This window comes from Quercus robur, chromosome 1 (genome assembly GCF_932294415.1).
Source record: "Quercus robur chromosome 1, dhQueRobu3.1, whole genome shotgun sequence".
Classification (NCBI taxonomy): Eukaryota; Viridiplantae; Streptophyta; class Magnoliopsida; order Fagales; family Fagaceae; genus Quercus; species Quercus robur.
The window spans coordinates 24041800-24154498 of record NC_065534.1 but is presented as its reverse complement, the minus strand read 5'-3'; the positions used below and the strand labels follow the sequence as shown (position 1 = coordinate 24154498).

The following is a 112699-nucleotide window of genomic DNA, read 5'->3' as shown; positions in this document are numbered from 1 at the left end:
ATATGTGTGTGAAATTTTTTCCTGAAAATATGAAATTGTTTTTTTTTTTTTTTTGGCTATTATGGCATTGTATCATTTGATACAAAATACATTTTCCCTATTAACAGATATTTTTAAGACGCTTGTTAATGAACATTTTTATAAAGTTTTAATACAACTTTCATAAAAAATTCCATTTAAAAAAAAAAAAACTTTAATGAAAAATATTTTTAAAAAAATTGTTTAAAAAGTCAAATATTTTTCTTTAATTAAAATTTTCTAAAAATAATTCGTTAACTCTTAAAGGCATTTATTAACATTTTTCTTTACATAAAAGGAAATGTTAAAATATATTTTTAGAAAATTTTCTGCTCAATCCTTAAATAAGATGGTAATTTTAAATTCTAAAAAGATTGAAACTAAAATCACCACAATTCACAAATAACTAAACATAAGAACCAAAAAGAAACCTTTTTCGTTTTCTTCGCAAATACGTAGTGACTTTTATCTTTTTCTTTTTTCCCTCTTCGCATTTGGCGTGCTTTCAAAAAAATCAGACACGGTTTTATAAATACAATCCTCATTAAATGGCGGGGATTTTATTACATACAGTACACACTAAATCAACACTGGAGATACACGCGTGGAAGTCTGTACGGAATCAATCAATCGAAAATTGAAGAACTGACACATATAGTTATAAAAGTTGTAAGGCTCGCCGCTCACAATTCACAACTACTACCTTCCCCGGTGCCGGAGTTTAAGCTAGCCTGTATACTTTTTCTCTGTCCACTTCTTCTTCTTTTTTATATATTATTATTTTAATTTTTCAATTACAATTTAATTAATCAATACCACCAAATAAAGAGACTGCACCAAAGAAAGAGAGAGCTTTTTTTTTTTTTTTTTTTTGGAGAATATTCTGAAAAGCAATATTAGGGTAAGTATGATGTAAGAGTTTGTGGCCGTTGATTTTGTCGAAACCGAATTGAGAGACTAAATTAGAAAGAAAGAAAGAAAGAAAAAAATGTGGAGGCGATGGTGGAGTAGTTGTGGTGGTCCACTGAAGCAAACCTTATCGGCGATTAATCCGACGGGACTGAGATCTACGATTATGGTAAGTAATGGATCTCCGGCCGCAGCGTCGTTTATTTCAGTATATTTGAGGAGAGCACTGTGCGATTCCGCCGCCGCCGTCGCCGCTGCTGCTGCTGATATTGGAGGAGGAAAAGCAGGATGCGGTGGCTACTACAACAGCGACAGTGACGGCAACGGCAACACTAAAGATAAAGATAAAGATAAAAATAGTGCGATGTCGTTCGCGGAGGCGAGGAGGCTGATGAGATTGGTGAACGTGGAAGCGTTGAAGAGAAAGCTCGGTTTGGAAGGCAAAGAGGTTATCGAATACTCCGAGCTCATTCAAGCGTGCAAGAGCGTGGGCGTCGCTAGATCGAAAGAAGAGGCCTCCGCTTTCGCTCAGGTTCTCGACGAAGCCGGCGTCATTCTTCTCTTTCGCGACAAGGTCTACCTTCATCCCGATAAGGTCTAAAATCTCTCTCTCTCTCTCTCTCTATATATATATATATATATCAATGATTTCAGATTGTGCACTTTTTTTATGTTTAGCTTTCTTTAATAATAACCAGAGTGAGCGTAAATAGTGGTATATTAAAGCATATACTCCAATATGCTTCTTTTTTTTCTTTTCTTTTTTTGGTTAGAGTCAAATCTCAAAGAGTTTTTTTTTATGTGTTCCTGTGGGGCTGCTTATGATACCTCAATAAGCTTAGGGTATTCTGTGTAGGACAAGTCTTTTTTTCTGCTTTAGGAGGAAAAGAGTGATGATGATGGCACAGGGTGAAAAAACGGTTTCGTTTTGGATTTCGAGTCCGGGTCAGATCCAACTTTTGTGGCAAAACTTTGATATATAGTGTCCTCCTTAGGAAAATGAATCATGCTAGAAGTTATTCGAGACAAGATGAGAGATGGAAAGCTACTGGAAATTGAAAACCAAGCGTATCTGCAGATAGTAAGCCTATCTTGAAGGTGTTCAGAATAGAACTAAAAGTTCTAAATTTGGCATAAGTGCTTGAAATGGAAGATTATTTTTAGTTTCCTTAAGAATTTTTGCTGAACTACCAAACATTGTTTGACACTAGCTTTGATCTCTGCAGATAGTAAGCCTAGTTCTTATGTCTAGTTTAATAAACCTTCTTGTGATTGGCACCAATCTGGAATTGGTCTCCATTGTATTGGTGGAATACATTTTACAGATTTGCTTGTCGAGTGTTATCTGTATGTTGACTTCTGAGCTGTGAACTGTGCTTAGCACCAATGCAACTGGATAAACCTGTTAGCCAAATTGAGTGTACATTTCCCAGTTTCTGCTTCAACTGTAACCTGCGTCAGCCAGAAGCAACTTGAATTGTTAACTTTCAAGTGTTTGCTTGCGCCTTTTTCTTATTAGCAGGCCCTTGTTGTGGGCATGGATGGGTTTTGAAAAAGAAATGAATTTGGAATTTGATCAAGTGATAAGGGTTTTTGTCCAAATACATTTTAGTTGTCATTATTTAGATTCCTTTGATTATTAATCCTCCATATTATATTAACCGGTGCTGCTCCATCTCGTTCTTATTTGTTCAGGTGGTGGATCTGATCATTAAAGCAGTGCCTCTTGCTCTGACCTCTGAAGATGACCCTATGAGGGATGAGTTAAAGAGGCTGCAGGCGAAGAAGGAAGAAATTGATGTAATGGCACATAGGCAGGTCCGGCAAATCCTCTGGTCTGGGTTGGGGATGGCTGTGATTCAGGTTGGGCTTTTCTTTCGGCTGACATTCTGGGAATTTTCATGGGACGTAATGGAACCCATTGCATTTTTCACCACCGCCACTGGCATAGTCGTAGGTTATGCCTACTTCTTGATCACTTCAAGAGACCCTACTTACCAAGACTTTATGCAGAGGCTTTTTAACTCAAGGCAGAGGAAGCTGTGTAAGAAGCTCAATTTTGATGTTGAAAGATTCAAAGAGTTACAACAAAAGTGCAAAACACCTCTTGGTGCTTCTGCCTCAATAAAAAATCGGGTGGGCGTGGAAGTGGAACTAGAGGATGCTTTACAGAGGGACTGATTTTCTGTAGGGTGGACATCTTTCATTGGAGTTTTTTTCACTTCTAGCAACACTGGTCTCTCCTGTTTTATTGGATGTAGGGGCCCAAAGTCTTACCAAACTTCTTGTTTTGCTAGCTTTTTTCAGTTTTTAACACTTGCATATATGCAGCTTCTCCATTTACAAGTGAGAATTGAGGCAAATGTTTATTCATTCTCTGTTGAGTCTGGTGTATACTTGACACTGTCAATTCTTCTTCAAATTCTGAATCAGCCATTCCAATATCTTCCTGGTGACTGACCTTTTGTTAATGACGTTGATTTCTATCATTTAGTTTGTGCCCAGTGCCTTTTTTTTTTTTTTTTTTTTTTTAATGTTTGGAATTTACAAACTCAAATAGAAATTTTAATTTGTAGAGAGAGTGATTTTGACAATCATTTTTACACTTATGCAATGAACTATGGATTCTGATTTATCAACATGGAATTACATATGGGGAAATTTTGGACCCAATATATTGAGTATTTGTTACCTTACAACTCTTGTATGTTACTCCATTTTGAACCCAGTTTACAAGCCTAGCTGTTTGTACCACAAGAAGTTGAGGAGACCCGCCACCTTGGCCCAGGATTCGTATTCTCAGCTCCTTTGTTGTGAGAGGCAAAAGTTCCACTGAGCTAAGAAGCTCTTGTACTTGAATATTAGCTTGAGTTCCAAGTAATACATGCTTTGCAATTTATCAAAAAAAATCACGTACATAGTATGCCTATAGTCTTATTTCCAGGATGTTATCAAGAATATATGCTCTTGAGCTAAGTATCAAACTCTTGCCAAAGCGAAAGTATAATGCTAAATCTGTTCCTCGGTCCAAATGCATTAAGAATGATGCTCATGTAGCAAGTACACTTTTGGATAGGGAAGAGACTTTCCTGCTATTGCATTCATGTAGCAAGTAAACCGTCCAAGTGCATTAAGCATGATGCCATGTAGCAAGTAAACTTTTGGATAGGAAAGAGACTTTACACACATAAGGAGCTTCACACACATATACACTTAAATTAGGTTAAAGTAGAAATTCCATCTTGTATAAAAAAATAAAAAAAATAAAAAGGAAAGAGATTTTACTGATATTGCATTAAGTATGATACTCACGTAGCAAGTAAACGGTCCAAATGCATTTAAGCATGATGTCGTGTAAAAAGTAAACTTCTGGATTGGGAAGAGACTTTCTTGCAATTGCCATGGGTTTGGTGTAATAACAAGTGCCTCACACCAAAATAACAGGTTGCAAGCTTGAGTCTAGGAATCAACCTCTCCAATAATAAATTGGGTAAAGTTACCTACCAATTACCTCTCTCAGACACTGCAATAGTGGAAATTGTGCACTAAATACTATGTAGCACGAGTGCGTTTCGGAACTTAAATACGGGTGCGGGTGTGAAACTCGACAATTTTTGAAAAAATAGGATGTGGGTGCGACGGAACTCGACGATTAAAAAATTATTAAAAGTATTTTTATTTATATTTTTACTATTAAAATATTCTTAAAAAATACATTACTATCCCTTGATTCACAAAACAAAGAAAGAAGAAGGCAAGAAACACATTACTATACCTCTTAAGGTCAAAATTTCGACTATTCCAACGAGTTTCAAAGCAAATTTCGGCCTATTTCGACCGTATTGATCGCCGGCCGATACGATCTGATATGGCTGAATCAGACCAGTTCGGCACGAATCGAGCCAAGTCGACACGAATCCGATAAAAAAAAATAAAAAAATAAAAAAAACAAAAAAAACTCAACCGCAGCACCGACATGCGAGCAGCCGCGTCGGACTCGGGTGCGACACCCTCCCAGCCGCGTCCGTGCTTTCTTGATTAAATACAACCTGTTAATTTATAGGGAAATTATTGTATACTCTCATAGTACTATAAATACGTACTCCTTCCTCTCACATAAATAGTGAGTCCCACTAATTAAATTCATGGTGAGACCCACCATTCATGTGAGAGGAAGGAATACACATTTATGGTACTCCAGGAGTACCTAATAATTTTCCTTATTTATAATGGTCTTAAGTAAGTTGGACATGTGTGATGCGCCAACTTAAGTATATTAGGGCCTACCTGAAGTAATCAATTGTTTTCCCAACCCCTCTCCCAATCCCTCCAATCTTTCTTTGCAATTAAAATTTTAAACAATAGAAAATTCCAGTTATTATCCATGACAAAATTATCCTGGAATATCACAAACTCATTAGTCATTGAAACTCTATACCAGGTTATAAACAATGCTTACAGAGTTTGTGATGTCTCTTGGTTACATAACCCTGTACATATTGTTCTTATATATCAAAAAGTCACCTTCAAGGGAACTTAGGAAATCAACCACAGATTCTTCTTTCGATCCATTGAAGTGCTCCAGAATCAGACACAGTAACCTTCAATATCTCTTTGGTTACATAACCCTGTACATATTGTTCTTCTTATATATCAAAAAGTCACCTTCAAGGCAACTTAGTAAATCAAGCACAGATTCTTCTTTCAATCCATTGAAGTGCTCCAGAATTTCAGAGAGAGTAACCTGCAATACATCCATATCAGTGTTTTACTTTTTTTTGGTCTTGCAACATGATAAAGAATGCAAAAAAGAGGGTACAAAAAGCTTTCCATCAGCTATAGCAGAGATTTCAACTCACCCCTTCAGCATAGTTCTTAAGCCATTCTACAATGGAACTCTCTGTTGCCTCCAATGGGATCAAACTTCCTTTATCTAGTTCACTGACTTTTTGGCGTTTTGTTAAGAGTGTATCCTCATCATGGACTAGGGATAGCTTTGGCCCCTGACCACCAGTGGAGGGAAAAGAAGCTGCTTCTTCAATTTTCCCAAAGCTACAACGACCAATTGAATTCTTGACTGAGGTTTCAACTTCACAAGGTCCTTCCATGTGGCATGTACTGGTGGAAATCAGTGAACACTCTGACACGTTGTTGGGAAGTTGATCGGCATTTAATGTATTGTGGTTGCTGGGCAGAATTAGTTCTGGAGAGATCCCTAGGTTTTGCATTGCCAGAACAGTCTTGATGTGTTCATAACTTATCTGGAATAGTAAGGTAATTTGTTCAATTTAAAAACCAATAACTGACAAGGAATTCACTGATAAATTTTATAGGTCTTACGATTTACGCACATGATGTATAGTTTGACCGATCAAGTAAATGGTATACATATATTCATGTTATTCCTTAAAGTAGTTCAGAGATAAAAATAAATAAATAAATAAAAAGGGGGGTAAATTTCAAGGACATTGATTAAACTCACAGCTTCAGGTAATTCATCTTTAATGCTCCTCAACTTCTCTGTGGTGCCAACCTTTAAAATGGCACCCTGAATGGCTGAGAATATTTCACGTGTTAGTCCTACTTCATCACAGAATCTGGTCCAATCAAATTGAAATCCTTCCCGGGCAGCATCTAGGAGATAATTTAAAACAGTTTGTTCTTTGATAGGAGCCGGTCTACTAGGGAAGTTCTGTGATTGAAAAAATAGGAAGTCATAGAAAGGATTGAAACACAATATAAGTCAGATATTTATACTATTAGATATCAAATAGAACATACAGCAATTTTCTGAATAGAGAAACCATCTTCATGCCACATTCTCCAAGCTTCACATTTTGCCGGCGAAAGCTTCTCCTGTTTGTTGGTTAATGAATTCACTTGATTTGTAACAGTAGTCTTGGTTGTTGTAGAAGTCTGTAGGCTTGCTTCCCCACCCAATGAAAGATTTAGTCCTTGCGATAGATTCCTAATAATCTGAAGTAAATGATCTCCATGTTTCACTAGTAGGTGCTGCAACATTATTGAGGATCAGATTAGCCTTCTACACCAAAACGGAAAAAGATTAATTGAATTCATCAAATGCATGCAAACTTGCTGGATGAACTAAGATGTGATTGCCAATAAATTGAATTCAGACTTTTGACAATTCTGTCACATTATTGGGGAAACATATACAAGGACACTTTCAAGGAGCATCAACAGGTAGTACAGATCAAATAGTCTTCCTCAGAATTCTTTTTTCTTTTTTTTTTCTTTTTTTTTGCACTCCCCTTTATAGTTATTTATCTTTTTAGGCATGTGAAGAGACAGACAAACTTTCATAAAGTTGAAAATTCTTGCCAAGAATGCTTCTGTTTCAATCTTGAATTATACCATGCATAGAAACCCCATGTTCCTCCTCATTAATTAACAAATGAACTTAACAAAGAACTCCAAGAACATAAATAAATACATAAATTACGCAATATGAGGGATAACAAAATTATGGGCACATGATTATCTTGTGCCCTAACCGTTGCATGACCTCGTATTTTACATTGGCATAGCAATATAACTAACTTCTGATGTGTGTATATGCCAGTAGCCACTAGAGGATAAAGGACTTGACAATGACGCATCAAGGAAAAAACTAGTAGAGGATTAGATACTAGGCATGCACTTGACAATCAGGCACCAAGGAAAATATTAGTAGGGGATTGGATACTATCCTCTTGGTTAAGGGTAGAACGACATTAAAACTACAGGCAGGATTTGTTCAGTCTGCATTGGGAGTGTCAACAGTAGTCTAATTCTTGATTTACAGATGTTAACATCATGTATAGTGAGTGATCATTAATATATCAACTCCAGAAAATTTTATCACACATTAAGTAACAGCAGTCTAATACTGGATTTACATATGTTAACATTAAGTAGAGTGAGTAATCATTAATATATCAACTCCAGGAGAATTTATATCACTAAGTAATTACTACGATAAAGTTTGTCCCCAACGAAGACAAAAACTAGAATCTTAACCACTGAGAACATTATAAATAACCCTGAAAGCTGTTACTCAGTGCTGGTCCTGCCAAAGGAAGGTTATACATATGGAGATCTGGCAATTGTCATAACCTTCATCATTTACTGAAAGTAAAGAAGCCAAAATACAGGAACGTATGTTATTGTTCATTTTGTTAAGACATACTTGGTTAACACCATCAATGTTTGCAAGCCTGGCTTTGGTAGATGGCCTTGTCAGTGCAATTATTTTGATTGTTTCATCACCACATATAGCATATCTGCAAGGAGGTACATGACAGACAGAGACAACTCAAATTCCTCCATGTTAATATATTATACATAATTTCTGAAAATCATAGATTAAAGAAATTTATAAGAACTGATAGCCTTAAGCAACAAAAACCTACGGTGCAGTTCCAATGCTTCTTGCAAGCTTTAGTCTCTCTTCCAAAAGCATTTGGTACAGTTGTGCCTCAACCTAAATGATAAAAATACACACATTCACAAAGTATATATATATGATAAGTACATTCACAACGTATATATTGAATTGACAAAAACAATCAATGGCAATAAATGTGAAAAATGAATGTGAAGGGCTTCAAACCAGGAAGAGTAAAACAAATTTCAATTTGTTATCTTTTCCAGCACAACTCCAAATACTTTACAGGTCCACCATCTCTAACAGGCAAAGTGGCAAACTTATAAAAGGAAGCAACCCAAGGGTCAAAGAAGAAGAAAAAATTTTAAACACACTTAAAGATGTTTTGATTCCAATGAAAAACCAAGATTGAGTGAACTACAATACATAAAAGCATAAATTTGAAACATGTGCTGCCGTCCTCCCTCAGTCTGCAGTCTGCCTTTACTTCCACTTACACTTAGCAAGGATCTTGGAATATATATGTGTGTATGTGTGTTTCCCTTTTTCATTGTTGGATTTCCTAATATGTAAATATTGTTGATATACTCTGGATCCTTTGATACCATGATAAACTACCACTTTATCCAAGAGTTTTAGTTGATAGGAAATGGTGAATTTAATCATTTCGCAATTATTTTAACATATTGTACCATAACTAATGGACTATTATCTTTTCAACATATCACACTTCATTAAAAAATAAATAAACCTTTCCTACTTTATCAATGTCTTGAAACACATAGAAGGGAAACAGGGGCAAGGAAAATAAAGAACCAGTACTTTTAATCAAAGAGGAAAAAAAGGACAGAAAAAAAAATACTGTATATAGCAAAAAGTGATAAAAGGAGCTCAAACTCTTTAAGCAATAGTTTGTTCTTCTTTGTCAATTATTGTGTATAAGCAATTAAGTTGTGGAATAATTACATAATAAACTCCCGAGTTTAACCCTAAAGTTTCAATCATCTTTATGTTCACCATATATGTTCAAGATTGTTACAATTAAATCCCTTTACGAGTCCATAGTAACCAAAGTGACCAAAAATCAGGTAAGTACTTGGGAGATCTATCTAGCTATTAAAAATCCTGTCATGTGAATTGTAACTGGATTTTGACTCCAAAAAAATTTGTGAAAGCACTTATTCATGCATAAAAAAAATTCTAACAACTAAACACAATGTAATGAAAATGCTTTCATTTTAAGGTTTCAGGCATGAAAATACTATTTTTTTTTTTTTGATAAGTAATAAGATTTATTGATATCAAAAAAGGGATACCCTAGTACACAGAAAGTGTACAGAGGTCAACAAATCAAATACAAAAATTACATAAAACAAGCAAATCAAGAATAGAAGAAAAAGATTGGTTTCGCAAAGCTGACAACCAATCCAACAAGGTTCTAAAGAAGAATAACTTGGAGTCTGGCAAAGATCTCTCATTAATTTCGAAACATCTGCTATTTCTTTACCTCCAAAGACACCACATTACACAATAGGGAAAAGTTAGCCAAGTATGTTCATTTCAATGACACCCAAATACTACTTCGCATTCATGTGAATGGCTTTTTTATTATCCATATGTGTGTGCATGCATGAGTGCTGATTACAAGCTTTGCCTCTCCTAAAATCAAATCCTGGCTCCACCAATGTGGAGGTTAACTACTTGAGGTCTTGAGCAATTGACAAGCTCTTTCACATATAAGGGGATGCGTAACACACACACACACGTGTGTGGCACATGAAGCCACTTCCAAGAAGCTCTTTCCTGACACAGTAGGAAACATAAAAAAGGCAATCAGGCTAGATATTATAGTGTCAAATCAGGTCATTGCATTCCAAATGCTCCTCATTGGGCTGAGATGAACACTATTTTTCCCCCACTACTTATTGGTGGCTGATTCAACAATACTGTGATAGATCACTTGAAGATGAAAACAATGATGAAAATGGGTTGAATGGACAACAGTACAACACTTAATTACCAACCTCTGAAAATCCCTCACGTTTCAAAGTAGCAAAACTTTTGAAGTCTTCAACTTCGCGTGATGCACTTTTATTTTCCCCATCATCTTCCATTTCACTAGTCACCGGCAAAAATAGGGGTGGTTGATAATCAGGTCTAGCAGAACTAAGAAACTGCTTTCCTTTTGAACTGACACTGATGCATAAAGGAATGGTTTTATCATTCTCCTTGTATCTTCCATTTATTAAAAAAAAAAATGTAACTTTTTTCACTTTTAGTTATAAAATGACAATATATGACAAAAAAATGTTATAAAAGACATATAGAGGGAAGCGTTAGAGACTTAATCTTGTAATTTGCACTCTTAACTGAATAAATTAAAGCAAACTACCTTACAGTTACATATACATCAGCTACAGTCTCCATCAGGTAACCTGTAAAGAGTTGCAACTTTTAGTCATAAACTGCTCAGTTTCTATATCACTATCCAAGAGAGAAATTAGCTTAGTTTTTATCTACGTAAGAAACATGATAGGCAGAACTAATTTAAGGCAAAAAATGAACAAAACTCCCAAAGTGTGCCACCAAGAATCAATATTTAATATGACACAAACCATTTTAGTCTAAAATTAGGTTTTTTTTTCTAAAACCCTTTTCCTTTATGAAATTATTCTTCAAGATTGTTACATCTCCTTCATTAACATTGAGTACAGATGTATAATCTATTCTGACCAGCAATATGTACAGAACTTGCCAGGTTGCAGCATTTCCAAGTCAAGACAATCTTGGTAACTGCACCAATGTCTCCATTAAGGATGGTATTATTACCTCATTGTAGGAGAAAATGAGGAAAATGCTGACCAATGCACCCACCTTAGACTTTTATCAGTTGTGCTAGATTCCATACATATCAATCAAAACAACCATAACTTCTCCTTTTTTTCTGGGAGGGGGTTGGGAATGAAGATATAGTATTTTCCTCATTTGATTAAATGGAGATGGCAGGAGGGAAGAAAAGGGTTCTGTTGAAAAGTGTGAAGTGGACAGAAAGAAAGGTTTGTGCAAGAGAGGATATTTTATTCATCCTGTCCCATCATTTTCTTTTCTTCTTTCTTCCATGGTCAATAACTTTGAAAATTAACTCCCAAAAAATAAAGGTTCTAAATAATATATGTGGCCGACCTTGACTAGCTAATGAAGATCCATAAGGTGACCCCAAGTTAAATTGAGAACAAGACTTAGTTGAATTGACTATAAATAACAGGTTTTGATCAAGCATTAGTTTCCACAAAATTGCAGGTAAAGGTCCCTACCAAGCACCTCTCCCAAACCCATAGAAGCAGGAGCTTTGTATCAGTTACGACAATAAATAACAGGTTTTGGGATACACAGATAGGTTACATGCATAATTCAAGAATCTCAACATAGATATCCCATAATCAATTAAAAAATGTTTCCTTTTAAATACCATTAGAAATTAATTGGTGAGCTAGTGCTTTCCACCAATTTGATGAGTACTCTTTCCCAAGTCCATGAAGTGGAAGCTTGTCGAACTCAGCATTAAGAATTTTTTTTGACTGTAAACCACAATGGAGAGGTAAAAATTCAGTAATGACAATTATGGACCAATTGAGAAGCAAACTGAAAATGAAAGAAAACTTAAATAAGAATCTACAATATTATATTCTTTACAGAGGAACCCACAACTCCAAAAACCTTCCATTGCAGTGATGCAACATTACTTGCACAACGTCAAGATACAAACTGTAGCTAAACTTATAAAAGGAACAGGGGCTGCTCTGGAAGCATAAAGACAGACAACTAATTGTTTGAAATTGTGACTAGGAAACTGGACTTTGGAAGAAATAGGTTTAGTATTTTAGAATCCTATTAAAGAATTTTGACAGGTCTGGTAGAAGACCTAAAAATCTAGATCTCAAACAAGCTTTTAAAGGGGAAACTGGGAAATTATTAAAACTTCTGCTTGCATATTCCCTTAATCAGTTAATCGATCCAATTCTGTGAATCTCAGATTCTCAGTACATGTTATTTTCAAAATTCTATGCCTCACCAATTATATTACGAGTTTTCTGATATTGTCACTGCACGTGTAATTTTAATCTCCTTTGCTTCCTTAACACCCCCCGCCCCCCACCCCCCAAAATGTTAGCAAGACTGTGTGTACATTGAATCACTGATAAGATACCTTATCTTTTTACAGATTGTGGAGCTGATGCCAGCATTTGATTTTTTTTCCCCTTTTTTTGTGGCATATGTAATAAAAATTTTCTAGAGGATAAAAGAATAAATAGACAAGGATGTTAGTTTGGGTGATGCCTTAAACTGTGAAATATGTGTGTGCAAGTTGGAAAGGGAAATTCAGCTGTCGTAAGAATGGTGAGATTTGGGGTAGTTCCTCTTTGCATCATCCAGACAAATTGGTGGGCAAGGAATTATGTATTTTTAACAATCTAGAGCTCTATATTCTATAGGAATGCACTTTAAAGCATTTACTTAGGATCATTGCTTGACAAGTATAACACAAAAATAGAAGCTCAAAGAAGTTTGACAAAATCAAAGACCTTAAAGCCATTTGCACACAAGCAAAGCGACAAATAGAACTAATAATTTATTTCAGTGTCCATAACAAGCACAGAATTTAAGATTTTGCTCATGAACAAAGTCTATGTGGAGATAGTGAAGATTAAGAAAGCTAAAACATAACCCTCAATTCATAAGAACTTACTCGAGAACCGCGAAGAATGTCTACAGGCATATTCAGGCCCCATTTACCCCCACATGATATGATGCAAGCCATTAGAAGAAATGCTTCTCTAGACAAATCACGCTCCTTCTTTGAGGTAAGGCAGTTATCACAATTCCCTAGAAACACAATAGAAATCAACTATAATGATTGATAAAGTCTTAAGCTGTGAGAGTTACTAACAATCCAATAGTTTGACAAATGCTACACATATACAAAAGATGGCAAAGATAATTATTACCCCCCCACACCCCAATCAAATGGAAATAATGAAGAAAACTTTAAACTACTACAAGAAGCATATCTCTTTAAGATTCATTCAAAATAGTATATTCAAGTTAAAGCCAAACCACATCCAGCAGCTGAAGATTTTTCTCCAAAGTGGCCAAGCAGTAACTGTCTTCTGCAAGTTGTTGCCAAACAATAACGTTGTGCAGCCATCAATGACTCCATAACAGCTCTTCTTTGATTTTCCTGGTGAATGGCAGTAGAAAAGTACTCATTGAATAAAGAAAGAAAGGACATAGGCTTTTGTCCAGAACATGCTAGCTCATAAATCAAAAGAAAAGAAGAAAAAAAAAGAGGTGAAAATAACCAGAAATACATCCACTATATAGCAAAATAACATTGGGTATTAACAAAAAAATATATCCAAAAATAATGGCTTCGCTAATTCTAAAACAGATGCAAATTTATGTACCGTTTGGGCTTCTCCACAGTAGAAATCAGCCTTTGCAAAGTCACTTCTTGTATAATAAAGCCAGCAGACAGAAGCTATCCCATCTCTACCACATCTCCCACTTTCCTGATAATAGGATTCTAGACTCTTTGGGCAACCATAGTGTATCACCTGCCTTACGTTTGGCTTATCAATACCCATGCCAAAAGCTATAGTGGCAACCATGACATGCAATTCATCTCGTATAAATAATCTGACAAAAAGAATAAAAAGGCTCAGTTAGGGGTAAAATGTATAATATCAAGTCATGATAATGCGAGCAAAGAGGAGAGGGTGTTACACTGAACAACTATAATGATCACACAACACAACTAAAAGTGCCATACCACATATACAGGAAAAAGAGCTTAGAACCTGTGGGACTCCTGGCGAGCTTTGTTATCCATTTGACCATGATAGATTCCAACCTTAATTCCAGCCTCCTGAAGTGACTTGAATATCTACGGAAAATAAGATCATGAAAACAATAGAGGACATCAGCCAAAAGCACTACCAAATACATTAATTAACAAAATAAAAGTCTGATCAAATCTACCAAGACTGAAGACCCCAACTAGAAAGACGAATCATGTTCCAAGTGAGATAAAGAAAGAAACAGGATGGTGCAAGCCTTATGCTACATTAGCACAAGTATGCACACATCAGGTATGGGTACGCCATACAAGCATAGGTGTCAGGGACTCAAGTTCCCTTACATATGATATCAGGACAACAAAACATGGCTAACTTGTTGAAGTCTGTTCATGTTTGTATTTTACACTAAAGTGCAAATAGAAGTGTACATATCACAGCATGCTTATATCAGAAATACACTCATTTTATAAGATCATATAGAACAGGAAGATACTAAAAATGTATACAACAATGAATTGATATTCTCCCTGCATTGTACTTGCCTTGTTGGGTACATGTTCAACACAAAAACCAAGCCACACAAATACTTGTGCAATGTGTTTCAAATAAAAGTACTTCACAAAGTTTGTTGTGCCCGCTTAACATAGATCTGATCCAGTCACATCCCCCCAACACAAAGGTTGGCATCATAAATCTTGACTTAGTCTTCAAAGATCCTTAAACCATAACCAAATTTATTTTACTTTTATGACAGCAAAAGAGAACTGTTACTTTACTCTAAAGCTCATTTGGAAAGACAGAATAATAGATAGCGGGGATTCAAATGGTAAGGAAGCTAAGGTCTGTTTTTGAGATCATCTTCCCCATTCTACACAATTAAACTATAACAAATGTAGGTAAAATAAAATAATAATACCTGCTCAACATCTTTAATTGTTGTGCAGTAGATAATAGTTGAATCAACGCCAGTTACAAACTTTGAAATTTCTCGCACAAGCTCGTCAATAAATAGTTGACCTCGATTAAAGGACTTGACACCGTAGAAAAGATTTGTACGATCAAATGAACCAACTGCAACATAGGGATCTTTCATCTTCAGGGAACTCATCACATCAATCCGAACCCTATAACAACGCAAAACGTTAAATCTTAAATGGAAAATTTAAAAGCCTTCTACACTCGTAAGTAGTAAAAGTTAAAGCAAACTAAAGAACCACTGATGCTATAAAAGGACTAGAAGCAGCGGCTCATGAAATAAACATATAGAGGGAAAACCCAAAGATTATAAAACTAAGGCCAAGTAATTAGACAGAACCATAATAATTACTCCCCCAGCCCATAAAGATGGGATACTTTACTTTTTGGGCTGTCCCAAAAGAGCAGTTTCCAAGATTAATCCATTTGAGGTATTTAGCTTAATATATGCATTACTATTGTGTCACAATCATATGCTACTACATGATTAAGCCACTAGCCGATGCTGATTAAAACCCCAAGCTGCAGCTGCATCAAGCTGACTGCTACTGCTGCATTAATCTGTTGCTGCTGCTTCCTCGAGGCTAAAGCAAGGTTACTTGACTATGATGATGAATTAAGCTACTGTATCACATTTTAAGTCTAAAAGAAGCAACAAGGGAATTTGACTATAAACTGGATATGGTGATAGAAAATGTAAGCAATAGCTGGTGCATAAATTCTAGGAATACCAAATCCACCAAAAAGGAAAAATGGAAAAGGGATAATTGTGATCATGTAAATGAAAATATAAGCTTACAAATGAATAATAAGATACTTACTTTTCAGTAGCAGTTGCAGTTAGTCCAACAAATGGAACATCTAAGAGAATATCACGTAGCTTGTCTAATTGCTTGTATTCCACCCTGTTAAGACACAAAGGAAAATTCCTAAGAAATGGTGATAATGAAGAAAGAAGAAGTTGGAAGAAAGAGAGATAATAAAAATGATGAAAAGGACAGAAGAAATAAGATGCTTGGCAAAGTTAAAATACAATTTACCCCCTTGTATTTTCAATGAAAATCACTGAACACACCAGCACTACAGCATCAGTAAAATGAACCCTCAACCTATCTTAATTTACCACTAGTACCCCTCCTTCAATGTGCCATTCATAAAGAAAAGGGAAAAATTAGCACAATGAGCAAGGGACAAATGAGCCATTACTATCTTAAAGCACAGCATGACCATGTGCAAACACCTCCCATGCCCCCTTGTTTAGCTTTATGTATTCTGGTTGCATTAGAACAAGTCTTACTGGCCAGATGCTTACCAATTCCAGAAACTAGGACTATAAGAACCAAGTTCAGAAGAAGTAAAACAACAATAAATCATCAATGACCTGAAATCATGGCCCCACTCTGATATGCAATGTGCTTCATCAACAGCAAACAAAGAAATTCCAATCTTAAGTAAATTTGACCAGAAGCTGCAAAAATAAAATAAAATTCAGAATTTCACTTTGTATTAAGATAATAAATAGAATAAACTAGTGACTGGGTAAATCTATATCCATCTGTAAAGAACTAGAACTACATCGACAGATTACAAATTTCTGTGATAAATTATCTCACACCACCTTTATTAACCTTTATACTGTCAGAGAAGAAGCCTCAGAATTACACAATTGTGCAAAAGCTGGCAATCACAGATAACATAATGACAAACCATATGCTAAAAATTACAACAGATAAAAAAAAAATTAACTACAAAAGAAAACAGAAGAGACAAAGAACTGGGTGAAAGGATAAACAAATATACTCAAGCAAATTTCAAACTCCAAGCCACTACCATAAAATCTTCAGCACAATAAACCATCTATGTACTAATGTTCCTTTCCATAAGAGAGGTCACAAACAATTAAAAAATGAAGAAAATTCTCCCACTCGGGTCCTTCAAGGCCTAATCACATTCTTTTTTCTTTTTTTTTTCTTTTCTTTTTTATTAGTAGATAGTGGGGGAGGAGCAGAGATGGAGTTCAAACCAGAAACATGGAACACCACAAAGAATGCCATTACCACTAGGCTATCGCTTGAACCCCAAGGACGAATCACATTCTTGAGAAAATCATATAGTATACTTAAACACTGTTAAGTTAGGATTTCTCTGGTAATTTTCTTGCTCTTGAGAAGCAAAAACTGATTGTCAAAGTAATCTACTATCAATTGATTCATGCTAAGCAAATAGTACCTGGCAGGAATCAAGCACGCCTTCTCTGGAGTCATGTACAAAATATCAAATTGACCGTTCTCAGCTTTGTTTTGGACACTGGTATCGGTTTGAGCACTTCCAAGGTACTCTGCTCTAATGCCCCGTTGTTTCAAAGTCATTACCTGTTCAACAATAACATTTCAAACAAGTGCTAATGATAATGTGGCGGCATTGAGACTAGTTGAAATGATACTCTCTAGAAAACCGATTGATGAATTACCTGATCTTGCATTAAAGATATGAGAGGGCTGACCACTATGCCAGTCCTTCCCACAACCAAAGGAGGTACCTGATAGCTGTTATATTAACAAACCAGTTCAGTAACTTATTAACTCTCTAAATAAATAAATCTTTAACAAAGACCAAAAAATTAATGCAAACATATCGTTTTCGTCCCTAAAGTTTGCATGAAGTTCGTTTTTTCATCCCTAAACATTGAAAAGTTCTTTTTATGCCCATAAACTATTGAAAATTTTTAAATACCGGATTTAAACACAAAAACCATATTTTTGCCAGAGAAAAATAAATCAAAGAAGAAAATTTAACAAAGCAGAAAATGAGAGACGAGACTGGCTGGCTGGGTGGCTTACCAGAGGGACTTGCCGCTGCCAGTGGCCATGACCACCAAGCAGTCCTTTTTCTCTAGAATCTTCTCAATAACCGTCTTCTGATAGTCTCGGAAAGTAGAATACCCAAAATATTTCTGCAGTGAACACAAAAGTTACATGACCAACACATTCATCGCTGACCGATTAATGCCGTTTCAAAGTTTTTAATAAAGCAAACGAATAAACTTCTTCTAAGGCCATCGCATGATGATGATTTTGAAGTCTAATCTCTAAATGTAACTTGCAATGCTATCGAAAAATAGCAAAATTGTAAAAGTATTAACAAAGAAGAAAAAAAAGGTGTTTGTGGAGTTAAGAGTGTTACCTTGAGAATCGACTCCATTTTCTATGCTTCTGCTTTTTCCGACGAGAGTCAGAAAAGGATTTCAGGCGAAGGAAAGGAAATATCTGAAAAGACGAAGAGCAGTGGCGAATGTCCTTTTGTTGTGTAATTACTTAAGTCTTAAGTCTGATTAAAATAATACTCGCAAATAATATTAAGTACTGCCTTTCCCGCCTTTTCTTTTATTGGAAACCCTTTTTTCCCCCTCGGCAGGACCATGCTCCACGAAATCATTATTTTGCAATTCTGATATAGTGCAGTGGAATGTTTTTCCTATCAATTGTGAGCTGTAATTCGAATTAATTTTTTAGTACATTTTAAAATCGTGAAATATTGTTAAATATTGCTTGATTATCTTTTTTTTAGGGTAAATTATCACACATATCAACATGTTGGTTTAATTTAAGATAAATGTTATGTCCACAATATTTTTATAACAAATTTTATGGGTTTCAGTTAACTCAACTGGTAAAGTTCTGATAGTTAAATAAAGAAATCTAGGGTTCAATCCCCGCCTACACCAAAAACCAATTAGTGTCTTGATCTGATAATAAAAAGTATCATCAAGAGTTTTAAGTGGTAAGTTATTACTGGTTGTTATTGTTGGGGCAAACAAGTAAAATTAGTGGTAGGTTCAAATTATAAACCACATTTAATTTGTTGTGAAAATATTGTGGATATAACACTTTCTCTTAATTTAATGCATGCATCCTTGACATTATTTTAAATTTAATCCAATATGATTATGACACACATTCAAATCAATTCCACAATGAATCAATCACAATTTTTTTTTAAAAAGTTTCAACCTATGATGTCCGCTTCTATCATCAGAACAAGACATCAATCAGTTTTTTGTATAGACGGGGATTGAACTCCAAATTTCTTATACAACCATAAAAAACTTTACCAGTTAACCTAACTATTACCCATTGAATCAATCACAAATGCATCGTATTCATTAAAACTTAATTTAGATATAACTTCCAATCTACTGGTCTGATGGTCTGATTGAAGCTTATGACATATTGTTTTGGTAGTTAATATTTTAATATTTGTTTTTGTGAATAATTTTGAATCTAATGGTTAAAATTATAGTTTTGCCCATGAGTTGTGAAATGATAGGTTTGCTCCTTACTAGGTTAAACAAACGTCGTAAAATGAGGTGTTTATACAAGCATAAATTTTACTTTGGAGTTGTGTTTCCAAACCACAATTTCAAGGCATATATGCTTACACTAAAATCATGTTTTCAAACCACAATTTTAAGGCAAAATGTGATATAATTGAACACAGTTTTCTATATCTATATTATGCACTGTCATCTCTTAACATTTTTTTTTTTTTTCTGGGGGGGTAAAGTGGTAGTTTTTGTTGATACCAATAAAACATAACCATTACAAAAGTTCTAGAATAATCCAGCTGTGGTTTCCTGGGATGGTAGTTGCTAGATTAGCTATACAAAAAACTGAGCCCAAAATGGCTCTAGAAACATGCAAGGCTTTACAAACAAAACCATGATGTTTTAAAGTTCTATGATCTGCAACCATAACCATATCCTGCCATCTATTACTGTATAATGAGTTACAAGTCTACACTACCCTATTGTTGCTGCAAAAAAACAAAAATCTGCAGAAACCCAATCTCTTAGCTGTTAAGGCTGCCTCCACAAGTGCCTCCTGTAATGCTGCACAAGTATTTGCTGCTGCACAACTGGTACCACCCGAGAAAATGGCAATTCCTTGGAGATTAATGGCTTCATAAACCTAGGCAACTCTTCTGGATTTCCTTTTCCTAAGTCCAGCAATTCTGATCAACAAATCCCAAGGTCCTTCGAGGTTCTGGTAAGCACAAGGAGGCTGTACAATTCTTCTCTACATGCTTAAGCTGCTAAAACCACCTGAAACCTGCAAATGAAGTTTTGAACAGTTAAAATGACTTCCATAGGATTAGGATCCTTGCCTTCATGTAAAACAAGGTTCCTGTGATTCCAGATAGTCCACAGATAGGTGAAAATAGCTTGGACATAGTTCATCATGTCTTGGTCCAATTACTTGCAACAACTCAGTACATTACAAATCCAGGTCTGCACTGATAAATCTCTTAAATCAGAGGTGTGCACTGCTAGTGAAGAACCATGCCAGCAAGCTCTAGCAAAGGGGCAGTGAAGGAACAAGTGTGAGGTAGATTCTTCCTCTTCCTTGCACATGGTGCATGTACTGTCAGTAGGAATACCTCTGTTTTTCAAGGCAAGTAAAGTAAGGAGTCTGTCATGCAGAAGCTTCCATACAAAAAGGTTAACTTTGTGGGGGACTTTCACCTTCCAAATTAAATTCCACACCTCTGGTGGGATCTGGCAAGGTCTGAGCTGAGAGTGTGAGTCTTGAAAATGGTCCTTAAGTTGTAAATTATAGGCTTTCTTAAAACTATACTCCCCAGAACTCGAATGTTTCCATAAAAGTTTATCCGAGATCACCCATGTTTTGGATATAGAAATTCTCAAGATTTCATCACATTGAGGGTGAGGATAAAGCTTCTTAATCATGTCACATTTCCAAACACCTCTAGATTGGTCTAAGAGATCAACAACAGTTCCAGAATCTAAACGTGCATTCAGCAAGTTTTGATCAGAACACCTAAACCAATTTGGGTGATGAAGAGAAATATTAGCTCCACTACCAATCAACCATCTAGCTTCCCTAAGTTTTATGTTATCCTGTTTGATTATGTTCCTTCAATCCCATGAGTGATGGGGTTTTGGGGAGCACTCTTGAATAGTGTATCTAGGAAAGTACTTAGGTTTGAGGGCTTTTGCTAGCAGGGATTGAGGTTATTGATTTATCCTCCAAAACTGTTTAGCAAGCAGGTGAAGTGGTAGTTTGAAAACATGATTTCACCGTTAGAGAAATCTTTTTTTTTTCTTCACACAAAGGCTATTCTCCCAAATAATGCCATCGTTAATAACTAGTTGATATCATGTATGATGCATGTGTACCCTACTAGATAATTTTTTTAAAATTAATTAAATTTTTTTTTTTATAGTTCATGCTTATATGTGTTATAATGTTTGAAAAAATAATTTAAAATATATTACGGGTCCGTTTGGATACCGCTTATTTTGCTGAAAACTGAAATTACTGTAACAAAATAATTTTTAAATGTGTGAATAATGCCATGGGACCCATTTTTTTTTATTTTTTGAATAAAGTGGTTGTGGGTCCCGTGAATAGTACATGAACCGTGCGTGAACAATGTATAATGTCTCCTGAACAGTGTAATCCGTGTGCATAAAAAAAAAAAAAAAAAAAAAAAAAAAAAAAAAGGAAACGCCAAACAGAGATGTTGGTTTTTCATCCGTATCCAAACGTCACCTAAATGTCATCAAGTATATTAAGGAAATTAATTTTGATTATATATTATATGTCACTCAAATTAGTTCAAAAAAGTAAATTATTGGTTATAAATTACATTGCCTTTTTATATTATCCAATATCCATACTTTTAAAATGTTAAGATGGCCAATGATGAATAACTATTTTATTTGTAAAATATTTGATCATACTCCTATGATTAACATGAAAATCAACATTTCATGTTAAAGATAATAAAAATGTATAATCTAACGATGTAATTTTGAATATATTAAATAAATAAAAAATCAATATAAGATAACATTATAAAAAGGTATACACGTACTTGATCATCTCCACGCATATAGAGAGAACCATATAAATAAATTGAGCCAAAATGACTAGTGCATAGAAAAAATTTGCATCTACCTTAACACATGGTAATGAGTTTTTTTTTTTTTTTTTTTTTTGAGAAACAGATAATGAGTTAAACTTAAAACTTTAGCGTGAGTGAATGCAAAGATTTGGTGATGCAGGGGACTAAAGTAAGCGATTTCCCAATACATACGCCACTTAGCAATTAATTAGGGCATGTTTAGTAGATTGTAATAAGCGCTATAATGTAATAGTTATTTTTATGGTTTAGTTATTCTTTAGTTTGATTATGTTTTTATTACAATGAATAATCATTCCTTATGAATAGCTATCATTCAAAATGAGAAATAATTATTCATCTTTAAATGGTTGTATTAGCTATTCTTTAGTAAGTGGAATAATTTCAAAACTTAATATATTTCCAAGTAAACAAACTTTCCATATACATCTAATAATTATAAAAATAAAAAATCATAAAAAATAACACATATCTCTCTTAAATTTAAAAATAACAATTTTTAAGGAAATATAATTGTATGAGTAAGAAATTTCTTAAAATAAATGTTAAGTTTCACTTTAATGTTATAACTTACAACCAAACTAATGAATAAGTTTGGTTATTACATTACAACATATTTTATTCCTAGTAATAAATATTACAATTTCTATCGTAATCCCCATGCCCAAGCCTAAGGTTCTTGTTTTGATACATCAGATATAAATTATTATTTTCTCAACAAAACAAAAAAGATATAAATTATTACTAAAATAGTATTATTTTGTATTAAAAAAATGACTCAATTATTGCACCATCTAACTTCATTTAAAATATAATTCAATCATGTAACTTCATTTTTGTTTTAATTCAGTTCTCTGATTTCATTTAAAATATAAAGCTTCTTAATCATGTCACATTTCCAAACACCTCTAGATTGGTCTAAGAGATTAGCAACCATTCCAGAATCTAAACGTGCATTCAGCAAGTTTTGATCAGAACACCTGAACCAATTTGGGTGATGAAGAGAAATATTAGCTCCACTACCAATCAACCATCTAGCTTCCCTAAGTTTTATGTTATCCTATTTGATTATGTTCCTCAAATACCATGAGTGATGGGGTTTTAGGGAGCACTCTTGAATAGTGCATCTAGGAAAGTACTTAGGTTTGAGGGCTTTTGCTAGCAGGGATTGAGGGTATTGATTTATCCTCCAAAACTGTTTAGCAAGCAGGTAAAGTGGTAGTTTGAAAAAATGATTTCACCATTAGAGAAATCATGTTTTTTTTTTTTTTTTTTAATTTCACACAAATGGTCTGTTTGGATACAAGTTATTTTGCTGAAAACTGAAAACACTGTAACAAAATAATTTTTAAATTTGTAAATAGTGCCATGAGACCCATTTTTATTTTATTTTTTTATTTTTTTCTGAATAAAGTGATTATGGGTCTCATGAACAGTGCGTGAACAGTAACTTTGTCTCCCGCGCAATGTAATCACGTGCATGAACAGTGCTGGTTACTATTCATAAGCGCTAAAAAAAAAAAGAGAGAGAAAACGCAAAACGTGCAAATGCACAAACGCAAACACGGATCCAAACCGCACCAAAGGCTATTCTCCCAAATAATGCCATTGTTAATAACTAGTTGATGTCATGTATGATGCGTGTGTAGCCTACTAGATAATTTTTAAAAAAATTAATTAAATTTTTTTTTTTATAGTTCATGTTTATATGTGTTATAATGTTTGAAAAAATAATTTAAAATATATTACGGGTCTGTTTGGATACCGTTTATTTTACTGAAAATTGAAAACTAAAAACACTGCAGCAAAATAATTTTTAAATGTGTGAATAGTACCGTGGGACCCATTTTTAATTTTTTTCTAAATAAAGTGATTGTGGGTCCCATGAACAGTGTGTGAACAGTACATGAATAGTGCATAATGTCTCATAAACAGTGTAATCCGCGTGCATCAAAAAAAAAGAAGGAAGAAAACGCTAGACGCAAATGCTGGCTTTTCATCTGTATCCAAACGCCACCTAAATGTCATCGAGTATATTTAGGAAATTAATTTTGATTATGTATTATATGTCACTCAAATTAGTTCAAAAAAAAAGTAAATTATTGGTTATAAATTACATTGCCTTTTTATATTATCCAATATCCATACTTTTAAAATGTTAAGATGGCCAATGATGAATAACTATTTTATTTGTAAAATATTTGATCAAACAGTAAATAAGATACTCCTATGATTAACATTAAAGTCAGTATATATATTAAAGATAATAAAAATGTATAATCCAACGATGTAATTTTGAATATATTAAATAAATAAAAAAATCAAAATAATATAACATTATAAAAAGGTATGCACGTACTTGATCATCTCTACGCATATAGAGAGATCTATATAAATAAATTGAGCCAAAATGACTAGTGCATAGAAAAAATTTGCATCTACCCTAACACATGGTAATGGGTTAAATTATTACTTTTTTTTTTTTTTTTTTTGAGAAACAGATAATGAGTTAAACTTAAAACTTTAGCGTGAATGCAAAGATTTGGTGATGCAGGGGACTAAAGTAAGCGATGTCCCAATATATACGCCACTTAGCTAGCAATTAATTAGACCCTAGCCTAAGCCTAAGCCTAAGGTTCTTGTTTTGATATATCAGATATAAATTATTAATTTCTCAACAAAACAAAAAAGATATAAATTATTACTAAAATAGTATCATTTTGTATTAAAAAACGACTCAATTATTGCACCATCTAACTTTGTTTAAAATATAATTCAATTATGTAACGTCATTTTCATTTTAATTCAGTTCCCTAATTTTTAACTTTGTTAAATTCAAGTCCCCACTTAGTATTTGTCAGGATGTGAACTTTAAATCTTGTTAAATACAGCAATTATGTCATCTTGGAATCTTTAACGGCTAAATTATCACGGAGACTAATCGAGTGGACTGAATTGAATAAAAATTATAAAACTAGTAAAAGTTAAACAACTAAAATTAAATTTGATGCAAAAGTAAACGATGCAATTTGTAATTTTAATCCCAAAAAAATTAAGTCCATTGACTCCGCTCACACATTCTGCTATTGTTGTAACAGACAGTGAATGAAGTGTTGAGAAATCTGTTTTGGATAAGCGTTGCACTTGCACGTGCGAAGGTAGAAGTGGACCCAAAAGCACTAGGGCTCAGTCATTATCCAAAACCGAAGTTGCTGCCGCTACTACTCTTACAGCTTACAATTTATAGATAGAAAGATAGTGTACTCTCTCTCACTGTATGTGTGTGAGTGTTTCTGGTGGAATCGCAAAAAAAAAAAAAAAAAAAGAATCGCATTCTCTCTCTGGTACTCTGTTTTCAACTTTTTCTTTCTTCCTTTTCTGCTTCATATTATTCATCTATGATTTCTGAGAGTTTGATCACTTTGGTATTAATGGGCTTTTTTTACACTACTACCAAATCTTTGGTGGTTTGTGCTCGCTCAAAATGGGTTCGATCAAACTGTTGCTCTGAGTTTTGTGCTCATTTTTCTTCACAAATCAATTCGGTACAACAATTTGTAACTGGGTTTAGTACAATATTCGATGGACCGATGTTGCATGTGTTCGTTTTTCCCATTTAGGAAATCTATCATTGAGTGGTCATTTTCGTGTCTGAATTAATTTCCATATATATGTTTGTAAGAACCAATTAATGAGTTAATTTCGCATGTTTTTTTTTTTTACTTCTTATCATAGATCTAATCATAAATGTTCCGGATTCTTTGATCTGGGCATGTTCTGTTTCCGACATGTCTATCCAGTTGTAACATGTTTGATCATCCTAGGTTTAACTTGTAAACGTTATGTAGCACATGTCTATCTAGTAGATTTGAAATCTGTCTTTATTTGTTTATTCATACTCACTGGGTGTTAATTCATGTAGGATTTGGTAGCATCCTTTCAAGTATTTCATTTATGCATCGATATTGGAAGCAATAATGTTAGAATTATGTGGATAAATGATTAAATTTACGATCTGTAATTTAACATGGTATCATGGGTCATGAGTTTAATCTGTGTTTCCTCCACTATACCTCCCGTTTAAAATTCCACTTTTGAGTTCGATCCTTGATTAAGCCATAATCTTTGCATGTGATTGGTTTTTGGTGCATCTCTATATATTAAGAGGATTCAGAAATTTGTTATGGCTTTTTTGACTTTCAAAAATTAAAAACAAAAAACCTACATAGTAAAAACTGATTGAACTTGGTATCAGAGGTACTGAGTTCAATCTGTGTCTCCTCCACTATACCTCCCATTTAAAATTCCATGTTTGAGTTCGATCCCTGATTAAGCAATAAACTTTGCATGTGATTGGTTTTTGGTGCATGTGTATTAAGGGCTTATCACATCTTCCCTTGTGAAGCATGACCAGCTACATACTTAAGTGGTTACAACATTCATTATTTTTCTCTTTTTTAACAGGTAAAAAATGCAAGGAGCTCTTCGATCATTTTTGTCAAATGGAAACATTGTCAAAAATGCAGTGTTACAACACATCCGTCCAATGACTCCCTTGATGCAACCTGTAATGTTTTCACGCTTTGAGTCAGTTACAGCTTCTCGCATGGAAGAGCAAGGTTTTGAAAGCACTACAATTTCAGATGTCTTGAAAGCAAAAGGTAAAAGTGCTGATGGCTCCTGGCTTTGGTGCACTACGGAGGACAGTGTTTATGAAGCTGTTAAGTCGGTATGCATATTTGATCCTTATGAAAAATCTTTTATTTATTATTTTTTAAAGTATGATTAGTATTGAAATGATTTTGATGTGCTTTTCCATAGAGGATTGATGTCTAGACTTAAATAAATCGTTCTCTTTTCAGATGACCCATCACAATGTTGGGGCCTTGGTGGTTGTGAAACCCGGAGCGAAAGAAGCACTTGCTGGCATTATTACGGAGAGAGGTTTGTGATATTGAAAAGATTCTTTAGCTCATTTACTTGATATTTGAAGAACTGTTTTGTTTGTCACGAATTATTATAAGATGGGTTTTTCTGTGGAAGTTGCACTCTTATTTTGTATGCTAGGATTATCATATCATCCACTGGCACATGAACTAGGTGAATTACACTAGGATCTAATTATATGAGGTAAAGAGCTTCAAATGTTCTTGCTTCTACAATAATTTTATTTCCTTATTTGTTTACACCTTTTTGACCCAGATTCAAGAATAATGGTAATCCACTAGATCTCATTGATGTGGTCATCCAATGCTGCATCTAAGTCATTCCACTACCTGAAAGTTGTCTCTTGCTTCTCTCTGTTGGATAGTATTGCTCAAAAGATAACAATAAACCCCCCCCCCCCCCCCCTCTTGTTTTTCATAAATGATGGTATTTCTTAATTATTTTACTCTCTAGAATTTATTAACAACAACTGGTACCCAAAACGAATATAAAAGAAGAGGAACTTGAAGAATATTGGGGAACTTTCAATATGGAGGATATACTTTTGCAAAATAGTCAATTTAGCTAGCAGCTATTTACGCTAAGCAGTAGTACTTGGAAAGAACAATGGCTGCAACAATTGAAGACATTTCATTTGGCTTAGTTGAGAGGATTTGCATATTTCATTTGAGTTTAAAGTTCACTCCAAAGAACAATGGCTGGTATCAACAGGGAGTGCTTTCACTGGAATCTTACTAAAAGGTTGAAGCTCAACCGTGTTCACTGCCAAAAAAGGGGAAAAACTGTCTGTGCAGAGCTTCTTCCTGGATTTTCAAGTTCATATTCGATCTCTTCTATTTATTTATTTATTCATTGCTTGAACATATACAATACCCTTAATTTTAATATAATGGAAATAGTGGCTGCACATAATGTATGAACAATGGTTGGTAGGGGTATCTGTACTTGTTTTAGTTAATTGAGTTTTCTATTTGATCATATAATTCCAGATTATCTGAGGAAGATCATAGTACAGGGAAGATCATCCAAGTCAACCAAGGTTGGGGATATCATGACTGAGGAGGTATATGTTTTCTCCCTCTTGGCAGGATATCATTCTTGCTTTATGTCAATTTTCTATCAAAGGTTGTTTACATTTCCTGTGTTATATCTAACAATGGCATGTGCTATAACGCGGTGGCTGCAGAACGAGCTTATCACAGTCACACTTGACACCAAAGTTTTGCGGGCAATGCAACTGATGACAGGTATTATATGCTGCTTCTCATTATTGATGGTAATTCTCTCTTTCTTTTCCTCTCTCTTAATTCACTATAATTTAAACTTGGAACTCATGGTTGGGTGGCAGATAACCGTATCAGGCATATTCCAGTTGTAGATGGAAAGGGGATGATAGGTATGGTGTCCATTGGAGATGTGGTCCGTGCTGTGGTTAGTGAGCACCGGGAGGAGCTAGATCGCTTGAATGCTTATATACAAGGAGGTTACTAGATGATGACGACAATGGTGATTAGATGCTCTCGAAAACTTCATCAAAAGATTACCTGCTCTTTGAACACTAATAAGCTTGAGTACTTGTAAATATGGTGTGCTGTTTGCAATTTCTGTTTTATGGTTATTTCAGTTTCGGACGTGGATGTAAAAATGATGCAAAAAACCAGCATAATGTCTACAACCTAATAATAAGCACTGCAATGTTGGATGAAATTTCTTTGCCATACCTATGGTTTGTTTATTAGTAGTTAGGATCCCCTCCTCTTTTCACGGGGAGATTGGAAGAGTTCAGCCTGAAAGTTATGGTTGATGAGGCAGGGGCCCTAGAGCATCTTATATTTCTCATCCACACATGATCTCAGTTTTCTCAGACATTTGATTTTTGAATGATTTCATAATATGTTGTCACCTAAGTTTTTGAGATTTTATAATTTTATGTCATTAGCTTGTAACCCCATGCATATGCATAAATACACTTAAAGATATACAATAAGATACATAATATAATTTATTTATATATATATATATATAATTGAAATACTATTGATAGTCATTTTTATATTTTGTTAACTCTTTAAAAAAAAAAATTGTAAGGATATTATTAGGTATAAAATATAAATTGTTTATTTTTTTTTATTATTATTATTGTGAAGCATTTTTTTTTTCAATTTATTTATTCTAAACTCTTTGGTTTTTATACTTAATAACTCACTTAGATGAATATTTATGACGTAGTCTCACATTTTATTTTAAAATTAAGAAATAAAATTCTTTGAGAATAAATAATTTATGACACATGGCGCAAAATTTGAACTTTTATTTTGAATTCTAATTTGAATTTTTCTTAACTTCATCAATTATTATTGTAGGGTTAAGGGCGCAAATCATGTAATGGGCCTTAGGCTTTGACCAAGAACGTGAGCAATCCGAGGACGAGTGAATGGTAATGAATGGTTCAAACCCAAAATTCAATAAGTGAAATACAGATAGGAGAGTAGTCCGAAGAGGAATATCTCTTTGGATATGATAAATACGTCTCAAATACATATTTCAACAATCACGATGACCTTCCAGGAAGCTCCAGTGATAAAGTTGTGTATCATGAACATCCAAGGACGATTGGACCTCAAAAATATCTTAGGGAAAGTTACTACCATCACATTGAATGCACTGCAACTACTTTCTTAGCCGCATTTATGTTGAGGAGACCCCTGAACAGTATTGACTTGGCTATCACAACTCACAGAAAATTAAAAAGGGTGTTTGATGGGACAGACACTCAAGTGAAGACTCGAATGATCAACAAGTCTAGGATCAAGATGGTCCAGGGAGAGCTATATAATGTAAGAGACCCTCCGTGAGGGAGGGATTGAGAAAAATAAAGAAAGAACACTGTAGCAATTTAAATTGTACTTGTACCCAATTGTGATCAATTTATAAAAGTGAAATCTCCTCGGACTGTAAGTCCATGGATATCAAAATCTCTTATTTGTGTTTGATTGTTATTTAATCCAGTACTAACCGTTGTCTAACTCACTAAAACTCAGTTATTTGACCCACTCTCTACAAATTCATTGTACTGGATTCACTATGCCAAGATCATACATCTTAGGTTTGGGCTGCGAAATGAGTCCTTACAATTATATATATTATTTTAATATGAGTCATGCTAACGAGTGCCCTTAGGGTATTGGTTAATAATCCAGTTAAATAAAGTTTTTATGGGAAAAAAAATTAATATTTTGATATCTTTTTTCATTCCCCATAAAAGTGGTGTCAAAATTTTTCTAAAATGTATTATTAACCAATACTTTGAGGGCACTTGTTAGCATTTCCCTTTTAATATATATTATTTTAATTGAATTTATATTTTAGATTATATTTAAACAATCTATTGGAATATTGTTCCATCGTATTTTCTTTAAATTAGCTTGTAATTTTATGCATATGCATGGGATATATTTACATATAAGTATAACTAAATGCATGTTAAAATATCAAGTTTATATATAATATCTATAATGTTTGTATAGATGAAAATATAAGTTAGCTAATAATAAAATAAATATAAGTTTATTTGAACTAAATGAAAAAAAAAAAAATCATTTAAATTGTTATCCATGAAATACTCAATTTTGGTTTGTCCAATCACTATTTATATAATAATAACAATAAGACAAGAAAAATGAATCATGGTGATTTTTTTAAGGTTTAGTAATTTTGATTTTATAGTTTTCTCATTTAAAATAAAATTAAGAAAATTAAATTGGACTTCTCAAATTTTGTAGTGTAATTAATAGTTGTACAAAATTTAAGAAAATTAGATGGAATACATGATGTAAAATTAAACTCTTCTACTTTGTCTTTAAATAATAATAATAATTGTAGGAGTGATAGGTCTAATAGTATATATATATATATATATATATATTGGGCCGGGGGCCCAATCCAAGGACATGAAGTAGTCCGAGAATGGGTAAACATTGTTATAAGAGTCCGTGTTAGTGAGTGAAAAGACGAGTTTTGGTCATAAGAGTCTAAGAGGATGGTTCGAGGATGAATGCCTCCTCAATTAAGCAAAGTCGAGATTCAAAGGTGTGGTCTGTCATCCAGGGCAACATTTTAGGAGATTCTATTGATAAGGATAAGTATCATAGAAGCGCAAGATAGAGGAAGGTCATAAAATATCTAAGAGAAAGAAGACCTTGAAGAAAGGGGATCAGAGAATTAAGAGAAAAACACTATAATAACAAGAATTGTACTTGTAATTAAATTCAAGTAATATACATAAGAACTGATCTCCTCGGATTGTGCCAATAACGATTTTCTTTAGATAAAACCAATCTATCTTTGCTTCACTGTGATCTGGATCCATTATAGTTGTGACCCAACTCTTTAGAGCCTAATTTTCTATCACACTCTCTACAAATTCATTCTATTGGGCTATTTAGGCCTAGATTATTTTACCTTTTAGGCCTAGGAGCCAAAACCTGCCATTACAATAATAATAAAAATGATAATAATAATAAGAATACAATAAGAAAAAAGAATTGATGGTGGTGATTTTTTTGAAGGTTTATTAATTTTGATTCTATATATTTTTTTTTTTTTCACTTAGTAACTCATTTAGAATAAAAAATTAAAAAAATTAAATTGGACATCTCGATTTTTGTAGTGTAATAAATAGTTGCACAAAAATTAAGAAAATTGGATGGGATACATGACGTAACTTTAAGTAATGTTATATGAAAAATGCTAACGAATGCTTTTAGGTTAATGATTAACAATCTATTTAAATAAATTTTTTATGAGAAATGAAAAAAAAAAACAATTTATGTTTTAATAGCATTTTTTATTTCCCATAAAAGTAGTATCAAAATATTCATAAAATGAATTACTAACCATTACTCTAAAAACACTTGTTAGCATGACTCATTTTATATTATCTAATATTTTTTAATTAGATGTAAATTTTGATAAATCCGATTATATTATCTTTGTGTATTTTCCATGCTTACAAAATTTAAAGATGATTAAATATTAATAATCCTGTTATCAATCAATTATTTAAATTCTAATTTTTGTAGATTAAAATAATAAATAAAAGATGAGTTTGTGGATTGAATGGTAAATAAACGTTCAAGGTTCAAATTATTCATCCAGTTGTAACTATTGAATTATCCCAAAAAAAAAAAAAAAAACTTTTTGTAATACAATTTGTAGTACCTCTTGCATTTTGCAATATTTAATGTCTTAAATATTTTTGTATTATTTTTTTAGGAAAATTTTTAGTTTATAATACACATTTTTGTGTCTACAGTATAATAAGTTTACATTACAAATAAAATATAAATTTATAAGAGCACTCATATAATTGGGTGTAATAATAGAAAAATGTGTAAAACTTACATAGTTTACATAAAAATGACTGACATAATTCTCTATATAATTATAGAAATTTACCAGTTTATTATAATTTTACATTTAATTTTTTATTCATTCTTTACATGTCTTGATGACGAAAGAAGAGAGTCGATAAATTTGTTGGACATCATATGCAAAGAAAAAAAATTTAAAAAATCAATAAAAACTAATATTTTAATAAAATATAAAATTAAAAAGGAAAAAGAAGAAGAAGTATATTCCTGTGACAAAAATATTGCACTCAAAAGTCCTACTTTTTTCTAATTCGCCGCTGAGTGGGTTGGTTGGTTTCAAATTTCAAGGGGGTGATAATAATAGTAATTTCAAGTCACTCATCTGGTACGCCAGTGCGTGGTAGAGAGTAGAGACCACAGAAGGTACAGCAAATAAAAGTGGAGACCATCTTTTACTCTAGCTCTTATCTCTCTCTACTCTTTCTTTAATTACCAGTTAATCTCAATTATCGTTCGAGTCTAACAAGAAACCCAAACAAACAAACAAAGAAAACAAAACCAAGCTTCTGCTTGCTGTGTCCTGTGTCCGCTAATATTCATTCACGAGTCAAACTTATAAGCGGTTTGAGCTGTTTTCATATGTATTGCTGTTTTTTTTTTTTTTATTCTTTCTCAAATACCCATTTTGGTTTTCTAAATTTAAAGCGTAAATTAATACCCTTTTTTTCATTTCGTTTAGAATTTTTTTACGTTACATTATTACAAGTTATGAATTGGGTTCTTATATTTTTTTTCAATATCTATGCCATAGCAGCACCAGCAGCAGCAATGGCTGTGTCCGTCACTGACTATGTTAGTACTTCAACCAAACAATCTCATTGGCTGGTGTCTATCTTTTCTGGCATCATTGTCTGCATCATTGTAAGTGTGCTTGTTTTTAAGGTTAATTTTTCTAAGGCTTTGTCATTTGGCGTATAAGAATACGTTTCAATATACCATGGTCAAAATTTTAGTATCATTTTCCATGTATGCTCCATGTGGGTTCTAGTTACCTGTAAAGTTTCTTGTTGTCAAATAATGGTTTGAGTTCAGATTCCTCAACACCAAAAAGATTCCTATTTGGGTTTTGGCCTAATGGTAAAGAGAAATTATTATAGGTTTCTGTACTGTACGTTCATTTCCATTTCCAAGAAAATCTGGTAGAATGATGCCTAGAAACTATGTTGATTGAGAGCATCATAGTATTTGCAAATATTGTGAAGGCCTGTCAAGAGACATCATTCAGAAAGATAAGGCCACATTTGAGTGAACAAAGTTGAAATTGATGAACGGAGGAATGTCTTGAAGATGTATTTCACATCATTCATGGTTTTGTCGAGAATGCATTAGTCTTTCTTATTTGTAAAACAGGCATAAGTAACTGCAGAACATGTGGTGTGCATTTTTATTTTTTATAAACCAGAAACTGAAGCAAGGATGGGAACAGTGAGGACACTTACTAAGATTCTCTTTTGGAGTTTTCTATGAGAAATGAAGGGCATGATGATCCTAGTAATTGTAGCATGGGTAATTTGATGGCAGATATAGACTGCTGCATTCATTCACAAAATATATTACTGTATTACATCATTTGAAAATGCACTCAGTAGATAGGCTGGGGCCTCCTCAAACCAATAAACACATTGTGATAACCCCTTTGCATATCTAGCCAATCTTTGAGCTACCCCATTACCTTTTTCCCCACCCCCCGGGCCCTGGCACATAGACAAAAGATGTAGATCTCAACAGTGGTGCTTGGTGCTTTGCCTGGTCTATAATATTCCCAAGCCTGGATTGATCTGGTTGCTCAGCTTGAAGAGCTTTAATGATTCCCAAAGCATCCCCTTCAAACACCATATCATAAGGGCAGCAAGAGGCAGCAAACTTACTGCATGAGCCGCTGCCAGTGCATCTGCTTCCTCTGCATCTGAACCCATACTCTTCAAAGCACTCATAGCTACTATAAATTGCCCCTTTCTCTCTCTGATTACAGCACCTACCCATTCTTTTGAATATCTTTAAAGGCAGCCCCATCCATAATATCCTTAAAATAATTGAGCCCAGGAGGAGTCCAATGAGCAGATGATGGGTGTACTGAAACTATTTTTGACTGTTTTTATTTTTGTAGCTTTAAAACTTGGAAGGTTTTGGTCAAATTTCTTTTATGAGAGATGGGAAATTATGAATTCTGAGAGCTTTTGGTGTGCGGTGTTGGCCTTTATCAATGTTGTTATCTTTTCTCATTAATTCAATAAAGGTAGAATACAACTTAACTATTTTGAGCATTCTATAATAATACCATGCCCTATATTTTCATAGATTTAATTAGCAACAAATTTCAATTCTAAAAGAATTTTCAAGATTCTTGTTCCTCCCAATAAGTGAGCTGGATTTGCTTGCAGCCTTTGTATCCATATATTTGAGTTTATGAAGAAATGGATTCCAACTTTTATGTCATGGTACCTTCAAAACTTGAAGTCAACTCTTGCTTATGTTAAAATGAGAAACGGGTGGAAATGTTGACAAGTTTGAGTTAATTTTGCTCATGCCCTTATCCTTGTATATTAGTTTTCTTTTTGATTGATTCTTTTATTCTAAAATTGGTTCCTTTTTCTTTTGTTGAAGGTTTACAAATTAGCAGGTTATATTAGCCTCCTGTGCTTCAAGGGTTATGGCAAACTAAGCAGTGGAGTGAAAGTAGAGTGGAATAACAGGTGAAATTATTCTGCTTGTTAACTCCTTTTTCAGCATGCACATTTTTTTGTCCAAAATAGATTTTTGGTTTTTTCATGGTCATAAAGGTCACAACCTTTGTTGTGCAGGGGATTCTCAACATTCCATGCTCTTATAGTAGCATTTGCTTCTCTCTACCTCCTGTTGTTATCAGATGAATTTGATGAAAAATCTCATGGTGACCTTATAATAAATAGGACATCTACTTTATCAGATACGCTATTGGGGGTAAGTTGACATTGAAAGAAGCAGTGTTTGGTTTTCTTGGCATTTCTCACCCTCTGATTAATTAATTCAACTTGATCGTGTCCAGCTAAAATAAATATTAACTTCTAATCAATGAAACTGTGCTGCAATAAGCATTAACTTCTAAAATAAATATAAACTAATTCTTATAGCTAATATTGATCTGATGGATGTCAAACACATGGATGACACATGAAACTGGCACTAGCTTAGGTGCTAAGGCTGCATTGCCATGGTTCCAGTGGCCTAGGTTCAAAGATGGTCGACATGCCAAGTCACAACAGAAAACTATTATCTAGAAAAGGGTCAAAAAGAGTTCAGTAGAGGTTGATATTTTCCAACTATTGTGAAGAAATAACAGACAAACAAATTTGAAGTACTGAATTTAACATTTCATGTGTTTTATAGGTGCCTTTCCCTAGGATAGATTTCGATACTTTTTAGCTAGCAAGAAAGGAGAAGAAGAATAAATCACTCATAGAGATGTCAAGGAAGTCTTGATGCTGTAAGAAGTCAAACAATATAAAATGAAAGATGGGAGTGGATCATCTTCTCTACAGAATGGCATTTTTAGAACTTTAAGGAAGTCGAAAGGTAAAAGTTGGGTTATCATCAACAATTATATATTTTGCGGTGATTTTGTTAATGGAATGCCATTTTAAGTTGTAGTTCTAAGGCCAAGGGGACTATTCTTTGCTTTAGGGCTTAGTAGAGATCTCTTATGAGGAGAATATTTGGTGAGAGCATGAGACTTAAATGGTAAAGACCATGAGGCTCCTGTGGTTTTTTTATGGGGATTTCAGATGTATCCTATTGGAGAGAGACTTATGATTTTTAATTTTGGGGTGGGGGTGTTAGGGGGGATACTTTTTTCAATGGCTTTATAGATGAAAAAACTATGATCCACTCTATGAACTGAAGGCGAGATATTGCAAAACAACCACACAATGCATGATACTACAAGAATGGCTTTTCACATCCTTTTGTTTGTCTGTTGCTATGGTGAGAGATTCATGTAATAGCCTGTGTTTTATATGGTGTGTACTAATACATCAATTTTTGTATAGTTCAACACATTTCACATTTTGTCTGAAATCACAATTTCTTGGTGGTTAATTAGAATAGAAGTGTTTGGAGAAAGACTTGGATTTCAATTTTTAGTTCAAATAGCTTAAATAAAATACAAAAGGTACAAATAATTTCTATCGATGAAATTCATGGATGGATTTAAGCCTTATTAATATGTGGATTTGAAATTATTAGGTGTATTAATTTTAAATTCATAATTTATTTTGTGGATTTGGAACATGGTCCCACTTTGCTTAAATGTGTGGGTAATTTAGAGAGAAAGAAACAACCGTACATTTAATGATGGTGAGCCCTCTGTTGGTGAGCTGAAATCATTGATTATAAGGTTATTGTTTGAGGGGCCTGAAGGTTTTGGAAACATTGATGCATGTTCTGTTGTAGAGGTTATTGATTCAGTTTCTTTTAAATGGTAATTATTGAGCATTGTAAAATTTTTAGAGTGCTTTATGATGTATACACACTATGGACATGAGGCTCCCCTCTTATCAATAAAATTGCAAATTACATATTTTAAAATATAATCATAATTCATTTTGTTGGAGCATAATTCTCAAAACTCAAATCCTCATATGCTGATAAAATTCATATAAAGTACATTATGTTACTAATTTTTCTTCAAATCCTTTGATTTAATTCATCAGATCCAAATGCAACCTAATTGTTTGTTCTTATATAATTTTTTTGAATTAATTCTCTTTGAATGGGCATAGAGTTTCCTACACTGAGGAGATCCAACTGGTTTGAATATGACCTCTCTCTGCCAGGGTTTTGTTGTGATTCAGAGGACCTCTTTCATAGACGCATTTAAGTTTAACTGCTGCATGTTTGTTAGCACTCAATATATGGACACTAATATCAGGTTCCTTGCCCACCCCCCACCCCCTACACCCCGTCCAATCCCCCCCCACCCCAAAATAAAGAAAGATTTTTATTTTTATTTTTTTAAAGGAGCAAATCTGGAGTTAGGCATTGGGATAATGCTACATATTTTTAATACTATTTTATTTTTCTACAGTTTGCTTATTTTTTCCCTTTTGTATACAGTTCTCCCTTGGTTATTTTCTATCAGACTTGGCAATGATTCTTTGGCTGTTTCCAGCTCTAGGTGGTCTGGAGTACGTAAGTTCCAAAAAAAAAAAAAATGCTTGCTTGATATTGTTAATTACTGTATCATTTCTTCTATTAGATTATCTTTTTCTAGAACCAGCTTTTCAACTTTGAAAAAGAATACTTGAATTCAAAATTTAATTTTACTGGTTGAGATAGAAAAATCAATAATAATAGTAATATTATTATTATGCATCAACTGAATCTATAATGGTTGGTCAATAAGTGCATTGAGTCTATTACTCTTTTTCAAAAAGTTTGGGATACTAAGTCGACCAATTTCCTTCATTTCATTTCTTTCTATCAGGTTCTACACCATGGGCTATCCATGTCTTCAATTCTTCTCTCCCTCATAAGTGGTCAAGCACGGATTTACATACTAATGGTTCTTTTCTCAGAGAGCACTACTCCTTTTGTAAATCTAAGATGGTAAAGTTAGCATTTAGAGTTTCCTATTTTTGGGTTGTTGGTTGTCAACCGTGGCTTATTGCTGTGAATTCATACTTTCAGGTACTTGGATGTTGCTGGCCAGAAGAACTCCAAGCTTTACACCTATAATGGCATAGCATTGTTCCTGGGGTGGTTGGTATGGTCTTACATAGTCATGGTCTTGGTTTTCTTCAATTGTTAACCAAAAATTATGTGTATGCTAGGTTGTACTATGGGCCTGCATTCATGTAGATAAAAAAAGAGTGTTCATTGGCAACGGTAAATGTTCTGGTTGGGTTTAATACAGGCAAAACTGCATACCTTGATGGCAGTTGTATGTCCAATTTAAACAAATGGAAAACATGTACAGATTTTGAACCTCATTATTTTTTCTCACATAAATTGTTAGGGATGAAACTTTTGCAAGGCATCTGTGGTAGCCTATATGGTAAATGGAGAGGGTTGATTTTGTCAGAGCACAGTTTCATTTTGAGTTGGAGAATCTTTTGTATACATATGGTGTACTTAGTTTGTTCTTTTTTTTTTTTTTCAAAAACTTATTTAAAAAGTTCTCATAATAAATTATTGTGGCATGAGGAGTGGAAATTGATTTCACATAATGCCACCACAGAACATGGTATGATGAGAGTAAGCTCACTTATGTTACCCGTATAGAATGTTACAAGCTACTTGTATGTGCAAGAGCAGTGATCGTTTAGAGGTTTGGAACATGTAGTGCTTGCTTATGTACATGCATGCACGCATTTTGTGCATAACGGTATGTTGAGAGAGAGGGAGGAGGGGGTAATTTGATCACTTATCTTTTATAAGTTTCCACACCATAATGTTGGAGTTTATTTCTAAAAATCTGCTCTATAAATTATAAACATATTGTGGTTTCAATATATATAACTGGTCCCAAAATGATTTCCTTGTTCCACATTCTTTTTAATGCTTGATAGTTGTGTTTTGTGCGTTTGCTGCCTCCAGGTTGCTAGGATTTTTTTGTTCATCTTCTTCTTCGCACACATGTTTAGCCATTTTGATCAGGTTTGTCAAAAGCTCCATGGTCTTTATATTATATTATATTTTTCATGCATGTTCGTGTTAACAAGACAATTTTATATTCCAACCTACCAATTGCTAGTATTTTATTTCACTTATACTATCTTTTAGCTTTTTAGCTTATTTGCTCATGTACAACTTTTTAAGGCCTCACTTTTCTAGGTATATTTTAACTAATTTCCAGCAAATAAACTTGCAGCAAAAAGTTACATCCAAGCGGAATAATGTTCATTTGATTAAACTACAATTATTCAACTTCCAACCCATGTTCCCTACTGCTGCCACTTTCTCCTCCATTCCCTCTCTCTCTCTCTCTTGTAGCTAAATAGCTTCTGACATCAATTCACATATTTCTTTTATCTCATATGTTGTACTTCATTCTCTTTACCAGGGGGAAAAACTGTACTATGTTCTTATCATCTTATGATTATAACTACACTTCATCTATTTTAAATAGTTTTTTAAAAGAAAAAAAAAAATGCCACACATGTTGCATGTGCTCACATCTAGTCAATTGTGATAAGGTTTAAAGTTTTTGTTAAGTTTTGCAGATACAATGCCCTTTTAATCAGACCGCTCAGTTGTTGCACATTTCTGAAGCATAATGTCGGTAATTTGCTCAAATCTAGATGGTCACTGCATTTGGGATGAATAGCACCAAATACTCCTAAACTTTCCCAGGGTTTCTCCCTGTTTCTTAATCATAGTAAATAGAAATCATGATGATTTCAAGAATTCCTCTCTTTCATGGCTTGAATGGACTATTGCGCTAGATTGCTTGTTGCCAGAATTATAATTATAAACAATCTCTTATAGTTGGGTCCATGATGCTGGATGAAGTCCCCCCCCCCCACCTCGCCCAAAAAAAAAAAAAAAACAAAAAAGCTGCAACACTTGTGTCAAATTTATAGTATGACAAAATAGAAACCAGGACTTTAATAGTCAAACTCAAATAATTACAACACTTTCTTGGAAGGTTGGCCGGTTACTCTCCCCATTTATCAATATTAGCATTTGAGTTGAACTGTTATTTCTTTATTTCAGGTCAAGAAAATTTTTCCTTTTGGCTTCTACAACTTGCTTGTGGTGTCTCCTGTGTTGGCAATTATGAATGTGTTTTGGTTTTGGAAGATTGTCAGGGGTTTATTAAAAACTCTTTCTAAAGCAAGACACAAGCATTGAGCAGGCAATTTTCCTGCTGTGATCGAGTACCTTCTGGTGAGTTAATTGATTGGAATTAGATGCTTTTTTTTTTTTTTGGTTCTTTTTTATTGTTTGGGATAGACCAAAATATTGTTGTGAATTGTATAAAAAAGATGAACTCAAATATGAATAGTGTTAAGAGTTATTTCTTATTATTTTTATATTTTCTTAGGGTCTTAAATTACCTTGAAATTTTTTTAATAGTCTAAATTATCAACGCATTGTATTGTAAAACTCATTATAAAATACCATGTGGTCTTACCTCCAATAATTATCACTCTTCCACATTCATGTCCATCATACTGCGATTGTATCTTGCATCATTCTATGAACTAATTCTACACTGATCAGAACAGCTTGCTTACATTTAAAATAGAAAAAAAATCTAATGCACAAGTTAAACCCCCCCCCCCCCCCCCCCCCTTCAAAAAAAAGGGGAGAGAGAGAGAGAGAGAAGGCTTTGAAAAGGTATCATTGAAGCACATATCTAAACCATGAAGGAGGAGGCATAGCAAGTTGTGCAACTGAATCGATCTAGGAGAAATTAGCAATGTGAGAAATGACACATTAAAATTTAATTCCATCAATCTTAAAAAATTTCTAATTATTCCTTGCAAAAAAAACTTTGGTGATGCAATGCTTCGATTTTCTTCAACCTTATGAACACACCAAACTCAAGCCTTGCTCTTGTTTGTGTTATTTTCTTGGCTATGACATTGAATACAAGGGATGTAGATGTTACGATCATTTTTCTTGCAAGCTACATATTTCTCAACTTGTGAATTTTTTAGAAAACATGCGTTTCTCCAACCTATTCAAGTGCCATTTGCCCTATACTTCTCCTCTCTTTAAAATCCTCATGTTGGTATTTTCCTTGAAAATTGTCCCTTTCCTGAAAAAATTATTTCTGCCACTATGCCCTTTCCAACATCTCCCAACACATCAGTCATGAGGATTCTCATAGCTCCTATATTTCATCTTGTCCTACTCGAGTAAGAGCATCTCCTCGCTATCTTACTTACTATTATTGCCATTATGTTCTTACTAGACTTTACGAATCCCACTCCTACCATGAGGTTTTCCTGTAATCCTTTATGATAGACCGCTATAGTAGAAGAACTCATGCTTTTCTTCAAAATTGAACTTGGCATCTTGTTGAGTTGGCTCTAGAAAGTCTGTAGTTGGTTATAAATGGTTTTACAATATCAAAACTTGATTTGATAGTACAATAGACAGGTATAAAGCCTGTCTTATGGCTCAAGATTTCACCCAGAAGTATGTCATATATTGTGAAGAGGCATTTGCCCCTATTGCTCAACTTACATGCGCTTGTTCCCTCCTTGTTATTACTGCTATCTGTCATTAGTTTCTCTTTTAGATGGATGTCAAAAATGCATTCCTTAATTTTAATGGCAATCTTGTAGAAGCAATCTACATGCAGCCTCCTTCTAGTTTAGAGCACCCACTGCACATCGTCTATTGTCTTCAAAAAGTCTTTATGGCCTCAAAGAAGCCCCTTAGGCTTGGTTTACCAAGTTCAATACTACAATTTCACACCTGGCTGCTCCTCCAGTCCTTATGACTCTGTCCTCTTTCCTCATCTCTCAAATAAGGTCTCTTGCTTTTATATGTCAAGGGACTCAAAACATTTACATATCCACTGCTTCGAACAGTAGTATCTTGGCACTCATAGCTATTTCTTCAGTTTTGAGTTCACTTCTTCTAATGATACCCACGATCTCTTTCAAGCAAAATGTGCCTGATCATCTCTCATGTGGGTCTCATTGGTTGTAAAAGCTTTCTGAGATGCCTTTTAAATCCAATACCAAGCTTCATGCCACGAACGGCGAGCTACTTCTTGATACTAACCTCTACAGACAATTAGTTGGCAGTCTTGTATACATGATTGTTACTTGTCTTTATATTTCACATTAGTGTACTTTTTTTTTTTTTTTTTAAGAGGAAAACATAATGTTTGCCTTGATAATCAATTGATGTCTACTCCGTGCTTTGTTCACTTTGTTGTTGTTCTCAGCATCCAACACTATCTCAAGGACACGTTCGTGGGATTTTCTTCCCCTCTACTAATCATTTAGTCTTACGTGCCTATTCTGATGTTGACTAGGTAGGCAACCCCACTGATTGTCATTCAACCACTGGATATTGCTTGCTATGTGATGCATTCAACCACAAGATAATATGATGTTGCTTAATCCAGTACTGAGACTAAATATTGTACTTTGGCTGGCACCACTACTGAAATCATCTGGTTGTGTTCTCTTCTCGAGGACATGGGAGTCACTATTTTTTCTATCACTTCAGTTTACTGTAATAATCATATCACTATTAAGTTTATTCACAATGATGTCTTCATGAATGGACAAAAAATAATGAGATTGATTGACACTTCAACCATCATCTCATCTTCTTCTTCTTCTTCAAGTTTTTCTCCTAGTTCAACTTGTCTCTTTTGATTAACAGCTTGTCGACAGTTTCACCATGCCCCTTTCTCCTAGTTGCTTCTGCATGCTTCTCATATAGAATTTGGGAGAAATATTAGATCTATTAGGGCCCCTGGCAGGCTTGTTGTAAGGATCAAGCCTGCAAGACAAGTAACCTACTTCTACTATGATTATAACAGGGTTAGGCTAGTGGCGGCTCTAAAAAGTTTTTTTTAGGGTGGTCATTAAAAATACTTAAATTTTTTTAAAAATTATTAATAATAAAACTTGAATATATTAACATTACAAAATATAAACATATTCAAATACATAAAGTTTTAAATTTTCTTTCACAAGTTATCATATTTCAAAATTGTTGTGTGATATGATAATTTCACTATTAATATTATTAGCTACATATTTTTTAATATACACAACCAATCAATTATTAAGCAACTGATCTCCTTTATTTTTTTGAGAGAGAGTACTGATTTCCTATTTAATTACTAACATGTTGCCTAAACAAGTACTAATATAAACAAAATACATTATTTTTTTAAAAAAATATAGCACATAAATCCAACAAATTCGGGTAAAGACTAAAGCAAATACTAAAAAACTAACTATTTGAAAAGTGTGCATTTTTTAATATAAAAAAATAGCAATTTTAAAATATGCTAGTTGAAACACAATTTAAAAAATCACAATTAAACATTTGATTTGAGATTTTAGGCTAATATGTTTGTTTGAGCAATTTTTGAGAAGTGTTATGTCCACAACATTTTTGTAACACTTTCACAACAAAACCTAGGTAGTAAATTTTTACTAGTTTTAATTTGAACTTACCACTGAAATTATTTTCTATTCATCAATAACAACTTGTTATTTAGGATTTGTTACGAAAATATTGTAAAAATGTTGTGAATATAGTATTTCTTGCAATTTTTTTTTCAACATTGAACGGACAAATTTTTTGGAGAGGTTGAATTTTATTTTTAATAGGCTCAATTGTTATTAAGGGTGTTCAAGTGTCTTTTTTAGAGTGGTCAAGATTTTTTATTTATATTTATATTTATTTATTTATTTATTTTTTTCTAGAGTGGTCAAAAGACCCATGTTAATTTAAAACTCAAACCTTTTAAGTTATATTAAAAAAATAAAAATAAAAATCAGGGTAGTCCTGTGACCACCCTGAATAACACTTGGCACCGCCAGTGGGTTAGGCTAAGTTTTTCTATAAAATATCCTTTGATGTACATTTTTATAATGTGAATGCTCAATATGCTCTCTTTTCACAAGACCTGTTAACATGGATGAAGCCAAGATTTCAAGTTAGGGGGGCCAGAATATAAGCAAAAGAAAAAAAAGAAAAAACTCCAAATAAGCATCCATATAATATTAACCAATTATCAACTAAGATTCTTAATACATTAAAATGTAATCATCTACCAACAGACACAAAATACGTTATTTCTTAATATATTACAATGCAATCATCTATGAAAAGAGAACTTGATGCTTTTTTTTTTCCTTTTTCTTTTGAAGTTTTGGTTTGTAACTATCGGGCTAATAGGTTTGTTAACTTTTTATTTATTTATTTATTTATTATTATTATTTTTTTAAGTTCTATTTTTGTTAAGTTTTTGAGTTGAGTAGTTGCCAATTGAGCTAGGCTGATTGGAGTGGAAGCCTAAGGTTTTGGAAGATGGAGACTCAACAACAAAAATGAAAAAATATATCCACCAAAAAAAAAATTCTTTGCGGCCATGGGGGGGGGGGGGGGGGGGGCGCTTGGTTCCATCCCTGCTTGTTAAGAGTAAGGAAGAGTGATGATTAGAAGGATAATAGCGGATAAATATCCATTAAGGGTAAGCATAAATCCATTCCAAAATGAGTAATATCACTTAAAAACCATTATATGAGTCTTAATAATACGAGCATAGTCAAGAGTCTTGTAATTCAACTAATACCTCCTAGTGTTTCCAATATCCCTTTGCCCAAAAATTGAATAATCTAAAAGGAGAAAAACTATTGGATTTTTACTTATAAATGGAAGTCTCATAGGGAACAAATAAAGATAAAGATCATGTGAAATTAATATAGCATTAGTGAACCTAAATCCTTGAATTTATACTTTTGGATTAAGTGGAGTCTTAATATCTTATAGGGAAAATATAATTTACTTTCATGTAGTTTGATACTATCACGATTTAGTTCACAAATTTTTAATTGCTATGTTTTACCCCTAAGATTTGGAATAAAATGAAATCTTTAGGATTCTATCAAAATCACTCTTAATGATTTTAGTTTAATCCAAACTTTAGAAAGTCAAAATGTAACAATTAAAAAGACTTCTGGGACTCATATTATAGTCATACCACAATGGAGTAAGTTGTTTGTTTTAAAAAAATGCAAAATTTATTAATTTGAATGAAATCTTAAATGTTCAATGTCAATCAAAATTTTAAGGGGTCAAATAAAACAATATTGTGAACTAAATAATGATAGAACCAAACCTCAATACTTTATTTAGAGTCTTCTCACGGAATAATGAATAATCTCTCCGGCTCAATGCTACCGACACCAAAAATTTCACTGTATTTTTCACAATAATTGCGATGGTAAGTTTATACTAGTTCTTATCTGAACTCATCACTGAACTCATTTTTTTTACTTACCACTGACAATTTGTCACATTAGTTGAGTGTCAAATTTTTTATGTCTATAGACTTTCTCATCTCTCCAATGATATCGCCCACTTTCAATGAGGCTTAAACAATTGTGAGATGGCCCACCATTTTTTAATCATTGCACAAGGGTGGATCAAACAATGTGTACAACGAAACAATCAGATGGTAGACTACTATATAAAAGATAAGAACAAGTGAATTGGGTCCAAACGTGTCAATTGTCATTCGGGTCTGCATCAACAGAGTTTCGCCCATTATATGAGCCCTAGCCTCCTAGCCTTTGCTTTCAGTGTCAAATTGAACTTTATATGATCCACAAATTCTGCACTCAGAAAACATAGTATTTGGAAGATTTTAGTAATTCAGCCTTATATTTTATTCATGCAAAAAAGAGCAACTTGAACCTTCTAAAGTAGTATACTATGAGACAATGCCTTGTGTGTAGGATACCACATTCGTTTCCTGCCGGACAATCATATTGCCAAAACTTGAATTGTTAATGTTAAAGAGTTCTTAACATATATATTATGAATCGTTGCCCTTGTTTCAGTGGCGGCTCCAGGAATTTTTTTTCAAGGTGTTCATTAGGAAGCATAAATTACAAAATCTTATTTCTTTTTAGCCTTTAGGTAATTAGGTTTGATTCAATGTTATTAATTCTATTCCGTTCCAGCCGTAACGGTCGGAAAATATCGTGCCGGTAAACAAACCGGAACAGTAACCCACCCTATTCCACTTCGGAAAAAATTTCGGGTCATTTCGGTCTATTTTGGGTGTTTTGGTAAATACCAGCTAGCATGAAGTTTATGCTTAAAAAAAAAAAATTTTTGTTCTTAAAACCAAAACAAATTTACATTCTGCAAACCAAAAAACCTCAAAAAGAAAAAAAATGAAAAAGAAAAGAAATGAACAAAGGTACATGTATAGCTAAAAAAAAAATTGTATTGAGAAATTTGAGACTCAAAACTTGAGAAAAGGCACTGCCGCACTGGTACTAGTAGAAGACACAGAAGTTACGAACAAGGAGGAAGGCAAAACTTATATGTAAAAGTGTAGATGAAGATGTGATAAAATTTAAAAGTATGAAGTGTAAAAATCGAGGAGACAGAAGACGTGGTTAAGAATAAATAAGAAAAAATAATTAAAAATGAGAAGTAAGTAATATATGTCTAGTGAGGAAAAATAATAAAAGGTTGAAAATTGTGTTGTATTGGGCAGTGTGCTGAGTCGAAAGAATCAAGTCACTGCCCAACCTGTAGTAGTTTTATTATAATTTTTTTTTTTTAAAGATTTTAGTTCTTTTTTTTTTTTTTTGAGTTTTTCCTTTTTGCTTGAAAGATCCCAATATATATATATATATATATATATATTTTTTTTTTTTGGAACTCAAAACGATAGAAAACTTTATTGAAATGAAATAGAATACAAGTAAAAGACTAAGGCATTAAGCTCAGCTAGGGGGAATAGTAAACCATTAAAACATGCCCCAGAGAAAGGACCAAAACAAAGAGTAGCCCATAAGCATTACTCCCCTGTCCACTACGAACCTATCAGAATTGTGCTGCCATCATCTGTGGAAAGTCTCTAATATATTGTTAAGTTGCTCAAATTATGGATTAAAATTTAATTTTATTAGCAAAAAAAAAAAAAAAAAAAAAATCAAGGTAGTCTCAAATTTTTTTTAAAGATAAATAAATATAAAATTTTAAATTATTATTGTAAGGACTGGAATTGGATTGGACCCAACACAGGATTGGGTTTAAGCCTAAGAGGCCCAAACAATAAATTTATAGAGCGTGGATGAAAGAACTAGATCTACTCCAGAAGAAAAACGATAAAATTTGCTAATTTAAAGTTACTAAACACAAGTAAGATAAGAAAATTTGTCCTCGGAGTGGCCTGAGGAGCTTATATTATATTGTCTTGTTTTTTTAACAGCTTTACAAGAGTTCACGGTCGTATTGAAAAAGTTTCTTGATTTCTTCTCCGATCTCTTCCTCTTTTTTAGTACATCTTCCCATGTTATATACTACAAGCTTGGTATCATCCCTACCACACACGTGTATGTTAGATTTGGGGAACTCCTTCCTGTCCCATCCAACACCTCTCAGAACCATCAACTAGTAGCTGTAAGGCTGCTTGACCATTGTTCAGACATCATCTCCACATTAATGCGGCCAGAGAGTTGGTTAGAAGTCATTTAATGCGGAGGTAGTAGCTTTTTGAAGATATTTGTTGCCCTTCTCCTTTCTTACCCTTTGTCCATCGTCCAACCCTTAGTTGCGATGTAACTTCGAAAAAGGTCTATGATGATATGACACTCTTACTGACTTCGGACCCTTATTGCTGAGATGACTTTTCTCCTCGGATATTCGTTGGACTTATCTTTTATTATCTCTATTCTTCTCTTTACTCCGTTCCTCTTATAATCTCATCTGGACATCCTCGGATGGTCTAATGTCCTCGGATTTGGCCATAGGCCCAGTTAGTACAGTCTTAATAGTACCTCTTGATTAATTGACCCCCACAATTTTATATATATATATATATATATAATTTTTTATTTCTTTTCAAGTCAGGATGGTCCTAGTATGCCATAAGGTGGTGCCGCCACTCTTGTATGATTGAATCTCTCTCCTTACTATAAGCTAACTAGGTGCCCTCATGCTCTGTGCATGTGGTGGCAGTGGTAGTCTTGCTTTTCCTCCTTATGCAAGAGTTTTAGTGGCCCCCTGTGTGCAGTGAGGCCAGTGGAGGTAACCCCTTTCAAAGGATTTGAGAGTGGGTTTTGTTCTGGAAGAATGGCAGACGAGCTGGAAGAACTTTGGAGAAAATTAACTTTCACGGAAGAAGAGGGAGAGGATATAGAACTAGGAAGCGAGAGTACAAGGGCGGAGAGGGAGATCGGGAAAAATTATTTAGTGATGAAGATACTCACGCAGCGCTTCATTGTTCTGGACGCACTCCGAAAACACTTGAAGATGCTGTGGAAACCGAACAGGGGCTTATGGATATCGGAGATAGAAGGGGAAATGTTCTTGGTGGAGTTTGGGGACGGCAGGGACAAAAAACGAATCTTAGAGATGTGCCCGTGGAGCTATGAGAAACAACTTGTACTGTTACAGGAGTTTGAGGGTGAAAGAGTGCCAAAGGAAATCATTATGAAGTGGACTCCATTTTGGGTGCAAATATACAACCTTCCCCTAATGAGTATGACTCGAGAATCCGGTCTGGAGATAGGGGGAAAAATTGGTAGGGTGCTTGATGTGAACGTGCCTGAGAAGGGTGTTCAGTGGGGTAAGTATCTACGGGTGAGGGTTAGTATTGATGTCACGAAGAAGCTGGTCAGGGGGAAGAAAGTAACCATCGAAGGAGGAGAGGCCAAATGGGTTTTCTTCAAATACGAACGGTTACCTAACTTCTGCTACCAGTGTCGGAGATTGGACCATGGAGTGAAGGAATGTAAGGAAAGAGCAAGTACAGAAAACAGAGCAGGTGATGAGGGAATGCAATACGGAGCTTGGCTTAGAGGTGAACCAGGGAGAAGGGGAGGTTGGGAGCAAGGAAGAATGGGGGACGGAAATGATGGAGAAGGCAGGCAGTATAAGGGGGCGACGATGAAAAAGAAGCACATCGATGACACGCTCCGGCGACAAGGAAGTGAGGAAAAAAACGACGCCCACGTGAGTGGTTTGACCCACTGTCAGGGGGTAGTTCCAGACGGGAGTCCAGAGGAGCAAAGGGTGATGAGACAGAGTGAAGAGACCTTTCACACTGGGGGTAAGGTCAACCTGACATTAGAAAAGGTTATTAGTAACCTTACTCCAAAAGAGAAAGTGGGCATGCCTCCCTTACTGCCCACAGCAGACCTGGAAGGTGACATGCTCTGGGAAATCTCAAAGCACGAGGATGTAAGGGAAAAGACTGATGCAGGACTGGACAAGAAGCAAACGTGTGAGGAGATGGGGAAGGAGTCGGGCTTAGAATCAAACGCAAATGGGACTTGGGCCGATGATAATTCAAGCCCACTTGCTATGACTTTTAACCAAGAGAAAGGCTGGGTCACAGAGCCTTTAGGTCCAACTAGTGGCCACTGGAAGCATCTAGCAAGGAAAACAAAAACTCCAAGCCCAAATAAGGTGGACTGCACAAGCAAAACAAAACGTAAGGGCTCGGTTCCTTTGCAAGAGCTGGATCCGAATAACTTAAGCTCAAAACGCAGGAAAGGTAAACTACAGGTTAGTGAGTTAGTCAGTGAGGACATTGTTGAGAATGGGAATACGGTTGGCGGTGAGGCGGTGGTTGCGATGCAGCACCGCCGAGCCTCATGAGTGTTTTAGCTTGGAATTGTCGGGGGTTGGGGACTCCCCCGGCAATTCGTACACTCACCGAGGAGGTGAAGAAACAAAACCCCGTGGTGGTTTTCCTGGCAGAGACGAAGGTGAATACTGAGAGGATGAAGGGCTTCCAACAGAAAATTGGGCTTACTCAGGGGATTATTGTACCAAGTGATGGTCTGAGTGGTGGGCTTGCGATGCTTTGGAGGGAGGGTACGGATATTAGGTTCAAGAGTTGTTCTCACTCGCACATAGACGTTGTAGTCCTTGGGGAGAGTAAGGGGGGTCCGTGGAGAATTTCCGGGTTTTATGGGCATCCGGATATGAGTAAAAGGCAGAGCTCTTGGCAATTGATTGAAGCTCTTCATGCCCAATGTGAGATGCCGTGGGTAGTTTGTGGAGACTTTAATGAGATTTTGCATCCAAATGAGAAGTTGGGATGGAGGGAGAGAGATGCAAATCAGATAAGGAGTTTCCGTAAAGTTCTTAGCAGATGTGGTCTGGTGGATTTGGGCTTTGTGGGGCAGAAATTTACTTGGTGTAATGGGCGGCATGGGGAGCAACGCACACTGCTCCGTCTAGACAGAATGGTGGCTAATGATGTGTGGCTCCTGCTCTTTCCAGAGGCTAAAGTATTCCATACTTCGATGTCAGCATCGGACCATTGTCTGCTAGCTTTGTCCCTGAACAAGTTGCAGCAGCAAAAGAAAAAGAAGAAAAGATTCATGTTTGAAGCAATGTGGGTGAGAGAGGCTGAGTGCAAAGAGATTGTAGACATGGCTTGGAATTCGTATACAGGGGATTCAGATATGCCTATCCAGGAAAGAATTGAAAGGTGTCAAAGCAACCTGAGAGGGTGGAATCAGAATAAATTTGGGAATGTGGCTAAGAATTTAAACCAAAAACAAAAGCGCCTCCAACAACTTGAGTCCCTTAACATGCTTCACGATACAGCAGCAGAGATTAGTGTAGTCCGCAAGGAGTTAAATGAGCTCTACATCAGGGAAGAAATTATGTGGAACCAGCGATCTCGAGTACTCTGGTTGCAACACGGAGACAGAAATACAAAGTTCTTCCATGCTTCAGCCAACCAAAGACAGAGGAAAAACAGAATAGGAGGTTTGATGGATGAAGGAGGCATATGGTAGGAGGAGCAAGAGGCGACAGAGAAGATCATCTTGGAATATTTCTCATCAATTTTCAGTACAGACCATCCTTCAAATTTTGAAGCAAGCCTGGAGGCAGTGAACGAAAGGGTGACCCCTGAGATGAACAATGAGCTGCTGGGAAGTTTTAAAGCGGAAGAAGTGTGGCGAGCGCTCCAACAAATGCACCCCACAAAATCTCCCGGGCCTGACAGTATGTCTCCCATTTTCTACCAAAACTATTGGAATATTGTTGGTGGTAGTGTTTCCAATTTTGTATTGCAAGTTCTTAACACAGGGGTGATGCCTAGGGATATTAATAATACATATATCTGTCTAATTCCGAAGATCAAAAACCCTCAAAAGATAACGGACTATTGGCCAATTAGCCTATGTAACGTGATCTATAAGTTAATCTCGAAAGTGTTGGCTAATAGATTGAAGAAAATTTTACATGAGGTGATTAATGAAGCACAAAGTGCTTTTGTGCCAGGGCGACACATAATAGATAATGTGGTGGTAGCTTTCGAAACCATGCATTCTACTGGCAAAAGGAAAAAGGGGAAGGAAGGCTTAATGGCCATTAAATTGGACATGAGCAAAGCCTATGACCGGGTAGAATGGAAGTACCTTGAGATCGTTATGAGGAAGTTGGGGTTTGTGAGAGATGGATTTCCCTAGTTATGATGTGTGTAACCACGGTGACCTATGAGGTACTCATCAATGGGGAACCTAAAGGGAAAATCACACCTACGAGGGGATTGCGCCAAGGCGACCCTATTTCTCCCTATTTATTTCTCTTGTGTGCGGAAGGGCTGTCTGCACTGATCAGAAAAAAGGAAGAGGTGGGGCTGTTAAGGGGGGTGGGAGTGAGCAAACTTGCACCATCGATATCACACATTTTCTTTGCGGATGATAGCATTATTTTCTGTAGAGCTACAATGGAGGAATGCAAGCAAGTGGCTGAGGTCTTAGACACCTATGAGAAGGAGTCGGGGCAAAAGATTAATAGGGATAAAACATCCTTGTTTTTTAGTAAGAATACAAGGGCTGACATCCAAAGTGGGGTGAAGGACATGTTTGGGGCACAAATTGTACAACATCACGAGAAATACTTGGGTTTGCCCCCGATGGTTGGTAGGGAAAAGAAAAAGGCTTTCAACCGTATTAAAGACCAAATAAGCAAGAAAATAGCGGGGTGGAAGGGGAAGCTTTTGTCTAATGCCGGTAGAGAAGTCCTAATAAAGGCGGTTGCATAAGCTACTCCTACTTACACCATGAATTGCTTCAAGCTGCCTGATTCCTTATGCTCGGAAATAAATTCTTTGGTTGGGAGTTTCTGGTGGGGAAAGAAAGAAAAGGCTCGGAAGATTGCTTGGGTTTCATGGGAAAACCTGTGCAAATCTAAGAAGGAGGGTGGCATGGGCTTTCGTGACTTGAAAGCCTTCAATCTTGCACTCCTAACTAAACAAGGGTGGAGAATTCAGCAAAGTCCTGGCTCCCTTCTCCACAGAGTGCTTAAAGCGAAGTATTTTGTAAATTCCTCTTTTTTGGATGCTCAGGTGGGGAAAAGACCCTCCTATATTTGGAGAAGCTTGATGGCAGCCATTCCTGTGCTAAGGGATGGGATTAGATGGTGTGTGGGTGACAGAAAGAGTATCAAAATATGGAACGACGCTTGGCTTCCTTCTACGGTGACAGGCAAAATTATTTCTCCCAAGCCTGCATTGGTCTGTGGGGAGAATGTAGCCAACCTAATGGATCACGACAATGCTGTATGGAATGGTGATTTGGTTAGGAGTCTCTTTGTTCCCTTTGAGGCTGAGTCCATCCTGAGTATTCCTATTAGTTCTATGAAACCAACTGACTCCCAGATTTGGGCTAAAACCCCCAATGGCATTTTTTCAGTCAAGAGTGCTTATAGGGTGGCAATCCGGCACCTTGAGGTCTCAAAGAACAATGGAGGTGGCCCGTGCTGCTCCGATACATCAAAAATGGAAGCCATTTGGAAGCTTGTATGGAGCTTAAAGTGCCCAAACAAAGTTAAGCATTTCTTTTGGCGGGCTTGCAAAAATGCTCTACCCACGAAACAATGCTTAGTGCACCAGAAGGTTATTAAGGAGGACAAGTGTGACCTTTGTGGGGAGTGTGAATCATCGGGTCATATTCTTTGGGGGTGTAAAGTCGCAAAAGAAGCATGGAGTGAGACAAGCTTCAAGCTGGATAGACTTGACCGCCCCCTAAGGGATTTCCTCGATGTGGTGTGGTTGCTAATGGCTTCCTCAGGCGAGAAGGATTGGGAGAAGTTTGCGGTCACGGCGTGGCTGCTTTGGAACAATAGAAATGCTGTCAGGTTTGGGGGTAAATGCAAGAATGGGAAGACCATTGAAGGGGAAGCAAGGAGTTATATGGAAGAATTTCGAGCGGCTTGTCTGAATATGGGCCAAAAAACCCAGCTAGCCACTCGGTGTAAACATTGGACCCCTCCTACTCAAGGTAAGTATAAGGTTAACGTTGATGCAGCTGTGTTTAAGGAGCAAAGGTGCTGTGGCCTTGGGGTGGTCATTAGAAATGACAAAGGACAGATGATGGGGGCGTTATGTAAGAAGGTGGCTGCACCTTGGGGAGCCTTAGAAGCCGAAGCAAAAGCTACTGAAATAGGAATTTTGTTTGCTTGGGACCTGGGATTGAGGGACATTATGGTGGAAGGGGACTCTCAGCTGGTAATGCTTGCGCTAAATGGCTCTGGTCTCCCAGCTTCGTGAAAGTTCAAAAACGTGTACAAAAACACTTTTGAACGTTTAGACCCCCAAAAACCAATTTAATCAACACATGCAATATGTTAAACAACTAGTGTGCGGAAACTTAACATATGCTATAACATGGAATTGATTAAACAACTATCTAAGCCACATCAAAATAAACCACAGCAGATTAATGTAAAGGCAGAGATAGAGAGGAAGGAAGATGCAAACACAGCGATAACACCAGATATGTTATCGAAGAGGAAACCGAAGACCTCGGCGAAAAACCTCTCCGCCGCCCTCCAAGCGGTAATCAATCCACTAGAAAATACAGTTGGGATACAAGGACAGCAATAGACCCTCCAAGCCTAATCTACCCAATGCACCTAAGCCCTCCAAGCTTCTTGCTCCAACGAGGTTGCGCCGAACCTTTTTCTTTTCTAGCTTTCCGGATTCCGCTACTACACCGTAGCATCAACCAATGAATATTGGCTCCTTCCTAACTGCTTCCCAGAACTCCAAACGACTGTCTCACAGGGATGATAATGGTGAGAACCAGGTTTGGTATAAAGGCCTCTCAAGGATTTGACAATGGAGAGGAAGAGAGTGAGGGAATTTGATGAGACTCTAAGGTAGAGATTGTGGGTGAAACAATCTGGTTTTTCTTTAGGGTTTCTCTCTCAAAATTCTCTCTGGAAGCCCTCTTTCAATCGTGGGTTAAAAGGGTATTTATACTGAAGAGGAGTGGAATGCGAAACGTCAGGTTTTTCCAAAACAGGGGTGGCTCGCGGCTTGACCTCGCGGCTTGACTAAGTCGCGAGTTCCAGTCGCGAGTTAACCGTATGGCCAGTTGTCCTGTTTTGTCCTGTAGTGCTCCAGCTAGCATGACTGTTCATCTTCCAGCATGCTTGGCACGTGTGCAGATTCTGGCGGGTTGAAGCCGCGAGTCCAGTCGCGAGTCCCAGCCGCGACTCTCTGTTTTCTTGCACACTCTTGAGCAATCTTCACACTATCTCACTCACTACCCTTACAACAATCCCACCTAAATACAGGGTTACTAAATGCTGAATTACAAGCAAATTTGGCACGGAATAAAGCCAATTAGATGGTTGAATAAATTCAACCTTACAATCTCCCCCTTTGGCTATTCCGTGACAAAACCCTAAAACAGACTCTAGACTTAACATGTGAGTTGGGAACAGTTGATCAAAACTCACTCACACCTAATTCTAGAAGCTGTGAAGCACTTGAATCATATGAACATAAACTCCTGAAACACAACAATACACCATGATCATTGTAAGCAGAAAATTATTAATGCATATGAAACAGGCAAAAAGAGATCAAGCATAAGATGGAGTTAATGAACAAACCATGGCTTGATAAACCAAGTGAACACCACAAGGTAGTGATCACAGTGTTCATTCACACTTGGAATGAACACAAAGACATACAAGTTAACAAGCACAAGGCAAGACACTTGTATGCTCAACACTCAACCAATGCATAGCACACAAGGCATATGCATCTAGGAACAATCCTACAAGGGCACAAGAGTGACAGTACAACAATCACAATGCAGAACATTTAGATTAAAGTACTGATTTCAACATAGTATAAAGGCTGCACTTAAGCATGGTACATACCACAAGGCCTACAAACTATGCATAAAACATAAACCCTCAAAGCTTACAAAAGCATATGGGTACAAACACATTATATAGAATAAAAACTTAAACAATATAAACTAAAAGTGCATAAAGTTTCTCCCCTTCAAAGTGATGAGAAGCTGTGATGCACTTGGAACATATATACTTGTAACCTGAAACACTTGCACAAAACACATTAGACCTTCAAGGTAAAGCAAGTAATAAAAGGATAAGTATAATGTAACAAGTAAATTGCGATCAAGTAAACATGATGTGAAACATGTGAGCAACTTGATCAAACACCAAAACAGTCATATATAAATGACAACAATGATCACATAGCAAAGCAATTGATCATCCGAACATGCATTCAAAGAAGCACAATAGCATAAGGAAGTATGCATGTCTAAAACAAAAACATGATGCGAAGAGAATCACAAAACATAACTCAAAGCACCATAAGTTCAATACAAAGTTTTCTTATAATCTCAATGTCTTCTCCCCCTTGGTATATGCATCTCCCCTATGGAATATCTCTCCCCCTACAAATGTGCATGAGAAATAGAATTTCTCCCCCTAAGGATGTGCACAAGAGTCATATAGAAATGACAAAACACTCCGACATACTCATTAGAGTATACTCTCCCCCTTTTTGTCAGGAATAGACAAAGGGTCAAGGAGAAACGAGGGCAAGAGATGAAGGTACGAACAATGCCAATGATGCATGAGGGAAAAATGAAAAAAAATTTTGAAAACAACTTTGAAAATAAGCCTCAATATGCAAAACACGCGATTTTCGCGACTGAGTTAAGTCGCCAGGGCAAGCCGCCAAAACGCTCAAAGACAAAATTTTGAAAAAATTTTCTAAGTGTTTTTCGCGACTGGAAGGTCTACCCGCGAGTGAGTCGCGAGATGAGCCGTGAAAATCTCTGGGTGAACCTCGCGACTGGACCTTCCACTCGCGAACAAGTCGCCAAAAATGACCAGCGATGATGCGACTGAGGATCGCGACTTGACATACCCGCGACTGAGCCGCCAAAACAGGACAAAAACAGGATTTTTGAAATTTTCAGATTTTTCAACAAAATACTTTCTAAAACCACCTAAAACACTCAAAAATCTTTTTGTGCTTGAATTAACAAAGATTGAGCATGTGAAATCACATTTTATCAAGTACAATTACACAAATGAATATGGCATTTATTGAACATACACTTGTGTGTTGTGTGTGGATATCAACAATGAGATAGTCCTTTGTCTAATGTGAAACTTCAATGATCAATTCAACCAAGACATACACAATTAGCACTAGATCATGTGACCAATCTCAATTATAGAAATATGAATATATGACCTCCCACACAACTTGATAACATAACTTGGAGCTTTTCATTTGACTCCACTTTCAGCCTTAACATTTGATCTTTTGAGGCAATCATCTCTCATAGTGAGAGGGATATATAACATTTCTCTTTTGAAGAACAGGCCTTTGGCCTTTTTGAAAAAAAAATTTCACTTTTAATATAAGGTCGCTTACCCTTTTTCCTAGTCAAATACTAGAATGTGCGACAGGCTTTTGCAGCTCAATATCTCTTTTCATTTGGAGATTTACATTTGGTGAGCTCTATTTAGCAAAAAAAAATAAAAAGTGGGAAGAGATATAGACACAAATCTATGCATGTTTCAAGATCGACATAACCATTCACTAATCATTCATGACAAGCTTGAAGATCTATTTACAACAATCACATAGATTTCCAGATTTTTCCCATAGGGATATGAGTGCATGAAAACAAGCAATGCTCGACAATGCACAAAGCCATTAGCACAAAGGTACAAGGCAAAACGAGTTTTAAGACAAAACTCAACAAAGTCAATCAAGTGTTTTGATTTTCAAATTCTTTATGTGATTTTTGGATTTTTACACACACAAACCAAAGACATAAAAGTAAGATCACAACAAAAACAAAACAATGCATATAAAGATATGCATGATGCACAAATGCATGACAATGAAGCATCTAATGCATGAAGGGTCCTACAAAGATCGAAAGAATTAGATCAAGGACCAAAGGAGCAAAAGCTCAACCATAGGAACCCTTCCTCATCCAAACAGAACAATTGTTTGGAATGAGTGTCTCATGAGAAGTGAGACGAGGGTTGGAAGAATGAGAACCGGAGATGCACATAGACAAGGAGTTAAGAGCATTAAACACTTTCTTTAACAACATGCTATTATCACTCAAATCCGGTTTATCCTTTTTAGCACAACTTCCAAGAAGCTCAAGTTTTTCTTTTCTTTTGATTCTTTTAAAAGCATGAAACTTAGAGCATTGAGGTCTTAGATGACCAAAGGCACCACAATGGTGACACACAATGTGTTTAGGTCCACTAGGCCTTTTGGGAAGGGATCTAGCAATATGGTTTTGTTCCCTCTTCAACTTATGACATTGAGGTCTTATATGACCAATCACACCACAATGGTGGCAAGTTGGAACAAACTTAGATCCATCCAAAGCCTTAGGTTGAGACCTAAACAGAGGCTTTGACTTAACAGCCTTTCTCTCCACCTTTTGATTTCTTTTATGTGGAGGAATGTACACCGATTTGTCCTTTAAGGTAGAACACACACTAGGCACAAAATCGGGTATCACAACATGATTGCAACAAATATTTTCATCCTTTTTAACAATAGGTTCAGCAATCAAACACTTGGCATGCATCTTAAGAGATTCATTTTCACATTTAAGATCATCAACAAGTTTGTTAGACAAAACAAGTTTAGCATCCAAGTCCATATTCAAACATTCAAACTCTTTCAGCTTTTCAAGAGAAATTTCAGCAAGTTTTTTATATTTCTCAACCAATTTGTTGGATTCATTGAGCTTAGCAATCAAATCATCCTTTTCACAAAATAACTTGCTCAAATTCTTTTGAAACTTCTTAGCATTTTTATTCAAGAGTTTGTCAACAACACCCATGGATTCAATTAACATGTCATCACAATTATGAGGAGTAGCACTCATAGAGGCATTTTCACAAACACGTGGCATGTTACATTCATCACCAACCAAATCATGCAAAGAGTCATACAAAGCACAATCCATGGCAAATAAACACAAGGGGTCAAGGATCACACTTAGGTATTTAAACCACAACAAGTGAACCCGCTCTGATACCAATTGAAAGTTCAAAAACGTGTACAAAAACACTTTTGAACGTTTAGACCCCCAAAAACCAATTTAATCAACACATGCAATATGTTAAACAACTAGTGTGCGGAAACTTAACATATGCTATAACATGGAATTGATTAAACAACTATCTAAGCCACATCAAAATAAACCACAGCAGATTAATGTAAAGGCAGAGATAGAGAGGAAGGAAGATGCAAACACAGCGATAACACCAGATATGTTATCGAAGAGGAAACCGAAGACCTCGGCGAAAAACCTCTCCGCCGCCCTCCAAGCGGTAATCAATCCACTAGAAAATACAGTTGGGATACAAGGACAGCAATAGACCCTCCAAGCCTAATCTACCCAATGCACCTAAGCCCTCCAAGCTTCTTGCTCCAACGAGGTTGCGCCGAACCTTTTTCTTTTCTAGCTTTCCGGATTCCGCTACTACACCGTAGCATCAACCAATGAATATTGGCTCCTTCCTAACTGCTTCCCAGAACTCCAAACGACTGTCTCACAGGGATGATAATGGTGAGAACCAGGTTTGGTATAAAGGCCTCTCAAGGATTTGACAATGGAGAGGAAGAGAGTGAGGGAATTTGATGAGACTCTAAGGTAGAGATTGTGGGTGAAACAATCTGGTTTTTCTTTAGGGTTTCTCTCTCAAAATTCTCTCTGGAAGCCCTCTTTCAATCGTGGGTTAAAAGGGTATTTATACTGAAGAGGAGTGGAATGCGAAACGTCAGGTTTTTCCAAAACAGGGGTGGCTCGCGGCTTGACCTCGCGGCTTGACTAAGTCGCGAGTTCCAGTCGCGAGTTAACCGTATGGCCAGTTGTCCTGTTTTGTCCTGTAGTGCTCCAGCTAGCATGACTGTTCATCTTCCAGCATGCTTGGCACGTGTGCAGATTCTGGCGGGTTGAAGCCGCGAGTCCAGTCGCGAGTCCCAGCCGCGACTCTCTGTTTTCTTGCACACTCTTGAGCAATCTTCACACTATCTCACTCACTACCCTTACAACAATCCCACCTAAATACAGGGTTACTAAATGCTGAATTACAAGCAAATTTGGCACGGAATAAAGCCAATTAGATGGTTGAATAAATTCAACCTTACACTTCGGTTATCCAAAAAGTGGTTGAAGGCTCACAGAGGTGCCTTAGCCACTTCAAGTCCTGGAGGGCTGGTCATGTCAACAGGAATAATAATAGGGCTGCTCACTTACTTGCTAGGAATGCTTTAAATGTTGCTGATTGTGTTATATGGGTGGAGGACACTCCCCCTGTTATTGAACTCCAAATTCAAAATGATGTACTTTTAATGGACCTTGGTCCGTATCAATGAAACTTGTTATATGTTTGGCAATCAAAAAAAAAAAAAAAAAAGAATCTCTCTCCTTCTATTTGCTCCTCTCTGTAGCCTTCTTGACTGTCATGAAAATTACAGGTTTAAGTTCGCGTTCAATGCACTGATGCACTCACATGTCGTCCTGAAAAAGCTAATTGTACTACTAGTTGAGAGTGTGGACAAAATACCGAACAATTTAATAAGGCATTTGATTCATTCAGCCAAAAAAAAAAAAAAAAAAAGGCATGCATTTGATTCACTTTGGGAAAGTGCCTCGGAGAATGAGATTATTATTGTGTCCAAAGCAAAGGAACATAATTTGGCTCGTGCCTCCAAATACATTTACCAAAAAGAAGGATACAACATGTGAGAACATCCACAGTAGTGGATCTATAATTTTAGTTATTTAGTACCAATAAAAGATATTTTATTTATTTTATCTACACACATGCTGTAGCAGTGGATCTATTTTAGCTTTTAACACAATAAAATAATATAAACATCACAATAAAATATTATAATCACTACAATAAAATAATATATCCTAATATCCAAAAAAACCCACAGCACCAACCATAGCCACTTCTACCATCAGCCACAGCCACAACCACCACCAACACCACCACCACCACCAGTCCACAGCAGGGGGGAAAAAAAAAAAAACCTAAATCTCTAATCTTTTTTCTCAGCCACAGCCACAACCACCACCACCACCAGCAGTCCATAGGAAAAAAAAAAAACCCAAAGCTTGGATCGATGGAAAAACCCACGAAACCCACGACGAGGAAGGCAGTGGCGGCTTCAACGATGAAACCCAGAGCTTGGATTGACGATGAAACCCACGACGAGAAAGGCAGCGGCGACATTGACGATGGTCGGGCTGGCGGTGGTAAACGATGAAACCCACGACAAGAAAGGCAGCGTCAACGTTGACGATGGTCGGGCTGGCAGCGGTAAACGATGAAATCCATGAAACCCACGACAAGAAAGGTAGTGGCAATGATGACGATGGTCGGGTCAGCGGCGGTAAACAGAGTGAGCTTGAGAGATCGGAGTTGAGAGAGTGAGCTTGAGAGAGATGAGCTTCAAAGATGAGATGAGAGTGAATGAGAGAGAGGGAGAGGCACAGTTAATATTTTAATCAACCGGCAAAATAAAATAATATTTTTTTTTAGCTCTCATGAACAGTGCACATCTATCTATAGATGTGCATTGTAGCAATGAAGCTAAAAAAAATAGATTTAACTCCACTGCTGCAGCTTGATTTTAGTGTTTGAGGAGCTAAAATATAGCACAATTGCTGTGAGTGCTCTGATAACCCTAACGATTGGTGTCCTGTTGAAATTTCACAAACCGATATAATATATTTCACAACCAATTTCACAAATATTTATACAATACTTTATTAATGATAAATAATAAAATAAAATAAATATTATAATCAATAATATCCTGTCAAGTCAACAATTGTAAAATATATTGTGAAAAATTTTGTTCTATCTTACTCTTGGAGGAATCTAAGCTCTACTACAAAAGTCACATGATGAAATTAATAAGCACCAATTCATGCTGTTAATTCAATTGTAAATTTTGTTTTGTTTTACTCTTCAATGAATCTAAGCTCTACTACAAGAGTCCCATGATGAAATTTGTATACACCAATCCATGAAATGTTTTGTGAGTGTAAACATCCGCAGATAATACCAAAATAGCATGTGGCTCCTGTCAATTTTTACGTCATACTAGCTGTAGCTAGCTGACGTACTTGGGATGACCACAGCAATAATATTCTTTTTTTTTGGTAAACACGGCAATAATATTCGCTTTAAAGGTAAAGCCTTTCAGAGATTTTTAATACCAACCCCATAAAAAAACGCCTAATGCAACAAAATCAACTCAGTGACCGGCTGACCGCTCAAATAGCATGCCCTTGAGGACTCATCATTAATCAGCTCCATATAGTGCCCATTTGGCTGGAGCCCAATCTGAATACACAAGAATATCTCAAAAAATAAGAAAACATGACAAACTAACTTTTGCCTCTACATAAACCATCTACTCCATAAAAAAGAATCCATGATTCAGTTTAGTTCAGCATCAGCAACATCATCATCATCATTATCAGCAGCAGCATTTGAAAGGTTCGCTACACAGGAGAGATGACACCGTTACCCATATCCATCAATCGTGGCAAAGGGTGTCGGCGTCATTTCTCCTGCATAAGGAACCTTTCTTGTTGAAGAAGTTATCTCTGTAATTTGACAAGTAATGTGGAACCAAAGGTTGGTGTTTTATATCCTTTTGTGTTGCTATATTTGTATCGTGCAACGTTTTTTTCTTTGTGTTTAAATGCTGCTTTTGCATGCCTTGTGGGAGTTGTATGTGCCTATCTAATTGCTATATATGAATTGATGTTTACATGAGCTCTGAGTCATGCGCAGGCTAGGTCACCCTTCTTCAGCTTTTGGGGGAAAAAAATAGCCATGCAATATGTTATATGTGTACCCAGTACCCACATAAACCCCCGAAGTTCTGACTCATGCATGTCAATCAAAACGTGACCTTGAAAGGTGGTACCTAGTGCACAAGGCCAAAGCTATTCACATCTATAAAATTTGGAAAAGGTGATTACTTCTCCTATTTTTAGAGAATAATTCGACTTGCATGAGCCTGCAACATACGGTTCTTGATGGAATGAGCCTTTTATTGCAATAAACACATGACCTTGATTCTACCTTGTTCTTTTGACAAACTTAGCTTCAGCTGACTTTAAACATCTCACTAATGAAGATGAATTCTTCTTGTTGCTTGACTATCATCTGAAAAAGCGATTGAAGTTTCAATAATGAGTAGTGTTATAGGTACAACAGTTTTACAATAATTCACAATAAAGTATAGGTGACAAGTTATTATTAGTTCTTATTTGAGCCAACTACTAATATCGTTTTTCTACATATTATTAATAACTTATCTTTTTGGCTCTGGTGTGAATTATTGTGAAAATATTGTGTCTCATAACTATTCTCTTCAATAATTAGTGCAAGTATGGTAAAACTCAAAGTATTGTAACTTTAATCTTCAATGATTAGTGTAAGTATGGTAAAACCCAGAGTATATACTCTTAACATCTTTTTTAAAAGGACAAAAACGCTCATCTTGAAAAAGTACTGGTAAGGACTTTTTTATTATTGTTATTATTATTATAAAAGGATTAAAAAGTATTTTTTTTACCTATTAAATTTTACATCTCACACAAAAATTGTAATTATATGGTGCAATAGCTAATTACCAGCTCTCAATCCTCTCATGATAACTGGTTAGGTTTATGTCATGAGAGGTTCAAACCCCAGAGTATATACTCTTAACATCTTTTTTATAAGGACAAAGACGCTCATCTTGAAAAAGTACTGGTAAGGACTTTTTTTATTATTGTTATTATTATTATAAAAGGATTAAAAATTATTTTTTTTACCTATTAAATTTTACATCTCACATAGAAATTGTAATTGTATGGTGCAATAGCTAATTGTACCGGCTCTCAATCCTCTCATGATAATTGGTTAGGTTTATGTCATGAGAGGTTCGAACCTCAGATCTCCGCAATAGACTTTACTAGTTGAACTAATTAGAACCCACAAATTGTTAATGTTAAGACATTTTCTTTTTAGGGGGATTTAATGTTAAGACTTGATTTGTAATGTTTTATATTTGATGGTTTATAGTGAGAGAAATGCTATATTCACAGTATTTTCACAATAAATTCGAAGCGGCAGGTGTTGTTAATTGCTGTTACGGATGGACAAAAAAGTAATTAAAGTAGTGATTTTAAATTAGAACTAGTTTACCGTTTATAATTTGTTGTGAAAATATTGTGACATAAAACTTTTTTTATAGTAATGCTCACTTTAATTTATTTACTAAAATAGTGGAATAAATCTTATATTTTTTGTTAATTCTTTTTAATAGGGAAGTTTTTATTTTTGTGCCATGTTTTTAAGTTAGGGTTTTTTGGGTGCATCATTGGTTACCTAAGAAACACATACATGGCATAATGTCCACATGGTTGCCTGTGTGTCCGTGCAATGTCTGTTGGCAATTATTTATTTATTTATTTATTTTTATAGTTTTTACAACGTAGTGCAATCTAAAGTGTTGATCAAGCTTTAGGACTATAGAATTTTGATCAATCTCTCTCTTTCTCAATTTGAAATGCTAGAGTTTCTTATTTCTCTCTGTCTCTCTTTCTCACTACAATTTTAGTACTCTCTCAATCTGTTTGATGTACTTCTTAGAGGCTCTGGGCTAGGCTAGTTGGTGCTTAAGCCGCGTTTTTAGCTCAAAAAAATGCGACCAAAGAACCCTTCTATGGCCCCGCTCAAAAAACTCGACTTCAGATATGCTAGAGCCGCATTTTTAAAATGCGGCCACAGTTAAGGAAAAAAAAAGAAAAAGAAGTTTGCCAAAAAAAAAAATACGAAGGTCCTTAGGCCGCGTTTTTAGCTCAAAAAAACGCGGCCTAAGAACCCTTCTATGGCCCCGCTTTAAAAACACGACTTTAAGGTTTTTTTAAGCCCTGTTTTTATAAAACGCGGCTTCAGTCTATTTTGGGTCGCGTTTTTTATAGCCACGGCTTAAAAAACGCGGCCCAAGGCCCCCGCGTTTTGTAGTGTCGTATTGGCTTGTCAATGATCCTCTCTCCTCGATGACAAACTCTATCAGCTACGAAGCTACTCTTGATCTATAATATTTTGCTTCGATAGAGGGAGAGAAAGTAGAGTAAATGAAAGGAATATGATTTAATGAAACTTGTTTGGATATTTTTAAGAGGGGAGGAGGAGGGATTTGAAGGGTTTGGAGGGTTATAACCTTTTTTTTTCCTCTTCTTGAGAATGACCTAAGCAAGGCTCATTTTTAATTCTCCCAAATTGAAAATATCTGGAGGGGGAGTGGGGTTGAGGAGATTAGAAAAAAACTGAAATGTCAATTTATATTATTTCTTTAAAATTAATAAAAATAAAATCATAATTGTCAATTTATATGAAATTATCCTCCTCTTTCTTCTCTCTTTACTTAATTTTTAAAATATCCAAATAAAGGGGAGGGGTATGTATTTTCTTTACCCTTACTTAATTTTTAAAATATCCAAATAAGGTGGAGAGATAACTGTTCACCTCTCATCTCATTTACTCTCCCCTCTTTCCCCTCTACTCCCCTTTTCCCTCTAAACTTCCAAATGTACATTGTGTTTGGTTGGAGTGAATTTAGGGAGGATGGAAAATATAGGAAGGAAAATGCTAAGGAAAACAGTATTTTCCACTGTTTGGCAAGCTAAAGAAAATAGGAAGGAAGGAAAACCCGGGAGATTATTTTCTCTCCCGGGCCCACAAATTCCTTCCTCCCAAATCGGGAGGAAAAGCCTGGAGAGAAAATTCTCTCACAACACTTTTACCATAATGCCCTCACCCACCTACCCTCATTCATGACCTTCTCACCTACCCCACCTGATGACTCTTGCCCACAAATCCTTATCACTTTTTTTCCTCTTCTCATCTTGACTTCACAGCACACCAACGTCCAGTGGTCCAGGTTCTCTTCTCCTTTTTCATTTTTTTCAACGTGATCTATTGTTTCTTGTCCTCATTATATGTACACTATTGTAATTTTTACTTTATAATAATAAAAAAAAATAATAAAAATTTATATATATGATGTGGTAAATTTTATATTATTTAATGAGTACAAATAAATCTATTTCTTACATATTATGTAACAAGGGTATAGTAGTCAATTTATATAAATTACATTTTCCATCCTTCCCTTTTTCTCTCCAATCAAACAAAAGAGTTTTTCACCCTCCCGCTTTTCCACCCCTCCAACCAAACACATAAGAAGAAAAACTAAATATTTTCCATCCTCCCACTTTTCCACTCCTCCAACCAAATGGACCCGTAGTGTGACTGTTTCTCTACACAACTTCTCAACTCTCTCACATTCCTCCTTTCTAGTCCCTACCCATCAAGGCCATTACCCAAATACAATTAAGTTAACATTAAAGTATCTATTAATTTATAGTACTATTTTATATTATAACATTAAAGTACAATATGTGCTTTATAGCTTGCATATGTTTTTAATAATGCGAGATGCACAACAAAATTATAGGTATTTGGAAAGTTAGGAATCCGTCACTGAAGTTAATTATGTTATTGAAGTCAAGTAATTAGTGAATTGGAGGGAAAAGGCAAAGTTGTCAGGATGACAGCTGTGAGGGAAGAGTTAGTCAAGAAGGAGGAAGTAAGTTAGTTAGTGAGGGTTGTATGTGATAGTATAAAAAGGAATTGTCAAGCACTGTACAGAATCATCTTAAAAGTAATAACGCTTTTCTATATTCTTTTCCCTGTTGTTCTTCTACTATCTCTCTCATTCTTCTTCTCTCTTCTCCTTACTCTGTTAGTCTCTTAATTCTGGAGGACCTGTTTCCCTCGGAGAAACTACCAAATTATTAATATTGATAAGAACTAATGAGTTCCTATCACAAAAAACCCAAAATTTTTACAACATTCCTAAATTAGCTTGCCAACTTACACATGGACCCACCATATCCTTAATTCTTTTCCCTGTTATATAATCGTATAGAACGTTACAAGCTACTTGACATGGTTTTAAAACCCGGACCGGACCGTACGGTCCGACTAGGAACACCTCGAACCACTCATTTTTGCGGTTCTTTTAGCCTCAAGAACCGGTTTATGAGAAAAAAGTAGGGACCCGAGCGAACCACAGTCGAACCTCACTGTTCTGAGAACCATGATCAGACTGCTTCTCACGGTTCCTTGCTTCCCTTTGAATTTGAACCTAAAAAAAAAAAAAAAAAAAAAAAAAACACACACACACACACATAGAAAAAGAAAAGAAAATGAAACACAACTGCTGGGAGTACCTTCAGAAACTCTACGACTACCATCTCCAGAGAAACACAACATGTCTTTATGTTTCTTCTTCTTCTTCTCTCTTCAGAGTACATCATGCAGCTCCCTCTCTTCAGAAACTCTTCTCTTGGGCGAATCAAACTTTAAATTCCGGCTTTGTTCTCTGCTAGTAATGCGTGTGTGACAGGGTGAGAGTATGAGAGAAAGAGAATGAGAAAGAGAGAGCTAGAGATGAAGAAAGAAAAATAAAAGCAGAGAGGACACGCTGTGTGGATCGTGGAGGAAGAGTTCAAGAAAAATAAAAACAAGATGAGAGGAGTGGGTCTGTGGGGATGGGGATACGTGTGTGGAGGAGAAAAAACAAGAGAAAAAAAGAAAAGAAAAGGAAAAGAAACGTATGGATGCAAGGAAAGAAAGTAAAAATAATAAAAAGAATAAAAAATCACAATTAAATGTTATTATAATATTTTTCACAATATTTCACAATAAATTTTAAGTAACAAATTGTTATTAGTTAATATTAATGAGTAAAAAAATAATTTCAATGTTGGGTTCAAATTAGAACTAGTATCAACTTTTTACATAAATTTTATTGTGAAAGTATTGCTAAAAATGTTGTAGACTTCTTCGCTGCTTTTGGAGACTTCTTCTTTGCTACTGCGTGCTTTAGTGTCAACTACTAACATATAATGCTTGCTTGCTGTCAAGCACTTCCTTCTTGGGTTTTGTTATTTATTTAAGTTTAACAATTTTTAAATGCATGGACATCTCCAGATCTAGCTTTTGATTTTTTTTTTTTTAATTCATAATAAACGGTGAACAATGACTATTCAAATGGGCTTCGGAAAAAAAAAAGATCGGCAGTCAAATGGGTTTGGCCATGAGCAAATAAATTAATTTGTCCCTTAACTATTTCATTGGGTTTCATAAATAAAAATTATTGGGTACTAAAGTGTGCCTTGTCATGACTTAAAAATAATTTAGAAACTCAATAGCTATTTATGTTTTTTTAGAATTTAATAATTCTTATTTGTATTATGAAAGTTATGTTATAAAAAGTACTATCTATATTTGTTTTGGATTATTTTAGTTAAATTTTCAATTTTTATTTCTTTAATATATTTATTTATAATTTAAATAATTATTAAATTAATTATGACGTAATCATAGTTCGATATCGGTTTGACCCCGGTCTAAACTTAAAAACCTCGAACCTTTCCCTTTTATGGTTCATTGAATGGTCCGAGTTTCAAAATCATTGTATGTACAAGAGGGCATTTCAAGGTAATTAACCCTGATTTTTAAACATTATAATTAGTAGGCCACGTCTTCAAACTATATTTTTTACTAGCATCTCGAGTCTAAGAGACTCGATTTAGGGCCTATAAATCGAGTTTTTGAAACTCGATTTATATGGGTTGATCACGTCTGATGTGGTATTTTTTTCCACGTGGCATCTACATGGAAGACGCAAAAATGCAGAAAGAAAGAAAAAAAGAAAGAAAGAGAGAGAGAGAGAAGAAGAAGAAGAAGAAGAAGAAGAGGAAGAAGAAATGGAGATGCAAGCTCAACTGCCGACCCAAGCCGCACTGCCCAGGGTCGTGCGGCTTCCTATCTGATTTGGGTCTCTAGATCTTTCTCTCTCTCTGATCTGATTATGCTGAGATTGTTGTGTCTCTGATCTGATTGTGCTGGATTGTTGCGTTTCTTGGATTTCTTAATTTATTTGTATTTTTTTGGTATTTCTGGGAATGGCTGAGAGACTTGAGACTTAAATTTTTTTTTTTTTTTTTTTTTTTTGGTTTATAAATCAAGTCTTAGAGACTCGATTTCCAAGTAGATACCACGTGAAAAAAAAATACCATATCAAACGTGATCAACCCCATGGAAATCGAGTCTTTGAGACTCGAGATGCTAGTAAAAAATATAGTTTGAAAACGTGGCATACTAATTATAATGTTTGAAAATCAAGGTTAATTTCTCATTTTGGCCGTACAAGAGCAGTGATCGTTTAAAGGTTTGGAACATGTAGTGCTTGCTTATGTACATGCATGCACGCATATTGTGCATAACGGTAAGTTTATTTCCAGCAAATAAACTTGCCACAAAAAGTTTATTTCCAGCAAATAAACTTGCCACAAAAAGTTACATCCAAACGAAATAATGTTCATTTGATTAAACTACAATTATTCAACTTCCAACCCATGTTCCCTACTGCTGCCACTTTCTCCTTTCATTCCCTCTCTCTCTCTTGTAGCTAAATAGCTTCTGACAACAATTTACATATTTCTTTTATCTCATATGTTGTACTTCATTCTCTTTAGCAGGGGGAAAAACTGTACTATGTTCTTATCATCTTATGATTATAACTACACTTCATCCATTTTAAATAGTTTTTTAAAAGAAAAAAAAATGCCACACGTGTTGAACGTGCTCACGTCTAGTGACTCTAGTCAATTGTGATAAGGTTTAAAGTTTTTGTAAAAACATTCTATAATTGCATTTAACTACTTAATGTTATATCTATACAAAGAATTCAGCCCAAAAAAAAAAACACAAAGTACTCGTTCGGATTCAAATTAATTTAGCGTTTGCGTTTTGTAATCTACATTATTTTTTATTTTTTTTTTCAGCCCGCAATTGTTGACAAATTACACTTTTCAGCAATTTTTTCATTAAAAATGGGTACCACAGCACTATTTACACATTTCAAAATTATTTCACTACAGTGTTTTCAGTTTCAGTTTTCAATTTCAGCAAAAATAAACTGTATCCAAACGGACCCAAAAGCAACACACTATATTTTGTTTAATATAATAATAATAATAATAATAATAATAATAATAATAATAATAATAATAATCTACTAGTATCTAAATATATTTCTTTTATATATATATATATATATATATATATTTTTTTTTTTTTATTGGTAAAACATAGATAAAGTACCATAAAACTTAAATATTGTTTATTAGTTAGTCTTTTAGTCACGGCTTAATAAAATGAATAAACTATATATCAAAAAAATAAAAATAAAATAAAATGAATAAACAGTGATACAGCCTACAGCCACAGCCTTCTCTCTCTCAGTTCTCCTCCTAAGTAAAAATAAATAAATAAAATTAATATCGACTTCCATGTAAAAATAAATAAATAAGTAATTTTTTTGACCAAATTAAGAAATGCTTTACAATGAATATATACTACAACAAATAAACAAAAGCCAGTCATTGCTCATTTCTGAAGCATAACGTCGGTAATTTGCTCAAATCTAGATGGTCATTGCATTTGGGATGAATAGCACCAAATACTCCTAAACTTTCCAAGGGTTTCTCCCTGTTTCTTAATAATAGTTGTGGGGTCATGGGCTAAAAATCATACAATGGGGCGTGAGGTTTTGGCCGAGAGCGCGGTAGTCCAAGTCCGAGGAGGAATATATCCTCGGACCAGCTAAAGCACGGTCAGATATAAGTCCTAAATAGTCAGAGTGACCTTCTAGGAAGTTCTAAATGATAGGAACTCAGGAATATTTAAGGGAAAGTTGCTAACACCGCATTTATGTGGACAAGACCCTTGAACAGTGCTATCTCGGTTACCGCAACTCATAGAACGCCAGAGAGGGTGTTTGATGGGACAGGCACTCAAGTATAGGCTTGGATTATCAACAAGTGGAAGACCAAGATCGTTCAAAGGGGACTATATAATAGGAGAGACTCACCATGGAGAAGGGGCCCGGGGATTAAGAGAGAAAGCACTGTAGAAATCTCAAGAACTCCTGTAACCATTATCATCCAATATATACTAGAACAGAGCTCTTCGGATTGTGCCGAGGACAAACTTTCTTGTACAAACTTGGTTCGTTTCCGTTTGATTGCCTTGGAGACTCATTATAACTGCTATCCCATTCACTAAAGCCTAGTTCTTCCACCCACTCTCTACAAATTTATTGTACTGGGTTCACTGGGCCAGTATCCCATACATTTTGGGCCTGGGCTGCAAAACCGTGTCCCTACAATTGGCGCCGTCTGTGGGAAGGCTTGCGCGTTGGCGCGGCTGGCGGTGGAGTAAGGTCTATATCAAGCAGAGGTTCGCGAAGTTTCCTCCATTTCCAGCAACATGCAATTGTTGCTCCGGCATCAACTCCCGCTAGGGGCTACGTCTCGCAGTGCCAATGGCACGGCCAGCTCTAGGGGCTTCCAGCCTCAAGTTAACTCTTCCCATCTTGGTCTAGGGGCTAACCTTCGAAAAATAAATAAATAAATACAGAGAACAAGTACTCAAAGAAAAAACTACAAGTTTTGGACAGAACCAAGGCCTTGCATGGTCCTCGGACTCAAGCCTATGGGGAAACCAAGTACACACAGAAAAAACTACAAGTTTTGGACAGAACCAAGGCCTTGCATGGTCCTCGGACTCAAGCCTATGGGGAAACCAAGTACACACAGAAAAAACTACAAGTTTTGGACAGAACCAAGGCCTTGCATGGTCCTCGGACTCAAGCCTATAGGGAAACCAAGTACACAGAAAAAACTACAAGTTTTGAACAGAACCAAGGCCTTGCATGGTCTTCGAACTCAAGCCTATGGGGAAACCAAGTACACACAGAAAAAACTACAAGTTTTGGACAGAACCAAGGCCTTGCATGGTCCTCGGACTCAAGCCTATGGGGAAACCAAGTACACAGAAAAAACTACAAGTTTTGGACAGAACCAAGACCTTGCATGGTCCTCGGACTCAAGCCTATGGGGAAACCAAGTACACACAGAAAAAACTATAAGTTTTGGACAGAACCAAGGCCTTGCATGGTCCTCGGACTCAAGCCTATGGGGAAACTAACTACTTAGAAGAGACAATAAGGGGAAATTAACACACAGTGACATCTTTGCACTCGGGGCTGAGCCTTATAAGGCACCCGGGGAAAGTGGTTAAACAGAACCTTAGTCATGCCTGTAGTCCTCGGACCAGATGCTAAGGGAAAATTAACACACAGTGACATCTTTGCACTCGGGGCTGAGCCTTATAAGGCACTCGGGGAAAGTGGTTAAATAGAACCTTAGTCATGCCTGTAGTCCTCGGACTAGATGCTAAGGGGAAATTATCACGCACTGACATCTTTAGAAGCAGTTAAACAGAGCCTTAGCTATGTCGGGTCCCTCAGACCTCCTGCTAAGAAGAACCTTAGCTAGGTCGGATCCCCTCAGACCTCCTGCTAAGCGTTATACAGCGCCTTGGCTATGTCAGGTCCCTAAGACCTCCTACTAAGAAAAGCCTTAGCTATGTCGGGTCTCTCAGACCTCCTGCTAAGAAGAACCTTGGGTATGTTGGGTCTATCATACCTCCTGCTAAGTGTTAAGCAGAAACCTTAGCCATGCATAAGTCCTCGGACCAGATGATGCGGGAAGGTTAACATTCCATGACAATTTGTCAAGTGTTTAAACAGAATTTTAGTCATGCCTGGCTCCTCGGACCACATACTTTGGGGAAAGTAACGTTCCATGATATCTGTTTGTTTCTCACTAAATGTCAAGATGGACCCAAGATTATAACTGACTCCTCAGATTTTTAGCTCTGAAATGTGCAATTTACAGTACAAATATAGGGCGCGTGAAACGGCACTCCCACGGGTGTAAATCAAAGGATCAAGTAGAGTTAACTCTTAAAAAAAATTCAAAACCCCACTTTTCTTCTCGGGTGAGAGGAAAAAACCGGAGTTTTGAGGGGTTATTGTGGGGTCATGGGCTAAAAATCATACAATGGGGCGTGAGGTTTTGGCCGAGAGCGCGGTAGTCCAAGTCCGAGGAGGAATATATCCTCGGACCAGCTAAAGCACGGTCAGATATAAGTCTTAAATAGTCAGATTGACCTTCTAGGAAGTTCTAAAGGATAGGAACTCAGGAATATTTAAGGGAAAGTTGCTAACACCGCATTTATGTGAACAAGACCCTTGAACAGTGCTATCTCGGTTACCGCAACTCACAGAACGCCAGAGAGGGTGTCTGATGGGACATGCACTCAAGTATAGGCTTGGATGATCAACAAGTGGAAGGCCAAGATCGTTCAAAGGAGACTATATAATAGGAGAGACTCACCATGGAGAAGGGGCCCGGGGATTAAGAGAGAAAGCACTGTAGAAATCTCAAGAACTCCTGTAACCATTATCATCCAATATATACTAGAACAGAGCTCCTCGGATTGTGCCAAGGACAAACTTTCTTGTACAAACTTGGTTCATTTCCGTTTGATTGCCTTGGAGACTCATTATAACTGCTATCCCATTCACTAAAGCCTAGTTCTTCCACCCACTCTCTACAAATTTATTGTACTGGGTTCATTGGGCCAGTATCCCATACATTTTGGGCCTGGGCTGAAAACCGTGTCCCTACAATAGTAAATAGAAATCATGATGATTTCAAGCATTCCTCTCTTTCATGGCTTGAATGGACTATTGCGCTAGATTGTTTGTAGCCAGAATTATAATTATAAACTATCTCTTATAGTTGGGTCCATGATGCTGATGAAGTCCACCCCCTCCCCCCCCCCCCCCCCCCTCCAAAAAAAAAGCTGCAACACTTGTGTCGAATTTATAGTATGACAAAATGGAAACCAGGACTTTAATAGTCAAACTCAAATAATTACAACACTGTCTTGGAAGGTTTGCCGGTTACTCTCCCCATTTATCAATATTAGCATTTGAGTTGAACTGTTATCTCTTTATTTCAGGTCAAGCAAAATTTTCCTTTTGGCTTCTACAACTTGCTTGTGGTGCCTCCTGTTTTGGCAATTATGAATGTGTTTTGGTTTTGGAAGATTGTCAGGGGTTTATTAAAAACTCTTTCTAAAGCAAGACACAAGCATTGAGCAGGCAATTTTCCTGCTGTGAGTACCTTCTGGTGAGTTAATTGATTGGAATTAGATGCTTTTTTTTTTTGGGTTCTTTTTTATTGTTTGAGATAGACCAAAATATTGTTGTGAATTGTATAAAAAAGATGAACTCAAATATGAATAGTGTTAAGAGTTATTTCTTATTATTTTTATATTTTCTTAGGGTCTTAAATTACCTTGAAATTTTTTTAATAGTCTAAATTATTAATGCATTGTATTGTAAAACTCATTATAAAATACCATGTGGTCTTACCTCCAATAATTATCACTCTTCCACATTCATGTCCATCATACTACAATTGCATCTTGCATCATTCTGTGAACTTCACTAAGGTTGTGTTTGGGAACTTAGATTTGGATTTGGATTTGAATTTGAAATTAATAGATTTGAAATCAAGGGATTTCAAATCCATTGATTTTAAAAGTTATTTCAAATCTAAGCATTTTAAATATTGAAAATTCTTGGTGGATTTGTCAAATCCAAATCCAAATCCTTGACCTTTTTTAAACTTCCCAAACAAAGGATTTGGATTTAAGCCCCCTCAAATCCAAATCTAAGGAATCCAAATAGGCCATAAGAGCATTTTGCAAAACTAATTCTACACTGATCAGAACAGCTTGCTTACAAAAAAAAAAAAAAAAAAAAAAAAAAAAAAAAAAAAAAAAAATCTAATGCACAAGTTAAGCCCCCCCCTCCCCCCCCCCCCCCCCCCCCAAAAAAAAAGAGGAGAGAGAGAAGGCTTTGAAAAGGTATCATTGAAGCACATATCTAAACCATGAAGGAGGAGGCATAGCAAGTTGTGCTACTGAATCAGTCTAGGAGAAATTAACAATGTGAGAAATGACATGTTAAAATTAAATTCCATCAATCTTAAAAATTTTCTAATTATTCCTTACAAAAAAAACTTTGGTGATGCAATGCTTCGATTTTCTTCAACCTTATGAACACACCAAACTCAAGCCTTGCTCTTGTTTGTGTTGTTTTCTTGGTTATGACATTGAATACAAGGGATGTAGATGTTACGATCATTTTTCTCGCAAGCTACATATTTCTCAACTTGTGAATTTTTTAGAAACAAGCGTTTCTCGAACCTATTCAAGTGCCATTTGCCCTTTACTTCTCATCTCTTTAAAATCCTCATATTGGTATTTTTCTTGAAAATTGTCCCTTTACTGAAAAAATTCTTTCTGCCACTATGCCCTTTCCAGCATCTCCCAACACATCAGTCATGAGGATTCTCGTAGCTCCTATATTTCATCTTGTCCTACTCGAGTAAGAGCATCTCCTCGCTATCTTACTTACCATTATTGCTATTATGCTCTTACTACACTTTGCGAATCCCACTCCTACCATGGGGTTTTTCCTCTAATCCTTTATGATAGACCGCTATAGTAGAAGAACTCATGCTTTTCTTCAAAATTGAACTTGGCATCCTGTTGAGTTGGCTCTAGAAAGTTTGTAGTTGGTTATAAATGGTTTTACGATATCAAAACTCAATTCGATAGTACAATAGACAGGTATAAAGCTTGTCTTATGGCTCAAGATTTCACCCAGAAGTATGGCATATATTGTGAAGAGACATTTGCCCCTATTACTCAACTTACATGCGCTTATTCCCTCCTTGTTATTACTGCTATCTGTCATTAGTTTCTCTTTCAGATGGATGTCAAAAATGCATTCCTTAATTTTAATGCCAATGTTATAGAAGCAATCTACATGCAGCCTCCTTCTAGTTTAGAGCACCCACTGCACATCGTCTATTGTCTTCAAAAAGCTCTTTATGGCCTCAAAGAAGCCCCATAGGCTTGGTTTACCAAGTTCAATACTACAATTTCACACCTGGCTTCTCCTCCAATCCTTATGACTCTGTCCTCTTTCTTCATCTCTCAAATAAGGTCTCTTGCTTTTATATGTCAAGGGACTCAAAACATTTACATATCCACTGCTTCGAACTGTAGTATCTTGGCACTCATAGCTATTTCTTCAGTTTTGAGGTCACTTCTTCTAATGATACCTACGATCTATTTCAAGCAAAATGTGCCCGATCATCTCTCATGTGGGTCTCATTGGTTATAAAAGCTTTCTGAGATGCCTTTTAAATCCAATACCAAGCTTCATGCCACGAACGGCGAGCCAATTCTTGATACTAACCTCTACAGACAATTAGTTGGCAGTCTTGTAGACATGATTGTTACTTGTCTTCATATTTCACATTATGTTTATTTTATTTTTTTTGAGAGGAAAACATAATGTGTACCTTGATAATCAATTGATGTCTACTCCGTGCTTTGTTCACTTTGTTGTTGTTCTCAGCATCCAACACTACCTCGAGGACACGTTAATGGGATTTTCTTCCCCTCTACTAATGATTTAGTCTTACGTGCCTATTCTGATGTTGACTAGGTTGACTAGGTAGGCAACCCCATTGAGTGTCATTCAACCACTGGATATTGCTTGCTATGTGATGCATTCAACCACAAGATAATATGATGTTGCTTAATCCAGTACTGAGGCTAAATATTGTACTTTGCCTGGCACCACTACTGAAATCATCTGGTTGTGTTATCTTCTCGAGGACATGGGAGTCACTATTTTTTCTATCACTTCAGTTTACCGTGATAATCATATTACTATTAAGTTTATTCACAATGATGTCTTTCATGAATGGACAAAAAATAATGAGATTGATTGACACTTCAACCATCATCATTATCTTCTTCTTCTTCTTCAAGTTTTTCTCCTAGTTCAACTTGTCTTTTTTGATTAACAGCTTGTCGACAGTTTCACCATGTCCCTTTCTCCTAGTTGCTTCTGCATGCTTCTCATATAGAATTTGGGAGAAATATTAGATCTATTAGGGCCCCTGGCAGGCTTGTTGTAAGGATCAAGCCTGGAAGACAAGTAATCTACTTCTACTATGATTATTACAGGGTTAGGCTAGTGGCGGTTCTAAAAAGTTTTTTTAGGTTGGTCATTAAAAACACTTAAATTTAAAAAAAAATTATTAATAATAAAACTTGAATATATTAACGTTACAAAATAAAAACATATTCAAATACATAAAGTTTTAAATTTTTTTTCACAAGTTTTCATATTTTAAAATTGTTGTGTGATATGATAGTTTCACTATTAATATTATCAGCTACATATTTTTTAATATACACAACCAATCAATTATTAAGCTACTGATCTCCTTTTTTTTTTTTTTTTTTTTTTTTTTTTTTTTTTTTTGTGAGAGAGTACTGATTTCCTATTTAATTACTAACATATTGCCTAAATAAGTACTAATATAAACAAAATACATTATTTTTTTGAAAAAATATATCACATAAATCCAACAAATTCGGGTAAAGATTAAAGCAAATACTAACAAACTAGCTATTTGAAAAGTGTGCATTTTTTTATATAAAAAAATAGCAATTTTAAAATATGCTAGTTGAAACACAATTTAAAAAATCACAATTAAACATTTGATTTGAGATTTTAGGCTAATATGTTTGTTTGAGCAATTTTTGAGAAGTGTTATGTCCACAACATTTTTGCAACACTTTCACAACAAAACTTAGGTAGTAAGTTTTTACTAGTTCTAATTTGAACTTACCACTGAAATTATTTTCTATTCATCAATAACAACCTGTTATTTAGGATTTGTTACAAAAATATTGTGAAAATGTTGTGAACATAGTATTTCTTGCAATTTTTTTTTCAACATTGAATGGACAAAATTTTTGGAGAGGTTAAATTTTATTTTTAATAGGCTCAATTGTTATTAAGGGTGTTCAAGTGTCTTTTTTAGAGTGGTCAAGTTTTTTAGTTTTTATTTTTATTTTATTTTTAGAGTGGTCAAAAGACCCATGTTAATTTAAAACTCAAAATTTTTTTAAGTTATATTAAAAAAAAAAAAAAATCAGGGTGGTCCTGTGACCACCCTGGTTAACACTTGGCACCGCTAGTGGGTTAGGCTAAGTTTTTCTATAAAATATCATTTGATGTACATTTTTATAATGTGAATGCTCAATATGCTCTCTTTTCACAAGACCCGTTAACATGGATGAAGCCAAGATTCCAAGTTAGGGGGGCCATAATATAAGCAAAAGAAAAAACAAGAAAAAACTCCAAATAAGCATCCATATAATATTAACCAATTATCAACTAAGATTTTTAATACATTAAAATGTAATAATCTACCAACAAAAACAAAATACACAAAATACATTGTTTATTAATATATTACAATGCAATCATCTATGAAAAGAGAACTCGATGATTTTTTTTTCTCTTCTTTTTTTTCTTTTGAAGTTTGGTTTGTAACTATTCGGGCTAATAGGTTTGTTAACTTCTTCTTCTTCTTTTTTAAGTTTTTGAGTTGAGTAGTTGCCAGTTGAGCTGGGCTGATTGGAGGGGAGGCCTAAGGTTTTGAAGATGGAGAGTTAACAACAAAAATGAAAAAATATATCCACTTAAAAAAAAAAAAAATCTTTGGGGCCGTGGGGGGTGGGGGGGGGGGGTGCGGCGCTTGGGTCCATGCTTGTTAAGAGTAAGGAAGAGATATGATTAGAAGGATAATAGTGGATAAATATCCATTAAGGGTAAGCATAAATCCATTCCAAAATGAGTAATATCACTTAAAAACCATTATATGAGTCTTAATAATATGAGCATAGTCAAGAGTCTTGTAATTCAACTAATACCTCCTAGTATTTCCAATGTCCCTTTGCCCAAAAATTGAATAATCTAAAAAGAGAAAAACTATTGGATTTTTACTTATAAATGGAAGTCTCATAGGGAACAAATAAAGATAAAGATCATGTGAAACTAATATGGCATTAGTGAACCTAAATCCTTGAATTTATACTTTTGGATTAAGTGGAGTCTTAATATCTTATAGGGAAAATATAATTTACTTTCATGTAGTTTGATACTATCACGATTTAGTTCACAAATTTTTAATTGCTATGTTTTAACCCTAAGATTTGGAATAAAATGAAATCTTTAGGATTCTATCAAAAGCACTTTGATGAGAATCACAAAGCATTCAAGGATCCATTGCATGTTCCAGTTGGGCCTATTACTAAAGCAAGATCCACGAAGATCAAAGAAGCACTTAATGGGCTGATTCAAGAGATTTGGGCTGATTCTAACGCAGGACATTCCAAGCTTGACCTAAAGAAAGATGAAGGTGTAATAAATTTAATCCAAGCTATTGAGGGCTGATCTGCTTTGATTGGGCGTGATTTATAGCGTGGATTAATGGCTGATTGACTTTCTAGCTCCATATTAGTTAATAGTCATTTTTCCTATTCTAGAACTTATAATTTTAGACCAAATCTACCTTAATTTTAGGCTTTTATTATTTAGAACGTTTTTTAGCTATTTTCCTATTTTAGATATGCTAATTTCAGACCAAATCAACTTTTATTTAGGGTTTTATTATTTACTACGTTTTTCATATTTTCTATTTTTCAGTCATGCCTTATAAGTAGCATGCACTCATTGTAATAGAGAATTATTGAATAAAAATCAGAAAAGGTGAGGCTTTGCTCTTCTTTTGGTTCTTCAAGAACTGTGAACTTATCAGGGATTCTTCCTTGTGGCGTTCAAACTTTATACCTTTAGTTCGTGATTCAATTATAATCATTGGGTCAAGGTGTTACTTATACCTTTGGTTCACGTTTCACTTATAAACGTTGGGTCAGGGTTTTCTATCAAAATCTGAATTTTAGCTTTCTTGGGCAAGTATTCCAATATTTTTGTTGGGTCTCAAAGCGTGTTGATTGAGGTTCGCAACATATTCCAATATTTTTGTTGGGTCTCAAAGCGTGTCTATTGAGGTTCGCATCACACTCTTAACGATTTTAGTTTAATCCAAACTTTAGAAAGTCAAAATGTAACAATTAAAAGGACTTCTGGGACTCATATTATAGTCAAACCACAATGGAGTAAGTTGTTTGTTTAAAAAAAAATGCAAAATTTATTAATTTGAATGAAATCTTAAATGTTCAATGTCAATCAAAATTTTAAGGGGTCAAATAAAACAATATTGTGAACTAAATAATGATAGAACCAAACCACAATACCTTATTTAGAGTCTTCTCACGGAATAATGAATAATCTCTCCAGCTCAATGCTACCGACACCAAAAATTTCACAGTACTTTTCGCAATAGTTGCGTTGGTAAGCTTATACTAGTTCTTATCTGAACTCATCACTGAACTCATTTTTTTACTTACCATTGACAATTTGTCACATTAGTTGAGTGCCAAATTTTTTATGTCTTTAGACTTTCTCATCTCTCCAATGATATCGCCCACTTTCCCTGAGGCTTAAACAATTGTGAGATGGCCCACCATTTTTTAATCATTGCACAAGGGTGGATCAAACAATGTGTACAATGAAACAATCAGATGGTAGACTACTATATAAAAGATAAGAACAAGTGAGTTGGGTCCAAACGTGTCAATTGTCATTCGGGTCTGCATCAACAGAGTTTCGCCCATTATATGAGCCCTAGCCTCCTAGCCTTTACTTTCAGTGTCAAATTGAACTCTATATGATCCGCAAATTCTGCACTCAGAAAACATAGTATTTGGAAGATTTTAGCAATTCAGCCTTATACTTTATACATGCAAAAAAGAGCAACTTGAACCTTCTAAAGTGGTATACTATGAGACAATGCCTTGTGTGTAGGATGCTACATTCGTTCCTGCAGGACAATCATATTGCCAAAACTTGAATTGTTAATGTTAAAGAGTTCTTAACATATATAGCATGAATCGTTGCCCTTGTATTAGTGGTGGCTCTAGGAATTTTTTTCAAAGTGTTCCTTAATAAGCATAAATTACACAATCTTATTTCTTTTTAGCCTTTAAGTAATTAGGTTTGATTCAATGTTATTAATTCCATTCCGTTCTGACCATAACGGTCGGAAAATATCGTGCCGGTAAACAAACCGGAACAGTAACCCACCCTATTCCACTTCGGAAAAAATTTCGGGTCATTTCGGTCTATTTTGGGTGTTTCGGTAAATACCGGCTAGCATGAAGTTTATGCTTAAAAAAAAAAAATTTTTTTTAAAACCAAAACAAATTTGCATTCTATAAACCAAAAAACCTCAAAAGGAAAAAAATGAAAAAGAAAAGAAATGAACAAAGGTACCTGTATAGCTAGAAAAAAATCGTATTGAGAAATTTGAGACTCAAAACTTGAGAAAGGACATTGCCGCACTGGTGTTAGTAGAAGACACAGAAGTTACGAACAAGGAGGAATGCAAAACTTAGATGTAAAAGCGTAAATGAAGATGTGATAAAATTTAAAAGTATGAAGTGTAAAAATTGAGGAGACAAAAGACGTGGTTAAGAATAAACAAGAAAAAATAATTAAAAATGAGAAGTAAGTAATATATGTCTAGTGAGGAAAAATAATACTGTAATAAAAAATAATAAAAGGTTGAAAATTGTCCACTACGAACCTATTAGACTTTTTTTTTGAGAGACTTTTAACCTATGGCGTCCGCTCCTGATAATAGCTCTTTATTATCAGACCAAGACACCAATCAGTTTTTGGTGTAGGCGGGGATTGAACCCCAGATCTCTTATACAACCATCAGAAATTTTACCAGTTGAGCTAACTGGAACCCACTAACCTATTAGACTTGTGCTGCCATTATCTGTGGAAACTCCCCAATATATTGTTAAGTTGCTCAAGTTATGGACCAAAATTTAATTTTATTGGCATAAAAAAAATTTAGGGTGGTCCCAAATTTTTTTTTTAAAGGTAAATAAATATAAAATTTTAAATTATTATATATATATATATATTTTTTTTTTTCAGGTGAGGATGGTCCTGGTACGCCATAAGGTGGAGCCGCCACTCTTGTATGATTGAATCTCTCTCCTTCTATTTGCTCCTCTCCGTAGCCTTCTTGTTCTTGACTGTCATGAAAATTACGTCTTAGGATTAATCTCGTGTTCAATGCAACGATGCACTCACATAGAATCTATTTGGATAGAACTTATTTTGCTGAAACTGAAAACTAAAAACTAAAAATACTGTAACAAAATAATTTTTAAATATGTAAATAGTATCGTGAAACCCATTTTTAATAAAAAATTTGATAAAAAATAAAATTTATGGATCCGTAAATAGTATATTCACACACTATTCACAAAAGACCGGTCAAAAGTTGCGGCTTTGTTAATGTACAATAACCACTTGTTGGGGGACACGCGTGAAAAAAAAAAAAAAAAAAAAAAAAAAAAGCAGGAAATGCAACTTGCATCCAAACTCCACCATAGTCACATGTCGTCCTGAAAAAGCAAATTGTACTACTAGTTGAGAGTGTGGACAAATTACCGAACAGTATAATAAGGCATATGATTCATTGAGCCCCCAAAAAATAAAAAGGCATGCATTTGATTCACTTTGTTGGAAAGTGCCTCGGAGAATGGGATTATTATTGTTTCTAAAGCAAAGGAACTGAATTTGGCTCGTGCCTCCAAATATATTTACCAAAAAGAAGGATACAACATGTGATAACTCTAACGATTGGTGCCCCGTTGAAATTTCACGAACCGACATCATATATTTCACAATCAATTTCTCAACTATTTATACAATATTTTATTAACAATAAATAATAAAATAAAATTCATATCATAATCAATAATATCTTATCAAGTCAATAGTTGGAAAATATATTGTGAAAAATTTTGTTCTGTCTTACTCTTGGAGGAATCTAAGCTCTACTACAAGAGTCACATGATGAAATTCATATGCACCAATTCATGCTGTTAATTCAATTGTAAATTTTGTTTTTTTTTTTTTTTTTGGTAATCTGGAAATTGAATTTTTTTTGTTTTACTCTTCAATGAATCTAAGCTCTACTACAAGAGTCCCATGATGAAATTTGTATACACCAATCCATGAAATGTTTTGTGAGTGTAAACATCCGCAGATACTACCAAAATAGCATCTGGCTCCTGTCAATTTTTACGTCATACTAGCTATAGCTAGCTGACGTACTTGGGATGACCACAGCAATAATGTTCGCTTTAATTTTTTTTTTTTGTTTGGCTGAAAATAATGTTCGCTTTAAAGGTAAAGCCTTTCAGAGCTTTTTAAAAAACGCCTAATGCAACAAAATCAACTCAGTGACCGCTCAAATAGCATGCCCTTGAGGACTCATCATTAATCAGCTCCATATAGTGCCCATTTGGCTGGAGCCCAATCTGAATAAACAAGAATATCCCAAAAAACAGGAAAACATGACAAACTAACTTTTGCCTCTACATAAACCATCTACTCCATAAAAAAGAATCCATGATTCAGTTTAGTTCAGCATTAGCAACATCATCATCATCGTTATCAGCAGCAGCATTTGAAAGGTTCGCTATACAGGAGAGATGGCGCCGTCACCCATATCCATCAATCGTGGCTAAGGGTGTCGGCGTCATTTCTCCTGCATAAGGAACCTTTCTTGTTGAAGAAGTTATCTCTGTAATTTGACAAGTAATGTGGAGCCAAAGGTTGGTGTTTTATACCCTTTTGTGTTGCTATATTTGTATCGTGCAACGTTTTTTTCTTTGTGTTTAAATGCTGCTTTTGCATGCCTTGTGGGAGTTGTATGTGCCTATCCAATTGCTATATATGAATTGATGTTTACATGAGCTCTGAGTCATGCGCAGGCTAGGTCACCCTTCTTCAGCTTTTGGGGGGAAAAAAATAGCCATGCAATATGTTATATGTGTACCCAGTACCCACATAAACCCCCGAAGTTCTGACTCATGCATGTCAATCAAAACGTGACCTTGAAAGGTGGTACCTAGTGCACAAGGCCAAAGCTACTCACATCTATAAAATTTGGAAAAGGTGATTACTTCTCCTATTTTTAGAGAATAATTCGACTTGAGCCTGCAACATACGGTTCTTGATGGAATGAACCTTTTATTGCAATAAACACATGACCTTGATTCTACCCTGTTCTTTTGACAACCTTAGCTTCAGCTGACTTTAAACATCTCACTAATGAAGATGAATTCTTCTTGTTGCTTGACTATCATCTGAAAAAGCGATTGAAGTTTCAATAACGAGTAGTGTTAAAGGTACAACAGTTTTACAATAATTCACAATAAAGTGTAGGCGACAAGTTATTATTAGTTCTCATTTGAGCCAACCATTAACATCATTTTTTTTACACATCATTAAGAACTTGTCATTTAAGCTCTGGTGTGAATTATTATAAAAATATTGTGTCTTGTAACTTTACTCTTCAATAATTAGTGCAAGTATGGTAAAACTCAAAGTATCGTAACTTTAATCTTTAGTGATTAGTGTAAGTATGGTAAAACCCAAAGTATATACTCTTAACATCTTTTTTACAAGGACAAAGACTCTCATCTTGAAAAAGTATTGGTAAGGACTTTTTTATTATTGTTATTATTATTATAAAAGGATTAAAAAGTATTTTTTTTACCTATTAAATTTTACATCTCACATAGAAATTGTAATTGTATGGTGCAATAGCTAATTGTACCGGCTCTCAATCCTCTCATGATAATTGGTTAGGTTTATGTCATGAGAGGTTCAAACCTCAGATCTCCGTAATAGACTTTATTAGTTGAGCTAATTGGAACCCATAAATTGTTAATGTTAAGACTTTTTCTTTTTAGGGGGATTTAATGTTAAGACTTGATTTGTAATGTTTTATATTTGATGGTTTATAGTGAGAAAAATTCTATATTCACAACATTTTCACAATAAATTCTAAGCGGTAGATGTTTTTAATTTCTGTTACGGATGGACAAAAAAGTAATTAAAGTGGTGATTTTAAATTAGAACCAGTTTACCGCTTATAATTTGTTGTGAAAATATTGTGACATAAAACTTCTTTTATAGTAATGCTCACTTTAATTTATTTACTAAAATAGTGGAATAAATCTTATATTTTTTGTTAATTCTTTTTAATATGGAAGTTTTTATTTTCGTGCCATGTTTTTAACTTAGGGTTTTTCGGGTGCATCGTTGGTTACCTAAGAAACACATACACGGCATAATGTCCACATGGTTGCCTGTGTGTCTGTGGAATGTCTGTTGGCAATTATTTATTTATAGTTTTTACAACATAGTGCAATCTGAAGTGTTGATCAAGCTTTAGGACTATAGAATTTTGATCAATCTCTCTCTTTCTCAATTTGAAATGCTAGAGTTTCTTATTTCTCTCGGTTTCGCTTTCTCACTACAATTTTAGTACTCTCTCAATCTATTTGATGTACTCCTTAGAGGCTTTGGGCTAGGCTAGTTGGTGCTCGTATTGGCTTGTCAATGATCCTCTCTCCTTGATGACAAACTCTATTAGCTACGAAGCTACTCTTGATCTATAATATTTTGCTTTGATAGAGGGAGAGAAAGTAGAGTAAATGAAAGGAATATGATTTAATGAAACTTGTTTGGATATTTTTAAGAGGGGAGGAGGAGGGATTTGAAGGGTTTGGAGGGTTATAACCTTTTTTTTTCCTCTTCTTGAGAATGAACTAAGCAAGGCTTGAGGAGATTAGAAAAAAACTGAAATGTCAATTTATATTATTTCTTTAAAATTAATAAAAATGAAATCATAATTGTCAATTTATATGAAATTATCCTCCTCTTTCTTCTCTATTTACTTAATTTTTAAAATATCCAAATAAAGGGGAGGGGTATGTATTTTCTTTACCCCTACTTAATTTTTAAAATATCCAAATAAGGTGGAGAGATAACTGTTCACCTCTCTTCTCATTTACTCTCCCCTCTTTCCCCTCTACTCCCCTTTTCCCTCTAAACTTCCAAATGTAGTGCAACTGTTTCTCCGCACAACTTCTCAACTCTCTCACATTCCTCCTTTCTAGTCCCTACCCATCAAGGCCATTACCCAAAGACAATTAAGTTAACATTAAAGTATCTATTAATTTATAGTACTATTTTATATTATAACATTAAAGTACAATATGTGCTTTATAGCTTGCATATGTTTTTAATAATGCGAGAGGCACAAAAAAATGATAGGTATTTGGAAAGTTAAGAATCGGTTACTGAAGTTAATTATGTTACTGAAGTCAAGTAATTAGTGAATCAAAGGGAAAAGGCAAAGTTGTCAAGATGACAGCTGTGAGGGAAGAGTTAGTCAAGAAGGAGGAAGTAAGTTAGTTAGTGAGGGTTGTATGTGATAGTATAAAAAGGAATTGTCAAGCATTGTACAAAATCATCTTAAAAGTAATAACACTTTTCTATATTCTTTTCCATGTTATTCTTCTACTCTCTCTCTCTCGTTCTTCTTCTCTCTTCTCCTTACTCTGTTAGTCTCTTAATTTTGGAGGACCTATTTCCCTCGGAGAAACTACCAAATTGTTAATATTGATAAGAACTAATGAGTTCCTATCACAAAAACCCAAAATTTTTACAACATTCCTAAATTAGCTTGCCAACTTATACATGGACCCACCATCTTAATTCTTTTCCCTGTTATGTAACTATATAGAACGTTATAAGCTACTTGACATGGTTTTAAAACCCGGACCGAACCGTATGATCCGATCGGGAAAACCTCGAATCGCTCATTTTTGCAGTTCTTTTAGCCTCAAGAACTGCTCTATGGGAAAAAAGCAGGGACCCGTGTGAACAACAGTCGAACCTCACGGTTCTCAAAACCGTGATCAAACTGCTTCTTATGGTTCCCTGCTTCCCTTTGAATATGAACCTAAAAAAAAAAAAAAAAAACACACACAGACACACACAGAGAAAAAGAAAAGAAAAGAAAAAGAAACACAATTGTTGGGAGTACATCATGTCTTCAGAAACTCGAACTGTACAATCCAAACCGAACCTTACGATTTGACCGGGGAAACCTCGAACCGCTCATTTTTGCAGTTCTTTTAGCCTCAAGAACCGCTCTATGGGAAAAAAGCAAGGACCCGTGCGAACCGCAGTCGGACCTCACGGTTCTGAGAACCGTGATCAGATCGCTTCTCATGGTTCCCTGCTTCCCTTTGAATCTGAACCTAAAAAAAAAAAAAACACACACACACACACACACATAGAAAAAGGAAAGAAAAAGAAACACAACTGCTGGGAGTACATCATGTCTTCAAAAACTCTACCACTACCATCTCCAGAGAAACATAGCATGTCTTTATGTTACTTCTTCTTCTCTCTTTAGAGTACATCACGCAGCTCCCTCTCTTCAGAAACTCTTCTCTTGGGCGAATCAAACTTTAAATTCTGGCTTTGTTCTCTGTCGGTAATGTGTGTGTGACACGATGAGAGTATGAGAGAAAGAGAGAGCTAGAGATGAAGAAAGAAAAATAAAAGTAGAGAGGACACGCTGTGTGGACCGTGGAGGAAGAGTACTAGAAAAATAAAAACAAGATGAGAGGAGTGGGTTAGTGGGGATGGGAATACATGTGTAGAGGAGAAAAAAAGAAAAGAAAAGGAAAAGAAACGTATGGATGCATGGAAAGAAAGTAAAAATAAAAAATAAAAATAAAAAATCACAATTAAATGTTACTATAATATTTTCACAATATTTCATAATAAATTTTAAGTAACAAATTGTCATTAGTTAATATTAGTGAGTAAAAAAATAATTTCAATGTTGGGTTCAAATTAGAACTAATAACAACTTTTTACATAAATTTTATTGTGAAAGTATTGCTAAAAATGTTATAGACTTCTTCTTCTTTGCTGTTGTGTGCTTTAGTGTCAACTACTAACATATAATGCTTACTTGCTGTCAAGCACTTCCTTCTTGGATTTGTTATTTATTTAACTTTAACAATTTTTAAATGCATGAACATCTCTAGATCTAGCTTTTGATTTTTTTTTTAATTCATAATAAGTGGTGAACCGTGACTATTCAAATGGGCTGTTACATCCAAACGAAATAATGTTCATTTGATTAAACTACAATTATTCAACTTCCAACCCATGTTCCCTACTTTTTTTTTTTTGATGTTAACCCATGTTCTCTACTGCTGCCACTTTCTCCTTCATTCCCTCTCTCTCTCTTGTAGCTAAATATCTTCTGACATCTATTCACATATTTCTTTTATCTCATATGTTGTACTTCATTCTCTTTAGCAGGGGGGAAAAACTGTACTATGTTCTTATCATCTTATGATTATAACTACACTTCATCTATTTTAAATAGTTTTTTAAAAGAAAAAAAAATGCCACACGTGTTGCATGTGCTCACATCCAGTCAATTGTGATTAGGTTTGAAGTTTTTGTTAAGTTTTGCATTTACAATGCCCTTATTATCAGACCAATCAGTCGTTGCACATTTCTGAAGCATAATGTCGGTCTCTTCGATCCAAGCCCTTTAGGCTCTCCTCTCCTAGTATGGCATAATTTGCTCAAATCTAGATGGTCACTGCATTTGGGATGAATAGCACCAAATACTCCTAAACTTTCCAAGGGTTTCTCCCTGTTTCTTAATCATAGTAAATAGAAATCATGATGATTTCAAGGATTCCTCTCTTTCATGGCTTGAATGGACTATTGCGCTAGATTGCTCGTTGCCAGAATTAAAATTATAAACTATCTCTTATAATTGGGTCCATGATGCTGGATGAAGTCCCCCCCCCCAAAAAAAAAAAAAAAAAAGCTGCAACACTTATGTCGAATTTATAGTATGACAAAATGGAAACCAGGACTTTAATAGTCAAACTCAAATAATTACACCACTGTCTTGGAAGGTTGGCTGGTTACTCTCCCCATTTATCAATACTAGCATTTGAGTTGAACTGTTATTTCTTATTTCAGGTCAAGAAAATTTTTCCTTTTGGCTTCTACAACTTGCTTGTGGTGCCTCCTGTGTTGGCAATTATGAATGTGTTTTGGTTTTGGAAGATTGTCAAGGGTTTATTAAAAACTCTTTCTAAAGCAAGACACAAGCATTGAGCAGGCAATTTTCCTGCTGTGAGTACCTTCTGGTGAGTTAATTGATTGAAATTAGATGTTTTTTTTTTTTTTTTTTTGGTTCTTTTTTATTGTTTGGGATAGACCAAAATTATATTGTTGTGAACTGTATAAAAAAGATGAGCTCAAATATGAATGGTTTTAGAGTTATTTCTTGTTATTTTTGTTAGTGTATAGCTTAGATTAGTTTAGCCCATTGGGTTTAGCCCAGTATACTGTACTTATAGTTTACTCCTATTACTTGTTCTACGCACATACCTAGCCTATATAAGGCTCTCTATTGTACATTATTATTCACACACATCAATATAAAGACTATTCAGTCTTTCTCTCATACTTTATATTGTTAACATGGTATCAAAGTCATTCCTCTGACTTTTTGGTTCCTATGGACATTTCCGGCGTTCTTCCGCTGCCCTCGCCTTCATCCAGTAGTCACTGTTAGAAGCGAGTCACCGCCGTCATGCCCACAGCCCCTGCAACTCTCGGATTTCATCGTTCTGCTCATCCAACTATCAAAGCAAAGGCATAGAGTGACAGAATAGCCAATCCCGAGCAAAACCCAACCAAGAACGGCCAAAAACCACCTCACACATGCCCCCACGCATCGGTTGAAGTTTCTGCCTCACGAGCACGCGCTGTCCGTATCTCTCATGCACCCACGCGCCAGGACACACGACCTCCACGCTCTCCCACACGCCCCACGCGCCTGCTTCGTTTCACGTACTGCCACATCAGCCCTAAGGTGACGTCACACTGCCACGTTAGCACACGTTAGCCGTTGACTGTTGACTTTGACCAGACCGTTGACTTTGACTTTGACCAAGTCAAAAATTTTCAACAAGACCTGTCTTGCTTAGTTTTTTGCGTAGATTCCGATTTTGGGCTCCGTTTCTGTATTTGAGGTCTCTAAATCTCACTTTTTGGTTATTTTCTTTATTATGGCTCAACAAAATGAACGAGATATCATACGTTCTATCACCATTATGTTGGATGGTCCTACTAGCTATCACACATGGTCTCAGAATATGACTGTATTTCTCAAGGCTCGTAAAATGTGGAGATATGTGACTGGTTCAATTCCTAAGCCAGTACCAAACCCTAAGTCCAAAGCCACAACTGCTGAAGAGTCTTCCAAGACTGCTGTTACAACAAATGATTATGAAGAACGCCTAGAGGAATGAGAGAGTATTTAGAGTAAGATCTTGTCTTGGTTTATCAACACCTCTATACCCTCCATTCATAATCTTCTTCCTCGTCTTGAAAATGTTGAGGTTGCTTGGAAATTTTTGGCCGATCGTTATAATTGCACTAATGATTCAAGCTTGGAGTTCCACATTGAATCAAAACTTTATCAAATGCGCCAAGAGACAGGTCAGTCTATTTCTGATTTTTATTCTCAGACTTCTTCTATGGAGGAACAACTCTTTGCTGCAAATCCTCCACTGGTGTGTTCTAAGGACATTGAGCTCTTTGTCAAATATCGGGATCGCCGTAAATTTATGCACTTCATGATGGGTTTACGTGAGGATTTTGAGCCTACTAGGGCTTCTCTGCTTAGTCGATCTCCTACTCCTTCTCTTGATACTGCAGTCACTACAACAAAATGTATTTTCAGTGACGAAAAAATTCGTCACTAAAAGTCCAGTTTTTCGTCACTAAGGACCTTTAGTGACGAAACTCATTTCGTCACTGTAGCCCCGTCACTAAAAGCCCTAGTGACGAAAAATTTTGTCACTAAAAGTCCGATTTGATTTTTTTTTTTTTTTTTTAAATTTTTAGTGACGAAAACGTTTCGTCACTAAATGTTTTCCTCACTAAAAACACTATTCAGTGACGAAAATATTTCGTCACTAAAAATACTTTAGTTTACTAAATCATATTTAGTGACGAATAATTTCGTCACTAAAACTATGTTTGGGTACATATAGTGACAAAAAAATTCGTCACTAAAACTATTTTTAAGAAAATCCAGGCATATATAGTGACGAAAATTTTCGTCACTAAAACAATTTCTTACAAAATTTTGCTATATTTAGTGACGAAATTTTCGTCACTAAAACAATTTTTTGTTGTTATATTTGTGACGAAAAGATTCGTCACTAAAACTTATTTTCTATTTTTATTTTTTTTATGGCTTTGATATTAACCTGTAACCTGTCATTACATTATTAAAACCTCACATTTGAATTACACATTTATTTCAACGACACATTTATAAAAAAAGATCCATACATTCCACAAGTAAAAAATAAAACAAGTATCCAATTCAAACTCCTTCCATACAATAATTGTTTGCAATATATACAATAACTCTACCTAAACCCTATTTTAGAACTAACGGAAGATGTTCTCATATGTCTTCAAGTAATGCCAAAAGTAAATCCCCTAAAAGCCACCAATAAGAAATCTGCACAAATATAAAAACAATAATTCGTTAAAATTGTAAAGTGAAAACATTATCTATGTTATAAGAAACATTTCTAACAATGCATTAAGAGTAACCACACCAATAAATTAAAATCACAACTCCTAATGTATAGCAATAAACGCAAGTGCACCCATGACATTCAACTAGGTGCCCCCTGATAACACATCCCAATATTATGTCTACATCCACATTGCTAAAATCAAAGCTCTCAAAGCAAACGAATCTAGAGTATTCAACATTTCTTTAAATGGGGAGTTATGGGGTGGACCTTTTATTCCTAAGTACCTGCACACGACTACTGTATACAGCCCTTTAGCCTTGAAAGGGGGAAAATTTGAGTCTGCTCTCTGTAAAATTGAACAATCAACTCTTCCACCACTCATCAATGCCATTGAGGTTTACACGGTTGTAGAGCTCTTACAATCTCAAACAGACCAACAAGATGGTAAGTTATTCACAATGCATTATTTTTCTTTACTAAGGTTTTTAGTTTGTCCTAATATTCTTGATCTCAATTTTTAATAATTTCTTGTATGCATTCAAAACATTAGTTGATGCGATCAAGAACATCAAGACAATCTATGGAGTAACAAGAAATTGGCAAGGCAATCCATATGCCCCTACAGCGTATGTGTGGGATGGATTAAACTGTACCTATAATGCTTTTGAATCTCCTACAATCACATCACTGTATGTATATGCCTTCAAATAAGCTAAAGAACTATCTTAGTACAATCTATCATGTTAGAATAACTGAAAATTTTCTATTAATTAGGAACTTGTCATCAAGTGGATTGGCTGGGCAAATTGCTCCTTACATATCCAATCTCACAATGATACAGTAGTTGTAAGTATCGAAATCACACACAATCAATTTATTTTTATGTAAGAGGGTAAAAAGGACCAATATTTAATCCCCATTTATTATTACAATAATAAATTTTTAATTGAATTGCTCATTTCAGGGATCTATCAAATATTAGCTTAACAGGACCAGTTTCTAATTTTCTATCAAATTTGCAATCATTGAGGGTCCTGTAAGTTATATGGATCTAGGAAAATTATTTCAAAACTTTTATTTGAAAAGGGGATCATATTTTCTCAACCTTTGCAGAAACTTAGAAAGAAACAACCTGAGTGGCTCACTTCCTGCTATATTAATACTTAAATAAATATTCATTGCACACACAAACATACACTCCCAATATGTATTTAAACGACCTTATAACACCATGCAAGCCACCCGCTTGCTCCAACACAACAACCCACCACAAAACAAATTTCCAACATCACATTTAGCTATACACAACACATAAATTGGAAACTCAAGCATGTAACTTCCACATAAAAATTGACCAACTAATGAATGATAGCTATCATAGTAAAATTGGTTCAAGCAAATTGTTTCTTTTTCATAGTTCCCAACAATAAAAAAATAAACACAATAAAAACAATCACTAATCTTAAATATTAAATCTATAAATATTGTTTTTTTTAATTAAAATAAATAAATAAATAAAAAGAAACAGAGAAGTTAGGGGGCTTACACGCAAGAGTCTGAATGGTTGTCGGAACCATTGCAAATGGGTTTGTAAAGGCGTTGGTAGCCGGAACCGTCGCGAATGGGTTCGAAAAGGTTGGGGTTGTGGTTATCGATGACGGTTTTCTTCAAATCGGCGACGGATTTCTTCAAACCGTTGCGATCGAAGCTAAAGCATCGCCGGCGGTGACGACTTTGAAACCGTCACGAATGGGTTCGAAAAGGTTGGGGTTGTGGTTATTGGCGACGGCTTCTTCAAATCGGCGACGGATTTCTTTAAATCTTCGCTAATGGGTTCGAAAAGGTTGGGGTTGTGGTTATCGGCGACGGTTTTCTTCAAATTGGCGACGGCTTCTTCAAATCGGCGACGGTTTCTTCAAATCGGCGACGGATTTCTTCAAACCGTCGTAATTGAAGCTGAAGCATCACTAGCGTCTGAATCGTCGCGATCGGGAGTTGAAGCATCGCCAGCGTCTGAGGTGAGGATGGATCGGCGATGGCAATGGAGTTTTTGGTGAGAAGTGCAGGAGCAAATAGTTTTCGGTGAGAAGTGTAGGAGCAAATAGTTTTCAGCGTGTGTTTTTTGTGAGAGAGTGAGGAAGTGAAATAAAATAAAAAGGGGCTGAACTTATTTTTAATGTAAAACTTATTGTGACGACTTATATTTCGTCACTATAAGATATCTTTAGCGACGAAAATTAGCTTCGTCACTAATAATAATACTAATTTTTATGATTTTTTTTTAAGTGATGACTTATTTTCGTCACTATTTGTGTCTTTCAGTGATGAAATGGGTTTTGTCACTAATAGTATTCTTATCAGCACTTTTAGTGATGAAAGTTTTCATCACAAAAAACTTAAACTTTTAGCAACGAAATAATTCGTCGCTATAGATGAATTTAGTTTGGCGCCTTTAGTTCAACCCAACATATAGTGACGAAATTTATTTTTCGTCACTAAATGTTACTAATTTTTTTTTATATTTAGTGACAAAATGTAAATTTCGTCACTAAATGGTACTTTTTAGTGACGAAAAAATTTTCCTCACTAAAATTTATCGTTGAAAATACATTTTGTTGTAGTGAGTAAAGGAGCTCATTTTTTAGGAGAATTGTCGGCCTACTTATCACATGTCATCATCTGATCATGTATTGGCTACACCCTCTCTACAGCCTCCCATTGTTGCATTCACTGCTCCTCCACAAATAAACTCCGGACGTCCCACCTCTTAGTCTTCCAAAGGTACTTACTGCAAGTTTTGCCGTGCCAAAGGCCATGACATCTCTGTTTGTCGCAAACTACAGAAATTTGTGCAAGAGCTGAATAAAGCTTCTCTTCCTCAGGCAACTGTTGTATGTCCTTTTGATCCATCAGTTCCTATAGGTCCATCTTTGGCTTCCTCACTTACTACGACTGATATTGAGGCAGTTGTTCAACAGGTTTTATCCCGCACTTCCACTACCCTTTCTGTCATCTCAAGTAAACAACCTTGGTTTTTTGATACTGCATGTTGTAACCATATGACTCCTGATGAATCCCAATTTTCTGATAAGGCACCCTTAAAACATCCAATCACCATTTACACTGCTGATGGAACTCCTATGCTTGTTAGTCATAAAGGAACAATCTCTTCTCCTTGTTTATCCCTTAGTGACACTTTTCATATTCCAAAGTTATCTCTCAATTTGCTTTCTGTTGGTCAACTTTGTGAATTAGGCGTAGATCTTCTATTTACTAATCATGGTGTGGATGTGCAGGATCCCCAGACGGGTCAAGTGCTTGGGACAAGCCGTAAGGTTGGTCGTATGTTTGAGGTTCATGACTTGAAGATTCCTTCACAAGTTGTTTCTGCAGCTGCTACCACTGCCACCTCCTCACTTGATCTATGGCATGCTTGTCTTGGTCATCCATCCTTATCTCGTCTTCAGTTGTTAGCTTCTCAAGGTCATTTAGGTTCAGTTCAGTTTCAAAAATTTGATTGTACTTCTTGTCATTTTGGCAAACAAACAAAATTGTCCTTTAATAAAAGTGACTCCTTTTCTTCTGCCCCTTTTGATCTTATACATTTTGATATTTGGGGTCCTGCACTTGTTCTCACTGAGGGGGGATTTAAATATTTTGTCATATTTGTGGATGATTTTTCTCAATATACTTGGATTTATCTGCTTCACCAAAGGTCTGAACTTGTGTCTATTTACCAAACATTTCATAAAATGATTGAAACACAGTTCAATCACATCGTTAAAGTCTTTCGATCAGATAATGCTCAAGAATATAATGATAAATCCTTCCTATCTTTTTTAGACAGTCATGGTACCCTTCCTCAGCGGTCTTTTCCTTACACCTTTCAACAAAATGGTCGTGCAGAACGAAAACATCGTCACATTTATTATGTTGTCTGCACCCTTCTCATTTCTGCCTCTCTTCCTGAGCTCTTTTGGGGTGAGGCCGCACCCACCGCTGTATACACCGTTAATCGTATTCTTTCACCAACTACATACAACAAATCACCATTTAAGCTTCTTTATGGTCAAACTCCTGACTACTCCTCTCTTCAGGTTTTTGGTTGTGCTTACTTTGTCTCTCTTCCTCTTCATGAACGAACAAAGCTCCAGCCTTGTACTCATCTCTATTGTTTCCTTGGTTATGGTGTATCTCAAAAGGGGTTTCGCTGCTATGATCTCATTTCTCATCGTCTTTGTGTCTCCCGTCATATTGAGTTTTGGGAACATCGTCCTCTCACGAGTCTTCAGCAATTTCCTGCGTCCTCTTCCTCGGAGTCTCCCGTTTTTACTGATCTTTTCCTCTCTCTCTATCCTAAACTTATGGAGGATTCTTCAACATCGACTGCCTCTCCAAACGACTCATCTCCGGTTCTGTCCCCGGCATATGACCCGCCTATCTTGGATCTTGTGGCACCATCCTCTCCTGAGTCTCCTGTTGGTTCTGAACTTCGTCGTTCCATTCGGATAAACATTCCTCCCCCTTATCTCACTGATTATCATTGCTATTTTGCTCTTGCCACCCTTTATGAACCTTACACCTATCGTGAGGTCCATATTGATCCTCTTTGGCAGCAAGCTATGAACGAAGAACTAGATGCCCTTCATAAGAATAACACTTGGGATATGGTTGATTTGTCTCCTGGTCAATCTGTAGTAGGTTGTAGATGGGTTTACAAGATCAAAACCAAGGTTGATGGATCTGTTGAACGATACAAGGCTCGCCTAGTTGCCAAGGACTTTACTCAGTAGTATGATATTGACTATGAGGAAACATTTGCTCCTATTGCTCGCCTTACATCTGTCAGATGTCTCATTGCTGTGGCTGCTATTCGCTGTTGGCCTCTTTATCAAATGGATGTGCAGAATTTTTTCCTCAATGGAGACCTCCATGAAGAAGTGTACATGCAACCACCCCCTAGCTATCCACACTCAGGCAGTCAAGTTTGCCGCCTTCGCTGTGCTCTTTATGGCCTCAAGCAGGCTCCTTGAGCTTGGTTTGAAAAGTTTAGCTCTGTTGTTGCTCAGTAGAGTTTCACTTCGAGTCCTCATGACACTACTCTCTTTGTTCAAAGATCCTCTGCTGGTATCACTCTTATTCTTCTTTATTGTTAGGACATATGTGTTTCACTTGTTAGGAATATATGTCACTACTTTATGTAATTGGCTTATCTTTTAACAAAACGCACTTTACTTGTATTTGGGTAGATTTAGGATGTGTTTAAATACTTCAAGAAACCATATTTCAAGATCAAATGTTGAAACCTTCAAGTCTGTCCAAGAAAACAAGTTGATAGTACAAATTTATTAAAGCTTGACAGCTGGCTCGACAGCTGCATCTATCGAGCTTAAGAAAGCTGTTTCAAAGACTGGTGTGCTCAACACCTGCTCGACACCTCCTATCTGTCGAGGTTTAAGAATTTCATAATTCTAATATGATTTTCTTGGGATCCGTGAATATGTCTTTGGGCTTTCTTTTCTCCGAACCCTAGACATATAAAAGGATTGTTTTAAGGGTCGTCAAACAGTTCACAAGTTACACAAGTATTGAGCAAACTCTGTTCAAGCAAATTGTGACCGAAGACAAAGTTCTTGCCCTAGTTCATCTCTTTCTCTTGAAGAAGTTGCTGTGTATGTGTACCGTAGGGTTTTGTGACCAAGCATCTTCTTGATCTTCATCGTGTGGATGAACTGAAGAACTTTGCAACCAACAATCTTCTTAGTTGGTGATTGAAGTCACGTACTGGGATCTGCGCAATTGGTTAGTCTCGTACTTGGGAGTCGTGCATCAGAAAGGGGAACTGTCACTACAGAACAAGTTTAATTGGGTATTGGGGTAAGGGTTCAACTGTAAGTTGGTAAGGTACTTGGGATTCCTTTACTTGTAACCGCTTGTTGTGATAATAGTGGAGTTTCGGGAGTGGTGACCTGAAAATCACCTGATGGGGTTTTTGCCGTTAGGTTTTTCCCATTCGTAAACAAATCACCGTGTTATTTATTTTCTGCTGCATAATTAGTTTATTAATGATTTGTTTGTGCTACCACGTTTTTGCATGATAAATCGATTAATTAATAACTTTGCTAATTAATTAATTAATTTCTATCACAATGGGTCATTCAGTTTGTGGCCTATCATTTATGTTGATGACATGATTATTACTGGAGATGATTCTGTAGGTATCCGCTCTCTTCAACACTTCCTTAGTCAGCATTTTGAGATGAAAGATCTAGGCACTCTCAGTTATTTTCTTGGGCTTGAGGTTACCTCATCCTCTGATGGATATTATCTTTCCCAGGCTAAATATGCTTCTGATCTTCTCTCTAAAGTCGATATCACCGACAACAAGACTGTTTCCACTCCTTTAGAATATAATGCAAAGCTCACACCCTTGGATGGTGAACCTATATTCGATGCTACTCGCTATCGTCAGTTGGTTGGCAGTTTGATCTATCTCACTATTACTCGTCCGGATATTTCACATGCCGTGGGTATTGTTAGTAAGTTCATGGATGCCCCTCGTTCTGTCCACTATGCTACTGTTTTTCGGATTCTCCGATATGTCAAAGACATACTTTATCATGGTCTACATTACTCCTCTCGATCTTCTCTCGAGCTTCATGCTTATTCAGATGCTGACTGGGCAGGTGATCCGACTGATTGATGTTCTATCACAGGTTTCTGTTTCCTGTTAGGTACTTCTCTTGTCTCGTGGCGTAGTAAGAAGCAGGATGTGGTTTCCCGTTCCAGTACTGAGGCTGAGTATCGTGCCCTTGCTGACAACACTTGCGAGCTTGTCTAGCTTCGCTGGCTCTTGGTTGACATGGATGCTCCACAGCCCACTGCCACTCCTCTTTATTGTGACAATCGTAGTGCTATCTACATTGCTCATAATGATGTCTTCCATGAACGCACCAAGCACATTGAGATCGACTGCCACATTACTCGCCAGCATCTTAAGAAAGGAAATCTCAAGTTGTTCTCCATCTCCTATGCTAACCAGCCTGCTGATATCTTCACCAAGACTCACCCGCCTGGTCGTCTTCGAGATCTTATATCCAAACTCCAGTTGGCTTCCTCCTTGTCACCTCGAGTTTGAGGGGGGATGTTAGTGTATAGCTTAGACTAGTTTAGCCCATTGGGCTTAGCCCAGTATACTGTACTTGTAGTTTACTCCTATTACTTGTTCTACACACATACCTAGCCTATATAAGGCTCTTTATTGTATATTATTATTCACACACATCAATATACAAGTTATTCAGTCTTTCTCTCACACTTCATATTGTTAACAATTAAATTTTCTTAGGGTCTAAATTACCTTGAAATTTTTTTATTAGTCTAAATTATCAACGCATTGTATTGTAAAACTTATTATAAAATACCACGTGGTCTTACCTCCAATAATGATCACTCTTCCACATTCATGTCCATCATACTGCAATTGCATCTTGCATCATTCTGTGAACTTCACTAAGAGCATTTTGCAAAACTAATTCTACACTGATCAGAACAGCTTGCTTACATTTAAAATAGAAAAAAAATCTAATGCACAAGTTAAGCCCCCCAAAGGAAGGAGAGAGAGAAGGCTTTGAAAAGGTATCATTGAAGCACATATCTAAATCATGAAGGAGGAGGCATAGCAAGTTGTGCTACTGAATCAGTCTAGGAGAAATGACCAATGTGAGAAATGACACGTTAAAATTTAATTCCATCAATCTTAAAAAATTTCTAATTATTCCTTGCAAAAAAAACTTTGGTGATGCAATGCTTCGATTTTCTTCAACCTTATGAAAACACCAAACTCAAGCCTTGCTCTTGTTTGTGTTGTTTTCTTGGTTATGACATTGAATACAAGGGATGTAGATGTTTCAATCATTTTTCTCGCAAGCTACATATTTCTCAACTTGTGAATTTTTTAGAAAACACGTGTTTCTCCAACCTATTCAAGTGCCATTTGCCCTTTACTTCTCCTCTCCTTAAAATCCTCATGTTGGTATTTTTCTTGAAAATTGTCCCTTTCCTGAAAAAATTCTTTCTGCCACTATGCCCTTTCCAGCATCTCCCAGCACATCAGTTATGAGGATTCTCATAGCTCCTATGTTTCATCTTGTCCTACTCGAGTAAGAGCATCTCCTCGCTATCTTACTTAATATTATTGCTATTATGCCCTTACTACACTTCAAATCCCACTCCTACCATGAGGTTTTCCCCTAATCCTTTATGATAGACTGCTATAATAGAAGAACTCATGCTTTTCTTCAAAATTGAACTTGGCATCTTGTTGAGTTGGCTCTAAAAAGTTTGTAGTTGGTTATAAATGGTTTTACAATATCAAAAAACTCGATTTGATAGTACAATAGACAGGTATAAAGCTTGTCTTATGGCTCAAGATTTCACCCAGAAGTATGGCATATATTGTGAAGAGACATTATTTGCCCCTATTACTCAACTTACATGCGCTTGTTCCCTCCTTGTTATTACTGCTATCTGTTATTAGTTTCTCTTTCAGATGGATGTTAAAAATGCATTCCTTAATTTTAATGGCAATGTTATAGAAGCAATCTACATGCAGCCTCCACCTAGTTTAGAGCACCCACTGCACATCGTCTATTGTCTTCAAAAAGCTCTTTATGGCCTTAAAGAAGCCCCTTAGGCTTGGTTTACCAAGTTCAATACTACAATTTCACACCTGGCTTCTCCTCCAATCCTTATGACTCTGTCCTCCTTCTTCATCTCTCAAATAAGGTCTCTTGCTTTTATATGTCAAGAGACTCAAAACATTTACATATCCACTGCTTCGAACAGTAGTATCTTGGCACTCATAGCTATTTCTTCAGTTTTGAGTTCACTTCTTCTAATGATACCCACGATCTCTTTCAAGCAAAATGTGCCTGATCATCCCTCATGTGGGTCTCATTGGTTATGAAAGCTTTCTGGGATGCCTTTTAAATCCAATACCAAGCTTCATGCCACGAACGGCGAGCCACTTCTTGATACTGACCTCTACAGACAATTAGTTGGTAGTCTTGTATACATGATTGTTACTTGTCTTTATATTTCACATTATGTGTACCTTCTCTTTTTTTTCTTTTTCTTTTTTGAGAGGAAAACATAATGTGTACCTTGATAGTCAATTGATGTCTACTCCGTGCTTTGTTCACTATGTTGTTGTTCTCAGCATCCTACACTCTCAAGGACACGTCCATGGGATTTTCTTCCCCTCAGGCCAGCTCTACTAATGATTTAGTCTTACTTACGTGCCTATTCTGATGTTGACTAGGTAGGCAACCCCACTGATTGTTACAGCCACCCACTGGATATTGCTTGCTATGTCATGCATTCAACCACAAGACAATTTGATGTTGCTTAATCCAGTACTGAGGCTAAATATTGTACTTTGGCTGGCATCACTACTGAAATCATCTGGTTGTGTTCTCTTCTCGAGGACATGGGAGTCACTATTTTTCCTATCACTTCAGTTTATTGTGATAATCATATCGCTATTAAGTTTATTTACAATGATGTCTTCCCTGAATAGACAAAAAATAATTAGATTGATTGACACTTTATCATCATCTTCTTCTTCTTCAAGTTTTTCTCCTAGTTCAACTTGTCTCTTTTGATTAACAGCTTGTCGATAGTTTCAGCATGTCCCTTTCTCCTAGTTGCTTCTGCATGCTTCTCATATAGAATTTGGGAGAAATATTAGATCTATTAGGGCCCCGGGCAGGCTTGTTGTAAGGCTCAAGACTCATATTAGATCTACTATGATTATAACAGGGTTAGGCTAGTGGCGGCTCTAAAAAGTTTTTTCAGGGTGGTTATTAAAAACACTTAATTTTAAAAAATTTATCAATAATAATACTTGAATATATTAACATCACAAAATAAAAACATATTCATATACATAAAGTTTTAAAGTTTTCTTTTACAAGTTTTCAAATTTTAAAATTGTTGTGTGATATGATAGTTTCATTATTAATATTATCAGCTATATCTTTTTTAATATACACAACCAAGCAATTATTAAGCGACTGATCTCCCTTTTTTTTTTTTTTGAGAGAGTACTGATCTCCTATTTAATTGTTAACATATTGCCTAAATAAGTACTAATATAAACAAAATACATTATCTTTTTGAAACAATATATCACATAAATCCAATAAATTCGGTTAAAGACTGAAGTAAATACTAACAGACTAGCTATTTGAAAAGTGTACATTTTTTTATATAAAAAAATAGCAATTTTAAAATAAGCTAGTTGAAACACAATTTAAAAAATCACAATTAAACATTTGATTTGAGATTTTAGGCTAATATGTTTGTTTGAGCAATTTTCAAGAAGTGTTTGTCCATAGCCTTTTTGCAACGCTTTCACAACAAAATCTAGGTCGTAAGTTTTTACTAGTTCTAATTTGAATTTACCACTGAAATTATTTTCTACTCATTAATAATAACCAGTTATTTAGGATTTGTTACGAAAATATTGCGAAAATGTTATAAATATAGTATTTCTTGCAATTTTTTTTTTCAACATTCAATGGAAATTTTTTTTGGAGAGGTTGAATTTTATTTTTAATGGGCTCAATTGTTATTAAGGGTGTTCAAGTGTCTTTTTTAGAGTGGTAAATTTTTTTTTTTTTTTTTTTTTTTTTTTTTTCTAGAGTGGTCAAAACTCAAAAGACCCATGTCAATTTAAAACTCAAATTTTTTAAAGTTATATTAAAAAAAAAAATCAAGGTATTCACAGGACCACCCTGATTAACACTTGGCGCTACCAGTGGGTTAGGCTAAGTTTTTCTATAAAATATCCTTTGATGTACGGTTTTATGATGTGATTGTTCAATATGCTCTCTTTTCACAAGACTTGTTAACATGGACAAAGCCAGGATTTCAACTTAGGGGGGGCCAGAATATAAGCAAAAGAAAAAAAGAAAAGAAAAAACTCCAAATAAGCATCCATATAGTATTAACCAATTATCAACTAAGATTCTTAATATATTAAAATGTAATCATCTACCAACAAACTCAAAATACATAAAATACATTGTATCTTAATATATTACAATGCAATTATCTATGAAAAGAGAACTTGATGCTTTTTTTTTTTTTTTTTCTTTTTCTTTTGAAGTTTGGTTTGTAGCTATCGGGCTAATAGGTTTGTTAACTTTTTTTTTTTTTTAAGTTTTGTTTTTGTTAAGTTTTTGGGTTGAGTAGTTGCCAATTGAGCTGGGCTGATTGGAGGGGAGGCCTAAGGTTTTGGATTTGGATTAAACTAAAATCTTTAAGAGTGCTTTTGATAGAATCCTAAAGAACTCATCTTATTCCAAATCTTAGGGGGTAAAACATAGCAATTAAAAATTTGTGAACTAAATCGTAATAGTATCAAACTACATGAAAGTAAATTATATTTTGCCTATAAGATATTAAGACTCCACTTAATCCAAAAGTATAAACTCAAGGATTTAGGTTCACTAATGCTATATTAGTTTCACATGATCTTTATCTTTATTTGTTCCCTATGAGACTTCTATTTATAAGTAAAAATCCAATAGTTTTTATCCTTTTAGATTATTCAATTTTTGGGCAAAGGGATATTGGAAACACTAGGAAGTATTAGTTGAACTACAGGACTCTTGACTATGCTTATATTATTAAGACTCATATAATGGTTTTTGAGTGATATTACTCATTTTGGAATGGATTTATGCTTACCCTTAATGGATATTTATCCACTATTATCCTTCTAATCATCACTCTTCCTTACTCTTAACAAGCAGGGATGGACCCAAGCCCCCCCCCCCCCCCCCCGGGCCCTGAATAATTTTTTTTTTTTAAGTGGATATATTTTTTCAGTTTTGGACTCATATTATAGTCAAACCACAATGGAGTAAGTTGTTCGTTTAAAAAAAAATGCAAAATTTATTAATTTGAATGAAATCTTAAATGTTCAATGTTAATCAAAATTTTAAGGGGTCAAATAAAACAATATCGTGAACTAAATAATGATAGAACCAAACCACAATACTTTATTTTTTTTAAGTGGATATATTTTTTCAGTTTTGGACTCATATTATAGTCAAACCACAATGGAGTAAGTTGTTCGTTTAAAAAAAATGCAAAATTTATTAATTTGAATGAAATCTTAAATGTTCAATGTTAATCAAAATTTTAAGGGGTCAAATAAAACAATATCGTGAACTAAATAATGATAGAACCAAACCACAATTCTTTATTTAGGGTTCGTTTGGATACAACTTATTTTTGCTGAAAACTGAAAATACTGTAACAAAATAATTTTTAAATGTGTGAATAGTGCCTTGGGACCCATTTTTAATGAAAAAGTGACTGAAAAGTGAAGTTTGTGGGACCCGTGAACAGTGCACGAGTGCACTATTTGTGGGACTCGTGAACAGTGCACGGGTGCACTGTTCATGGGAGAATAGTCAAAAGTTGCGGCTTGAAAAAAAAAAAAAAAAAAAAAAGAAGAAGGACGAAACTTGATGTAAAACGCAGACGCGCAAATAAGTCGGATCCAAACACTCACTAGGGCCGGCCCAACAAAATTTGGGGCCTAAGGCAAAAAATTTATATGGGGCTTTTTTATATGTAAACATTAATTAAATAAAATTATATAATACTAATTAAATTAAGACTAATTTGATGTAAATACAGAAGTTAATGAATAATACTAGCTAAACTAAGGTTAATTTCAAATAGAAGATTGAATATTATAGTTGAATCAAAAGGAATTTACTTTAACTTAGATATATGATTATGCATAGTTAAGTACAGTTGTAATCTAAATTTTAATTTTATATATTCTTTTTAAAAGAAAGAGATAAATAGATATTATTTGGTATGTGACTTAGTAGGAAATTAGTCATCATTGGTGATTTACCACATTTGCAGCATTTTATTTGAAACATCTTAGGGTTTCAATTGGGTTAAATTTTTATTGATCTCCTATTTTAAAAGCCTTGTTAGAAATGAAAAATAAAAATACTACAAAATATTCACAATAAATGTGATTATGACTGTAATTGATGAATTTCAACAACTTAATTTATTTGTGTTTGAATTACTTTTTTATGTGATTGATGATATGTCAATTAAATCTATAATAAAATTTGTGGTATTTTTAGCATCACTCTTAAAAAAAAGTACCAATTATTTAAAAAATGTTATATTTTTATAAAATTTTGAGCCTTTTACTAAAGGAGATAGGGCCTTTTTTTAGTAGGAAAATTTGTTATTTGTTGTGGGGCCTTAGGCCTAGGCCTAAGTTGCCTAGGCCTTGAGCCGACACTGACACTCACTTAGAGTCTTCTCACAAAATAATGAATAATCTCTTTGGCGCAATACTACCGACACCAAAAATTTCAAAGTATTTTTCATAATAATTGTGTTGGTAAGCTTATACTAGTTCTTATCTGAATTCATTATTGATATCATTTTTTTTTTTTTTTACTTGTTACTGTCAATTTATCACATCAGTTAGGTGTCAAATTTTGTGTCTACAGACTTTCTCGTCTCTCCAATGATATCGCCCACTTTCCCTGAGGCTTAATCAATTGTGAGATGGACCACCATTTTTTAATCATTACACAAGGGTGGACCAAACAATGTGTACAATGAAACAATCAGATGGTAGACTACCATATAAAAGATAAGAACAAGTGAGTTGGGTCCAAACGTGTCAATTGTCATCGGGTCTGCATCAACAGAGTTTCGCCCATTATATGAGCCTAGTTTCGCCCATTTTATGAGCCCTAGCCTCCTGGCCTTTGCTTTCAGTGCCAAATTGAACTCCATATGATCCACAAATTCTGCACTCAGAAAACATAGTATTTGGAAGATTTTAATAATTCAGCCTTATACTTTATACATGCAAAAAAGAGCAACTTGAACCTTCTAAAGTAGTATACTATGAGACAATGTGTGTGTAGGATACTGCATTCGTTTCCTGCAGGACAATCATATTGCCAAAACTTGAATTGTTATTGTGTGTTTGGATTCACGTTTGCGGGTGTCTGCGTTTTCACTTTTCAGAGTTTTTTTTTTTTTTTTTTCCACACGTTTCAGGGAGAGAGACAATTATCACTGTTCACACACTGTAGCAGCACTGTTTACGTACTGTTCATGAGACCCACAGCTACTTTATTTTTTAAAAAAATTAAAAATGGGTCCACGGTACTATTCACACATTTAAAAATTATTTTGTTACAGTGTTTTTAGTTTTCAATTTTCAATTTCATCAAAAATAAGTTGTATCCAAACAAACCCTTAATGTTAAACAGTTCTTAACATATATAGCATGAATCGTTGCCCTTGTATGATTGAATCTCTCTCCTTCTATTTGCTCCTCTCCGTAGCCTTCTTGATTGTCATGAAAATTACACCTTAGGATTAAGCTTGCGTTCAATGCACACTGATGCACTCACATGTCGTCCTGAAAAAGCAAATTGTACTACTAGTTGAGAGTGTGGACAAATTACTTCATTCAAGCAAAAAAAAAGGCATGCATTTGATTCACTTTGAGAAAAGTGCCTCAGAGAATGAGATTATTAGGCTGTGTTTGTTTCGGCTTCAAACGATTTCAGGAAATCCTTTTACACTTTTCCGTGTGTTTGGTTGCGCATAGAAAATAGAGTTTTTCATTTACTTTGATCGTAAAATAAGGCCTTTGACTCGGAAAATGAATGCAGCTTTTGTTTTACCTTTAAATCATTTCCGGGCTCACAAACGCGCAAAGAGAGAGAAAGAGAGAGAGAAGAGAGAGTGAGCTAGATTGCACCCCAACCCCAGACGCATCGGTGAGATCGCACCAGCGAAATTGTCCCGCCAAGATCATACCCCAGCACTGGTGTCGTCATCTAGATCGTCACCACCCAAGACTGATCTCGTTCTCGACCCAAAGCTTATCGGCGTCGTCGTTCTCGTTCTCGACCCAAAGCTCATCAACGTCGCCGATCTCGTCGTCTCAATCTCATCGCCCATGACCGATCTCGTCGTCTCGATCTCGTCGCCCATGACCCATGACCGATCTCTCTCTTTCCCTCAGTTTTCGATCACTCTGTCTTCCTTCCTCTCTCAATTTGACCAAATTTTTTAGTTTAATGAATTGTTTTGAGCAGATTTTTGTTTCTTTAAGTGTATATATTAAAATTTTATGTAATAAAATTTGTTTAAATAGTAAGAAAATGTGAAAATTTTGTAGGAAAATAGCATTTTTAAAATGTTACCAAACATCGAAAATCATTTTTCGGACTATTTTCCATTGCACAACCAAACACTCAGATTTTATTTTCCTTACGGGAATTCACTTTCCCCTGCATTCATTTTACACTCGGAATTCGATTTACAATGAACCAAACACAGCCTTAGTGTCCAAAGCAAAGGAACTGAATTTGGCTCGTGCCTCCAAATATATTTACCAAAAAGAAGGATACAACATGTGATAATCCTAATGATTGGTGTCTCGTTGAAATTTCACGAACGGATACTATATATTTCACAACTAATTTCACAAATATTTATACAATACTTTATTAATGATAAATAATAAAGTAAAATTCATATAATAATTAATAATATCCTATCAAGTCAACATATGTAAAACATATTGTGAAAAATTTTGTTGTGTCTTTCTCTTCGAGGAAATCTAAGCTCTACTACAAGAGTCACATGATGAAATTCATGCTGTTAATTCAACAGTAAGTGTGCGTTTGGAACGCACGTTTTCCGTGCATTTCAACGTTTCGCTAAAAAATAGTGGGTTCTGTTACTGTTTACGGGATCCGCAAGTACTTTTTTCAGCAAAAACAACTTTAAAACTAGGTCCTATAGTACTATTTACACATTTAAAAATTATTTTATTACAGTGTTTTCAATTTTCAGTAATAAGCGGTATTCAAACAGACCCTAAATTTTGTTTTGTCTTACTCTTCCATGGATCTAAGCTCTACTACAGGAGTTCAATGATGAAATTTGTATACTCCAATCCATGAAATGTTTTGTGAGTGCAAAACATCCGCAGATAGAATAATTCTGGTGCCACAACTCACCACGTGGCGAGTTGTTGGCGAGTTGTGGCGCCAGCATTGCTTCAGCAGATAATACCAAAATAGCATCAGGCTCCTGTCAATTTTTACGTACTACTAGCTAGCTACCTGACGTACTTGGGATGACCATGCACAGCAATAATATTCGCTTTAAAGGTAAAGCCTTTCAGAGCTTTTTAATACCAACCACATAAAAAACATCTAATGCAACAAAATCATCTCAGTGACCGCTCAAATAGCATGCCCTTGAGGACTCATCATCATTCATCAGCTCCATATAGTGCCGATTTGGCTGGAGCCCAATCTGAATACACAAGAATATCCCAAAAAATAAGAAAACATGACAAACTAACTTTTGCCTCCACATAAACCATCTACTCCATAATAAAAGAATCCATGATTCAGTTTAGTTCTTCATCAGCAACATCATCATCATCATTATCAGCAGCAGCAGCAACAGCAACAATAACAACAGATGCATTTAAAAGGTTCGCTATACAGGAGAGATGGCACCGTTACCCATATCCATCAATCGTGGCTAAGGGCGTCGGCGTCATTTCCCTGCATAAGGAACCTTTCTTGTTGAAGAAGTTATCTCTGTAATTTGACAAGTAATGTGGAACCAAAGGTTGGTATCTTATACCCTTTTGTGTTGCTATATTTGTATCGTGCAACGTTTTTTCTGTGTTTAAAACTTTAAATGCTGCTTTTGCATGCCTTGTGGGAGTTGTATGTGCCTATCCAATTGCTATATATGAACTGATGTTTACATGAGCTCTGAGTCATGCGCAGGCTAGGTCACCCTTCTTCAGTTTTTGGGGGAAAAAAAATAGCCATGCAATATGTTATGTTACCCACATAAACCCCCGAAGTTCTGACTCATGCATGTCAATCAAAACGTGACCTTGAAAGGTGGTACCTAGTGCACAAGGCCAAAGCTACTCACATCTATAAAATTTGGAAAAGGTGATTACTTCTCTTATTTTTAGAGAATAATAATTCGACTTGAGCCTGCAACATACGGTTCTTGATGGAATGAACCTTTTATTGCAATAAACACATGACCTTGGTTCTACCTTGTTCTTTGGACAACCTTAGCTTCAGCTGACTTTAAACATCTCACTAATGAAGATGAATTCTTCTTGTTGCTTGACTATCATCTGAAAAAGCTATTGAAGTTTCAATAACGGGTAGTGTTATTGGTACAACAGTTTTACAATAATTCACAACAAAGCATAGGTAACAAGTAATTATTAGTTCTCATTTGAGCCAATTACTAACATCACTTTTTTACATATCATTAACAACTTGTCATTTAAGCTCTGGTGTGAATTATTGTGAAAATATTGTTTGTCATTTAAGCTCTGGTGTGAATTATTGTGAAAATATTGTGTCTCGTAACTTTACTCTTCAATAATTAATGCAAGTATGGTAAAACTAAGAGTGTCATAACTTTGATCTTCAATGATTAGTGCAAGTATGGTAAAACCTAGAGTATATACTCTTAGTGAGCGTTTGAATCTAGATGAACCTGTGTTTGCGGTTTTTTTTTTTTTTTTTTTTTTTTGTCTGCACGCGTTTCAGCTTTAGGGGACAAGTGCACTGTTGAGTACTGTTCACGCACTGTTAAGCCATGATATTTGACATTTCTGTGCACACTAGTGGGTCCCGTGCACTGTTCACGGGACTCACAAACCTCACTTTTCAATAACTTTTTCATTAAAAATGGGTCTCACAGTACTATTTACATATTTAAAAATTATTTTGTTACAGCGTTTTCAGTTTTCACCTATATCTAAACGGACCCTTGACATCTTTTTTAGGACAAAGATGCTCATCTTGAAAAAGTACTGGTAAGGACTTTTTTTATTATTGTTGTTGTTAATTATTATTATTACTATTATTATAAAAAGTTAAAAAAGTATACTTTTTACCCTATCAACATTTCCAACTCACATAAAGATGGTAATTGCGTGGTATAATCGTTAATTGAACCAAATCCTGGAACAAGGGTATACATAATCCTAAGAAGGTATAACAAATATAGATTAGAAGATATAGTACAAGTATGGTAAAACCCAGAGTCTATGCTTGGAATTTCATTTTTAGGATGAAGACACTCATCCTAAAAAGTACTCGCAAGGCCTTTTTTATATTATTATTTTTATTATTATTATTATAAAAGGTTTAAAAAGTTTTTTTTTTTTTTTTACCTATTAAATTTTACATCTCACATAGAAATTGTAATTGCATGGTACAATAGCTAATTGTATCGGATCTCAATCCTCTCATGATAATTGGTTAGGTTTATGTCATGAGAGCTTCAAACCTCAGATCTCCACAATAGACTTTACTAGTTGAACTAATTGGAATCCACAAATTGTTAATGTTAAGACTTTTTTTTTAAGGGGGATTTAATGTTAAGACTTGATTTGTAATGTCTTATATTTGATGGTTTATAGTGAGAGAAATGTTATGTTCACAACATTTTCACAATAAATTCTAAGCCGCAGGTGTAGTTAATTGTTGTTACGAATAGACAAAAAAGTAACTAAAGTGGTGATTTTAAATTAGAACCAGTTTACCACCTATAATTTGTTGTGAAAATATTGTGGATATAAAACTTCTTTTATAGTAATGCTCACTTTAATTTATTTATTACTAAAATAGTGGAATAAATCTTTATTTTTTGTTAATTCTTTTTAATATGGAAGTTTTTTATTTTCGTGCCGTGTTTTTAGGTTAGGTTTTTTCGGGTGCATCATTGGTTACCTAAGAAATACATACACGGCATAATGTCCACATGCTATGTGTCCGTGCAATGTCTGTTGGCAATTTTTTTTTAAAAAAGAAGTTTTTACAACGTAGTGCAATCTGAAGTGTTGCTCAAGCTTTAGGACTATAAAATTTTGTTCAATCTCTCTCTTTCTCAATTTGAAATGCTAGAGTTTCTTATTTCTCTCGGTCTCTCTTTCTCACTACGATTTTAGTACTCTCTCAATCTGTTTGATGCACTTCTTAGAGGATCTAGGCTAGGCTAGTTGGTGCTCGTATTGGCTTGTCAATGATCCTCTCTCCTCGATGACGAACTCTATCAGCTACAAAGCTACCCTTGATCTATAATATTTTGCTTTGATAGAAGGAGAGAAGAGAAAAGTAGAGTAAAATGAGAGGAATATGATTTATTGAAACTTGTTTGGATTTTTTTAAGAGGGGAGGAGGAGGGATTTGAAGGATTTGGAGGGTTATAACCTTTTTTTTTCCTCTTCTTGAGAAGGACCTAAGCAGGGCTCATTTTTAATTCTCCCAAATTGAAAATATCTGGAGGGGGAGTGGAGATTAGAAAAAACTGAAATGTCAATTTATATCATTTCTTTAAAATTAGTAAAAGTAAAATTATAATTGTCAATTTATATGAAATTATCCTCCTCTTTCTTCTCTTTTTACTTAATTTTTAAAATATCCAAATAAAGGGGAGGGATATGTATTTTCTTTACCCCTACTTAATTTTTAAAATATCCAAATAAGATGGAGAGATAACTGTTCACCTTTACTTTCATTTACTCTCCCCTCCTTCCCCTCTACTCCCTTTTTTCCCTCTAAACTTCCAAACGTAGTGTAACTATTTCTCCGTGCAACTTCTCAACTCTCTCACATTCCTCCTTTCTAGTCCCTACCCATCAAGGCCATTACCCAAAGACAATTAAGTTAACATTAAAGTATCTATTAATTTATATTACTATTTTATATTATAACATTAAAGTACAATATGTTTTATAGCCTGTGTGTATACATTTTTCATAATGCTAAAGGCACAACAAAAGGCGGAAATCACATTTTCGTCTCTACATTTTCAGGCAATTCCCACTTTGGTCCTTAAATTTTATTTTTACCCTTTTTAGTACCTATCCTGAAAAACACTTCCCATTTTGGTCATTACCATTACATCAAAGACGGAAAATGCACACGTGGCAAACGGCAGAATTAAAAAATATTAAAATAATATCCATGTGTCATTGCAAGCTCCACGTAGCTTTCTCGCCCTTAGTTAGTCCCATTCCTGCCTGTAGGAGGTCACGTGGCCCTCACATGACTTCATAATCATCTACCCATTGGAATACCTGGATTAGCTTCTCGCCAAATTCAAAAATCCCTAACCCCCAAATTAAGCTCCTCGCCACGAACTCAGCTCCTCGCTCACAACACAGCCCAAAAACATCTTCAACTCAACTGCTCTCATGGAATCAAGCTCGATGTCATCGAGTGGAGGCTTGAGGAAAAGGGGCCCAACACAATGCTTCTGCTCTGAGAAACCCGTTTTGGTTGTTTCTTGGACACCTAAGAACCCTAGAAGAAGGTTCCACGGGTGTCCAAATTTATGGGTAAGTTAGTATCTATCTCTCTAACTCTAACTCTGCAAACATATTCTATAGTTTATCACATTCAATATTGTGGTCCCTAATAAACAATAGTAAAACACAATATAGACAATCAATGCAAATACCAATACAAAGATTCCATGGTTTATCAAAGTCAATATAGTGGCCCCTGATAAACAATAGTGACACACAATATAGACAAACAATGCAAATACCAACAAAAATATTTCATTGTTTATCACAATCAATATTGTGGCCCCTGATAAACAAAAGTAAAACAAACAAAGCTTCAAATACCAAAAGCTATAAACAAAAGTAACAAACAACAGCCAAACAATGCAAATCCCAAAAATATTCCTCTATCATAGTCAATATTATGTCCACTACAAAAGCTATAAAGGGAGAGAGGAAGAGAGAGTGAGACACAACAAGAGAGAGAAAGAGAAATAAAGATAGAACCCAGTGCCTTAGATTGAAATTCCAGAGTAAGAACAAAATACAACATCTCAAAATTCCCAAATTCTCAAAACTCAAAAGCTGAGATTGAGACCAAGACTGATAACCCAGCATTTAAAAATAGCATTCATAAGAGAGAGAGAGAAAGAGAGAGAACCTTCGCAATCTACCTTTCACAAACACGAAGCTGCTTCGAGATAGGAACCAAAGCTACAATCACTCTGAAGATATTTGGGTAAGAAGTTAGGGATTGTACTTGCTGATTTGGGTTTTTTTATGCAAGTCTATGGTCATGTCATGTGATGAGCGACGGGTAAGAGGTTAGGGATTATGCTTGCTGATTTGGGGTTTTTTGGTTTAGAAAGAATGCCATGTGAGGGCCACGTGATTAACTAAAGGCGGGAAAGCCACGTGGAGCTTGCAGTGACACGTGGACATTATTTTAATATTTTTTAATTCTTTTGTTTGCCATGTGTGCATTTTCCGTTTCTGATGTAATGGCATGGACCAAAACGAGAAGTGTTTTTCAGGATAGGGACTAAAAGCGGTAAAAATAAAATCTAGTGACTAAAGTGGGAATCGCCTGAAAATGTAAGGACAAAAATGTGATTTCCTCCCACAACAAAATGATAGGTATTTGGAAAGTTGAGAATCAGTTACTAAAGTTAATTATGTTACTGAAGTCAAGTAGTTAGTGAATTGGAGGGAAAAG

At 35.4% G+C, this 112699-nt stretch overlaps 4 protein-coding genes and 1 long non-coding RNA gene across 19 annotated transcripts; 3 read left to right on the top strand and 2 right to left on the bottom strand.

The window, feature by feature from the left end:
• The first annotated feature begins 505 nt into the window (after window positions 1–505).
• On the top strand, window positions 506–3371 carry LOC126726451 (calcium uniporter protein 5, mitochondrial-like). The gene is made up of 2 exons (XM_050431711.1): window positions 506–1522; window positions 2623–3371. The coding sequence occupies exons 1-2, from the start codon at window positions 1007–1009 to the stop codon at window positions 3106–3108; spliced, it is 1002 nt and encodes a 333-aa protein (XP_050287668.1). The 5' UTR covers window positions 506–1006; the 3' UTR covers window positions 3109–3371.
• A 1949-nt stretch (window positions 3372–5320) lies between these two features.
• LOC126726433 (uncharacterized) lies at window positions 5321–18530 on the bottom strand. 2 transcript variants are annotated; one of them, XM_050431704.1, is made up of 21 exons: window positions 18331–18530; window positions 17988–18100; window positions 17618–17693; window positions 17377–17519; window positions 16529–16615; window positions 15969–16052; window positions 15089–15296; window positions 14173–14258; window positions 13780–14011; window positions 13430–13553; window positions 13062–13198; window positions 11784–11892; window positions 10707–10749; window positions 10339–10510; window positions 8340–8410; window positions 8117–8210; window positions 6709–6939; window positions 6410–6619; window positions 5787–6188; window positions 5573–5671; window positions 5321–5434 (listed from the first exon to the last, which is right to left on the bottom strand). In XM_050431704.1, the coding sequence occupies exons 1-21, from the start codon at window positions 18346–18348 to the stop codon at window positions 5408–5410; spliced, it is 2766 nt and encodes a 921-aa protein (XP_050287661.1). In that variant the 5' UTR covers window positions 18349–18530; the 3' UTR covers window positions 5321–5407. The 2 variants fall into 2 exon arrangements, with proteins under 2 accessions (XP_050287661.1, XP_050287659.1); XM_050431702.1 differs by having other exon boundaries at window positions 5321–5671.
• Window positions 18531–25274: 6744 nt separating this feature from the next.
• Window positions 25275–28746, top strand: LOC126726424 (CBS domain-containing protein CBSX3, mitochondrial). The gene is made up of 6 exons (XM_050431693.1): window positions 25275–25436; window positions 26557–26821; window positions 26955–27036; window positions 28029–28102; window positions 28226–28286; window positions 28388–28746. The coding sequence occupies exons 2-6, from the start codon at window positions 26564–26566 to the stop codon at window positions 28528–28530; spliced, it is 618 nt and encodes a 205-aa protein (XP_050287650.1). The 5' UTR covers window positions 25275–25436; window positions 26557–26563; the 3' UTR covers window positions 28531–28746.
• Window positions 28747–32730: 3984 nt separating this feature from the next.
• LOC126726348 (uncharacterized) lies at window positions 32731–100388 on the top strand. Of its 14 annotated transcripts, none has more exons than XM_050431639.1 (10): window positions 32734–32834; window positions 33226–33332; window positions 35076–35164; window positions 35273–35411; window positions 37563–37637; window positions 37933–38054; window positions 38136–38211; window positions 39045–39104; window positions 40164–40337; window positions 100369–100388. In XM_050431639.1, exons 2-9 carry the CDS (start codon window positions 33240–33242, stop codon window positions 40299–40301), a joined length of 792 nt encoding a protein of 263 aa, XP_050287596.1. In that variant the 5' UTR covers window positions 32734–32834; window positions 33226–33239; the 3' UTR covers window positions 40302–40337; window positions 100369–100388. The 14 variants fall into 14 exon arrangements, with proteins under 14 accessions (XP_050287614.1, XP_050287639.1, XP_050287596.1 ...); XM_050431648.1 differs by lacking the exon at window positions 100369–100388 and adding an exon at window positions 76081–76093; XM_050431631.1 differs by lacking the exon at window positions 100369–100388 and adding an exon at window positions 42452–42742.
• LOC126726418 (uncharacterized) lies at window positions 90860–93183 on the bottom strand. Its single transcript, XR_007655861.1, has 2 exons — window positions 92593–93183; window positions 90860–91024 (listed from the first exon to the last, which is right to left on the bottom strand). It is a non-coding gene; the product is annotated as an uncharacterized LOC126726418 (long non-coding RNA).
• Window positions 100389–112699: the final 12311 nt, after the last annotated feature.

Coding starts and splice junctions, on each gene's coding strand:
- LOC126726451 (XM_050431711.1), top strand. CDS start 1,007: ATGTGGAGGCGATGGTGGAGTAGTTGTGGTGGTCCACTGAAGCAAACC. Junction 1,523..2,622: donor TCTACCTTCATCCCGATAAG/GTCTAAAATCTC, acceptor TTATTTGTTCAG/GTGGTGGATCTGATCATTAA.
- LOC126726433 (XM_050431702.1), bottom strand. Junction 15,297..15,968: donor ACTGCAACTGCTACTGAAAA/GTAAGTATCTTA, acceptor GCGTTGTTATAG/GGTTCGGATTGATGTGATGA. Junction 14,259..15,088: donor CAATTAAAGATGTTGAGCAG/GTATTATTATTT, acceptor TATTTTCCGTAG/ATATTCAAGTCACTTCAGGA.
- LOC126726424 (XM_050431693.1), top strand. CDS start 26,564: ATGCAAGGAGCTCTTCGATCATTTTTGTCAAATGGAAACATTGTCAAA. Junction 26,822..26,954: donor TTTATGAAGCTGTTAAGTCG/GTATGCATATTT, acceptor TTCTCTTTTCAG/ATGACCCATCACAATGTTGG. Junction 28,103..28,225: donor GGGATATCATGACTGAGGAG/GTATATGTTTTC, acceptor CGGTGGCTGCAG/AACGAGCTTATCACAGTCAC.
- LOC126726348 (XM_050431639.1), top strand. CDS start 33,240: ATGGCTGTGTCCGTCACTGACTATGTTAGTACTTCAACCAAACAATCT. Junction 35,412..37,562: donor TATCAGATACGCTATTGGGG/GTAAGTTGACAT, acceptor TTTTGTATACAG/TTCTCCCTTGGTTATTTTCT. Junction 39,105..40,163: donor TGTTTAGCCATTTTGATCAG/GTTTGTCAAAAG, acceptor TCTTTATTTCAG/GTCAAGAAAATTTTTCCTTT.